Source organism: Passer domesticus, chromosome 6 (genome assembly GCF_036417665.1).
Source record: "Passer domesticus isolate bPasDom1 chromosome 6, bPasDom1.hap1, whole genome shotgun sequence".
NCBI classification, from domain to species: domain Eukaryota; kingdom Metazoa; phylum Chordata; class Aves; order Passeriformes; family Passeridae; genus Passer; species Passer domesticus.
The window spans coordinates 15,688,659-15,830,706 of NC_087479.1; the positions used below are offsets into that span (position 1 = coordinate 15,688,659).

Sequence of the window (142,048 nt, forward strand, 5' to 3'; positions counted from 1 at the left end):
TTAACTTTAAGCAGGGATTTGAAAAAACCTTTCACACAAATCTTCTCCTCCCATATACATGGGATGGCCTGAGGCAGAGGATGAAAGTGCTTGGGAGAAAACAAAGATCACTCTGCAGTGAATGTTAACTTCAAAGGTAAAAAGGGAGGCAGAGCCAAAATCTTGAAACGTAAGCAAAACCAGACTTTCAGCACATTATTAATTTAAATCACTGTGATGTGCTATCAATTTCAGTTTGCTGCATTCAGGGCTCACTTCATCTGCTAGGATCTGCACCTACACTCTGCATACAAAACCCCTTGAATCATCAGTCACCACAGAACTACATCTGACACAGCTTAAACCTACTTCTATTTAAAAGGGCCCTCCAAAGCAATCATCTCATTCAGGCAGTTGCTGTAACTCTGGGTGTTAGCTCCAAGCATTTCATGGGATATATGAGTAATACCCATTCCATATATATTGTGGGCAGGTACAGCAAATTCCAATCATTGGTTGTGATGTTTGAGGGATACTGGTGCCTCATCTTCAGCAGTTATCCCATTAATACAATAGGATCCCACTATGCACATACAGGACCTCCTTATCTTAAATTCGTATTTAAAAGACTAATTAGAATCTTAGTGTCAGTATTTGTGTGATTTTCCATGCACTTTTTCTCTCATGACAAGACACTGCTAACACTTAACATTATCTCAGATCTCACGGTAGGAGTCACAGGTTTTCATTAACTATTACTTCTTAACTAAAGCTGTCAATAACATTTCATTTATCTCTGAAATGCTTTGTGGCTTGGTGTGGAATTGCAAATCCCACTGGCACCATCAGCACTACTACTGTCAGGAAGCAAAACAGGTCGGTCCTACCTGTGGAACAGCCAACACTGCTGTTTACACACCTCTCAGTCTGAAAAGGCAAAATATCTTCAGCCAATGCTCCATAGCTTCTATCTTCCCAGGACTTGGGTCTTCATGAGATGAGGAAGCCCCACCAGTTCAGTGAGTATTTCCTCATGCTCTTCATCCACATGAGTTCCAAGGATACTGCTAGAAGAGAGACTGAAGGGACAGATAGTAACTGCAAGGTGCAAAGAGTGAGGGTGAGGCAGCAGGGGAGTCACCTAGAACTCTTTTTTATTCTTCCAGTTGTGATTTAAGGGCAAGACAGTGAGAAAGACATTTTGAAACTGAGCATTTGTCTGCATAAACTGTAGCAGCAGAAGACCTTGGGCTCCTGAAAGATTGTTCTACAAATTACTGGGTAGACGTTCAGTCCACGTCGTCAAGAAATGGGGATCAGTATGTTTGCTTTGTATTCATTCATAAGGGTCATAAGAAGGCTGTGAAGGACGGTGAAGGACATTCTCTGAACAGCTCAGATATTTGTTTATTAATGTTAGAAACACAGGAAATAAACAAGAAATGCTGGGAATCTTAAATACAATAAACCAGTCACTACTGAAGTTGCACAACTGAGAGAGGAATAATCCATGTTAATGTAACATTAACATAGGTATAATGACAAAGAGGGAAATGCACAAGGGTGGTGTCACAGAAACACTCAACAGGGCAGATTATGCAGACAAGGCTTTTTGAGACCAGCTAGCAGAATCAGCCAAAGGTACAAATTTGTAAGCCATGGAGATTTAGCATCTGCCTATTATGCACATATGCATATATTTAAGAAAAAAATATACAGAACAAATTGTCCAGAAAACTCTTAGAAAATTATTAATGATGTGTTTATTCTGAATACAGGTAGAAGAGAGCTCATTTTCCATTTGATTGCAAGCAGTAGAGAGAAGCTGGTTGAGAATGTAGAGAACCTTCCTGGGACTAGGAAGTAGGTGTTCTTCATTTTTGTGAAGGGGATGAGGAGGAACAGCAAAATAAAGACTATAAAGTCTGCTTTCTATGCACATCAGTGAACTGACAGGTAATAAGGAAAATATGACCAAGAGGAAATGAAGTCTCAGAAAATATGTCCTTCCTTAGAAAAACATGAATGGCACAGTTGTGGGGTAATGGAAAGTGGAGAAAGAACAGGAGGTGTGTGTAACAAAGCCAACTTGTCTCAGTTGCAGACAATGCAACAAGAACAAGGGAAAATTTAGAAAAATAACAAAGGATAGAATATTCTGCACCCAGGATAAGTGATCACACAAAATACAAGAAGGTAAAATATTGGGAATATCATCTGTGAAGCATCTCAAAGAGTCCCCTAAAGCACATGCTACTGGTATAACCTGTACTGTAATCTGGCATCTAGTTTGGGACCTGGACTTCAAGAAGTAATCACAAAGACAACAAAGAAGTGTAAGGAGAACAACCAAGAACCACAATATATCCACAAGGAAAAGCTGAAAAAGTTTGAATTATTTAGTCTAAGTACAGAAGGAGGGGAAAAGGTGACTGTTTTCCAGACTTGTGCAATAAAAGTATTTGAAAAGACTAAAAGAATAACCTGATTCCCATGTCTGCTGTTGACAGAACAAAAGTAGTGAACTTAAATTGCAGTAAGGAATATTTAGATTTGACATGAGGAAAATTTTGCTGGTTGAGAGCAGTCCATTACCATGCTCATCTCTGTTTAGGGAGTTTAGATCTCCATCATGTTGACTACTTTCAAGGTTGTCTCCCCCTCTGACCACTGGCTATTCTGCATGTTGCTCTTACTTTTCCTCGAAAAACTTCTGGTTTCTTTCAGAAACCAGACTCATTCAGTCTGGTCCAGACACTACTCACCTTGATAGCAGGTTCATCATCCAGGTTTCTTTGTTGAGACTGTAGAACAAGGGTAGTAATAATATTACAAGATTTGTCCACTATTGATCAAGCAGCTTCTCAGGAGGCTTACCAGCTCAATTTAAGTACAAAGAACCAAGGAAGTGGTCACAGCCCCAAGACTGACAGAGTTCAAGTAGCATTTGGACAACATTCTCAGGCATATGGTGTGAAAAATAAACAGGATTATTTAATGGATTATAATAAATTTCTGTTTTTTTCTCATGGTGTGGAAATAAACAGAAATGTGGCACATGCTCAGGGCTGTTCTGTGCAGAACCAGGATTTGGGCTTAGATAATCTGTGTTTATCCCTTCCAGCTCAGGATATTTCAGGAAAAAATTCTTCACAGAGAGGGTTGCTAAGCATTGGAATGCCCTAGTGCCCAGGAAGATGATGGAGTCACCATCCCTGGAAGGGTTCAAGAAATGACTGGATGTGCCACTTAGTGCTCTGGTCTAGTTGACAGAGCGGTGATCAGTCAAAGGTTGGAGTACATAATCTTCAACATAATTTCCAACTTAAGTGATCCTCTGTGGGATTCTGTGTGTGAATTTCTTCACTGAAATGGTCATCCAGCATTGGAACAGGCTGTCCAGGGCAGTGGTGGAGTCGCCATCCCTGGAGGGATTTAAAAGATGTCCAGATGTGGTGCTTAGGAATGTGGTTTATTGTGAACTTGGCAGTGCTGAATTAATAGTTGGACTTAATGATCTTAAAGGTCATTTCCAATCTAATTGAGTCTATGATTCTATGAACAGGCTTTATGTGCATATCAACAATTCTTATACCTCCCACTGATCATCTACTGTCATTTTTCTAGCATGAACTTCCCAATCAGTTTGTTATTTGATCCATACATTAAGTACATAGACAAATTCCAGTCAGTGCTACAAATTCAGCTGATGCTATGTAATCAAAAGCTGTATCTAAGTTCCAGTGGAAAACTATTTTTAACATCAGTAACTGAACATTATGACATCCAGATCCAACTGGGTCATAGCAGGGTCTAAACAGATAGATGATTTATAAGATGAACCTATTCTGAGTATAAATCAGGGATGCACATTTTGAAAAAAAATGTCCATATGTTAATCTTTGGTCAGCATGCTGCAGAACTTGGAAGGCACAGATGGCATGAGGCAGGAAATTTTAGGAAGAGAAATTACTGTCTCCTAGCTAAGTGCTCTCCTGGGAATCCAACCTTGCCTCTGCCAAAGAATAACAGTGCAATAATCAGCTACTACTTGAACTCCTCATAAGTTGTAGTTAGCTGTTTGCTCTTCATGTTCTGAGTGCTTGACTCGCAATCCTGGAGGCAAGCTTGCAGGAGGGCAGGCTCACAGCTGCTACTGAACAGAACAGGACACGAGCCCTGAGCACAGCAGCACTGCCCAGAGCCCACAAGGGCCTGGGTACCCAACTGAGCCCCCACACCAAGCAGGTTCTCCATCTGAATAATTCTGTGCCCCACATCATAATCTACAGGGTGGAAATAGCAACTGCTTTTTGAAAATTCATCAGTGTTTGTGAAGGTGCCTTTCAGGTGCCACAGAAAGGGCTTTAGGAAGGTAGCAACTCTGCATTTAGGTTGAAATGTGCTGCAAAGTAGGCATAGTGTCACACTGAACTGTGAGGAGAGATCAATGTATTGAGTAACTGCTCATTCCACAAACATCTTACATTGTGCACACTGCACACAGAAATGGGGGAAAAGCACCATTTGACAAGTATTGCATGGTAGAAAAAGACCAGCAGTGCAGGTTTACACAACCAAGGCAAGCAATTGCCATCATCATCAGTAGTTTGGTTTTGGCATCTTTCTCTCTACTGAGAGATTTTTATAAAGAGTATTTACCAATGAATGCAGCCAGAGGATGAGGGATTATACCCTCACCAAGACCATCAGTGACACTGTAGCACCAGGAACAACAACCAACCCCCTTATGTACACACAACATACGTGTCCCCTCTTTTTAAGGACCTGACTAAAGGTTAATCCAAATGAAATTTGATTTACAATAAGGTAATGCTGCTTTTAGGAAAAGCTTTGGTGATCAGAGCTAGAGATATTCCCTGTCAATGTGCAGAAGTTAGCTACATAAAGGTCACACAAGCAAGCCAAATAATTTTGTGTGCTTCAATTTGAGATCTTGATTAAACCTCCCAATGTAAGTTTGTCTAAATGTAATGATCATGGGCTGCCCAGCATTGGCAGCCCACAGACCTTAAAGGCCATTAATTCTGTAAGGTTTAACCTCCTGACATAAATCACCACCAACTTTGTCTTCATTTCTTAAGGTGCTGGGTTGTTCCACAGACAGACACTTATCTCCAGGCTTCCCCATTTTGCTTGGAATCTGATGCTCCTTCTTTCCCTTGTGCTTCTTCAAAGGCCCCTGATGTACATGTCTTTTATACCACGTGCTTGGGCCAGGGCCTGTTTAACATCTTCACAGCAATAGTTTGCACTTTTTTCCTGCTGGATACAACTATCTCACCTCATTCAATTCACCAAACTCCCCAGAAGAGCACAGTGGCTCTGTGCCCTTCAGCTTTCCCCTGCACACACTGAGAGGGAATTCTCTTCTTCACAGAAGAGGCAGAGATCTCACAGCAGATCCCAGTTACATGGCAGCCCCCATCACAGATGTCCCTGAGCAGCCTCCTTCTCTTCTGCTTGCAGCAAACAAAACCCTTTACCCTCCTCAGCTCTCTTGCCAGAACACAGAGCTCTCTTCTCTTTGTGTGAAGATCTGGTGGTTGAAGGAACGAGCAAAACCAGGGCAGAAAGAGCATTTCTGTCACTGCTGTGCTTCCACAGCACCTATTTCACACAAGGAAGCACAGGTCTCGCTCTGCCATCACTGGTTACACAAAATCAATTACTGTGGCTTGCATGTCAACTGCAGTCTGTTCTTTGAGGGTCTCCCAGCTGATGTATAATGAGCAATGTGTACATGAGTATGGCAAATAACCATCTACAAAATTTTAAAGTAGGTTTAGGTAGCGAGAAAAGCTCAGATAGTAAGAAATACAACAGACAAAGAATAAGATTAAAGAGCTAGTTATGGTCCAGATCTACATATTCGCAGAATCTCCTCAATACCACTGATAAAAATGAAGCCTGTTTAGAAAAATAAGCTTCAGTCTTCAATCTATTTTTCAGCCTTTGAGCATTCAGTTATTGCGGATCAGTTATCAATAAACATAATATTTTAAATATTCTGAGCTTTTCTTTAGCCATTATATCCTTCCCTGAGTGCTGAAAAATGGAACTGAAATACACTAATAAAAAAAAAAATCAGGACAAACTGGACTTTAAGGATTTTTATCTTTAATGGTAGAAAGTCACACTTGAAATGGTCATGAATGAAACTGTTATTTACAAGAACAGAACCATATTTTCTAACTAATGCAACTGACATTATTTCTGTAGTAGGCATGGCACCTGGAGGTACCCTCTGCAACACATGGTGTGACCCAGCTCTCACTGGAAACTACACACATTTGGTCTTCTTGCTGGTTTGCAGGAGGTACCTTCCATGATCACATCTTCCAGTTAACAGGTAAATTCTCTAGACTACCTACTGTAATCTGTGTTTGGCAGACCATCCAGCATAGAGGGACCCTGGGGTTGATTACAGCCTCCACACAACACACCAATAAATATGTTACTAATAATCACCAACAGTACACATTTGGAATGAAAACCAAATGAAACATCTAAAAGTCTAAGAAATGAATCACAGACAAAAAATGAAGCAATGGAAGTGAACTGGTTGGGGTTTTTTTTCAAGAGTATTTTCTCTTCAATAAACTCTGATAAATATCATCCAAAGGGCATTTCAAAGCTTGATCTTCCTAGTGCAAATGAAGGGTAAGTGAACTACAGCAGACATTGGAGTTGGTTTTATTTTTAGTATGTCATGGCACATACTCAATTTTTCCTAAGACTCTTGAGTTTGAAGATAAAATGTATATGTACAATGATTATATCAGTATTTTATAGAAGTCCCTGCAAAAACATGAATCATTCTGTATGAGCAGAGGTACTGAGAACCGTTGTGCAGCTGATAGATTCTCACTCTGCTCTTTGTTCTAAAGAAATGACATTTTACAATATTTAAGGCATATATAAGATTTTACTCATTGGGACATCAAGGGATTATTTTAAATTGATCAAACCAAACATATCTAAATCCTGATAAAAATGGAAGATCAATTTCTTTCTCAGAACGTGGAGTGAGGATTATAATTAAATGATCAGGGAAGTGATGAGAGTGCACATGCTCTGGGGGTGTTTGTCAGACAGTGTGAATCTCCTATCCTCTCATCTCAGAAAACACACTACCTGCATGTAAATGCAATTAGCTTCCATTTCCCACTCCTCCACAGCAAGGTTTGTAACTCAGTGTTTTATAACACTGTCTTCTGCACCAAGATCCCAGGTGGCAGAAGGAGTTAGTCAGCTTACTTTGGTGTGCTTCCCAGCTGTCTGGTCCACGAGACCACACAATCCTCAAAGAAAACACCATTGTGCTGCAGCCAAGGGGTGACCTCTGTGCTCCAAAGCCCAAAGTAAGAGAAAGCACATGGTAGCCATCCTCACTTCCAACCTGCCAGATGTCTCCCCTAAGTTTTTACCCAACACACTGTTTGTCTCTGAGTCATAAGAAAGAAGGTTTATTTTAGCTACTACAAGGATGACTATTGCAGGAGCAAGACCTTTATACTTTAACCATCCATTTTGACTACATTCTAGTTAGTGATATTAGAACACTAAAAAGGACCACTAACAAAACAAATATTCAGCCTGCAAGACTTCTTTTCCTTTCTCATTTTTATTACCTAGAAGATTATGAGCCAGCTTTGCTGGAGAATTGACTGGTCTTTTTCACCTAACAACAGAACTTTGGGAACAAATTCATAACTGGTTCCTCTCACCTGAAAACCAAACTGGTTCCTCTCACCTGAAACTTCCCTTCAGTCTAAGAGCTCTGTGACCTGAACTTTACTTATTTAACTTCAACTCATTCTTACTTCTATTGTGCTCCCAGCAAGCCACCGCTATAATTGTAACAATGATATTGTAAATCATGAATGACATAGAGACACTGGGCTTGTCTCACACTGTTCATATTTAAGAATCTTGTCTGAAACAATTCTTCCTAACAGATACATTTAAATTAACAGTTCCATGTGTTTTAAAACTACTGCAGTTTAATTTTCCAACATTTCTGTCTGTTGGTTGCCCAGCTTTGGTGTCTCAGTCTTTCCTGAAGTTGCAGCATGCATAAGGACCCAAATGAGAAATGGATCAATGATTTAAAAATATTTTATCACAGAGGTCATAGACCTAAATCCTTGTATGTCCAGGCAGGCAATATTCTACAGAAAAACAGGGTAAAATAAAACTGAGGTGAACACTGTGTATATGGTATTCCATGTCAGGGTTCCTAACAGCAAGAAATGGAAAGCAGGCTTAGGGCAGGAGCAAGAAAAGAGACAGAAACAGAAGGTGGGAAGGCTCTAGCAGACAACAGCTCAGAGGCTGAGCTCTGCCTGCCAGTCAGTTTTATGAGCTCTCATGACAACAGCAACAACAGCAACAACAGCTTACAAAGACATCCCATTTACAAGAAATAGACCCCCTTGAACACATACAAGCATACCCCTGACAGCATGAACTTCACCGATTAAATTCCAATAGTAAGAATTCCCTCATCTCTGGTACTGTGCAGATATGGAAGTCAAAGGTTGTGATACTCTCATATACTACAACAACAGAGAACATATAAATAAGTAAGATGGTTAAAACCCCAGGGAGTACATAATGCTGTCTATAAACCCAACTGCGTTTCTCCTCTGGTTTTAGGCTGAAAACAGTCTATAGCATGGGCAAATATAACAGAGGTTGTTTTACCCCTAGCTCCTTGGTAAGCTGCTGAGCTCTATGGGACGCTGTGCCAAGTGGTAGTTAGGGAGGTCTGCAGCACTCAGGCAAGTTAATTACAGAGATGGAGGACAGCAGGATGCCAAGTGGGAGGGAGGCTTCCCTCCAGAAATGGACTGTCAGCAGAATCAGGAGGGGATATAATCAGTCATAGCTTGCTTTTACCAACCAGGAATAATCATAGATGTGGCTTTCAGCTTGCTGAATATTTTCTAGCATGTGATTTAATCAGATTTTTGGCCCATGCACAGAACTTTTCTCAGACCTTCTCACATGTGGTTCTTCGTTCTTTTAGTGGGCACAAGCTGTTCAGCTCACTTAAGAGTCTTTATTGCTCTAATAAAATGCTGACATGTATTTTGGGTCACTCTCACCGACTTAGAAAACAGTGATCTTACAGACAGGGTGGCAGACACCATACATGTATCAACATACACCTTTATTTGAAGAAAATGCAGCCAGCATGGTACCAGCAATGGTGGGAACAGCTAGATGCATTTCTACTGCTGGCACTGACTTTCACCTAGACCAGTGAAATACTAATTTCTCATGCTGAGAGGGGTTATCAGAAGTTGGAAAGGTTGTGGGAGTTTATTTCCAGGCGAGCAGTATATATTCCTAGTATGAACAATAAAACTGGCATCTGACTGTGCCCTGCCTCTAACAAGGCAGTTTAGCAAAGCAAGGAGACAGACACAGGCTTAATATAAGCAGCTTAGTTAGTCTCAAGGACAAAGAACGCTTGCTGACACACCGCTTACACGGCAGACACCCCTGCACCTGGGCACGGCAACAAGCTTGGCAGGTGTGTCACACAGAGCAGGCAGTGCGGTGTTGGAACGGGGGTCGCGGTAGGGGCACACATGCCGGGCTCGGCTTTTCCACACGATCCCAGAGCAGTTGTGCGGGGAAAAGCACCGAGACGCCCTGACCTGCCGGGACCCGGCACCACCGCCCGGCCCCTCAGCCCCGGCCCTTCCCTCAGCCCCGCCCCCTCAACCCCGGCCCCGCCCTCGGCCCCGCCCCCTCAGCCCCGGCCCCCCGGACCACGTGGCTCGCGCGCCGCAGCGCCGCCGCCGCGCAGGCGCCGTGCGCGCTCCCGCTGCCCGGCCGAGCCTGGGGCTCGGGAGCAAAATGGCGGCGGCCGGAGCGGGGCCGGGCGGGAGCGGGCGGCGCTGAGCCGGGAGGATGGCGGCGGCGAGCGGCTGCCGGAGGTGAGGCACCGCGGGAAGCCGGGCTGCGAGGGGATCGCGGGCTTGGTGTCACGACGGCGGAGGGGAGGGGGCAAGACCGTCGACGCCCCCACGGCGGGACTCCCTGCGCGCCCCGCCGGGCCGGCTGCGGGCGGCTTGTCCCGCTGCGCCGCTGGAGCCCGCAGCTCCGCGGGGCCCCGCCGCGGGAGGAGCCCTGCTCCCCGTGCCGCTCCCGGCCCGCACGGTGCGCGGTCCGGAGCGGCGGCAGCGGCCTCGGCTGTGCCTGTCCGAGCTGTCGGGTCCTGCCTCGCCGCCCTTTCGCTCCCTTCTCTCCCTCCTTCCCTCCCTTCCGCCCCGGGCGCTCCCCGCGGAGCTGCAGAGCTGCTCGAAGCCGTCTCCGCAGGAGCTGGTGCGGGGCTCGTGCTCCCGCGGCCGCGGAGCTCCGCCCGTGTCGGGCCGGGGCAGCGCGGCCGCGCTCGCCCGCCGTGCCTGCGGGGCTCCCGGCCATGCCGGCCGGCCCGGCCCGTGCCCCGGCCCGGAGATCGCCGCTGCCCCGGGATTCGCGGGGCTTTGCCCCGCTCCCCTCTGCACAGGTGTTACCGCCGTGTTCCTGGAGAAACTTGGAGAGCTTTGTAGGTGATGTGTTCGCTCGTGCCTCTGGAATATTCCTGCTGCCAGTGGGATAAGTGCTGTTCTGTTGGTTCGTGTTTCTACTTGCTCTTCCCCGCCATCCCGTATGAGACCGTTGGGTGAAAGATGACACACATGTCGAGTACTAACATAAAATACGATAGCAGGATAATAAAATACGTGTTGATGCAATGGTAGTTTGTGTGAGAATTTACCTTAGGCAGTGTAGCATCGCTTGAGGCTTTGCTTCAAACCAGTGTAATATAATAACAAATTTAAAGTGTTTGGCACATATACCATTGGGATGTGATCACCTCAGGTTTTGCCACATACTGCATGCTCTGTTTTCATTTAGAAATAGAGAAGATAAAAACAGAAGCCAAAATAAAAAGTGTTTAAGCCTCGTAACACACGTTGAGACACTGAAAAGCTTGAGGAGGTAAAGCTTTACCCTCTTTTTCTGAACGATCTCAGTGAAGAGGATGAGTTTTCTAAGCTTCTCTTTTATTGTTTCAAATACTTCATCCTAGTTCTGTGTTATTATCCTTCTTCACACAGGGTGGTGCAGGGAGTGGAATTCTTCTTAAATCCTTCTCCATTTGAACCTTTTGCTTAAGAATTCAATGAAAATACTTTTACCTCCACCTCTTTTTGACCAAGAGTCTGCTACCAAAGTAACAAAAACAATTCTGTAGATGTTATTTATGAGGATGTGGAACAGAAGGCTGTAATGTACAGATTCTGTGGACCATGATGTTTATAAGACCAGGTCTGAGTGCTTATTATGTAAAATATCTGTGTGAACATAATGTATTGAGAAGGTATGGGATGTGATGTTTTCTCCCTTTTTGGAATAATTTATCGACTAGATAACTAGTCTCAGTTGATGGACCAAAGCATTATTGAGCAATTTAAGAACTTGCTACTTTGCTGTGTCAATTAGTGTCATGTAAACAGTACTATCTGTTCGTGCTTTTATGTAAACATGTGATGAATGTCACAGTAAATCAAGCTTGTATCTTAAGTTACAGCACAAAGCTGCCAATTGCTCACTGGTTTGTGTTCAGCTCTGAAGTTAGACTTGCACAGTTGGGCTGCACGCAGGTAATCTTGGAAAGGGAGCTCAGTGTTTTGTGTCAGATGTTCAGCCAGTGCTTGTTTTTGTTCACTGGAGATGAAAACAGCTGTTGACTCCTTTGTATTTCAGCTCAGCTGCACTAAGCATTGTTTGACTTGCTTTCAAACTTCAGCCAATACATAAATGGGTTTGACATTCTAATCTGACCGTGCTGCTTGTATGTTTAAGTGTACAAACTAGAAGTTGACTTGGGTCATTTACTGTGGCATTGTTGCAATTGTTGCCATTTAAAAATTCCTTACCTCTTACATTAGTAAGTAAATTCTCTTCATATGTCCAGATTCCCTTGCTGAGTCATAGATACAGCTTATAGCTGGCATGGACTGATTTGCAAAGACTCATACATGAAGGAATAGAATTACTTCTATAAGCTCTCCTGGAAGACTTGCCTGAATTTGTCATAGGGATTTTTAATCTTTTTTCCCCTCTTAGTTTTCAAGCTTGTTTGAGAAGCTCCAAACTTTGTGTTGTGAAGCTATGTTGCTCACTGTTAAAGTAGAGTAGAATGTGCTGCCTTTGCAGCCAGCTTTTTAAATGTAATTCAGTGAAACTGCCAGAGCCTGATGAATGAACAACAAAATATTGAGTCTTCATTTTGAAAGCGGCCTTTCAAGTTGCTGCGTACATGGTGTCAGGTTTACAGATTAATTGTCACTGATGACAGTTAATCTCAAGGTTTGTTGGGGATGAATTTTAAGGACAATGTCTTCTGTCCTGTTAGTAAGCTGCGGTTGTGATGTGGTGTCATGGGGTCCTGCACGTGGCCACAGGAGGAGGTGGGACACTAACCCTGCTTGCTCCTCTGCCACCCTAATGCTTGTTTGCTCGTGATACATCAGACCACATGCAAGAAAAGGGGAGCTTTTTCTGATGTCTTGGGTACACTGTGGTGAACTGAGGTAGCTGTGGCTGCCTTTCAGAGCCAAGCAGTCAGATGAATGAAAACATCCCTTGGACATATTGATGGACTGCATGTAGTTCACATTAATCAATAAATAGATCTATAGGGAAACTGTGAGATTGCCCTTCAGAAGAAATAACTGTATTCCTCATAATACTGATGAGAATTACAGCAAATCTTGATAGAGAACTGCTAATTTTAGTATTAACTCTAAATTTTTTTGTTTCTTTGCTTTTTGTTAACATTTTTAGATGGCTTTTGATTTCTGTTACCAGATTAATGGCTTTTCCATTTTTTCACACTACTCTGGAAACCTGATGCCCAGCTTTATTGTACATGCAGTGGGGACCAGGAATCCTAGTTCAGATATATTAGGTGACTTTCCAGGGAGTCATTTAGCTGTTGCTTTGTTTAATTTCCCAGGTTCTTTGAAGGAAAGGTCTTGTCAGTATCCTTAAATCTTTGCATAGAAGATAGTGTGGATTTTTAGAATGCTTTTTCCTATACTGGCTTACTAATATGCCTGAACTGTAAGAACGAACTGCAGATGCCACATTTGATTCTAGCCTTGCCTTTTACTGCCATCTAGTCTGTCCTGCATGTCTCCCAAGAAGGATACCATCAGTGATGATGCTTTCTATATAATGAATGGACACTAGGAGATTGAAATTGTTATTATAATATGATTATTATATTTTGGGTTATTTCAATTATTAAACTGTACTTATCTTAACCTGTGAGTTTTACTGCATTGTTTTTTCTTTGCTTTCTGTTCTGTTCCCTATCCCACTGGCAGGGGGAACCCACAATAATAAGGATGCCTGTGAGGTTCCTGATAGATGTTTAGTGGGGAAATTGGTTTAAACACTTTGTCCACTGCTGCTTTTCCTTACTTCCTGCACTGTCCCCTCAGCTGTGTTGGTAGGGCTGTTTACATGGCTTCGCTCTGAAACATTCAGGAAATTGATCTGTATGAAAAATAAACCACTAAAGCACAAGATAACTTCATGTCAGATCCTTCATCTGGGTCACCACATTGCTGTGGAAAGTCTGCTTGCACAGTGTAGAGGTGAGGCCAGGGAGGTAAAGGGGATCGGGGTGCAACTGGGTTGCCTGATGTGCTGGATTCAAGTACATGCCTAACTATATACTTAGTTAAATTTAAATCTGATTTGTTTGCTCCATTGTGTGCAGGTGTTGTGCAAGCTTACGCCAAACACTACTGAATGTGAGCTTTAACTACTGGTGGCCTTGCAGACGTGTCCAGCCTGTTGGGGATTTTCTCTCATCACTGGGTTTAAACTGGTTATTTAGGTGTTTGAGTGCTAAAGCATGCAAGAAAAAAATTAACAGCTGTCAAAACTGATTAAGGAGAAGCTTTCAGTACTAAGTGTGGAGGTATAATGTTTTGGGCAACATCTTCTTAAATCAGTTTTATGTTTCAGAAGTATCTTCTAAGTGATTTTACTCTGTTTTTCCAACTTGGCATTCAAGCGTGAGCCATTACTTGTATAACTGACTGATAATTTCTAAATCCTATTTGATCTTTGTACTCAAATTTTGTCCTAAGTCAGTGATCATTCATACTGTATATTTTTTATGGCATTCAAACATCATTTTATGTTCAGTTCTTCCTATATTAAAAAGTGGATCTTTTGTATTCATCCTGGCTTTTTTGTGCTGTCATACCCTGTTTCCAACCCACTGTAGTAAACAGTAAAGGGTAGAATTTAATTTTTAAAAATCTCTGTTAGAGAATATCTTTCCAGTTCTGCAGTTATTGTTAAAGAGCCTTTAACGATATTGTTAAAGACTCATTTTGCCTTTATTGTTAATTTGCCTCATATTGTTAAAGAGCCTTTTTATTTCTACTCTCCTCTTTCTTATGGGACCATTTAATTGTGGCAATTTGTAGCTTTTAAGATTAATCTCTTTTTCTCCATCACTTCTGAACTTTGACATTATCTAGTGGGAAGTGCTTTGGAGAGAGATCAAGCTAGTTAATGATATGCAGGATTCCTCTAATTTGGAAACTGTGTCCAAGTTCTGTTAAAACCTGGTTTCAGGATAACTATCAGGACATTTTACCATTCTGCTGATGGTAGCAATGGCTAAACTCAAAGGAGTTGATGTAAACAGTAATGTTATAAGTGCCTGCTGCTTGGTTCTTTAACTGGGCTTATTCTTTTGTGACCCAGAATTTGCAGAAGCTCTGTGGGATCAGTAGAGCTGCAAAATGTATCTCTGTGTATTTTAAACTGCAGCCTGTGTGAGAGAAGATTTTTCTCGTAGTCTGCCCCTGACATTTTAATCAAGGTTTCATATACAAAGACCAAGAATACCAGTGTCTTGTGAAGGCATCCAACATGAGTAAAACTTCATACCTATTCATATGAATATCGAAGTATATTTGAGTGACCAAGTAGATCACATTGCATTAGTGAGGAACTGAAGTGCTGCTTTGCTTATCATCTGCTACTCCAGATCTCTGTACTGCAATGAAGAATATAAAACACTTCTGTAAATGGATAGGTTATTTTAAGTGCTTTAAAAATAATCAGTATGAGTGACAAAAGTTCCTTTTCATGCTTTTTTTCTTCTGACCCCAATATTGGAAATGCTGCTTGAGAGCTAATTAAAAGCATTCTAACATAACAAATACAATCAGAATGCAACATGACAGTATTTTGTGGACTGATGCTCCCTTATTCTTTGATTTCTTTTGATCTTCTGCTTTAGCTTTTTTCAAATGATGATTCTTAATGTAAAGATGGGGGAGAAGTGGTTCTTTGACTGTTAGAACTGGGTTTGTTGTGGATTTGGTGATTTTTTTCACTTAGCCTAGGAAGTTGTCTTTTTTTAAAGCCTTCCTGCTGCTGTGATAATTATACTGCTTATCCACTTAAATTCTGCAGTGTATCAGATGAGGTTGTGCTGAAGTTCTTTTTACCTGTGGGGGCATTTAGAGGTTTTTCTCATGTACCCAGACATATGTCTTAAAACACATAAATGGCTAACAACCTCAGAAGCTGCTTGTGATACTTAACTGAATGACCACAAGATTTCATCTGGAAGAAGGAAGGAGCATAGGCATATACACAGTGGAATTTATTATTACCCATTTAAAAAACCCCTGACGAATCCCAGACTAACGAAGCATGTGAATATATTATAGGCTGATATTAAAGTCTTGTACCTTGGTTCATCATGTACTGGACATCTCAATTTTAGACATTTTGAGAGATGAAACGAAATGCATATAAAATTTCTAGGATGCAGGTAGAGAAGATAGTGTTAATAGGTTCATGGATTTCTTTACAGTCATTCTAGTAGTGACTGCTGCCCTCTGAAATACATCAAGTTGCTTATACTGTCATTTTAAGTTGAAAATACCTTTGCCAGTCTATAATGAGGTACTTCTAGGAGGTCTTTGAAATTGTTTTTATATTGTACCACGGAGACAATCAAGGTATAAGAATGCTGAGTTGACAAAATGCAGGCTGGAGATGGGAAGCTTTGTGTTACTCAGTGTAGTGATGGCCTTGGTACTGAAGGAGGAATAATCTAAGTTGTGACACTACTGAGAGGCAACAGTTGTTACTGGAGAGCTGGATGCAAGCACCATAATGTCTGCAGAGGAATGTGTATGACAGCATGAGGAGCTACTCTGTGTCCTTGTGAGCCCCCCACACTCCCAGTGTATCAAGTATCTCCATCTTCGCTGCAGTTTATTTTCATGAGTCATTAGCTTATCTAAATTTTGAATAAGAATGTGTGTTTACTGCTTTAAATTCTCAAATCCCATCTTGGCTGACTGTTTTGGTTTTTAGAGGGTTGTTTTGTTGTTTTGGTTTTTTTTTTGGTTTTTTTTGTATTGCCAAAGATAATATTTAAGAGAATAATTTGATATATCCTTTTTTTAAAATACATTAAAAGGTTACTTAGGTCAAAAAGTACCTCCTGCTTCTTATTTGGTCATCAAAATCTCTATAGGGTTTAGTCCTCCATTAAGCACTTCTGGAAATGTGTATTTGGACTTGAAATGCCAAAATACCCTTCTAACACAGTAAGGTTAACTTACAGTATAAGGCCTATCTAATTGTATTTTGTAGTTCTAGGCATGGATCTGAAGACCTGGTAACCTCTGGTAAAGTGACTCTCATAAGTATTTATGCACTGCATCAAAGCTGCTTGTCTTTAACTGCATTTGACTACAGTCTTTGATGTTATAACCGGGGCAATTACTACTTGAAGCTGGCTTTAAAGCTTAAATTACATGTCTTCTGAAAATGATGTTAATCAGAAGTACAGTCGTATTACAAACTTTCTAAAATATCTGTTCATACTACTCAGGGCTTTTCCACTACAACTAAAATTAAATTTGTTGTGTCTTGTTCTAAGTTTCTCAAGACATTTGAATTTCTCTGCTGAGAACATCTGAAGTAATTTTGTTACTGCATAATTTCTGAGTTAATTATTGGCTCCAAGTTTCCCCTTTGGATTAACAGACTGGTGCCAATCTAGGTATTTCTCCACCACTCCTTTGGGCATCTACTGTCCTTTCTCCTCCTTCCTCATTCTGTTTTTAGCTACCAACTTATTTTTGTTGGAGAATTAAATTGGAAAATGCCACATTTTGTGACTGAGTGTAAGCTGCATCAAAGCTCAGTTGTATTGGGTGCTAGCAATCTTCAACAGTAATGAGGGTGCTTTTATTTAAATATCTTGTGGCTCTGTAGTTTCATCTTTGTTTTATGTTTGGAAGGAAAAGGAGCTTGCCCTTTTTTCCACATACACAACATTAATGTCTTTCCTTATTGAAATGAACATTTTATTTTTGTTAATCTGAAAACTGATTAACAGGGAAAAAAAAATCTGAAAACTGTTCTGTTCATTGAACATGAATGGAGAGTTGAGTGAGACTGGTCATCTAGGTAGCAAGGGAAGAGAGATTTCTTTTTTCTTTTTTTTTTTATTTTTCTTTTTTTTTGTAGCAGTGTTGTCTTTTTTTCTATACATTAATGAACTTTTCAAATCATGGAAGAATCAAATGAGATTAGAGAAGTAGAGCACAGGCTAGCAAAGTTTCTGCATTTTGCCCTTTCTTTGAATGTGAAGGAATCGTGGTATCAAGGACAGTTGTGCATGAGAGAGAAAAAGATGAACAAAATTTGGTCTAAAATTACATTAGGATCAATGGGTTTCTTTAATGGAGTAACTCCTGTAATTAGTGCCATGCAACAACTTTTGCTTTCCTCCTAAAGGTTTTGTTTGATTTCTTTGAAAAATCTACTTTTTTTTTTTTTTAGTATTCTGGGACATCTGAAAAGCTTCAGATCTTGTGGGGAGAGAAGGAAGAATTAAGGCATGTCAACAGTCTGCTCAAAGGGCAGATTTGCCTTAGCAAATAGTTAAACAAAAAACCACCCCATAAGCTTTTCTAACTCTGCAGCCTTTAAAAGTCTGTGTTCATGAGTTATGTGTAGATGTTGCTGAATTAATGAAATTAAATGTGTACATGATTGGTGCCTCTGTTTTCAGAAACAACGTTATGTCAACATTTGTGATGCTCTTTTGACTGTTCTGTAAAACTTGCATATTCATGTTACAGAACAAAAAAAAAATGCTTTGGAAGTGCAGAGAGAGCTTGTTGCAGGAAATGTGGAAGACATAACTTCCTTTTCTTGCCAAGGGGAAAATGTAAACAAAGCTCCAACTTAATTGTAGGCTAAGTACTAGTCTGGTTTTCTGACTAAGCCTTTCCTTCCTTAATTGATTTCTTTTATCACTGAGAAAGTATATTTTCTGAAATGCATTCCTTAGTAGTAGTTTTGGGCAGGACATTCCTTAAAGTTTGTGAGCATTTAGTTCTTGCTGGACTTTTGTGGAATCTAAATGTAGTATTAATGAAGATAACTACTGAGACTGGAGTTACTGTTGTAACTTTTGAGGGTTTTGAGGGAAAATATTGCAGTATTAATGTATTTTGCTACTATCTTCAAAATGGCTGAAATCTTTGAAGTATACAGCATAGAAAAATTTCTTGGCATCAGGTGTTATAAGTGTAAGTTTGTGGTATCAGTGTGGCTCTTAAAATTTTCTGCTGAAGTTAATGAATGTAAATTAACCGTGCAGAAGAGTCCAGCCAAAGGGGACATCTTTCAAATGTGTAAGTTTTTAAGTAACTGTTAAAATCTTCGTATATACAGATATAATTGATTTATAAGAACAGGTATAAGATCATTGTGTTAGTTGTGGGGGGGTGTTGTCTTAAAAACCTCTAAATACTAGGAAAACGTTCTGTGGGTTTGACCAGGAATTTCACTCTTGCTCAGGGAGGTAGCAGTGAATAACCAGTTTACACGGTCTCAAATAAATCAACTGTTGTGTAAATACCATGTACAATCAATTTTACAAATTGATTTTGTATTGGTTCCTGCAGCAGTGATCAGAATAGACTTGGGAGTGACTGTGGATATTAGGAGACAAGTGGAAGATGTGAGTGTCAACGCTGGTGGCAGGCCAGGGTGACTTGAAGAGAGAACAGAAAGCATGACTACAAGGGTATAGTTCTGTGGGGTTGTGAGGCAGTCTCATAGGAATAGTCTGCTCTCTTCATATTGAGAGCTGTGAGATCCAGTTCCAGTTTTAGCTGCCTGTCAGACAAACGTCCTGGAGTTCCCTCTTCCTGTCTGTTATCTGCCACTCTCTCCAGCAGTGGGGTGATGGATCAGCCATTTGAAATGACTTGGTTTGTGATCATATAATCTCCATATGCAGTGTGGGGGGGAGCAAGAAAACCCCTTGGCAGGATGGAGCGTGAGGGAAAAGTACAATTCCCTGTTAGTTTGACTTTAGTGGTAGTATCAGATCACCCTGGTGTACCTGTGAAGAGCTGACAGGCAGTGAGTCCTGCAAACACAGTTTGCTTCTGTCAGAGGTCGAGTTCACTACATTGAGGAGAATATATTTAAAATTCACATAGGCTTAGCTTTGTATTTCTTTCCTATATGAGTAATACCTAGATGCATATATTCTGGCACTGCAAATTTAAAATCGTCCAAGCATTCAAAAAAGCAACAGCTGCCATGGACTTCTCTAGTAGTGATGGCTTCTATGTGAAGTGTTTTTAACTGAGGAGGAAGCAAACTGCACAGATACAGAGGAAAATAAGTACAGGCCAAAGAAGCAGCAATCAGCCACCTGGATCCTGGGAGCACTGTCATGGTGAATCCTAGCAGTAGCTGCTGCTGTCTAAATTGCCTTTTTTTGCTAGAACTGCCCTTGCTTTGCAGGTGATTTTTCCTACTGTTAATTTTTTAAGAGCTCCAGAGAAGAAAAGCATATTGCAAACGTGGTATTATAGCTGCCCACTTAAAATAAGCTGTTTTTATTGACAGTGGTAGTTGGCTGAATGAAGATTGAGGCAGTGCTGTACTTGGGCTGGAGCAGCTACACCAAAGGATCAACTGCAAACAAACACGGTCCAGTCAGGACTTGCATGGCTTTCCAAACATCTGCTACAATGAAGAGGTACAGCTCTGCTGCAGGAATAGGTGCGTGGGGACTGGGAATGTTTATTTTTTGAAGACTGTCTACCGAGTATTAGTCAAACTGAGTGTTGTGTTTGATTGTGGGGAGCAAAGTAACCTTTTCTTGCTGTTCTTTCTTCTCTGTGGCATCATCTGGGTTCCTTGAGCCATTGGGTAAACTGGTGCAGGGAGCTAACTACAAGGGGAAGAAAAAAAATCTCACAGAAGAGAATACCTGTGTTTAGCTGCTGACACAATGGAGGAGCTTTGGGGAGGTGCTGGTGGGAGCTGTAGTGAGCACTGGCACTGAAGAAATGTGTGTGGAGCCGGTGTTGGTGAGCCAGGTTAGGTTTGTATACATCAAATAATGCATTTTGAATCCAGATTGCAGCTGCGGTTTTGTTGGATGCAAGACTTGTCGTGGCTTGTGGCTTACTGTTGAAAGTATTCAAACTGTAGCTGTAATGAGCTAAATTTTATGGCTGTGACTTAATGCTATCTTCAGTGAGGAAAATCAGTGTTTCTTTAATAAAATTAAAGAAACATTCATTCTCATGAAATGACTGGACTAGGTTGCCTTTTGGATTTTTACCACATTTTTTTTTATGTTCCCCCTTCCAGTTTTTCTGTTGTATATAGATGTATCCATTGGTGTTAAATGTGTAAGAAATTACGCTAGCAGCCAATACTTCAAACTTGTTTTATCAAAGAGAAGAGGCTGAAGGGGTGAAATTGCTGTTGTGTGATGACAAAAGGACCCACAGAGAGGATGGTGTGCAGAAGAAAAGGAATGGTGGTGTATTAAGGCCTGAAGTGTCAAGAAAATTATTTTGGATATACAGCAATATTGCTAATAGCAGTTTTTAGCCGCAGGCAGGGGTTTCATAGATGAGCTGTGTATTGTTACCAAGCAGCTTGGGGGCTTGAGCATAAAGGAAGAGTATTGTATAGAAACACTGTAGTCATGAGGAATGATGTTCCAAGCAACAGAAATATCACAAGATGTTGTTACTGATACAATGACTGGCTGGCAGGATGAGGAGTTGATTGCAGCCAAAGATAGAAGTAATTTTTCATCTATTGAAAGAGGTTACCTATATGGGAAGGCTGATCAATATATGGGTCCAAGACTTTTTAATCCGCTTTGATGTTGGAGCTATTGTTGTGAAAACCCCAAGCAGTGTCATCACCAGAGATGACTCAGGCTGTGGAAGTTAATAAGGGAACTAAAGCTGAGTGATCAAAAGGTTGCCTTTTTAAAGTTGATTTGAAAATAGTAAGTCATAAGATAGGGTGGGTGCTGCTTGCCTACTTAGGTAGGTACAGAGCACAGTGTCTGGGATTGTCCTGTTAGTGCTCTAATGCACTCTCAGAGGCAGCATGTTCTGAGAGGAAGTGTGAATGTAACTGTGCACTGAATTTACAAGCACTGTTGTTGTACAGGAAGCTCCCACATCCTCATTCAGAGTAAATGACTTTCTGTGAAATAATTGGGCCTGGATAAAAAGGGAAAATAACTCCAGTACAAGGAAAACTGTAGGATGTATGGATCTTCCATATGACTGGGGTTTGAGCCAAGATTTTCCCATCTTAGTAGATTTGTTAATTGAAAACAGGATTTTGTGTTGTGGTTGGATCACAGCTTGAGCAAGAGGAGGAATTCCCTTTCTTAATGAGACACAGAGGGATCTTTGGAAGGCACTCTCTGACTAAGTAGAATAAAATTCCATGGGGGTAGAAGACTGGAGATGAAAGACTGCTTGGCCTGTTCCAGAAGAAGCAGCAATCCTGTTGACAAATAAAGGGTACATGAATATGAAGCCCATGAAATAGGCTCTGTAGAGGTGGTAGAGCTTCATGTGGAAGGTTTTTACTTCTGCTCCACTTCTGCCTTTTCCAGAGGGGGAAAAGGAACAGGTGGCCATGGATATTGCTGCAATAATGGACAGTCGTTATCTGGAGACACACTGAGGAGGACAGTGGTCTTACCAGACTAGTATTTGACCTCAGTATCCAAGGCTGAATATAGCTGAAATCTCCATGAGTTAGAGATCTGCCTGACAAGACAAAATGTTGTCCTGAACTTTGATGGAAAGAAAAAAAGCAGACTACTTTAAAAAAAAATAAAGTCTGTTCCTTTTTGAGGTACTTTTCCTGTAATTTGGAAATTCCTTTTTCTCTCTTAACCAACTGATGTGTTCATACATGCAAACCAAAGAATATTTACCGTTCTTAAAAAAAAGGCATGTGGGCAATTTCTGCTCAGAAGAGGCCTTTTGAAACACATTTAGACTCCTCAAAATTTATTGCAGTATATCAGACTAATGTGCAATTATTGTAGACTGGCTAAAATTAATTATCCTAATTTTCCTGTAAATGGATATTTTAATACCTAATTACTCTGTTTAGTGATATTGATAAAGATTTGGTGGATAGGATTTTTCTGATTTTCTTATAAAGTAGATTTAATGATGTTTTTATCTAAATCAGATAATGTTCCTTTCAAGTTAACTTGTGAAAAATGGAGTCATTGAAGAGTATGCTGTCATTTCACTTCAAGAGAGTCCTAGAGGGCCATAAATGAGCTCTTGCTCATTTGGCCGAAAGAAGTGTTTTGAATTAATCTTCAGGAACATTAGTTAAGTCTCTTATATGAATGTTAAAAATCAGAATAGACTTTTAGTAAATTAGTGTGACTTTGCAACCAACTGTAAGAATCACTGATGTAGAGAGATGAAAATTTATTTGCTGGTATATGAAGACATGTAAGTTGCTTGGGAGGAGCAGCCTATTCCATGCAGGATTGTACTGCTGTAATTCAGTTAATCCCTGTGTGCTTTGTGTGTTTGAATTTTTTAGCTGCTGGAATTTTTTTGTGTTTGGAGGAATATAAATATGTTGATGTCCCCTGCCTCCACACTGCTGTTAGTGATTTGACCTGTCAGTCCCTGTTAATGACATTATTTATTTACTTGATGTGACGTGTTCATATCATACTTGAAATTGCTTTGCTGATCATCAGAAATACTACTTTGAGTGCTGTGTGCAAAGACAGCATTGAAAAGAGGTTTTTGTCCTGTAAGTTCTGTGGGGTTTTTTTCAACTGTTGAAATGCTGCTCAGTGTTTTCAGTTTCTGAAGTGTGCATATCTTGAAGACTACACACCTTTGTGCTCTGAGCATAGTTATTTTAACTTTCACTCTGATTCCTCAGAGGAAATGTTGAAAATCACTACAGGTTGTTTGTTGGCGGATTTTCCCCACTAAAACTCAGTCCAGTGATTCTCAACAAATCCAGAAATAAAAAGCTAGGACTGTTGTGGTGTTTTTATCACCTCTGTTTTGAAAGAACTTCTTGATGGAGAAGCATACTACTTCATGGAAGAGAAAATGCTGTAAATTTCCTGCTAAACTATAAGAAAGGGTTCTTTGTGGTCGCTGGAACACATGATTCTCAGCAAAGACTGAGTAATGCAGTCACTTTCATAATCTGGTTATATCTGCTTTTTCTTGCCCTCTTGAGCTGGGGACTGCTGATGTGGCTTAAGTTCTGGTGCTTTTCCTTATTGGATTTTTCTTTATATCCAATGCAGTGAATAGTGATATAACACAGATTCATTAGCCCATGTAGTAAAGAATATTATCCAAACCACAACCTTTCAGCTGTTTCAGTTGAATCTTACTACTCTATCATCCAGTTAATTTTGAGTAATGATAAAGGTTGATTGCTTGACCTGATTATAAAAAGGAGTCAAAATAGGTTTTGCATGGATTTGCACGTGTGTCAGGATAATCAACTGAGCCTTCAAATTTCAGTTGTTTCCTTTTGAACAGAAAATTACTTGTCAGTTACACAATTTCTTTAAGGTACGCTGTCCATATGCGTTCAGTCCTTTAAGCATTTCCTCTTCCAAGACTGGAGAGTTGACCTCTACAAAATCTGAGAATGTGCCACTACCTCTGAGTGTCTCATCCGTGGAAAAAGAGGAAGGTCAGGACAGGTAGCATTCAGTTCCCGTCAACTCCTCTTACTTGGAGAACCACTTTCTCCAAGGAAAATGAGGTAGATACTACTCCATGCACATCTGAACAAGCACTTGGAACTCCAGCCACAAGCAACTTTGTCTTCATTTTTAAGAGCTTGTGCCTTTACATGTTGACTTGTAATTCCAGCAGTGTACTGCATAACAACCAGCATGGCCAGGGCTGGCTCTGGAGACTTCTCAGTGGATGGGAACTTGCTTCTGTTCTTCTGAACATGGGATTGTTCCTGAATCCCTTTGTGATGGCTCAGGGCTCAGTGGGTCACCACACCGCTGTTCTGCTGGAGGCAGGTTCGGGATGTTAAGACAAGCTGGTGGGATGTACTTTGGTCATGATAGCAATGGTCCATTCTTACAAGTTCTTTCTTTTTTAGTTTTTGATCTACCTAACTTCTATAGAAATAAGTTTAACCTTGCTGAAATTTAGTTGATGTGTTTCCGTACTAGGGTTGGTGCTTTTTATTGCTTGTCATCTCATCTTGTCATCTCGTCATCTCATCTTGTCATCTCGCAGTAAAGTTGCATTTGTTACTTGAAATGAGCTGTTGGGCAAAAAACAGTAGCATTTTTGGTCTGGATAAAAATTAAACAAACATGAATAAGTTATTCTTATGATGCCTGGGTTGCCATTTACTCATAGGAAATTTAAAACATGTTAGGTAAAATGAAAACCTGTAATACAGTGTTGGTACAGGTATGTGCATGTACTTGATATAATTTCCTACTTTGGTTTTAGTGTTACGCTATTGCATAATCCTATGGCAGCGACTCCAAAAGAAATACAAAGGTCTTGAAATTTTCCGGGGGAGAAATCAAATGGTTGTAAAACCTGTTGTAGTACTCTCAACTTTGCTCTTTATATTAATTGGATCCCAGTGATTTACAGGAAATTTTATGAAATGTTTGTATTGAGTGATGATATAAACAAAAGTGTCACTGTTATCCAAAGTCCATTCTGTACAGAGACTTTTTGTTAAATCAAAATTCCCAGTCCAGGAATACCTGGCTGTCAGCCCAGATACCTCAGATGCATGTCATGTAGCTTCTTAGGATTTTAGGTTCAGTGTGACAAATATTGAGAAGGCTGAGAAACTTATTTCAGGCTGAAACCTTTAAGCAGACTTGTGCTTACTTTAAATTTTATTCTGAGTATCAGTATAATCTGAAAGTCACTTCTATGCTGTTTTGTAGGATTTGGAGTGGTAATTTTGGTTTCTGTTAACTTCCTCATTTCACATAACACACTCCATATACTTTTTCTGCAGCACAGGCTTTTTTAAACAAGCTTTGACATAGTTTAACTCTTTTCCTGTGTATGTGTGTACGTTCATAACACATCTGTACGTGCGTCACTGCTCTCAACAACTGATTCAGTTGGTCAGCAGATGTTGAATTTAGTTTCATTGTGGTAATGCTTATGGGGATGCATGCAGGCTTTTAATAAAAAGTAAAGAAAAAGCTCACCTGATGGTGGTTTTTAAAACAAAATTCCATGGGTGTATTCTGAGGCTAACATGAAATTTAAAAGTTCTTCAGATAAGCTGAAATAAGGGAACTTTTGCTATGCAGGATAACTTCTGCAAGAAAAGACTAAATCTATCTTTTTGAAGCTAAAGATCTAATTGTTTGTGGTTTGGAGTTTTTCCTTCATTTTTATGTTCCTCTTCTTTTACAAGTGCCTTTCACTGTGGAGAAGCCGCGTTCTTGACTTGGCATGTTTGTAGTAGCTGAGTTGTATTGAGTATACTCAGCTAATTATATGCTAGACTAGCTGCTGTTCAGGTAGGCTGTGTTTAGTACAGAGGACAAAGTGGACAATAGCAAAACAAACCAAACAAAAAAAAGACATCTAAATCCATGAGTAGTTCAAGTACACTTTGCTGTTGAAAGCTGCAGTAGTGCAAGTATTCATGTGATGCCATAAAAACAAATTGGGTGACTGATACTGTTTCAACTTCTTGTTTAGGTTGGCTCTAATGTGGGTCAGTTTATCTGGTTTACAAAATATCTGGACAGAACCATCAAGGTAGGAAAAGTGGTTATGGGAACGAAGAGAGTAAGGCAGGGCTTTCTCCAGGACAGAGTTCATCACTGGTGCTAGCTAATTTTTTTGGGAAATGCAACATGGGTTATATAATATTATCTTGTAAAACTTAGTGCTTTATTAAAAAATGATTGATTGATACATGAGGTTAAGGACAGTAGTGGAACTAAAGCTATTGTGGGTTTTGAGCCATGGGGCCCAATACACTTTATGAGCTGCAAAACATTTGAATTCAAGAAGCAAAATAGTCTTAAGAAATCAGCCTGCACACACATTACGTAGCAATGCATGGAAGTTATGTATTCTAAATTTAGTGACCCTGGGACTTGCTTCTGAATATTGAGTGCTTACTTATTAAAAAAAAAAAGCCCAACACTTGTTTCTTCTTCTCTTTTTCACCTAGCTCCTGGCCTCTTTCCTGTGTCAGGAACAACTGAAAACTATTAGTAGACATCTAATAGACAAGTTATCACACCACAGCTGAATGCAGAAAAGTGTAATAAAAATGGCATTATTTCAGGACTCAAGTCCAAATGAACCAAGTCCAATTCTAGGTGAGAAAAGGGAAGTTGTTGGGATATCTGCTCAGGTTGCTAGCCTTTACCTGTGAGCAAGTTAGCATTTAAACTGAAAGGTGACTTTTACCTTCACAAAGTTTGTCCTGGGTGTAACTAATTCCATCTAGAAATTTATACCACATTTAAGCCACATATTCTTGGTGCATATAGAAATCACTTAGAGTGTCACTGTTTTAATGAATTTATTTTCTAAGTGTTTTTTCTTAAGTCAGTGAAGTTTTTCAGAAATGAAGTAGAGATCCACGCCATATGGCTTCAGTAATCTGTGAATAGCTTATTTCTGCACAAGGGAGAAGATGAGTGCATGCAGTGGCTAACACCGAGCTAATCCACCACCTTGTGTTTGCTGAGATTTACTGCTATTTGCTGGAGTGATGTTGCCTGTTTTGTGTGTGCTCTGCTTCTATCTTCATCCTGAGTAGGCTTCTGTTCATGTAGCAGGGTATTTTGTCTTTGTTTGCTGATGTGTAGCAAGCTGAAGCAGCGTGGAGACAGGTTCAGGATTGTTTGCAGTTGAGATGACCTGGCTGCCTGGCTGGGGAGGGCAGGCACAGGAGCTCCCTCTTCTCGTTTACAAGCCTGTAGGCTGGCTCAGGTTGGCTTGAAAGCTGCTGTGGTGGTTTTATGGTTGTGTCTCCTGCCCTAGCAGAATTCCACTAGTGCTCAGCAGGCTGCAGCTGTGTGAGGCCACCCTGGGATATGCACAGGCCAGAGCAGCAATTCTGCCTGATAGCCACGTCTGTAAAGCCGGGTTTTCAAACCCTTCCTTACTCTCCCTCCTCAGGTACTCAGCCCTGAAATCCTGGAGCGCTTGTTCCCCTCACCTCTGTGCCTACAGCAATTTTCAACCTTTTTTTCTTGGCCTTTTTCTGCTCCCCAGGATGTGCACTTTGAAACATGCTCTTGCATGTCACTTTCTTGGCCAATTTAACATGGCAGAGATTACCAAGAAAGGAAAAAAACTTGGAAGCATATAACAAATCTGTATGTGTTCACAATATTCAAGGGAATCTAAAAGATTCTTAGAATAGACTTTACCTTTCTATTACTCTTTATCTTCAAATTTGTATTTGGAAGGGGGCACAAGTGTTCAGTTGACAGCAGTTCTTCATGGGGTAACTTTCATTTTTCAGTATTAATATTTTAACACTACTAATATTGGAATAAATTAGAATGTCTTTGTTGTACGTTAGCAATGAATCGTTCAGTTCACCTCAGAACTGTAGAAAACTAAGGTGTTTTCAAATGCCGAAAAAAATTAATGTATCCTTAAATGCCTTATTTTTACTATTTTAAATGTACTTCTAGGTCTTCTCAATTCTAAATTGAAAAGCAGTAGTGAATGAGAACTATGTAAATGTAATTAATAAAAATGCAGCTGAAATAAGTGATGATAGTATAATCTCTTAACAGAACTGGCTTATTTAGCTTTCTCAATCAGTATAATTCAGTTTGGGATTTTTGACCGTGTAGCAATAGGTATGTATATATAACATGTATATATATAAACTTCATTGGTATGGTCAAAGAAGAACTCCTAGTCTAGACCAAGTTCTCCTTGAAAATTTCTTAGCTAAAAGTTTGATAGCCATCCTGTTCCATCTTGCAATTTATCCTATGATTTGTGAATGGTTTGGAAAATTACGGGTTATTGTGAGGGAAAAAAGTATTTCTGATGTTGGTTTAATCATTCAAAAAAAAGGCTATCTTGAAAGTGTTTGAGGTTTTATTTTATGACACTGCTGTGTGCTGGAAGCTGAGTTTATTTTATCTAAATCATGTAACATTTAGTGGCAAATAATGAAGTTACCTTATTGGTGTTTTTGTTCTTCAGAAATGGAGGAACAGAACGCTGGACCTGGGATTGAAGATTTCTAAAGGATTATGGGATTATACATTGAAGAGCCAGCAGGCGGAATGCCTGAGTGACTGAAGAAAATGGGTGCTAATGCATCTAACTACCCTCACTCGTGTTCCCCAAGGGTAGGGGGAAATTCACAGGCACAACAGACATTCATAGGTAACTCTTTTCAGTTATCTTGTCACTTACATGAATGACTTGGTGGATTGTCTATGTGCTGGATTTGATTTGCTTGCAGAAATGTTACGGAGAGCTGCTATTTTCTAGGTCACCAGTTTGAATCCATTCAAGCTCAATCGTGCATGAAATTCTGTGCTGTCCATCTGTTTGGCCTGTGTATGCAATGAGTTGATCTGCCTTTTGTCAGTAAACAGTTGCCAGATTATTTAAATAAAATAAGTGGAGTTTTTTCATAATTAAACCATGCATGCTAGTTTTGCTGGTTCAAGAGCAGTCGCTTTCTGTTAATACTCATACTGGTTTCTACTCTTCCTCAGAATTTCTGTCAAACTGTGTCAGAGCATGTAAAACCCTTGATCATCAGTATTCATTGTAGTATTGACATTGTGTCCAAGTGAATTACCTCCTTACTGCTAGAAGGGATATCTCTGGTCATAAATCTGTTAAAGTAACAAAGAGGCTTCTCTTCCTTTTCCTGTTTCTGTAAATGGGGAAGGCGGTACTTACTGTCCTAACAGTGTTATTTACAAGCCAGGACCTTGCTTAGCTGGAGACTTGTGTTGAAGTGCCCTTAAAAAAGTATTTTCTCATTCTAGTCGTAACTGGGGCAGGCATTACCTTTATGTGTTTTTCAGTCTAGTACAAAGAGACCTCAGTGTAGATCTAAGTACTGTCACACTATAAATAATAAACAGCTATGTTATGAATCTGAAAGAAGGCAGTCTCTGAGAAAATAAATATTCCTTTAAAAAAACTCAACCCTGACAGCCTGAAGAATGATCTTAGTGGTAAAGAACATCAATAGTTTATAAATGCTTTTCTCCTTTATGTTTCAGCTTGCAACTCTGCATAAGTACTTATTGATATTCAGTGTTACTTCTCTTTTTAATCACCGTTGAAAGCAGAGTGATATCCTTAGCAGAGGAAAAATTGACTCACTTTGTAAATTTTCTCTTTTTTCTCAGCTTTCATGGCATTCCGAGCTCTGAGGTCTCATTTGAGGACAGACCACACACTGTTACATTTAAGGATGTGTGTGCTGTCACAGCATGTCAAGGAGGAACTTTTAGTCCTAACATTATGGGTATTCCTGCTGTAAAGTTCCCCTCAAAGGTTTATGTATTTTTAGTGTATCATGGCTAGCTAGTAAAAGATTTGCTCCAGTCTGCATATATGCTTTCTAAAATGTGGCTAAAATGCTTTTCTTACATGTCATGGTGTTTTTTAATCTGCCCCTATATTGAGTGAAGAGAAACCCTCAGAGGCCTTGAAACAGGCAGATTTGCAGGCTGAAACGCCTTTTGAGCAGAGTTGAAGATATTTCCAAAGGCTACATTAAATTCCCAAGAAACTTCCTACATGATATATGGAAGGTTTAGTTGATACTCTTCATTATTAAACTCAAAATAGAAACCCTTTATGTAGTATGTCACAAGAAATTTAGTGACCCCCATTACCTGTGGGAAATGGCTACTGAGGCTCTTTTTGACTAAAGCCTAAAAGCATGTGCTTGTCTCATCTTAGGGAAGGCAGATGAGCATTCTGGGTAAAATTCTTGCTGAAATATCCTGATATTATGGAGGGGGTTCCATGAGTGTGCTATCTACATTACAGGGGTCCATCTCTTCTTCACACTTCATGGCATTTGGCTCTCTCTCATTTTGATTTTTGTTCACGTGATTGGTTTTTGTAGCTGACAAATAGAAAATAGGTGTATCCTAAAACTGATAGCTGAGGTTTTCATCACTTGCCACAATAATAATGTTTTAATGTTATATCAACGTTTACATGTTTGGAGTTTAGGTATTGTGGGGTTTTATTTATTTGTTAGGGGGAGTAAGGGGGGTCTGTTTTTATTGTATTGTGTGGCAGAACTGGGGGATAGGGTTATAATAGCTGCATAATATGTATTAGTTGCCTTATTCCTGGAAACTGGATTTAGGCCTATGGGTTTGTTTTAGACATGCTACTTTGCCATGAAAGCACTGCACCAGGTTTCATGCTAAATGTAGGACGAGTGCTGAAGTCTGAGAACTGATACGGCAAAGCACGGTATTTTCATAGCATGAGCTCCTATTGTTAGTTGACTTCATCCTAGTTTGCTTATAGTTTATGAAGAGCAGATAAATCAGTAAAATTAGTGTACTGCACTTAGTAGAAAATAATCCTTTTGTTTTAGCAAAAGCTTAATTAGTCATCTTCTTGCTGTTTTGTCTGCAGCAGTCAGGAGGAGGATTTCACACCATTTCCTAGGGTGGTACATCTGTTCAAGATGTTTGCTTTTTTTGCTTTTTTTAAATAGAGCTCTATAATTAGATATTAAAATGTGTGGGCATGCAAAGGACAAAACAGATCCCATTTTTCATTGTCAAGTTCCCAAGCAGTTCTTCTTGGCAGTCATCTGTTCCCGTAAATATTTGTCTGTCCTAAGCTGGATATGGTCTAGGGGCATGAAGTAGCAATTGCTTTTAAACAGCATTTAATAGATTGGTACCTTTCAGTACAGTGCTGAGGAATAATTAATTTTTTTCCTACTTTTAATGCTGCTACCTTATGAAGGAATACAGGCAGCCCAAAAACATTCTCTTCCAGATTCTTTGAGGGATATGGAGCCACCAGCTGTTGTGAACCCAGAGGCCATGATGGTGCATCTTTTCTTCTTACAAAAAGCAGTTTTGTAGCAATGCACCCTTTTGTAGCAAGGGTTAATAGCACTGTTTGCAGTACATCCAAAGTTAAATCTTGTAAGTAGCTCAGGGTACACAAAGGTTTGAATGGCGTTTTAGTATTTTGTGGTGATTCATGTGCAAGTAATACCTCACAGCAGCCTTTAGGGAAGAAGGAAATTGAGACTTGTGGTGTCCTAGTTTTTCTTTAGTGGAATGTTAGAGAATGTTCTGCACTCAAATTTGCCATTAGAATCCAACGTACTTCAAATAGAAATGAGCTGGCATGTTCTCGAAAAGAGAATCTGTCATTATGGAGTGACCAAGGTGTAGTTATACTTCTATTCTGAAATGCACCTCTTTAAAGGAAGGAGAAATTCTACGCTTGTTTCTATCAGCAGGAGGCTGAAGCTCTACTTTTTCATTGTCATATCTAGTGGGGCACATGGAAGGAATTTTTATGGTGGATTTTTCAGCACAACCTCTTTGTTGAAGTTGTCTTGAGTTACTCCTGTTATTTTCATTTAAATTTATATTCTTTTCAGTTCTTGAAATTTCAGTATTATTAATAATATGTTGCCTGATCAAGCAAATTTTAAACTTGGATAAAATGGTTAGATGTCATTCCTCAAATAAAACAAAGTTCCTTCTCAAAGTTTTTACTAATAGAAGAATATAAAACCACTGCATTGCATGATTTGTGGGAGTTTTAATTAGCTTGATATAAAAGCCAATGTGTAAGTTTACTTCATTATTGAGGCTTAAACAATAGCACAATTTAAAGAACTGTTAGGTTGCTACAGCTGCCTTAGTCTAAAATACAGCTTTGAATTACTCCTGTGTCTTTCAAAGTTCGAGAAATACTTGAAATTACATGGTACCTAGATGCCCTGTGTTTTGGCAGACTGGGCCATAACATCACTGTCACAACAGCATCCCAGTGAATCTGCCTGTTCCAGGTGGAGCTGTGAGACTGCAGTGATAGAGCACATTGTAAAAGGCCCCAAAAGCTCCGGTGCTAGGGTAGGCTTCGGAAGATTTAAAAAAAGGCAACAAGTAGTGAAGCTGCACAAGTGTACTAATAGAAACATGAACTATTCCTGACAGAAAACAGACAAATACTATTTCAGATGAACGTGTGATTGTTGTTGATCTCTGTAGCATTGCAAATGTTATCTTCTTATTCTCCTTTGGTCCAGAAGTGGGAGTTTGGTTTCTGTACTTCCTTTTCTCTTTTCTTGTCATAGCTGAGATTCTTCACCATCTGGCTTAGGGCGAAAGCCCTGTAAATAAACTTAAATTAGAAAATAACCCTTAAGCAGAAGCATGACTCTCACATTAAAGCTATGGTTCTTTAACTCCTTTTTTTTTTCCTAAAACACTACTTTGGTTTTCCATTACTTGTTGAAATGCGAGTTCTAATTCCTTTTTTCCTCACTGAATTGCTGTCAGTATTAGTTCCTAATATAATTTCCCTCTAAATTATTTTTGAGAAGTACTTGTATGTATACTTTAATTGTGTAATGCTCTGTTCAAAGGAAATCTTCAATAATACAGTAAAACTTCCATTCTCCATATTCTTTTTGATGGTGTTTATGCACAAATGAGTATTTGTAATTCTGCAGAAAGGAACCCATTTTGTGTGTTTGACTTTGGCATTACTTGATTATTGCATGACAGGATTTTTACTTTTCTTGCTAAATTATCTCTGAAAATAGTCCCTGAGTGTTTTTGGTACTGTGTTTTCTTTTTTTCTTGTGACTGTAGCTATCTGATACCAGGTATGCATGTATTGTTTTGATGATGCTTAATGCTAGAACAGAATTTGAAAGCACCTTGAAGGGGGGATTGCTAGTACTTCACTGAGATACCAGGCTTAGAAAAAGTTAATACAATTACACTTTTAATGTTACAACTGCAGTATTCTCTTCCTGCTTAGATAAATGTACCATATGCTATAGAGCTACATCAACTGGCACTGCTTGGTCCTTAAAATTGAATATATTATTTAAAAAACCCAACCAAGCAAAAAAAATTAAAAAACCAAACCAAAACACCCTGAAACCCAGCAAACTACAAACTTTGTAGATGCAAATAAAAGGCTTTGTTCTTAATGGCCAGAAAAGGCTCCAGTCAGTTTATCAGTTGGCAAATTATCTGATTTGAGGAGAAGAAAGAACTTTCAGAATCATTGATGGAGTATTTAGGCGTTATGAACCTTTCTTTTAAATTTAACGAATAAATGTGTTCAATTTTCCTTTTTGCCTTTAGGGACATCATCCTACTCTCATCAAGGTTTTGGCTGTGAATCAAAGCTGTATAGCCTTGACCATGGCCATGAGAAACCTCAAGACAAGAAAAAGAAAACCTCTGGCCTTGCCACCCTCAAAAAGAAATTCATTAAGCGTCGGAAATCGAGCCGATCTGCTGACCACGCCAAGCAGATGCGCGAGCTCCTCTCGGGCTGGGATGTCAGAGATGTTAATGCGTTAGTGGAAGAATACGAAGGAACGTCAGCCTTAAAGGAACTTTATCTACAAGCTAATTTAGCAAGACCAGAAGCCAGGACGCTGCAAAAAGACATGGCTGAACTTTATCAATACAAATATTGTACCGATGTAGACTTAATATTTCAAGAAACTTGTTTTCCTGTGCATCGTGCGATATTGGCGGCAAGATGTCCATTTTTTAAGACGCTGCTTTCTTCCTCACCAGAGTATGGGGCAGAAATAATAATGGATATTAACACAGCTGGCATAGATATGCCAATGTTTTCTGCTTTGTTACACTACCTTTATACGGGCGAGTTTGGAATGGAGGATTCGAGATTCCAAAATGTTGATATTCTTGTGCAGCTTAGTGAAGAATTTGGAACACCAAATTCCTTAGATGTTGACATGCGCGCACTGTTTGATTATATGTGCTACTACGATGTGGTTCTTAGCTTTTCATCCAACTCTGACTTGGTTGAAACTTTTGGTGGAAGTCAGAACTGTCTGGATGAAGAGCTCAGAGCTCACAAAGCTATTATTTCATCACGATCTCCCTTTTTCCGTCACTTGCTGCAGAGAAGGATACGAACTGGTGAAGAAATCACAGACCGAACTCTACGGACTCCCACTAGAATTATATTGGATGAATCTATCATACCAAAAAAATATGCTAAGGTCATTTTGAACTGTATGTATACAGATGTGGTAGACCTCTCCGTTTTGCACTCCAGTCCTTCAGTGGGCAGTTTAAGTGAAGTTCAGGCTCTTGTAGCAGGAAAACTAAACATGACTAGGGCTGAAGAAGCCATGGAGCTTTATCACATAGCACTGTTCTTGGAGTTTAACATGCTTGCACAAGGTATGTAATGTCCTCGTTGTAGAATATATGACCTTATTAGAACAAGTTTTAGCAATTTTGCAGTGTAGGGATGCTCATTGTCAGCTGTCAGGGGCTGACAGTTTCTTTAGAAAGGGAATTTGTTTTCCATGTGTAAGTTGTCAATAATGGACCTATTTTCTAGGGACAGAAGAAATGCCATGCAAGAGATTTAGTTGTATGTCGCATCATTGTTGAAGCATCTTAATTTTATCTAGTATGCATAACTGGTCTTCTAGTCTTCTGTTATATAAGTTCTAATGCTTATCTGCTTTCTGTAATCCATTTTTTGGATATAAACTACAGAGAGATCCTTCTTGAGAGGAGGAAATACTTAGACTTGTTAGGAAGTGTCCATACATGCTAACAGGATGGTAAACTTGAATGACTGTTTCTTTAGTTTGTGTTAAAGGCACCAACCCTGCAGTAGTCTTAGGACTTTAATGTGTGCCCATCTATGAACAGAACTGAAGGCAGGGTCAGTCAGTATTTTCAGACATAAAGTTTAGAAGTTTTACTGTTATTCTTGAAGATCATTCAGATCTTGATTACATACAGCCTCCTGACCTGAATTACTGCGGTCTCAGGTGAGGTGCCCAAGCACTGATCAGTGCATTAATGGTGCTTCTTGTGGTGGAAGGAGCTTTGCCCGCAGTTTTGTCTGTTGGTGTTTGGGCTATTTAGTGGCCATATGATGTATAATGAAATATGGGAATTGTTTCAGGCCTTGCTGGTGGGGAATAAGAATTTTACTTTTGAGCTGAGAAAGGGAAAATGGAACCCACTGGTATATCAGCAATGTAATTTGCTTAAATTAGTTTAATGTTTTTAACAAAAATAACTTTTTACAGTAGGTCTGTATGTCCTTAACTTCTAGCTGTCAAATTAAGTTTGACAAGATTGAAACCTTATATTGTGAGCTATAAAGTAGTTCTGAGTAAAATAGGAAACTTGATAAAGAGTGGACAGGAAAGGGCAGTATAAGCACTGCAGGAAGAGATCATATTTTTAATGAATTCTCCCAATAGTTATGTGAAACTGAGAGTGATAAGGATATGAAAAACTAATAGAACTACTGTAGCTCATGTGAAGTTTGCCATTAGGAAACTAATTTTCAGGTTGTGCTGAAAGCTGAAATACTTGTACTGCAAGAAAACTAGCACTGATCAAAGGGGATGTGTTTTCTGAGGCATCATGCTACAGGATGCAATTGGGCTGTTCTTAGGCTCAGAATCATCCAATCACAGAGCAACCCAGGTGAGAAGGGGCCTCCAAAGATCATGGGAGCCAACCTATCCAAGTGAGAAAGTGAGCTTAGGTGAGATTGTCCAGCATTCTGTCCAATCACTTCTTGAAAACCACCAGTGGTGGGGACTATACTGTGTCTCTAGGGAGTTTGTTCTGGTGCAGTGATTGTTCTCATTGCAAAAACATTTTCTGTTGAGATGTTTTCCAGGGCAATTTATACCTGCTGCCCCTTCGTGTGGCTTCGCAAGAGAAGAGAACCTCTCTCCTCTTTATAGCTGCCCTACAGTAGCTCAAGGTCTGGGAATACTGTGACAAGGTCCCCTGAGCCTTGTGTTCTTGAGGAACAAGTGACCTAACTTCCTTCAGTCTTTCCTCATAGGCTAAGTTCTCTAGTACTTTGATCAACATCATGGCACTCCTTCAGATCCTCTCTTCTCTATCTGCATATTTCTTATTTTTGCTATTTCCTTCTCAGTACACCTAGAAACTTAATGTTGCAGAAGGGGCAAGAAATTTTACTATAGTTCAGCTATGGTATTAAGTTAATTTCTGTATGATATGCACAAGGTAATAGTACTTGAGAACAACTCTGTAGATCAGCTGAAAGCCAGAAAGGAAAATGGGTTGAAATTGAAGAGGTGATGAAGTTTCTCAGTTTTGGTGTGTGCACATATATGCAAGTGTTAAAAGGATTTAACGTGGTCAGGGAATACTAATGAGAGAATTAAATAGTGAATGAAACCCTCAGTGAGACACTGAATAATTATGCACTGTTTCCTAAGTGAACAGGGTGCAATTCTTTTCCTCAGATTGGAAACATAAACTGGAACAACTGTGATCTGGAGGTGCTCTGATGAAGCAGTGTCAGTTATAGCAAAGCAGAAAAGCAATGACAGAGAACTTTCAAGAGAAACTGAAGTAAACTTTTAGATAGGAAAATGGCTTTTATTTTCTGTGTTAGTAAATAATGAAAAATGAAGTGATATTTTATTTGGTGTTGAGTTTGTTTCTGCTCGCTTTAAGTTGAGTTCACTTGGATCAGAATGTCCTAAATTGGCACTCTTTTCAGTAATGCACTACAGAACAGTGCTGCTCTGGAATGTCCATGAGTCAGTGGTAACAAGATCTCTACTTTTCCTGGAAGTTTTCTCCCAGTACTACCTCTAGGAGAGTAATAAGAAAAGCAGCAGCAGGAGCTGCACTGGGCTTGCACCTCAGCGGCACACTTGAGTGGCTGGAGCCCACGAGTGCAGCAGTGCAGGCGCGGTCTTGGTGGCCCTCTGGATGAGCTGGAGCTGTGGTGTTCTGGGCATGGTCACAGGGAGGAGGTAGAGGGATGCAGTGGCATTCAGAGGTTTTCTTCTTTCCCTAGTAAATCCCTTTCTGACTGCAAAAGTAGTGAGATTGAGGGGTGGAGCTGTTGTTACACACGGGAGAAATACAGTAAAAACAGCAAGTGATGAAATCTATTAAATTATCAAATACTAGAAAATGTAGGTTTGGCCCTCCTTCAGATATTGAAATTCTAGATGTTGACTTCACCTAATTAGGATTTTACAAATTGGTGCTGCATTCCCTAGCTACAGGAGAAAGTAGTAAGCACTGTGTAGATCTGTATATGCCAGTGGAATCAGAATGTAATAGTTTCCTACTTTATTTGCAGAGTTCATGTTTAGGTCACTGGTACAGTGCAGACATGGAAGAACTGTTCTGGTATAATCTTATAATCAAAATTAAAAGGAAGCTTATTTGGTCAGGGAAGACTTTATGCCTGCACATGACTAAGGTCACTTAAAGATGTGCTTTAGTCATGACCACTGTTTTTGTTTCTGACTTAATTGTAGCATCTTGTCCTCACTTACATGATACTTAACATGAGGTAGATGGAAGATGTTAATTCCAGTAGTGTCCATCCTGTTCCCTGATTTCACAGCTAGCTGACTTTGTGCTGGAAGCTGTCACTCAAACATCTGACTTCTGGATGTTACGCAGAGTGATGGGGAAGAGACAGCGTTGTGTAGGTGTGGGAGGCCACTGAGCAGGCAGTTCTCCTGACATCTCTTAGATTGGACCTCTGGCAGGGTTTTTCCACTCTGTGGTGCAGCAGGTGTCCAGTTCTCCCCAAGTACTGACTGATCCCATCAGCTGGCTTTTGCAGTAGCTGATGTCTTAAGTTTCTTCTCTAGATTTCCACACCCTCGGCTGAAGTTTTTTGTTTCAGTTCACTCCTGCTGGCCAATTGGGAACTTGCAAAGGCTTGTCTCCCTGGTTTCGTGGAAAATATTTTGTTCTTACTATGTTAAGTCTGGATTCTCTTTCCAGTTCATTTTTCTCACTTCCACTCAATTTTGCCTGGGTCTTTGTAACTGAGTGTCAAGTGAAATTGATGTATTTTAAAGCTTCTGATCAGCTGTTTTTATTTTCAACAGATTTTAGTTTGATTTGTCTTCAGGGACCTTTCTAAGTATCCAGATGTTGTAATTTTTCTTCATTTTCAGCAGATGATTCTGCTTTGACTATTTCCATGGAAATTTTCCCATTCCTAACACAGTGATACTCCTTTTTCTGACTATTGTGCTTTAATAGGTAATTTCCCTATAGTGAAGACAGTGATGAGTATGTGCAGTGAATCTCTACCATCCAAGTAAAGCAGGACAACCTTTATCTAGAATTTCCTCTGCCTTCGTTTTGATTTGTTTTAACTGAGGATTGTCATTGTCACTTATTTTTCGAGAGAAACAGAAATGGATCTTTCAATGAACTAATTTGAGTAAATGAATTAATCAGCAAGCATATCTGGTCAATAGAGGTGATCACACTGAAACCCATTTGTACCTAATAGGACTGACACTGCTCTTAGGGGTGCTCTGGTAATTTTTACTGTCAGAAGAGAAACTCTTCAGGGCTTTCACAGAGGCTATGAGCACTAGAGCCCTCTCCAGGAGGTTGGAGCACATCACTTTGTAGAATGTTTCTGTGCTCTGCCTGCCTGTTTCTGCCTTCTGCTGCAGGTTTTCTGTCTTCCTGCTACTTTGCTGCTCTCTCTCAGCTGTACTGGTGTAATTATTTTAACACATTGATTCACAGAGATTTGGTTTAATATCACTTATCCCTTCCTCTTCTGTAGTACAGCTACTAAAATGAGATCAGTTCCCTAGTCCTGTTCATCACACGTTGTTAAAATACTCCCCACTTCCAGTCTTACTGTATTGCCCTGCTGTTGCAGGGAAGTTTGATTTCAGGCATATCAGTTTTATTGGATAGCTATATTACATATGTGAATCCTCTCCTGCATCTTGGCCCTGTTACCCATTGTCAGGAGTAGTCCTACTGAGGTGGTGGTACAAAATGCTTTGCTGTGATAGGCTTTTGGATACTGGGACCTTATGAAATGATTTTGCCTGAGAACTTTTTCTGTCACCTGCTTGAAAGAAGTTTTCTAGAGTAAGACTGACATAAAACCCCTCAAATTCCGACTTTTTGCTTCACTTTTATTTTAGGTGTTGAGTTTACTCTTGACAAGTATAAGAAGTTAGAAACTTTATTGTAAGTGCTGCTGCATTTCGTAGCACAGTGTTTGATCTAGAAACAGATGTTACCTGACATCAAAAGTACTCTTGGTCTTAGGAGGGCTGAAATTCCAGGGATGCCATGGTAGCAGTATTAAATACATACTCAAAAAAATTCAAAAACTGGTTCCTGTGATTGCTAGCATGGTCTCTCCTAATGTGACAAACTAAAAAACCATTGAATAGCTTCTAGGTTCCAGTTCAGCATTAAGGTGAATTCTTGCTATTCATTGGCTCCACTGGTGTGCACAAGTTTAGAGGGAAAGTCTTCACTACAGAATGAGTTAAATCAAGCTAACAGTTGTGTAGTAAAAGGTTTGCTTAGTGCCACTTTTGCTAATTGTTGAAGGCAGTTGACTTGTCTTCAGTAGGTCTGTCAACTGTCCTGATCCCAAGCCACTAACTAGAATGCTAAACATGGTCTCAAGCTGTTTCTGTCTGGAAGGACAGTGGGGCTGCATTTGGGAGAGAACTGCAGAAGCAGCCAGGACTTGATGGTAGGAAGGCTCCATTGGCATTCAGCTAAAGGAGTGCATGGAATAGCATAATTTGTGCAAAATATGATAGTTATCTTTCCCTTTTGTAGATTCCAGGTTGAATCTCTGAAGGATAGTTATGGTCACAGAAGCTTGTGTGACACTGCAAATGGATCTTGGGAAGATTGTTGCTGCCTGAGTATTGAAAAATAATATTCACAGGAAAAAATGCTCTATTCCACTGAGAAGAGCAATATTGTGGCTATTAGATGACTACTTTTTTTGCCAAGTGGCTGATTGTTAAAGCAGAAAAAGCCTCTGCCAAAGAAGAAAGGAAATTGGATTCCTTCCATAGCTAGAATTGGGTTGCCCCAATTTATTTAAAAGCTCAAAAAAACCCGCTTTAATTATTACCGTATGCTTACTTCAGAAGAAAGACTTTTAATAACCCCACACTTCTGACCCATAGCTTAAGTTATTTGAGAAAAAGACTGTTTCATTTGCTAGTTATCCTTAGTGAGCTTTTCACCTGATGTCATATTATTGTTAGTTTGCAATACTTGAACTTGACAGAAGAATTGAGACTGAGCTTATGCACTGTTTCTATGAATTGAGGTTGCTCAGATCATTGGAACTGCATTTCTGGTGTCTTTTCAGGGGGCAGGCATCTTTACTTCAAAAATAAATGTCAGATGAAATACTAGGAATGGCATTAATTTTGAGATAAGTCTCTGCTGTTGTAGTTTGAGTTTCCTGGTGACTGATTTCAGTGTGTGGGTTTACTTTACTGCCTTTGAAATGAAGCAGTCCTTAATGTGTGATGTCTAGAGTTCAGAGGAAAGCAATTTCTGCTGAAGTCAGCTTGCATGCAAACAGAATAATTGCATACAAAAAATTGTTTTAGGATTTATGAGGGGAAGGCTGAGTGCAGATGACCCTAAATAATGGTTTCAAACTATTTTGTTTCTTATTCATGGGAGTCAACCTCCTCTCTTAAGCAAATTGCAACTAGTCACCGCTTTCATTCACGTGCCAGGTTTGCTGCTAACTTAACATTTTCCTTTCTTGAGCCCCAACAGGAAAGCTGAGAGAGACTCACATGACAAAGTTAAATGCAATGTCAGCCCTTTGCTGTTTGGGTAAAAATGGATCCTGAAGTGGAAAGCTTCAGACTTAATTTAGTCTGTGTTTTTGACATACGCTGAAGTATTTTGAGCTTTTTTTGATGATAAGTTGGGTTTTAGATGGTTTAGTTACTTACTGCTTTGTTTGTTTAAGGCTATTTCTCAGATTCTTGACCAGAACTTTTTAAGACTTAAGATTTTATCCTTTAGGAATCTGGGGAATTCCCCCTTCCAGAGGGGGCAGTTTCACTAATCTGTACCTCAGCCCAGGGAATGTATTTCAGAACAGTTCTCATCCTCTGCTCTCACCTGTTCCAAGTGCCTCCAACCCAGCTTTGTTGCCTGTGCCCTCACTTAAGGCAGTGCTTGCCATGCAGGTTAGAGGTCAATATCTGTAATGAGGCATCTGTTCTTAGTAGCAGTAGTGATATGTAACCTCATGGAGGTAGGTGGCTCTGAGAAGTGCCATGCTATTTCAGTATGAAAATGGTGAAGGACAAAGCAGTTGTGTTGAAACATGACTCACCACCCCCCCTTTGTCAGAAGGAAATGGAGAGTGAGTCTGGGGATGCACAATGTAATGCTGCATGTGCTGCATCACTCACAATGTGTGTGCTTTGGGTAGCCCTTCTGTCAGTGCCTGCATTCAGTCTTCCTTTTCTTGGATGAATTGCACATGTGAAAAAAAAAATAATTCAGTTGCTTGTTAAGGAAAGTTTGGTTTAAATATGAACTAGTGTAAAATGCATTACTGTTGGGGGACAGACATTACTCTTATAAACTACTTTAGAAATTTAATAAGGATTGTGTCCAAAACTGTGTGTATATTCAAGCATATTCCTGAAAGCTTAGGAAATTTTATTGGTAGATTATTGTTCTTAAAATCACCACATTGTGGTTGTTACAGTATTGGGTACAAATATGTGTCTAATAGGACAGGTAAATTTATAACCAATCTCATGTTTAAACTGTTGCTTTCCACTACCTTTTTAACCCTGCTGTTTAAATTCCCATTTTATTGACTTTACTTCTGAGTAGTAGCTCCTTTGACAGATTCCCTCCTACTTGAAGAAGCTTGTTCACTTGTTACTACCTACTCCATAGCTTTCACATTATTACGATGGAAATGGAATGAACATACATTCTGTATATATTCATATATTCTGTATGCTGCCCCATGTAGAAAAGTAAGATTTTTCTTTTATTTCTGTTAATTGTTTCTAGTCTGTTTTATTTGTAAGCAGCCAGTACTAAAATATGTAGCATCAGGAGACCTGTCTTTGTCTTGATTAGGGTTGAGATTACTGTAGTAAACACATTTTTTACTCAGCTTATTTCAAGAGGTCAGTAATGCAATACACATCCCTAAACAATGAAGTTGCATTTTTAGGTATCTTTGAAACTGAGAGAAAAATGATGATGTATAAGAAGTAAAATTGCAGTGTAGACATGTAGCTCTGAGCTGTCTGGGGACCTCTTACAGGGATAAGCACAGCTGTAATTTTGTGGCTGTAGTGGGTTGAGACTGGAATGTATAATTCTGAGGGTTTTTTTCTTTAAATTGCTATCTTTGTGCTAAACCAGATGTACAAATGAAATCAACAAAGTGCTCTTGGAGACTTCAAGTTATCAGTGTTGTGGTACCTTCTGTCTTAACTCCCTAGTCCCAGGTACCCATGGTTTCAGCCCTCCCACAGCATGTCTGCCCTCATTTCTTCCAAATCAGCTCCATTTCACTTCAGGAGTTCTCTGTACTCTCAGTCCTTCAGAAGATGTGTATCCTGTGAAAGAGTAAATCCTAACAAAGCAGTGGGTAGGAAGAAATGGTAGCAGACTCTCAGAAATCTGCAGAGAATGTGCTCCCTGTCCTGGCACCCTCTGTGCCTTGCTGGATACTGAGGCCATCGTGGTGGCCTGGAGCAGCCATCCACTGCTTCCTGCCTTTTCTGTGAGTCAGAAAATGATGCTTTGCTGCCCTCATCCTGTACTGAGTAGCTGAGTACCAGCACTGTTACAGCTTGTGTTTCTTCTCCTCTATGTGGTCTGTCTCAGGAGGGTCCATGAGCAAAGTGATACAGGCAAAAATCCCACCTTTGTTACAGTTCATGGGTTTTCCATGAATCTGTTGTGACTCAGATTCTCAATGTTAAAATGTGTTAAACACTCAGATAACCAAAGGGGGTTCTGACTGGGTTGAACTAGCTTTCCAGGTGTTTATCCAGGCATGCTGGCAGCATGATGCTTCATGTACCTTTAAAAAGTGAATAACTGTATAGTTGGAATCATGAACTTAAAATATTGTACTGCTAGTCAAAATACAACCTTGTTTCCAACCTTGATCTGTAGGACACCTGTCTTTACTCTCACTGGGTGTACATAACCCTTTCTATTACAGATTTAGCCACATGTATTATTCCTTTAGGGTCAAAGTGCCTCTGTAACAACACTGTTGGTTGCTGCCCTTGTTTGGTAGGCTGTGAAGATATTATTGCTGAGAGCATCTCCCTGGACACCTTGATTGCCATTCTGAAGTGGAGCTCTCAGCCCTACGGTTCCAAGTGGGTGCATCGCCAGGCACTGCATTTCCTCTGTGAGGAGTTTACCCAGGTCATGACTTCTGAGGTCTTCTACGAGCTCAGCAAGGACCACCTGCTCACAGCTATTCAGTCTGACTATTTACAGGTAACCTGCAGGGCAGGATACAGCTGGTCCTGCTAGAGCTAGCAGGATGCATTATACCATTACTGGAAATGCTTGGCGGTAGCTGATTTTAAATTGTTGGGCTGAAGAGGGATTGTACACACTAAGCACTCCTCCTATAATGTGTAAAAAAAATAAATGGAAGTAGTGATTAAGAAAATTGTTTTGTTGTTGGCTTGTAACACAACCCAAATGTGGTATATGCTGTTGCTTAGAAGTCTAATAATAGTTTATAAATGCATGCAAATTATTTTAAACAAAGCATTTCTGAATCTAACATTTGCCTTGCCTGTTTAAGAGATTTATAAAATTACGTGGTAGGAGTAGTTTTGCTGTAACAACACATGCTAATTTGGGGCAGTGGGAGCTAATAAACTAGAAATGGTTCTGAAAATTCAATTTGTTTTCATGGAGAGCGAAAAATACCATCTCTGACAAGTATTGCACAATTTTTTTTTTTTTTTTACTTGCCTTCAGTGATTTTGTGGTTTTAGGGAGGGAGAACTGTACTGACCAACAGAAAAATTTTGGATTTTTGCTGCCACTGCTCTTCAGGGGAGATATCTTTATAATGATGACCACCCCTTAATAGCTTAATGATTACTGTTTTTTTTTTTAATTCATTCATCTCAATCTTACATTTTGTAAAGGATTAAGTGCTAGAGATTATTTAAAGTGTTTTTTAAAAAGTTTTGTTAACCTGAAGCAATTCAGAAATGACAGTTAAAAGTACTGTTGATCTTCCATGAGACCTGGTATTGCTGAATTTGTAATGTTAAGCAAAAGCTTGAAATGCCCAGAAGTAGAAGTGCCCCTTTAAATTTAGTAATTCAAACTTTATAGCTGTAAGATTCCTTACTAAATAAAACTTCTCCTTCTGTACAAAACTTCTTCCTCTTTATAGGGATTCAGTAAGTAATATGAATGTAGAAATTATGGTGGTGATATACCTGTAGTACAGCTTAAAATATTAGGAGAAAATTATAAACAGGTCATAAAGTGTGAATACTTCGTGCTTAGGTGCAACTGTGTTTCTTTAGACCTGTAAAAAACCTGTGATTTTTTTTTTTTTTTTTGTGTTTGCATGTGACATTAAGCATAAACAGATTACTGACTTCCTCTTTCTACAGGCAAGTGAACAAGATATTCTTAAATATCTGATTAAATGGGGAGAACACCAGTTGATGAAGAGGATAGCAGATCGAGGTGAGGATCCTTTAAACCGTGCAGTACTAAACCAAATAAACCAAAATTTATGGCAGTTCTGTTTTGTTAATCATCTATAACTTAGGGAAATTCAATCTACTTTGTCCATAGTATAGTCAAAACAAAGCAAATGCTCTTGCTTTCTTTAAAGGTTTGTTGTCTAAAATGAGAACACAGCATTCTGAGAGAGATTGTTTAGCCTGAAGAAGAAAAGGCTTAGAGGGAATCTTAGCAGAGTCTATAAGTATCTAATGGCAGGAAGCAAAGAAAACAGAGCAGCGCTTTTGTCTTGGCACCCAGGACAGGATGAGAGGCAGTGAGGCACCAACGGGAATACCAGAAACTGTGAAGGTGGTCAGACCCTGGCACAGGTTGCCCAGCTGGATGCAGTGAAGGGCAATGTGTTGTACCTTACCTGGGGAGGTGTGGGAAGAGGACATTGGTTCAGTCACAACCAAACTTTTAGAGGGCCTTTCAGTCTCTGTGACTGTCTGATTTTGAAGTCTTGTTGGTTTCCTGTTGTCTCGGAATTACTTTTCTTGTAACTAATTCATCAACTAGAAACCCTCTGCAGTATCTTGTTATGCAGGCTTCTCACAGTAGTCTTACTCTTAGTTTACTGTGTCAGCATTTCACTTCAGTTTGAGTGTGTCTCTGACAGGAATCTGTGGTAGTGAGAAAGAAGCCAACAAGTGGCACCAGTGTTTTCCCTAAAGTAGATGTAAATGTGTTTTTGAGCCTAGATGCACATTATTGCTACCGTGGTAACTCCAAGGGCAATCTTACACGTGTTGGATATGGGAAGTAGGTTAAACATGTATGTCCCAGATAACAAATGCAAGGATCTTGTAGTTCATCTGCACTACAAAGTGTCAATCACATAGTACCACAAGAGGATCAGAAAGGGAAGAACCTGCCTGAGAAAAAACAGAGCAGTGCTGCTGTAACTACTGTCTTGGGAAGGCTGGCCATGCTTCTGAAATCCAGTTACTGCTTGCAGTACAGCTGCTTTGTCACAGACATGTATAAGGAAATGCAACAAAAAGTTAGTTAAAGGATGTGCCTCTAGTGTCCTGGGTAAGTATTTATCTATTTCCTGAACAGGATTTCCCGAGTGTTTGTCCTAGGGCACATTGGAACATAATGGAGCCAGTTAAACAGTACCAGACCTGGGCTGGGGCAGAAGCTGCTCCTTTGGGATCACTGCACAGCTTCTTGCTCTGGCATTCATTAAGTAAACAGCTCACATCTCTTATCTGGGATCATCAGAAAACACAATAAGCAAAAGCAGAAGTAATGGCAATGCCAAATTCTGTCAAGTTAGGGCCAGATTTAGTCTAGTCATTTAATTCAAATTCCTCGGTGATGCTCCTCGTATTGCAGCTCTGAATGTGTGATGGTATCAATGCCACAGAGCATTAGAGAATGTAACAAGCTGTGGCCCAAACTTTAGCTGCGTGTTCTGAGGGAGGGTGGGTGTGTTTGACAGGTTTCCTCAAAGAGGGAAGCTAGTCAGTCAGATGCAGCTTGGGTACAATACCTAAAATACACATGTGAGCTGCATGGTCATCTTGCTGTCCCCAGGAAGATACCACTTCTGGTACAAATAGGTGTCCTGTGACCATGAGAGCAATTTGAGAGGGCTTGACACCATGTTACTGAGGTGGGTTACACAAGGAAGCTGGAATAATGTATCCCTGAGGACACTTCAGATGTGAATTTATACAAAGTGCATTTGAAAACAGCTGGGGAAAGGCAGAGGAGCTACGGGAGAGTCCTTGGGGGAGCTGCTAGCAGGGATGTACCACTGCTTTCATGGCATAGCTCTTAATAGAGCTTTCCAAATGTTTATGGCAAATGCTATGTTTGTATTTTCTGCCTGGCTTACACTTTGAAGCTGGCAGCTGTGCCAGTGACCCATGCTGGTATAAACTGAACCTGGCTCTGTGGGTGCTTCACATAAGTTTTTAAGGCATGAGGTAGAATCACAGAATCATTTAGGTTGGAAAAGACCTCCAGCATCACGGAGTCCAACCTTTGACCAATCCACCACCCTTTCAGCTAGACCATAGCACCAAGTGCCATGTTCAGTTGTTACTTTTGTGGAACAGTGCTGATGAGCCCTACTGATATAAAATGAGAATTTTCATTCCTTTTCTTTAACCTCCCCTGTAAGGTAAGCCCTGTACCTCCTGCTACCCTCTTAAACTTTCTGATAAAAACTTAGCATGTCTTGTTCCTTCCCACAGAGCCTAATTTACTCAGTGGTACTGCTCACAGTGTGAATAAAAGAGGTGTGAAGAGGAGAGATCTTGACATTGAAGAGTTGAGGGAGATCCTGTCTCCACTTTTACCTTTTGTCCGCATTGAGCACATCTTACCCATGAATAGTGAAGTACTGAGTGATGCAGTAAGTCAGTAGTCTCATACAAATACCTCTTTGCATGTTACAGTGTCCACGTGTGAGGGGATTTTTTGCTTTGGTGGGTGTTGATTTTGTTTATTTTAAGGATTGCCTTCTAGAATGTTGTCACTGAGAGTAATAGTTGTGTAACACTGTTTTTCTGGTTAGGTTTTGTGTTCTTTTAAGTCTATCAAAAGGCTAAAAAAAAATCAGTAGTGTAATGATCAGTGTAAATAATGCATTTATTCCACGTTTTTACCATATTAATATTTTAAAAACCGTAAAACTCTTTCTTGATTCTTAAAGATGAAGAGAGGCCTGATTAGTACTCCTCCTTCAGACATGCTACCAACTTCAGAAGGTGGAAAGTCAAATGCCTGGCTGCGGCAAAAAAATGCTGGAATATATGTGCGGCCAAGACTGTTCTCACCATATGTGGAGGAGGCTAAGGTAATATCAGCAACACTTGTCTGTTCTCAGATTGGAGTCTTCAGGGGGTTCTGTAAACAGGGAAAGATTTTGGGATGTTTTGTCTCTTTACATGTACTGGCCTAAAATACTAACATTTTCAGTTTAACAAGACTTACAAGATTGATCATCAGGCTCAAGTCTCTAGAACTGGTCAGAAAAATTTCAACAAAATTTTTTTTTGTCGAAATTGAAATGTTTGCGAGACAGATCTTGATGAAATTCCACCGGAAACAAAGCAACGTTGTGAGGGAAACCTGCCTGGTTTCCAGCCAGCTTGCCGGCCCAGCTCCTCGGCAGCCCTCCTGGCAGGCGGATGGCAAGGTGAGAGCCTGAGAGTCCCAGTCTGCAGCTAGTCCAGCAACCTTGGTGCCAGCTCTTTCAGGCTCCCCAGCTCCCACCAGAGCTGGGTGGGGAGCTGCTATTCCACTCGGCAGAGGACTGATATTTCATCATCTTGTTTAAATCAGAACATACCCAAAATCTTGTGATCCTCCGCAAAATGGAATAAATATCCTGTGTCCAATTTGAATGAATTTGTTTCCCTCTTCGTTTCCCTCTCAAGCAGTCGCTTTCCTATTTAATTTCTTGCATGACCTCTGTCAAGCTGAAGATCTTGTAGCATCTCTGGTGGTGATGGATGGTGGCAGGGTGGAGTGGTGCTGTGTGGGACAGGAATGTGCCATGTTCTGTTGGACAGAATGGGAGCCTTTTGTGTCACTGACCGGTGCCACCACTTCAGGTGGCTCTGACTTGAGTTGAGAGCTTGTGAGCCCCAGCAGTGCAGGTGACAACAGAACCTGAGGGTTAGGTGAAGCTGTGTACATCCACATCACCTACAGGCTCTGACATCTGCTCTGGTGAATTTGGAGATTCGCCCTGTGCCTAGGAGAGAAAATGTTTTTTGAAGGTATAAGATGTTGTTGATCTGTGAGGGAGAGGAAGAAATAAAACTATTTTGCATTTTGGGCACAGTAGCACCAAGTGGCACTAAAATAGCAAAGGAAGACTAGCTGGTTAAAATATTCTCTTTGTATCTTGGATTGCTAAAACTAACAAAAATGTGATAAAAGCTTTGACTCTTAGTTTTCAGGTATATGCTATGGGAGTGCTTTAGTATTTATCCAAAGTAAAAAGGGCATTCTTACAACCCCTATACCCCTGTCAGAATTCCTGCTTGTTAGTACTGGTTTCATATTATACTGTTAGTATTTTTAAATAATTTTAAGGTTTTTTACCCTTAGAGGGAGGACTCTCATATGTAGTCTCTGGTAACTTTACTCCTCCTGTAGATAGTTTAACTGTTGTGAAATGAAAAAATTGTGAATGAGTGGTTTTTGATGATTTTTTTTTTTTTACTCCCCTGCTAGTCTACCATTTTTTGAAATAAGTTCATTTGATGTTAAATAAGAATCTTCAAAGTATAGGCCTAAATCCTTTTATATTGTTTAGATGTCTGGGGAAAACGTTTCATTTTCAGGCTACTGCCTTCTACTCAATGGCACCGAAAGTTGAGACTCATAAGCAGTAATTGTCTTAAGTCCAGAGGGTCTGGCCTCAAGAAGATCAGTTCTGACAGGTCAAAGTAAACAAAGCATCCTTCCCAGACTGTTCTCCTGCCTGCTCTTAGCTCAGACTCAGTTATGATCGTGCCTGGAAAACGGAATAGAAAATGCTGATAAAAAGCCAGATGTTGTTTGTGCCCTGACACAGTTCCTCTGGTGTGGTCATGGCTGGGCTGGTGTGGCTGGGGCTGTGCTGGCAGCAGTGGCAGGGGTGTGTGCAGCACCCCCACGGGGCTCTCTGCTGTCGTTGCAGTCGGTGCTGGATGAGATGATGGTGGAGCAGACGGACCTGGTGCGCCTGCGGATGGTGCGCATGTCCAACGTGCCCGACACGCTGTACATGGTGAACAACGCCGTGCCGCAGTGCTGCCACGTCATCACCCACCAGCAAGTCAGCACTAACCAGAGCAGTCCTCCCTCCGTTATAGCCAACGAGATCCCAGGTGAGCTCCTGGCAGTGTGTGGGTGCTTGGGCCCGGGGGGAGTGAGGGTCAGTTACTGAACTTCATCATTTCCTCAGAGACTGGTTCTGCACCAGGAATAGTCCTTCTGCTTTGGTCTGTCCTAAAGACACTCTGCCATCCAAATCCAGTTAATGTGTGGTTGGAGAACAAAACCCTTGGACTGGTTAAACACAGTAGAACACTTGCTGGTGCCTGGCTCTCTATTCTCAGAATTTTCTATAGGGTTCTCAGTTTTCTACCAACCAGTTGTCCAATATAGGTAAGATCTGTGAGTCTGGAAAATTTCTTTCAAAAATCGAAAGCCAGAGAATATAACTTATAAGGAAATCAGCTGAACTCTGTATGCAAGAAAAGTACTGGAAATGAGAACTCAAAACACATTTACTTCAATTTACCAAATCCACTTTAGCTTTGAAGCCAAACCAACTTAATTCCTTGTGGAAGAATGTGTTAGAGTACATTTTTATAGGCTCAAGTAAATATGGCCTCTCCTGACTTCAGGATGATTGGTGTGACATTCCCCATAGGCAAGCCAGGAAAATATATACTAAATGTATTTTGTCATTTATGCATATGATCTTTGGTGTCAGACTGGAAGAATTTATCTAGTGAGGTTCCTAAAGCACCTAGCTCTTCCTGCCTTTCCCCTGTCCCATTAATACTCTGTGTGCACAGAGAGAACACTGGCAAAGCTTGCAACTGATGACAAGTGGGCAGGGTCAATGGATGTTTTGGAGGGCAGGATTAGATACCTAAATGACCAAGATTAAATTTTAATTCAGTGAAGGAAAATGCTGTGCCAATGGCATTCCCCATATTATAAGCTCTTCATGTATCAATTAGGTCTCTCTTCAATCAGCTGTGTTGAAAGGAAGTAGATAAAGTATTCTTACAGATGCTAGACCCAGGACCAAAGTAATGGATTGAAATTGCTGCAAGAGAATTTAATTTGAAGTGTTAGGAGGATTTGAAACACTGTTTAGTTATAAGATTTCTAGGAAAATTTGTAGAATGGTTTTGATTTGTTTGCTTCTTTAGTCTGGGAAGAAACTTGATAAAGCTGAAAATGAGCTTCTGAGAACTTCTGTTTGAAAAATTTTGTAAAAGCACCAGTTGTTTGTGTAGAAATCTGGAGCTCTCAGCAAAACTGTGGCATCTCAGCAGTGCATTATACTACTTGGACTTCCCTCCCTAGAAAAGTGCAAATATACTTAGCATGAATTGAATATAAAGTATTTCATATAAGATAGGACTTTGATAACACTATGCTCAATCCTAATTTCCAAAGAATTTGAGAAAGGCAACAGGTTCTCAGAAGTTTCAGTGTTTTGCCAAAGTTCTCATGTTCTTAAGAAAACTGGCTCTGTTGGCAAGCATGAGACATCTTGACCAATCTGAAACTCCCCTGCTTCTTGGTTCTGTACAATTTAATAGGTAGGAAGTACTGCCAGTCCCTTGATTTGAGCATAGATATGAGCTCTGAGCCTGGCCAGTAGCTGGAGCGCAGGAATTGTGTCCTGGCAACTGTCTGCTTTGCATAGTCCTGTAATTAGGCAAAACAATTGATTGGTTTGCCAGTGCCTTTTTGCTAGAATGGGCAGATGGGGCCCAGTTAATGTGAGGAGATTAAAGCCTGTGCCAACCTCTCACTTGCACAGGAATCCATCCTGAAGCATAGATGGAGCTCAGGGAGCCTGGGGGGAGAGCTGGGCAGCATTGGCTCCATGGCCTTTGGGCTGGGCTCAGAGCAGGGTGTGCTTCACAGCTCAGTGCTTCCCTCTGTCCCTGCCTTCTCCTTGGACCCTCTGCCTGAGCCCTGTTTGCACAAACCTGCTGGCAGTGTGTTCCAGTGCTCTTCCTGCAGCACTACTGTAAAGTGAGTTCAGCTGAAGCCTCCTCTAACTTGAGGCCAGGTTCTGCAAGTGGTTGGATTTCTTTACACATTTTCCAGTTTCAGTCTGAATTAGAAATCTTGCAACAGAGATAATTGTATTTTTTTAATATATATATAATCTTTCTTCCATGTATTTCATATGAATACTAATTTAAAAAAAACAACAAAACAAACCAAGGTTTGAGAAGACAGTATTTTTTAATGAAAACCTTCTATCACTTTTATGCCTCCTAATCTGGAGAACTATTTCACACTTCTCTTAAATCCTCCTTTTTAAGTATTAGCAAAATGCTGGATGTAGCTAAACATCTGGCCACGAAACCAGTTTTTTTCAGAAGCATTTAAGTGTGTGGAGGGTAGAGGACTTATTTACAAGCCTTGAAGACTGGTTAGAATGGGTTCCTTCCCTCTCCTCTCAGTGCAGGAACTCCACTGAAGGGGGGAATATTTTGCAGTACATATACTTCTCCTTCATGTACCAATGTAAACTTCATGAAATTGGGACTAGTTGTAATTGTGTGGTGTTTCTCCTTCTCTGTAATGCAAATGTCTTTTCACACTGTTGTTGCTGTGTGATCTGTTTAATTTTTATGAGCTTTCATTACAGACATCTGGTCTTGGTAATACATAACACTTGTAAAGCTGGTAAAGGATGAGACACCAGGACTTACACACTCAGAGATCTGGATTTGTCTTCTCTATTTATTTGCACATTTTCCTTAGGACAGAAACACCACAGAGAAATATCATTCATCATCAAACAGCAGTAAGAAGTGGCATGAGGAAGTTTTGCAACAGGATAAACACCCAAAATTATACATGACCTTCTTTTGGAATGGTTTTTTAAAAAATATTTCAATATGACTGCATAAAACAACATAATTTTAACAGGTTTTTGTTGGCTTACAGTTTGTGTAACTTTTGTAAAATGCCCTTTCTCTAGTTACATACTGGTGTTATGGTCTTTTGATTATAGAACTGCATTAGAAGTATAAAGTGTATGCCAAAAAAATCAATGTATTCTTGGCCTGTGCAATTCATGAGGGAACATTCAGTTGTTATTCAAGATATCCTTCCCCCACCTCCAATCATGGAATTCCTGCATCGTAAGGAGTTTATAAAGAAAGCTCTATTTGGGGCTTATTCTAGCAGAAGCTAGAGAAGTGGTGTATGTTTTTGTCATTTGTATTATGTGTGTTATCCCATGTGGCTTAATGATGGTCCATGGAACATGTGTTATGTTGAAGAGTTCTTGGCAGAATGCTTCTTAAAAAAACCAAAAGCCAAGGCAGCGTGATGTTAGATTTCTCTTTCAGAATAAATCCAACCATTGCAATCAAACTTACTGTCTCCCAGTTGAAAAAAAGGACTCTGTCTTATCCCCACCCCATTCTCTGTTATCCCTGCAGTCCCCAATCTCCTGGTTGTGAAAGAGATGATCAGGAGGCTGCAGGAGCTGCGCCACACCGAGCAGGTGCAGCGAGCCTACGCTCTGAACTGCGGGGAAGGCGCCACCGTCAGCTACGAGATCCAGATCCGTGTGCTGCGGGAGTTCGGGCTCTCTGACGCTGCTGCGGAGCTCCTGCAGGTGGGCAGGGTGCCTGTGTAAGGACAGAAGGGACTTGGTTGTGTACTCTGCAATAGGAGTACTTGCTGTGCATACACACAAGTGCTTTGAAATGCCTGCGTGACTGTCCAGGTGCAAACACCAGTTGCATTTGCTGTATGTGATTTTATAAAGCTCTAAGTGCAGTTTATATATAGTTTTCTCAAGAGTCATTGCCATTCAGGAGGCTCTTATTGATGCAAATTTTGGGGACAAAATAAAATGCTAAAGAGAGAGTTGATGAGAACAGTAGAAAGATAACTTGAAACTTAGATTATTATTTGTTCTTCAGAAAGAGAGGAGAAAAAGTGGTAACTTATGCTGTAGGTCTGCACAGTACATGTCAGGACTGGGAAACTGAAAATCCCTCTTCTGTTTATATACTGGTGCTAATGCAAATGCATTTGTTGGTCGACTTACAGTGAATCTGATGGTTGTTGTCCTATGTGCTACATACAAACTCACCAACACTCAAGGTGACTACAGCTACCACCGTTTTGCATGGTAGCTGTAGTCACCTTGAGTGTTGGTGAGTTTGTATGTAGCACAGCCAGGCAGTTAGAGTATTAACATGTTTCTGAGAGTGTTAGTTGGGGAGATTTTTCTAGATGGCTTCCTACTTTGTCTTGTAACGTGCTGTGGTTTTTACCTCTGCAGAATCCTCACAAATTCTTTCCTGATGAGCGATTTGGGGATGAAAGCCCACTGCTGACAGTGAGACAGTCTGGACGCTGTCGCGTCAACAGCACTCCCACTGCAGAAACCATGTTTACAGAACTGGACTCTTTCGTGGCCTTCCATCCACCATTGCCCCCTCCTCCACCTCCATACCACCCACCAGCAACTCCTATTCACAACCAGTTCAAAGTGGGCTGGAAACAAAGGGTGCCAAGTCAACATCCCTCCCGTTCCTTCTCGTACCCGTGTAACCACTCGCTGTTCCACTCGCGCACCGCGCCCAAAGCCGCCCCTCCCGTTTACCTGCCCGGCGCGAAGGCGGCGCCGCCCGACTGCACCAACACCGCGGCTCTGGGCCGCCAGACGGTGGCGGCGGCGGCAGCCGTGATGGCAGCTGAGAAACAAGTGGTAAGTGTTGGGATTTCTCCTCTTTTGCCTGCTTCTGGCCGCTCAAAGTACCTCATCGAAGGAACTGGAGAGAGTACTTATGATGAACTACCTTGGCTTTGTTAAAGAAAGTCAGTGTCTTTGTTGGTTAGGAGGTTTTTCTACCAAACCATCTGTCAGTGTTGTCTATCCCAAAGGCATGCCCTAATGCCTGGGAGAGCGAACATTCCAGGGCAGGAGCATTATTACAGGGGCAAATGGCACTCAGGAATCTTCTGAAATCATAGAATCACAGAATGTCCTGAGCTGGAAGGGTCAGTTTCAGTGTCCAACCACCCTCTGGGTGCACAACCTTTCAGTCCTGTCACAGGTCACAAGAAAGACCTGTCACGGGTCTGCCCCTCCTCTTCCTCTCACAGGTGGTTGTAACTGCAAAGTGGTTTCCCCTCAGTCTCTTCTAGGCTGAACAGACCAAGTGACCTCAGCCGACCCTTGTGTGGCAAATGTAGCTTGCTCTAAAACAAAGCATAAGTCAGTTTCAGTAGTGGACTGCACACTGTAATTCACAGGTGAAAGTAGTGGGGATATTTTGGCTAGTTACAGGTAAAGTCTGAAGTAAACAGGTTGCCTCTATACATGTGTGAAGAGTATGAAAGCTTTACAGCTGAGAAGTACTTGAAAAGGAATTGGCAAGCAGAAATTGGTAATTGCTGATGCAAAGAACTTTGTTGCAGCATTTAAAAGCAGTCATTATAGTTTTTGAAATGCAATATGATGCAATAAAAACAATGGACTATAAGATATCCAGTAAAGACATAGCTTTATGAAATACAGGAAGGGCTGAATGAAGAATTTGGTAATTTACATCTGCAGTAAAAAAATGTCAGTGCATAGTTGTGGCACATTAGATGCAGATTTGATCCTCATGTTCTGATTGGAAAAAATGTTTTTATTTTCTGACCATTAGCAATTGTCTTAAATATGTTGCACTTCTTTTTCTATTTTAGAGTAAAATATATAACTTCATATTAGAAACGTGTGCCATTGTTTGGTCAAAGGTGGGATTCATAGTGTGTCACTCTCCTTTGATCAATACTGACTTCCCTAATGAAACTATATAGTAACCTTTTTCATGTCAGAAATATTTCTGCCAGAACATGTCCATAAGTAATGCAAGGGGGAACATAGGCTTAATATAGATGATATTTTTGTTCTGTATTCTTTCTGCAATTTGTGAGTTACTTAATCAGTGATTACTGAAGTTGCTTTCATGAGAAATTATAAATACAAGTAGAAATTCTCACTCTTCTGTCTGGAAGGCTGTAATATGAGCAATTCTGCACTGAGGCAAGCATGGGATAGGTGAGAAGAATGCCACACAGCAGCTTCCATGTACTCTGTGCATCCAGTGAGTCCTGTGACTAATGCTCCCCCAAGCCCGAGGCTGTCCTGCACACATGTCTGCAGTTTACTTGCTTTGAAATGGGGAAACAGAAGGGTTGTGTCTGTAGTGATGCCATGTGTGAGTTGTGGCTTCCCTGCACTGGAACTGTGTGCTGTGACAAACCATTTGTTAGGCTCTGCACCAAGTACCTGGTTTGGTTTGATAATTGTAGATGGCTTAAAGCAAGCCTGCCTTTAAGAAATCCAGCAATACATTGTCCTTAACTGCATGTTCAAGGCAAGATGCATTTAAGAGGAGCTGTAATTGTAATTTCCTTCATGAAGGAAAAAAGCTGGAAGGTGAAGGTTGGTGGGTAGATGTGTTCTTTAAACAGTGCAGGCTGAAGTTGGCAAGACTAAAGTAGATTAAGAAAATGCCATTTTGAATTACAAAAACCACCCTAAATACAGTTTGTGTTTAGCTGTTGTCTTTGTTTCCATGGACCAATTTCTTTTCTTTTCCAGTGTACTCAGCCCCTGCTGAATGACCTGATGCCAGACATCGCGATGGGTGTGTCAGCAATGTCTCTGAAAGACAGAAGATTGCCAGAGCTCACAGTGGACACGGAGCTGAGCCAGGCGGTTACAGAGGTAGGGCCTGGCCCACCCCAGCACATTTCATGCATTCAGAACAGACACATGCCTACTTCTCGGAAAAAACATGCAATAGAGCAAAAAATAGATGCTCGAGAAAACCCACAGGAGTATCCTGACTTCTATGACTTCTCTAATGCTGCATGCAGACCCTCTACTCCAGCACCCAACAGGCACAGTCCTTCACCTTCACCAGGCATTTATTTTGGCCCAGATTTGTACAGCCACAATAAGGCATCACCAAGTGGCTTAAAGTCAGCCTATCTACCTTCCCAGATATCTCCTAAAAAGCAAGAGGAGTCTAGGAGGGAGTACCTGCTCTCACAAGATGGGCATCAACACAGGCAAAAGAATGAGCCAATACACCTCGATGTCTTAGAACAGCCTCCCCAGAGACTGGACTTGGCACTGGCTACCCAGGAGAGCGCTGGGAATGGCCCTGTTCACGTCAGGGGAAGAACAAAAATGGAAACGGATTTAACCTATGGGCTAACCTCCAACAGACCTTCACTCTCTGCATACAACTCTGACGTGCCAGAAGAGAGACCCAGTAGGAGACTGGCAGATGATGAGCCATTGGAACATGGAGCACAGAGAAATGCAGATTTGGAAAGGGAAGATGGAGTAAGCAGAGGAAGGAGGTCTCCAAACAAACCAGACTTCCTGTACAAAAAATCTGCCCTATGAAAGCAACCTCCACTATTTCTCTGTGCCTAAGAGTTGTAAACATCCCATTCCTTGCAACTTTTGGCCTGACTTCTGTCAGAGAAATTCTTTCATGCCAGCAGAAAAATTCAGCTTTGCTCACTTGTTTTGTACATACATTGCTTTATTAGAGACAGCATGTTATCAGTTTGGTTTTGATGCTGCTTCTGGGTTTATTTTGTTGCAGGATTTTTTGGAACAGATTTAATTAAGCCTTTTAAAAAAACTGGTACCTTTTTTCTACAACCTGGTAGCCTTTTGCACCTGTACATCTATTTTAGTGTATTAGTTTTGTACTAATATGTTAAACTTTAATGTCACATTTAAAGGACTGTATTTTCATACTTTTGCATTTACCCTTTCACATGCTGATTCTCTATGTGCATTGGGTTGCACATTATGAAATGTATTTTCTTATGAGATAATAACAGCATGTTTATTTTTTAATTATAGGAATTCCAAAGAACAGCACATCAAAAAACCTACATTTTTAGTTGGATTTTTTTTGTTTGTTTAGATTGAAATCTTCCTGATTTTTACAACTATGGCAAGAATCCAATCTAATATTTTGTTTGAAAAGTTCTGGCAGCTGGTCTTATCTTTATATACATAGCAAACCCGCTTCAAGAATTATATTTGGGGTTTTAAAAATCCAGAGGGATATTTAGGAATCCAAATTCCTGTGAAATTCACTGGAATATGACAGTACAGGTCTGTGTATTTTTGTTTCGGCTGTGACCATGGAGGACTCCATGATCACCTGGAAGCAGGAAGCACTTACCAGACAGACTAGAATTGCTGATTTGCCCATTTAGAAATAAATCTAGAAATACTGTAAAAATTACAGTAATTACTTGTTCTTCCAGCTGCTCATCCGTGGGTAGGCAAAGACCAGATGAGCGGATTCCTGCTAGCACGTGGAGTGTCAGGAAGACGAGGCACGGAACCTTCGCTGCTGCCTGAACACGTGGGAGGGTTTCCTTCCCTGGCGGTGCCGGGCTGACAGCCCCTGGCCTTGCTTTCTCCTGCCTGTGCTTACAAAAGGGCTTCGCTCTCAGTGGCAGTGTTCCTTACCTGGCCCCAGGGGTGCAGCTGTTCTGGGAGCAGAATCCAAGAGGAGAGTTGCTGCTTCAGCACCACCATGCTTTGGCGCTCTTAAATTACACCTCCATTGCCTGATTTGCTTTTTGAAAGCACAGAAATGAGATTCCTCTGTTAACAGAGTGTGAGGAGGGAAGGATGCTGGTCCGGGCTGGCTCCCACCACTGGGGTGGGGCTCAGCAGAGCACCAGGGGAAGGGTTACAATTATGAAGTACGTCCTTAATACTCATGGTGCAGTTCTAACAACAAATTCATTGATCCCTGTCTGATGCCACTGCAGAGTAGTGATTGCTGGTAAGGTCTGTTTGGTGGGGGGTTAAATGCAGTTTCTGTAGTGAGTTTCCCTATAGCAGAAAACTATAGTTCCAGGTGTGACCTAAGGACTGCTTTAAGGTTAGGTTGATTTGTTTCCTGCAGCTCAAAGTGCTTAATACTGTTTAACAGAAATCTTGCTGCAACTTTTGGTTTTAGTTTATGGCAAATTCTTACCTAATGTGTTTCATTAAAGTATGGAGGGCCTAGTAACAACACAGTGTTACTGAAATATATTGAACACTGCATTTGCAAACTACCAAATAGCTTCTAGATGAATTAAGATATGGGTCTTTGAACCCGTAAACTCTGTGTCTCCTGCAGACACATCTATAGACTTGCTTCCATGGTGGTGCTCCTTTTGAGATGCGGCCATGGACAGCATGGTGTAGGGCTGGAGCAGAAACTTGCCTAAACTCTGCAGGTGATGTGGGCGAGGGGAGATTTTTTTTCCCTCTGTCAGCTTTTTTTAATCTTGTTTTTTTGCCCACAGTCAAGGCACTGGGTGGTCCTGGCTTCATCACCCATCTGTGGGATTTCCATGGACTGTGGTGCAGAGCACTGTTAAATGCAGGAAGGTGTCAGTGGGGGATGGTGCTGCTGCAGGTGAAGGGGCTGAGGCTCGCTGGGTGTCTCCTGAAGAGTGGAGCACAGCTCTGTCTGCCTGCCTGGCTCCAACCGCACACGCAGGTCTCATCCTCACCAGCATGAGACCAGCTCACTAGAACCAGAACCTTTCAGCACACACAAGAACCCTGAAACTCCCTGGACTTGCATCATGTATGTGTTGGCAGCATAGCTACTAAAAATTACAGCTGCCCTCAGAAAACTTATTATTCTCAGTGGTTTTGCCTAAAACTGATAGATGTACTTCAGGAAAACTATTTTGATTATCATAGTTTGATGTGGCACTGTGTACTTGGGCAGAGGTGGGACTGAGATCTACAGATAGAACTTTAAAGCTTGAAATTTAGGTGGGGTGTGGCTGATGAAGATAAGTTCTGAGGTTATGGTTTGAGGGAAATCATGAAATTCTTTGGCTTTGGAATAAGCTGGTGAGAAATGCCTCTGGGGAGGACATGTCTGCGTTTTAGAATACAAAATTGTTTCTGAAGTCTCAGGAGCTGTGCAGTATTAAAAAAAAGGATGAATAAAGTGTTTAAAAGTAGGTGCAGAATGAAAGACAAGTCCTTATGAGGCCACAAAGACAATCAGGCCATATAGACAATCTGTGTTTTCACTTGCATATTTTGAACTGGGGTGAAGATGGCAGCTAACAGCAGCTGGTTTGAAGTGGAAAAGGAGGATTTCTTGTATTACTGGAACTTTATTTTTGTACTCCAGAGCAGGATTTCCTACTTGGAATGTGCAGAGGGGTGAGACCATTTTTCATGGCAGCATTATTCAGTAGCCAGTGTTCATCCTACATCTCACTTGCACACCACATGTACCTGTGCTACCTGCTACTCCTTGTTCTCTGTCTACTGAAACTTTGGTGCAGAAGCTCCTTGTTTACATGAAGCACTTTCTGATTAGGCTGGAAATTGACACCTTTTCCTTCTATAAATTAGATGGAAGTGACAGATTATTGACTATTTTGCTTGAGGATAGAGGTATAAACATTGTTTTTTTGAATGAGGGAGACTCATGCTCCTTGTTCTGTTAAAGAGAGAGCTCAGACTTGCATTTAGTGAGCAACATGCAAAAAGGTCTTATTCCCCTTTCCCCAAACCCAACTCCTCTTTTCCTTAGTATGTGGATGAATAACTTAATTCCTAAAACACATTCTTCCTTTGAAATGTTTTGTTGTTCCACAGAATTACTGTAGTTGTGTATTAGTAACTGCTGTGTTGATTGGCAGTTTCATGTTGTATTTTCCTGTTCTTAAGGATTTTCACTTATGAAATTAAGGCTGTAGCCACCTGTACTTGTAAGCCTTGGGTTTTGGTCCCAGAATGTCCCAAATGTATGTCTTTAGGGGTTCCTTTGGTTTGGGTTTGGGAAAGGGGTGGGGGCAAGAGGGGTTGGGTGTTTTGTATGGGTTTTTGGTTTGGTTTTGTTTCTGGGTTTTGTGGTTTTGGTTTTTTTTTTTTTTGAAAGAACACTAATGCTGTTTGAGGCACTGTTCTAATAATTCTATGCTTCTATGGTAGAGGTGGTGCTGAGCCCTGCTGGATGCAGGGAACAGCTTAGAGGGAAACGTGTAAAACCACATTTGGGGTTTCTGTAATTATCTGTACTGCCAGAAGGCAGCCCTGCCCTTGGCAGTGTTAAGAATTTGTTTCTTGTCCTTGTGTTGTTACTGGTATAAAGTCAAGTGCCTTCAATGCTAAAGGCTCAGAAAACTTTCTTAAACTGACTTCATGTCCTATGCAAGTGTTTTTTCTACAACCTGCATAACCAGTACTTTGTAAAACTTGTTTACGCTTCAATTGTACATAGTGTTTTTTTAAAAAAAATAGTATTTTTATTTAGGTACCTCCAAACTTGAATTCTAGTCTTGTGTGATGCATTGTAAAACAATACATTTCTCTTTTGAGTACCATTACAGTTGTAAAAAGGTTTTCACTGGTTCTATTTTTCTACTGTTGCTGAGAAGCATGTAACACTGACTTTATCCTACGTATAGTTGGCATTTCAAATAAATGGCTTGTATAGAATGTGGTTGTGTGGCTGCTTCCCCTGAGCTGCTGCTGCCTGGCTGCACCCAGCACCCTGCCCTGCTCACCCAGGCTGCAGTGGCCGGGGCTGGGGGAAAGGAGCCCAGAATAAAGTGAAAAGGCTTTTGGGAAAAAAGGGGCACGATAACACAATAATGCTGTGAACACCAAAGACATGATACCAACCAGCGTGAAAGAGGGATTTGAAATTAGTCACTCTGATCAGGCAGTTAATACAGGTAAAAAGCATTTCAGTGAAGTAGTTCTGTGAGTTCTGGCTGGAGCCTGACTGCAGCCATGCCTTGTGAAAGGCACTGGGGCTGCTCAGAGCCGGGCCTTGGGCCGCAGCCCTGGCTGCAAGGGTGTTCATTTTCTCTTCACAGCAGCTGGACAGGTGTGTTCAGTACCCAGCATTCCCAGGCTGCAGTTTCCCTGCCAACTGTTCCAGCTGACAGTTCATTACATCTGTGTCTCAGAAACAAGTGCCTCACTGCTTCAGGCAGTGACTAAAGTTCAGAGGTGTCATCTGGCCACTTGCCTGGTCCCACTCTGGTGTACGAGGGCAAAATACTGTGGGTTACATCCTGACACGGAGCACGGGTGGGTTAGGAGAGGGAGAGCTGTGTGGTCCCATGTGTTAATTACTGACACTTTCACTCCCACACCCAGCAAGATGAGTTCTGGGAGCTTCCTAAATTAGCCAATTTTAACTTTTTTTCTTACAGGCTGTCACTTTGCAACAGTGCTTCTAAGCCTGCCAACCTCAGGGGAGATGAGGATGCCTGATGTCTGTCTGCTAAGGGGAGGCTTTTTGCATGGGGAGCTGAGTCCCCTCAGGTGAACCCTTCTTCAGCACAGGCTGAGAGCAGGAGTGGACAGTGCTCATGGTCAGTTCTGGCCCTGTGCTCTGCAACTGGAGCCACAGGAATTCTACACTTAACTCACTCCTTCCATCACTGCTGTATTTTCTCAAGCACAGCAAGGCTGGCACTGGGCCATAAAGCATTTCTGTGATCTCTGGGGCCTTTTTTTATTTCCTGTGGGTACCCTCTCCCTCACTCCTTCAGCGAAATACAGAAACTGCAACACAGAGGAAACGTGACTCTGTCCTGCTCTGAACTCTACTTGCCAGCAGGCTGCCATCCCTTATTTCACACCTGGGTCAGGTAGAAACAGAGGTCCAGAAATCCTGGGTTTGACTAGCCCTCATTATACACCTTGGTGGCTTATCTAACAGGTCATCACTGGGCCCCCCGTGTCTTCCTGGATGGAGGATGGAAACAAAACACTACAGCAGCACTGAGGGAAAACAAGACAGTACACAGTGAACAGTTCTTTTAATCTTTTTATACTGTAGTTAGATGTGCAGTTACAGCTCCTGTAACAGTTGCTACCAAAATAAGAGCATGTACAATACCCAGAGTTAAATTCAAAAGCAAATAGGAAAGGGCCCTGGGGTCGATGACACATTGAGCATGAGTCAGCACTGCCCTGGCAGTCAGGAGGGCCACCCGTGTCCTGGGGTGCTTCAGGCCCAGCATCACCAGCCAGGCGAGGGAAGGGATTGTCCTGCTCTGCTCTGCACTGGGGTGACCTCACCTCGAGCCCTGGGGGCAGTTCTGGGCGCCACAATATGAGAAGGACATTCAGCTGTTAGAGAGTGTCCAAAGGAGGGCAATGAGCACGGTGAAGGGCCTGGAGGGGAAGCCCTGTGAGGAGGGACTGAGGTCACTTGGTCTGTTCAGCCTGGGGGAGACTCAGGGAGACCCCACTGCAGTTACAGCCTCCTGTGAGGGGAAGAGGAGGGACAGACACTGATCTCCTTCTGTGGTGCCCAGTGACAGCCAGGACTGAGGGAATGGCCTGAAGTTGTGTCAGCAGCAGTTTAGGTTGGATGTCAGAGGAAGGTTCTTCACCCAGAGGGTGGCTGGGCACTGAACAGGCTCCCCAGGGCAGTGGTCACAGCCCCAGCCTGACAGAGCTCAATAAGTGCTTGGACAGCACTCAGGCACATGGAGTGACTCGTGGGGTGTTCTATGCAGGGCAGGGAGTTGGATGTGGTGATCCTGATGGGTCCCTTCCAACTCAGCATAGCCTATGTTCTATGAAACTGCTCAGCTGAGTATCTATGCTAAACTACTGGTTGTAAATAAAATGGTCAGAAACAGTTAATAGTGAGCATGATAAAAGTCTACTTTGCTTTTCAAAAACCATTAACATGGAAGCAGAATAGTACCCCAGGATATAGAAATTCTCAAAAACTAGAAATTTAATGTATGTTTTGGGGGTCTAACTACATTAGGCTCCAAACTTACAAAATCTTAATTTTTAATTGCAGCTATGTGTAGTCTTAAAAGTCAGTGAAACATCTCCTGTCCCATGATTATCACAGTGGTTATAAAAAGAACATTCCATACTGTAGCAAAATACCAGGATGCTGCAGTGTTTTCAGCAACATTTATAAAGTAGAAGAAATTGCTGTAAGCTCATTTTTAAAATCCAAGCATATAACAAACCCCCCGACGCTTAGTTTGTAATTTAGTACCTCTTCCTAGCTCTTATGTTCTGATAAGCAAATTAAGATCATCTGAAACTTTTTTTTACCACAGAAATCATCCCTGTCCAATACTAGAAATAAGGTTTTTGAATGTATAGAACCAGATGGAACATTGTTGCATCAAGCCTAAGGCCTGCTTTCCCGTTTGTGAGCAGCCCCGGGAGCGTTTCCCCAGCGGGAGCGGGCAGGAGCCGGCAGCTCCCTCCTGCCGGGGCCCACACGGGAATCGCTGCAGCCCCAAGGGAGGAGGCAGAGCCACTCAAGCAGGAAAGCGGCTCCCTGCCCCCGAGGGCAGGGCAGGGCGGGTTTAGCACAGGCACGGCTCCAGGCCCCGGCAGTCACCAGGGGAGCGGAGAACGGGGAGCAGCAGGACGCGCTGCTCCAGTACCCGCCCTCCTCCCCTGGAGACAAGGCCGGCTTTCCCGGGAATGCCAAGTCCATCGGTACTGAAATCCCTCTAAGTGCAATGTAAGGATTTGTTAAGAACATGTTTTAGGTGCTACAAATGAAGGACGTATAAGACAAAATGATGATGTTTGTTGGACAGCTGGATTTTGATGAGAAGCCAAAAACTGAAGATGCCTTTTCTGTTTGCCAGTGAACATTGCTTTGCCATGTGTCCTTTCAGACCCAAACCCTCTCAGTCTAACTACAGTAGTACTGCATCCGGTTAGTCCGTCGCCTTTTCCGAGACTGAAATTCTTCAAAGAAGTGCTGAATGTCTTCTCTTTTAACCACCTAGAAGAAGCAGCATGAAACCCAAGTTGTGGTGCAAGAGCTTAATTAAAGGATCCTGTTTTATCTCCACACATAATACACAAAGCACAGAAAAGCAAATACCCTGAAATTTCTCTGCTACAGCTTTCTTGTTGCACCCAAGGAGAGAATTAATGCCCAAATTCTATTGTAGATAATACAAAGAGGGAAATTAGTTCCCCAAAGGCAGAACAAAGACATGGAGCAAAGCTTCCAATGGTATTTTAATGACTCTGACCTCTTGCTTTTATCATCAGAAAATTTAACACAAAGCAGGATTTTCACTAGCTCGCTTCAGGGTCATTCCAATGTAACTAAACATGGCAATACAGCAAATCAGCCAACAAAATGTGTTACTTAATAATGGCATGCAAATTCCTGCAGGAAAACAACTGACAAGACTGACAATTGTAGTCAGTCCTTATTCTTCTAAGGGTTTAGATTCAATCTAAGAAAAACCAGAAAAGTTAAGAGCTTTTCTTCCTGAATATCTTACCTAGAGCAACAGAAGTTTCATTTTAGTCTAACAACTGCTCTCAGTACCTTGCAGACAGATTTCTGTAAAGTTCCCATTACCTCGCAGCAATATCATTAAGGAATTGTTAAACTCAAATGAAATAAGGGATTTCAGATTTTTACTGTAGTACCAGCAACTCCAAGAGACAAGAAAAAACATTACAACAGAACATCATGGTATTCACCACCCAGCCCTCAGCAGTTCTTTAAAACACATTTTCTGGCAAACAGATTCTGGAAGTTGCATCTTACCGTTCCCTCATCTGCAAACCTCCTGAGATAGTCAGTCAGTTCTGTCTTCAAATCATTGTATTCTGGATGGCAAAGCAAAGGCAAAGAAAAAAACAGTAAGATATCCAGGTTTAGTTTAACATTGGCTCAAGAACACAACTCGTTCTACTTCCTCTTGTCATTTGTTAGGTTTACTTCAGACAAATCTAGGTTTTAATTAGATTATAAATAATATTAATGTAAACATGAGAAGCCTAATAATTTGTGAGACTAAGCTATGTAGTGTGAGTGTCTGTTTGGGTTGATTTCAGAGAGAGGTACAGAGATCAGTGAGTGAATAGTACAAGTAACTGAAGTTACTTTAAACTGGCCCTGCTCCCAGCTTCCCCCCACAAAAGCATGTGTGGGTCGTGGTGGGCAGGCCCAGCCTGCAACTCAGGACTGGGACACTGTCCTTGCCCGTGCTGAGCCCTGACTGCAGGAGAGAAACACAGCTCCAGGGATGGAACACCTCAGCACTGCCTTGTCACTGTGCTCTGCAGCAGAGCTACAGGGGACACCCAGCCAACAGGAGACTGACAAGCAACAGAACAGGGTAAGATAAATCAGCCAGACAGCAGAAGTTCAAATTAATGTTTAAATATTCATGTTATAATAAATCATTATCATTACAGTATCTAAGATGTTAAACAGATACTGTTTACTGTGTCACTGTATATTTAAATTGTAATGATGGGCCAGAGAGGACCAATCCACACTGAGGTGTGCAACCTGTCATACAGTTGCCTGCATGTTACTTCAAAAATAGACTGACACTACACTGCAAGGCCTGATATCAATGTCTTGTAAGCTGTTCAGTTGAAGTGTGTTAAGGGAGACTCTAAAAATGAAATTGCATTTACCACAGATCAGTTCCACTTGCTGGACTCTGTTCATACTGTTAAGGGTGTCCATTAAGGGATCTCTCCTCTCTGTCTCTTGGTCACTGGTACCCTTATTTTCATAAGCCAAGACAGTGTCACATTCGTCTGTCAGGAACTGGACTTCAAGCTCTGAATACATTTTCTGGAGAATAAAGTTAAATTGATGTGACAAAACTTCTCAGATGGAGGTGCTCTCCCCCAGTCCTTGCTGTGTTCAGTATCACAATTAACAACTATAAAAATAATAATGTGAATCTGTATCCAGATTGTTCCAGAATCTCCTCATAACAACTTCCAAGCAATACTGGATTAAAGCACCAAAGAAAATACAAACATTTAGAAGCCCTTTCCTGCTATATTAACTCCACAGGATTCAGTGTGGATCTTTACGCGGAATGAAGGGAGGTTTCAGCATTAAGAACATTAACACAGATTTTACCAAAATCTTCTCCTCAGTGATTGTCTGGGAGCTCCTCCCTGCCTGTCCCACATTTGTGATGGTAATGAAGAGAACATACATACCAAACAGTCTTCACAAGTGCATAATTTGCTCCTCCAGTTCGATGGCCAAAAGGTGGCAGTATCTTTTTTTACAAATGGCTTGCTTTGGAGCTCTTTCAGCTTGCACACTGGCTCCTCACTCTTAGTAACTACCTGAATTAAAATGAGAGTGTTCAGTACTCTGTAACATCACTTCAAAGAGACCCTGTTCTTTTTGGCATGTCCTTCTCCTTAGACAAGAATTTTCTTCTGCCTCAAACACATTTATTTTTATAAACAACCTATATTACCATCTACATGAGAATTCTGATGTGGTTTCAGCAATTTCCATGGGAAATTTCTGTAGAAATTTACTGCAATAACTGTAAGTATTTAAGAACTCAGAGCTGGACCATCATTCAAGGGCAGCTACACCACAAACAGAAGTCACCTCAGTGTACTGGCCAGGTGGCTGAGAAGAAGGGACAGATGCAGCCCATCTGCAAACAGACATGATACCTCTCAACAGCCCTGCTCCACAGCTAGGCTGTGCTCCACAGAGACTGCAGGTCTGAAATGTCAGTGGCTGAAGGGGAACAAGAGAACAGACTGAACACCCCCTCCCTAGCCTGTACAGAGTGAGGTGGGCTTCATTTCCAACTATCAGCAGCATGAAGATGTGCAGGTCAGAACAGAAGGTACATTTTACCTCAGGACAGGCAGACCCAGAGCTAGTGGATGGTTCATTAAATTGTTCTGATTGCTTTTCCTCCTTTGTGTCATGGCGTTCCACTCCACTTTCTTTTTTTATTTCTTTCTTCTGCTCTTCACTTTCCTCTACCTTCAGGACAATCCCTTCATCTTCAAGGGAGCTTGCTTTGGTCAAAGGAGGAACTGGAAGATGCATACCCACAAGTAAAAATACTGTGCCAGAAAAAGTACAGGTCACTACAGACAATCTCTCAGCTTCTCCTATTCTAATACACTCTGCTTCCCAAACTCTAAGCCCTAGGAGAGGGAAGAGGGTATGTCAGAGTCCTTTACTAAGATGCTTGTCCTTGACACCTCTTGCTAGCTATCACAGTTTCAGTAACTGACATGTGCTTTTTTGTCACGTGACTGTCAGAGTTTTTCATTTTCTCCAAACATACCTCAAAAACACCATCATAGATTAACTACACTAATCTCTTGTTTATTTAAAGCAGGTTTCTGTTTTGATGCCAATTCAAGTATGTGCCCTGTGACAAAGCTGGTTAGAAGGAGGAAAACCAAAACCAGACAAATGCCCCATTCTGTACTATTTACATTAGAAGGAAAAGGACTCCAGGTAGCCATCCTTGAAAATACCATTGAAATTTTGGGCATACAAGAAGACTCTCAGCAGTTAATACAAGCAGAATTTTTAGGAAACTATGATAAACTATCATTCACTCTTTGCTGCTCAGAGCATCTGTAAGAAGTGTTTGTCTCACTGCTTCCCTTAGGATGGCTCTTCAGTTCTTTGATCCAGTTTAGAAATTAAGTTCCTTGACTCAAGTATTAAATCTTCATCCATTTTGTACTAGACATCTTTGATAAAGTAACTAAAAGCAAGCAGCACTGAATCAAGATTTAAGAATGAAAACTGCTTTTTTTTTAACACAAGTTACCGCCACCCCCCATGTTCTGCTGCTGAAGGTGATTGTCCAATACAATTAATATCATTTCTCCAACCACTTATAAACAGTGTTATGTCATTAACCAAACATGTACGAGAAATACATGCTCAGAAAAAAAAATACTGGCTCAGATCTCTTAACTTTCTTTACCTGCTAATTGTGATGCATAGGCCCACAGGAAATGGCAACGTTTCATGCAGGCCTGGCACACCATTTCATGGAAGTCTCCACTTTCAGGGGGAACTGCACCAAGATGCTGTCAGAAAGAAGTAAGCACGCAGAAGTGAAGCATCTATACTGATCACATACTGAACTTCAGAAGAATTCAGTCCCAAAGCTGTCCATAAATTGATGAGAATTCTTTGGGCAATTAAAAGCACTAAGTGGCTTTCTTCTGAAAATCATTCCTGCAGAGCTCATAGTATGCAGCACAACACACTTCATTCATACACTTAATACAAAAGAAGTTTACCTACAAGAACCCATAATTGAAACCAATAATAATTTTTTTCCTCTTTGATCCTGCAACTTCAAGCATGGAATTTCACTTGTGCCCTTCAAGGCACAAGAGGCTGAATCCTTAATGCTCACCCATTAAGTAGGGTGCCCACTACAGTGCTTGGCTGCTTTCAAAAGACTTCCCCAAAGTTTGAAATCAAGAATTAACAGCACAGTCTGTTCCTTGCTACTTAAAGGAAATAAGAGTTTAAAAGGCATTCTTTTGAAGGAAGAACTATTTAGGTAATTGATAATGATGTGCCTCAGCAAGAATCTTTTTCCTCACCAGCTATGCTGATTAGAGTTTTCTAATTAAAGAGACAGTTATAAAGTTATTACTTTATTCTGCAGTGGTAGCCTTCAAAAAGGTAGCACTCTTCCCAGTATTTTTTAACTGGAGTGGACAGCAGTGCAAGATTAGACCTTCAATGCTCCTTTGCATAAGCTGAAAACCAATGCCTTGGAACTCCTGTAATAATCTCTTTTGAGAACTACAGCAAACTTCCCAAGTAAGAATTACCATAAAAACCTAACCACACCAACTCGATCCTGTGCAAATGCCAGCTCTGCTATTTCCAAGCTTCCTTACCCTTCCATGGAACCAGTCTTCACAAACTATGCACTGGATCATCTCATCTGGAATCTAGATGAACAATCATATTATTAGCATTAATAGCAACCTCCAGAATCTCTCACCAGTCTCAAACTGCAGTATCATCATGCAAATGCTGCTCAGTGAATTGCACTTCCCGCTTCACCCCTCACAAGAGCTGCCACTAATAAGTAGTAAGTGCTTTGTTAGTTTGCTTCCCTCGGGTTCAGCAGCACATGCCACCCCTCATATGACTGAGGCTGTGAAATCCCATTTATTACTACAAAACCAGTCTTCCCAGCAGGGCAAGACTTTCTCACAGAAAGCTGACAGAAGTTAATACACTACTGGTATTCTTCCTCCTCTAAGCAGAAATGCATGAACAGACAGCTCAGCAGAAGAAAGATACTGATATTCACACTGTCATCAGGTCAGTGAAAGATGCCAGAACCAAACTTAACTGGTCACCATACAGGACAGCATGCAGTGCTTTGTTATGAAACAACTATTAATTATTTCTTCAGAAATGTTTTTATGTATGAACTTGAGAGAGTGGAACTTATAAAATGCCTTTTTTTTTATTTGAAAGATTTTTGTCTTCCCTGTTCTTTAAAACACCTGATTCCTGTGACTGCAAACAACAGCACACATGTGCAAAGCCAGTGCTGTGTTTTAGTTTCAGAGAGACAAAAAAGTGCTCTGGCTACCACCTAGGACTGTAGCTAGTGCTACAGGACAGGACAGACTCTCCCCATCCCAGAAGCCTTGCCAGAGCATTTCTGCAGGCACGGGGAAGCACATTCTGGTCTCTCCTAACACGTGCAATGCTTTTATTCTGCACTAGACCACATTTCTCAAGGTTATGACAACCCTGTCTCCTAGGGGAACTCTGCAACTTCAGGAACTGCAGCACCATTTTGTCCAAATGATGACTTGCCTCCTCATCTGTCTCTAAGGCATAAACATACTTTACCATTTAAAAAATTATCAAGTAATTACTTCACACAATGTATGCAAACCAATATGGAACATAAGATGTCTTGAAGTGGGATCTTCTTTGAAAGATCACCCTTCAATGATCATGATCACCCTTTACACAGTATCTACCATAAACACCATCTATATGTATGATTACTACTGGATTTTGTATTTCTTACCTCATCTTCAGGATCAGGGTAAGGTCTTTTACAGGTACAGTACAATCCATAGAAGTTGTCATTATATTTATTTCCTGAATTCACCTTGCCTTTTTCCTAGGAGAAAAGGGGGAAAAGTTTCAAAAGACAACACAGTAAAAAAAAACAAAAGACAGCAAACGACAAAAACCAGCCAGTTCTGTTCCCCCTTAATTCCTAAAACCATCATAATTTTCATCAGCCTGAATATTCAGGATACTCTCCAGACACCTCTGTACTGCACTGAGCAGCAGATAGGGCACATGAGGAATGCTAAAGTTAAAAACTAAAGAGGAAAAACAGCCTGCTCACCCTTGTAGCAAATGGCAACTGTGGTGTCAGACAGATTAACAGACAGCTGCAGAAGCTCACTTAACCTGTACAATTGAATTTTCACTGAACTGAAGCAGAAGGAACAACCACGTGATCCATTTCATTGACTCAAATGAGAAATGGTAACAACTTAAAATTGTCACAGGTGTCTCTGTAGGGATCACTGGACTGTGACTCTGCTGACTCGCTCTGGATCCATTTCAATTCTCCCAGAACAAAACAGGCACACACAAAACCACTGTCTGTTTCAGTGTTTGGACTGCTGTTATCCTGGGAGCACCAGTGCAAGCAAACCAAGCACCATCCTTTTACTGCTTCCCAGAAGACTGAGATTGCCAGTTACTTGAAAAGTTAAAAATGCCCACCAAGCAGAAAGTATAGGCAGCTTAATAATGTAAAAAACTATCCCATCAGCAGGCTCCAGTGACAAACTATTAGGGCACTAATGCCATCACAAAGAAGGGAATTGTCCCTGTGACAGCAGTACAGCCTTAAATTTTCTTAAGGCGACTGCAAAATTGCATCCAATTGCATCCCATTCTGAAACAGCTTAAAGGTAATGAGAGGTATGAGTGCAGAAACACCACAAGCTGCTCCTGGAAGCGTGCTGACCATGGATGCAGAACTGCTGCACTCATGGATGACAAGGAACAAATGCTCCTTCTGCTCCCAGCATTTCCCTTGGGTCCCTCAAATTTTATTCCTTGATGTAATATTCCCACCTTTTTTAACTCCCTGGGAAGACTGGAGGTGTCACATGAGTGAGCACCGGCTGAGGCAAGACACCAACCTCCCAAAATTGTTGTTTTAACTCTGAATGCCTGAAACCTGTCTGAAACTTACCGGGAGTAACTTGCACTGCAGATTTTTGAACTTGCTATTTCCACAGTCACAGCGGAAATTCCTGGAGAGAAAAACGTAGCGTTTCAGGGTTTATGTAAAGTGACAACACGCTGGGTTTCGTATTCCTAACAACTCCCAGCAGTCCACCAGGAGCCACGAGAGCTGCGAGGCTCCTACCCGGCCGCCCCCGCCGCCGCGGCCGTACCTCTTGGTGTAGAGCTCGAAGAGGCGGTGGGTGCCGTGGCACTCGTAGCTGCAGGCCAGGCAGATGCCCGCGGGCTCGGCGCCGGGCGGCGTGCAGGTGCTGCAGGCGTACAGCGCCTGCCGCTTCACGGCGCCCTGCGGGGACACCCGCGCCGTGAGGGACGGACGGACGGAGGGAGGCAAGGGCGGGGCCGCCCCGCCCCCGCCCCCGCCCCACCCACAGGGCCCGCCCCCGGCCCCGCGGCCCCCGGCCCCGCCCCCACCTGTGAGTAACTGCAGCGCTCGTGGTCGCTGCCCCCCAGCACGGCCCGCGCTTCCTTCTCCAGCTCCTCGTTCTCCGCCAGCACCTCCGCCAGGGACACCACGGGTTCCTCCGCGCCGCTCCCGCCGCTCCCCGGCTCGGCGCCCTCCGGAGCCGCCGCCTCCATCGCCGGGACGCGAAGGCCGAGGAGCGCGAAGCGAGGCGGGAAACGCGGGGCCAAGGAGGCGCCAGGGGGCGCCACAGCGGAAGCGGAATCGCGCGCGCCCCACGTGACCGCGGGCGGTGTGTCACGGCGGGGCGGGGCGGCCCGCGCGGCCGGCACGTGACCGGCGGGGCGGGCGGCGATGGCGGAGCCGGGCGCGGGCCGCGAGCTGGTGGCGGAGCTGCGGGGCCGCGACGGGCGGACGCGGACGGTGCGGGTGCCGTACCCGGCGGCGGAGGGCGAGGCCGCGCAGCTGCGCGGGCTGCGGGGGGCGCTGAGCGAGCTGCAGGAGCGGGTGGCGGAGCTGCTGGCGCCGCTGGTGCAGGAGGAGCGGGCGGCGGCGGGCGGCGCGCGGCGCGGTGAGTGGCGGGGGGGCCGCGCCGAGCGGGCTCCGCCGGCCCCGGGGCGCCGCCCGCGCCCCGCACCCTTCACCCGCGCCCGCCCCAACTCCGGCAGGTGCTGGCGGGGATGACGACGACGACTACGATGATGACGAGGAGGAGGAGGATGCAGGCGAAGAGGAAAACAACGTGGACGCGGCGGCGAGCGGCGATGACCCTCCCGTGAAGCGGACGAAGGTGCAGCAGCCGTGAGGGCGGCTGTGGCGGCTGTGAGTGTCCCGGGCCCGCTGCTCGGACCGGCTCTGCGGCGCTGCTGCTCCCGTTTACGTGCCAAATGCCCATCCCGACACTGGTCTAACACGGAAACCTTTCCGAAAGGATGCGCCTGGGTGGGAGCAGCGGGCTGCTTGTAGCGTGACGGTGTTGTGCTGGCACCAGTTCTTTGGTAAACTAGTTGGCAAGTATAGACTTTTCTCACAAATCTTCTGATGGGTGTGTTTTTTAATAAGTTATTCTGAGTCACAGTAATTCTTCATGTGACACCATTTTTAAAATAAAGCAGTAAAACCTCAAAAAAGTTATTTTGTCAAATGTTGTCTTTAAAAGTACAAGACAGCTTGTGTTTGTATGGAGAAGAAGCAATATAAGATCACTATAAGTATCAAAATTAACAAGCATGTATAAGACTGGGCCCCTTCTGTACAATCTTACAGTGGAAGATTATTTTTGCCTATCATTGACAAGGTTTAGTCACCTCTCAATCAAGAAGCTTCTGTAAACAGGTATAAAACTCTTGATAGTCACTCCATAGAGCCTTAACCCTAGGAGTGTTCTCTAGCAGAGTTTAATTGCCTGAATGAATACTGTAAAAAGCATTTTAGGGGGCTATTTTCATTTTCATGTGTTCTAGCACAATTTGTTGATATATTATGGAAACTGAGCAAATCTTGAGACTTACATACGTAAGACAAAGTGTGGAAATAAATGAACCTTTTATGAGGACAGAATTGTCTGCATTCGTTTGAAATGCAGGGAGGAGCCAGAAATGAGGTTCACTAAACGTGTCTTTGACATTTATGTACTCAGGTACTCTAAGACACTCTGTTGGCAGATGGGATAGAGGCATAACTGAAAAGACCAGCTCAGGTTGTACACCTGTTTTCCCTTTTCCTCCTGTTACTGTTTGAAATACTGAATTGCTGGTTCAGACAACTTTGAGGCTAAATTCATGAAGGAACTTAACAGGTTGCAGTGTTCTGTGTTTAAAAAAAAAAAGCTTAAAGTCTGAAGTATACAAGGCACTCAGATAGTTCTGTGAGGAAGAGGTAATCCCATTATGCCCAGTAATTGGGGCATTGTCTAAAAGTGCAGTACCTTTCCTGTCTCTCAGAAGATGAATCCAGAGTCATCATTTTCATTAAAGGATTTGAATGCCATTCACCCATGGCAGCCCATTTAATTCCCACTTACTCCATCTTAAAAGGTAACTTACACAGAAGCTGTTATGAGTATCAGATTGTCTGTAAAATACCCAGTAATCTAGCAGCTGAGACATCATGGGGCTTAACTTGTGGTGACTGGGTCAGCACTCAGCAGTGTGAACACCTGAGCAGTTCTGGGCACACACAGCTAAAGAGACCAGACTTGGGCCCTGAGGACTGAGCTGAGCAGAAGTACCTTCTTACAGCTGTAGCATGTTCTTTCTTCCAGAAGAAACCTGCACCATGGGGGTATCTTTAAGAAGAGCTAAGGTAAGTCAGTTCTTAAAATTTAACTACATGATAAAATTATTAAACTGCTTTTCTGCCTTAGGTCATTTGTAGAAAAGTTCAAAGACTGTGACATAAAAAGCAGGATTTTTTAAAAACTAGTAAGAGAAACTAGAGTGTATCCTTTTAAGAAAACAATGGAGCAGGCAAGAGAAAATAAGGAGAGTTAATACATATTCTGCAACAACTGCAACTTTTTGTTCCAGGGGTAAGTCAATCATCATACTTTTAATTTCAAAAAGGAATCAAATTTGTAGTCCTACTTTGCTGCTGGAAGAAACATGTCATAAGGAACACATTTTATTGTATTTTACTTGTGTCCAAGTTTGAAGGGCTGCAGCCTCACGTTATGCTCTTCATTGGACCTGCTCCCCCATGGCAGGAAATGAAGAACAGGCTTAGTAGCACTTGTGCCAGACACATTCCTGAGATGGGAAGGGACTGTCAGGTAAAGGTCAAGCAGCTAAAGAAACTAACACTGAGACTGCTCAAGTGATGTTTAAGCAGTCTGACAATGTTTTATCTTGTCACAAAAATGAATAAAAAGAAATCCAGGGTAAGTGGCATACAGATGATCATTAATCACCCTTGCATTACAGCTACTCTCTTTGTTGGCAGAACATTAAAGCTCAGAACGTTGCAAAACTTCAAGCTTGATTATCCCAAAAGTTTGTAGATGGTGTCATTTTCTGTTACAGACAGGTCTTTGGTGACTCAGATAATCAGCCCTGACAATACCTATAAATTTTCAGAATGCTGAAAGCTATTTCACTACTTTTTTTTTTAATACTATAGTAAAAACCAATTTATCATTAATTTTAATAGTCTTTCCTTTATTTACTTTATTTATTTACCCTGTCGGTAAGTTTCCATCTGTTGATGTTCCCCTGGTGTCAAAAATGCTGGAAGCACCAGCAGAGCTAACTTAGCTCTTCTCCTACTCCCACTGTCTAATATTTGTATACACTATGTTAATAGTTCTCCACTGCTGCTTTCCACTTCAAGCTCAAATCCTTACACACACAGCATTTGAGTGAATTAGACTGTGTGTTTTTCTGTAGTTAGTTGCAAAGCACCTGCCTGTCAACAGCTGGAATCCAAACCTAGGCTTCTGATGGAAGAGTCTAGGACCACGAGCCTCCGTTCTGCAAGTCCCCGCCCACCGTGCCCAGCACAGGCTCCACATCCAGACAGCTTGGGTCATCCCACCAGGCCTGCTAGTGAAATTGCTAAGGGTCACATGCTTGGATGACAGAAAATTAGGTAGTTCTTCCTATCATTTTCTATTTTTGATGCTTCCTCTTATGCGCTTGGCTCTTTAAATAATTCCATCTGCATACAATGTAACTGTTCAGTTTAAAACTACAGCGTCAAGTTAAAAACAGTCCAGCCAGAGGTATCTCTCTTACACAAAAGCAAAGAAACAAGGGGATTCAGTTTCATCCAGCAAGCCCCAACATTTCAGGCTGCAAACAAGTAATTAGGGCACAGAGCATAAGGGGACAACAAAAGATAAACTGGACGTGCACAGAGGGAAGGACATGAGCACAGGCTACAGTAATGACAGGCAGCACTGCTGTGTGGCACCAAACATGCAAAAATACCCCAGTAAAACAAAAACAAACAACAAAAAATGAAAAGCTGTTGATAAGTATCTGCATTAATAGACTTGTGTTTATAAACATTGAAAAGTTTTTATTTTATAGATAAATAGCATGGTGATTTTAAAAGTTGAGAAACAACACAACTTAAAAGCTTTGATTCCCCAAGATACTAACTACTCGTCAGAGTTTATAATTTACTCTTACTCCAGCACACTAAGATGGCAGCTTCCTCCTTTTCATATTGCACTTAGAACGCAAATCCTTCTTGCAAAGGCTACATTGTTTTCAGGTCCTAGCACCAATGCTGACAATTGAAACCAGTGTCTCAAAGTATCTCCAAGTGCAAACGGAAAGTTTAAGGTGTTGGAACTGCCATGCTCAAACACAGCAACAGTGAAAATAGTGTTCTCTTTCCAAAGCAAGAGAAAGACAACACTCTCCAGGATTCCTTTAAAGCAGGCACAAATAGATTGGCATTTGTGATGATTTGGTATGGACAATCATATACAGTTGAAGTTATAGTCAAGGAGTTTAGCTCATAATTCTTTTGAGTCTACTGCTTCTGAGAAGTGTATTTTGCAGTTCTCATATTTGTTACTTTCATCATGGCTGGGACAAAAATTTAGTTATTCTCAGAAGAAACAAAAATGGACCAAAAGAAAGAACAGATTCAATCTTATTCAAAATATGCTGTTCCAAAATAGCACTGAAAAATAAGAGGCTGAAACTATGGCAAAGAAATCTCAATGGAATTTCAGTATGACTGAAGAAATTTACATTCATTACAAGAATGAGAAGAAGGTACCTTACTTCTTTGAATTTCTGGAAGAAACATGATTATCTGTCTTACAACCTGTTAGTAGCATCCCCCAAACAGTTAACTTTCCCAAATTCAAAGTTTTTCCTAATATATCAGTTCTCTTAGAACACAGTTTTTCATGATGTCAGGAGTGAAATTAGAATGGTCATCAATTTCAGTAACTTATAATTTTACAAGCGAGAAGACAGGCGAAGGAAACACAAAAGAATTTTGTGCAGACTACAGGCCAATGCCAGCATAGGCTGCTTTTGATGTCATAGGAACAGTTTAATACATCAAGGTTCAGGCCTATGCCACTCCTCACTGCCTGCCTACTACAGTGTGGGACTGCTGTAACTGAAAACAAGTAGGCTACCACAGAAAAAAATGTAGTTTTTCCTTTTAAAGGTTTGCACAAACTTTATTCTTTGCTTCCTGTTTTTGTATCTAAACTTATTTTTTAAAAATTCCTTTAAAACAGCACTGATGTAGATAATAAAAAAAAAAAAGAAAAAGCAAAGAATTGTGTTAAGTGCAGCTTTTATAATCATGTTCTTAATTTCTTTTTTCCTTTTACATTTACCACAAAAGAAGTATCTTTTCATTGATTTCACTCCAAGAGAAAACATAGGAAATCACTTTTTTGCACAGAGGAGTAAAGTTGTGGACCAGAAACTTGTTTCCCCACAGGACATTTCAGATGGAGAGCTGCAATTTTGCATCATTAAGGCAAAACGAGGAATACTTCCATCACAGGTCTGTCCCACTCTGGCCACTCCATAGATCCATAATTAAAAACCTTTGCAGTTACTTGTTTTAAATAGAAAACAGTCATTCTCTTCATTGCTTATCAGTTTAAAGAAAAGGCTCTTTCCGGCCTTCACTCAGAGCTTCAGTCTTGTGATTAGATCAAGCATATGCAATTGCTTCAAATCAGCAACAGAAACTAGCAGTTGAGCTAAGTGTCAATTAGTTGTAATCTACTGATCTGATTAGAGGCCTTCACAAATGTTTGGTGACGATTGCAAATAACAGCCAAGCAGATAGGAATGATGCAATACCCAACAGTTTTGGGGTCAGCTCTTGTACAGGAATAGAGGAACAAGAACATCTGTAAGTACGGTATTAAAAATATTATCGTCCACAGCCAAAACGGCAGGGATAGCAGCCGTACTTTTAAGGAGTGTGTCCATGTGGTTCCTTCCTGCGGTTCCTTGGGGTGTTGCTGAATGTGCTCCAGTGCTAGTTTGTTGTAAGTCTCGTTGATTTCAAAGACGTAATAAAAAGCAGCAGCACTTGCTAACAAGTACAGCCCCACGCCAATCCAGCCCATCCTCTGGCGGAAGTTCATCATTCTCCATGCTCTGCACCTGAAACAAAAGGTGACAGAAACATTCAGTACAGCTTGGAAACAGAGGGAACAGATGAACCTTGCTTTTCATAAGTTAACTTTCTATAACTTTTCATTATACATTAGTTAAAACACGCACATCAATTTCTGAAGACCCGAGTTTTCTCTACATCATAGAAAAACATTACTCTGCCAGCAACAGGTTAATGGCAACAACACGAGAAGGTCCACTGCTGGCTCTGGACAGTTTAGGGCCTGCTGGCTATCAGGACATACCTGGCTTAGGTAGTCAGGGGATAAAACAAAAGGCATCAATTGGGTAAGTTACTTACCCCATCTGTCCTCAACGTCTCTAGACACAGAGTGGGGATAATGTAAGATTTTCTATAAATATGTAAAGTTTGGAAAGTTCTTTGATGCCTGCAAGACAAACATGCTGCTAGACAGCCAGTACCATCACTGCTTGTTTGTGGTACAGCAACATCCACTTCTGTTGAGCTCTAGCTGAGTGCCCATTTATGAACCACAGAGAGGGATGTTTTCAATTTGAACACGAGGTTCAAGGGTTAGGCTGTACTGAAGGCCTAACTGCACAAATTATTGGAGCCCCACAGACACTACTGGGCTCAATTTGAGCTGCTTCAAATCTCCAGCTGGCCACATGGGTCTAGCTGACTGGAAACACTCTTCAAAGCAGTCACAAACACTTCAGCTGGAGTGTACATCCACGCAAATGAAGTCATCACCTCTTCCCCTCCAAACATCCCTTGCACAGGGCAGGGAGAACCACTCACTGCTTCTCTGCACCTTTAGGGTTCTCCAAAAAAAAAAAAAAAAAAAAGCTTTTTCAGACCCCTGGGCTTTTACCTACAGAGCGGTAAAATCCATCTATGTAGTGCTATTTTAAGAAAATATATCCGGCCTTTAAAATACCATGCAGAAACTGAAAAATGAAATTACTGAAAATGCTTACTGAAAAATGAATTATGCACAAAGAATAGTAACAATTCATGGAAGCATTCGAGAATTTACCATAAAAGATACAAAATCATTACACCATTCTAAATCACCCTGAGGCAGACTAATTTGGCAATCCCACTTCCTGATTTTACATAAATGAGGAATATCCTCAATCCTGACGTGACAGAATCTGATCAAGACAGTCCTAGAGAAATCGTTCTGGCCCTCGGACTCCTGCATTCATGGTGACTACAAACATTCAGGGACATAAATACCTGAGAAGGAACAGCAAATACCTGAAAAGGAACAGCAAATACTTGAGAAAGCTATTGCAGACTTAAGTAATGTCAACTTCTCGTTCAGCTGATCCTTCTGTATACCTCAGCTGCACGTTTCCCTTTATTACACGTTTAGTAGGACAACTGAAAAATTGTTGAAAGGAACTGTTAACCTATAAGGTAGAAACTTGAACTCCAGCTCTGCGTTTACCCGCTAAATGAGCCGCTGTTTTTTCCAGCAGTTCGGCATAGCCGAGCTGGCTCACGAGTTGTCGCCTTCGAGGAAAATAAACCATCATAAGGCATGTACATACTGAAAACATAAACAGCACCCAAACAGCAGTAGATTTAAGAAGGTAAACACAGCGCGTTTCGATCCTGCCCTTGAGCAGCAGCCAGAAGAGGAGCCTTAGCTCCCGCTTACATCGAAAGAGACCGAGCTAACAGAGTCATCCCATTGCTATTCTCCGTTTTCAGACCCAACTCCAACCTGCAGCTTTGGGGCACACCCGCGATGCTTCCCGGACCCCTTCAGCCCGCGGGGGCTCTGCCCCGCACGCACCGCCCGCCGGACCCGCGCTCCGGGCCACACGCGCCTCGGCGCCGGCAGCTCCTTACCTTCCTCCGGCGGAGAAGGAGGGAGCGGGAGGGCGGCGGCGGGCGGCCCGCTCCCCTCAGCCCGCGCCGCGGCGCCGGGAGGCGGCGAGTCCCGCGGGCCCGCCCCGCTGCCCGCCCGCCGCCATGGCCGCCCGCCGGCTCCGCCACTTCCGGCACGGGGCAGCGGCTGCCGGGGCGCGCGGCCGCATCCGGGGCGGGCGCCTTGGCCGGCGGCCATCTTGGCTCGGGCGCGCGCCCCTCTGTGGCCGGAGCGGCCTCGCCCAAAATGGCGGCGCCGGCCTGAGGGGCGCTCGGCTCCCTCACGGGGCAGGCCCGCGGTGCTGTGTTCTGTCACAGCGGCGGCGTGAGCCGTCGAGGGGAGTAACAACAACGATTTCTAAGGAAGTTACAACAGAGACTGAAACAGTCCAACAAATGGCAAACGCGTAGTCAAGCCCCAGTAAATGCTTATACATAAACATGACGTAGTAGATTATTTCTATTAAATTAAATTATCAGGAGATATTATATGCTTATTATCCCATAGCAACGCGGTTTGGGACCAGGTCACCTTTAATGTCCATATGTTTCTATGATCTACTGGGGAAAAGCTTTTAATGACGCTAAAAGATCATTTAAATTGACAGCAAAATGAACACGGTCAGGTGTGTGCTGTTCAATGAGGCGACGATTTTGGGAGAGTTTGTGCAGAACCTGTTTGCCTGAACTCGGGAGCTGTGACGTGAGCTCTGTGCTAGTTAATGCTAAAAGTGCCTCTCATTCATTACCTGTTAGTGAATTATATCCCAAAGTCATGCAAAAACTACCCTTTCTTATTGTGAAAGCAGCAGTGGCCACAATTCACTCTCATCAGCTGTCATTAAGTTGAAGCAGGCTAAAAAAGGATTTTAAAAAGAATACCCAATAAGAAACCAAAGCTAAAAAAACATTGCTAAAGCAATGGCTTTTTTTTTTTTTGGTTGTGTCTAAATACATTGGATCTTCTGCCGCTTTTCTTGGAGAGGTAGTAGGTGCATGTGACACAGTATATAAGAGCTGCTGCTAAATCAAATCCATGATGGATTACAGCTGCTCTTTCAGTGAAAAGCATTAGAAGCTGGTGTTTTGGATTATAGTCAGGACAACTGATGAAGAAATGCACAGAGCTGCAGATATCAGTAGAGAAAAAGGACACTTTTTGAGAGCCCACAAGAGTCAGAAATACAAATCCCCTGTCATACAGCAACTTCAAATTAAATTGTACTGTTTTGGGTTTTGTTTTTTGGGTTTGGTTTTGTTTTGTTTGGTGGGTTTTTGTTGTTTTTTGTTTGGTTGGTTTTTTTCTTGTTGTTTTGGTGGTGGTGTTTGGGGTTTTTTTTGTTTGTTTGGGGGTTTTTGTTGTTGGGGTTAATTATTATTATTGCTTTAATGCTCATTGAAGGCCCAAAAGTGACACAAGATGGCGCCCAGAACCACAGGCAGAGCCAACCTGAGCAACACCCTGACTCCCAGGTGAGAGATTTTACACTTTACCATCAGTCGAATTAAGATTTCGTTATCTTTCATGAAGTTTAAATAAACCATTAGTGTAGTTCTGATGACAGATGTAGATATGAATAGCTACATACAGCTAATTACCCCGGGACACGTCTCTCAACTAAATGCCATTCTTTCCATTCTTACAGGTGGTGAGGTCCAAATTGATCTAAAAGTGAATAAAGTTCCTGTGTGGCTGACAGACCTTCCACTCAAGCATGGCTATATTGCATTTTCTTATATTGAGGTTAGAGTTAATGATGAACTAGTTTATTTTAAAATACCCACCTAGATGTCAAAGAGGAGGCTTCCAGTATGAATTAGTGTGTGACTTTGTGAATGTATGGCTTGGCAGTGGATACATGTGCTTAGTGTAAAGCCTGCATTTGCAATTAAGATTCTGAAGAAGAATCAGTGAAATGTGGACCTTATTCCTACTTAAGAAGCCTGTCTTTTCACTGAATGGTTGGAGTTGGAAAGAGAGGATGGTTTAGGATTTAATCTGCTTGTAAACCAAGTAGGTTAAAAAACTCAACCAAGGGTCTTCTGTGATAAACATAGAGCCTGAGATTGTGGCTTTAGAAAGAAGGATCTAAAAAATTTGAAGAGTTATAACAATCACAAGCTGTCTTTGAAAGCTAAGGCATAACACCAGACAGAGTGATTTGTAGTATTTTTGGGCTAGATCTCAATCTGTATAAATTCAGTGTTATGCTTAATCTCTGCCATAGTAAAGGGAGGAGACAGAGCAAATAACTGAGGGTTCATTGGTTGGTTAGTTTTAGCAGCAGGCCTCGAGGCGGGAGGGAATAATTCCAAAATTAATAGGACAAGAAGCAACTGTTCTCAGCTCTCGACAAATTCCAGTCACAAGTGCTGGTAATAATAAGGGGAAAGAACTCATAACTCTGCATATTGAAATGAGAACATACACCTGGTGAGACTCAAAAGGATAATATTGAGCTTGGGAAACCAGAGAAGACAGAAGTCTGCTGAATCCAAAGGAAATAATATTTAACAAACAGAATCAAAGAATTAATCATGGGGTTTTGTAGCATTAAAAAGAAGTGTTTGACCTACTTTTGACATATGATGTATTTTTATAGAAATATTTGGTTTATTTTGAAGGTAAAGCAGAAAAGCAATGGAGCAGCAAGAGCTGGCTGCCCCATAGAGGGCAGGAACCAAGCATAATAACACAGGTGGTGGGCCAGAGCCTCACTGCCCAAGCCCAGTCCCACAGAGCCTGAGCAAGGCAAGCAGGGAACCCTGGATTCAGACAGGAGTACAGAGCATCAGGCAAGTAACAAGGCAGGTCCAAGGTCAAGCTGTGAAGGCAGTCCACAGGCCAGGGAGTGAGCCAGTGAGAACCAGGGTCAGACATCCAGACATCACTAGCAATTGCCATGAAGGTCCACACTGATAAGAAAAGACTGAGGTCAAGCTAGGAAGTCAGTCTGTGACTCCAGATAAACATGGTGTGGCACAGTCGTGGCTGAGCTGTGGACACACACGGATACAGGTCAGGCATGAGCTGAATGCAGAGGGCTTGGCTAAAGTGGGGCTCCTGAGCCCATGGGAGGGGTCAGGTGAAGATTGTTGGGGCTATTAAGGCCTGTTAGGATGTTTAGGATCCTGACAAACTACTTAGGATAAGTGAGAGTTGACAAGAGGAATCAGAAGGGTTAGTGGTAATCTTTAAATCAAACAAAGTTTTCACAAGTCAGTATTAATAGCATGTCTTTCCTAGGCTTAGATTTTGGCCCAAATAGAAAAGTAAAGGTAGAATATCTGAGATGATTACAAAACCAAAATTAGCTGGCCTTCCACATGGAAGGCAGAAGCTGAAGGACAGAATGCATCTCACATCCTTTTGGGTGGATCTTATGTTTATATTTGGCAGAGTTGTAGTAGGTTCTCACTGATAAGTAATCAAGGAGTGAGAATCTAATAACAGAGTCATTTCTGTCAAGATAGCATTTGCCTTCCACTTGGTAGGACACTGATTTGTGATTCATCTAAAACATCACATTCTGGATCTTTTCCTTCTTAATCCTAACTCTAAACCAAACTTTTGGCTAGAGAACTAGGATCCTTACAGACTACATATATGTTGGGATTCCAAGGAGAAAACTCATGTGAATTTTTATCAGTGAGTGCATGAATGCACAGAGTTTCTGCAGCTTGTAGCAGTTTTACTTATTAGATGTAGTTACAGGGAATTTTGTAGTATCCTGTTGTGGTGCATTAAGTTGTTTCTATCAGTTTCTTATAATTCAGTGTGAGTCCAGAACATTAGTTTGCTTCAATTCATATGCTTTATTTTATGTTTTATGAATCTTTAGTTTGTATTTTAGAACTTTAGTTTCTTCTGAAAATAAGGCTATAATCTTCTGATTCCCTTTTTTTTTTTTTTTCTTGGGTGGTTGTTTTATCTGCACTGCTGTCTTTCTTTGAACTTTTTTCTTGGAGACACCAGTTTTCTTATAGGGTGTAGCACATTCATTTGGGAACATGCAAGAAACTTTTTTATAGGATTGAATTTTTGTATTTTATTTTTTCTCATTTTAAATTGAAATAGTATATTTGCTTGGTTTGGCTACATTGACCACATGAAGAACAGCTATTCAGTGAGCTGAATGGTGATCTTTATCACTTTTGACTTACTTTGTTTACTTTGAATTTCTGGGACCTTAAATTACCTTAATCTTAAATTCTCAGTTCCTGAAATTCAGCTTCTACCGTTTGTTTTTTGGCAGCAGCTGCATCTGAATTAGGCTTCAGGCAATCATGTTATCCAGCTTCTTTGAATACCATCCATACTTTGTTCTTAGTTGTAGAAATATTTATCATCTTTCCAACAAACTTTTTGATATTTACAAATGGAATAGCTATTTCATACTCTCAACCATCCACAGTAAACATCTGGCAAAGGAAGAATTACACACTAGAACCCTTTGTCAAAGTGCCTATAAGGAACTGAGTCTTTTATGGAGAAGGGCCTTGGTATTTTAGACAGAACTCTTCACTACACTGATGCTCCTTTTTCATTACTTACCTCTGAATGTACACCTCATGGCTGCATTATTCATTATTTACCTCTGAATAATACCTTGTTCATTATTTACCCTCATGGTTGCATTGTCTGTGGTAAAACAATTCCGGCCAGAAAGAGATAAAATCTTTGATTTACATTCTCCTTTTCAGCCAGTTACAAAGTGGCTTCGAAGTTGAGCAAGAACTGACAAAACATACTGAAAGGATATGGCAGAGGTGCCTGGTAACTGACTATTCCTCTCTGGGGCATTTATTCAAACTGAGAACAAATACAATTTATGCAGAAGCAATGCAGATATTGATCTCACAGCTCCAGTGATATGACCCAGCATTGTACTGGCCTTGGAGGAAACAGAACTTTCTTGCAGAATTTCTGTCAAACCAGATTACAGTTATAAATTGCATTTCAACAAAACCATTATTCATTACAATTTATTGTTTTTTATTAAATCCCCACAAATAGTATGAAAACCACCCCAAGTCCACTTCCAAAGCCACTATTAAACTCCTGAGAATTCTGCTTTTCCATGTTTCCAACTAAAGTTGATACATACTACCAGAAAGGAAGAGTTATTACATTTCCATGCTGAGTTTGCTGCTGTCAACATGTTTGGTCATATAAACAAGTTTAAAAGACCCATGTTAAAACAAAAAAAACAGAATCCTTCTTCTGTCCATACAAATAGTCCAAGAAAAACATCTGACCATATCAGAGAGTGACTGCTCCATCCTCACAAGAGGAGTGATCTTTTTTTAAATTTCCACTCATTGTCTCTCCTTCAGTGGTGCTTATGTGAAGCAAGTCAGTAATACCATAGAATTATTTTACAGATTTAATTATTGTCTCTTCTGAGATTCCCACTTTCCAGGGTGTACCCATCTTGTATGCTGTAAACTGTAGGGAGTATCTATATTTAGATTTTTCAGAAACACAACTTTCTTTTACTAAACAAATAGTGAAAGAGCTCAGCTCAGATCAGGCCTTTTCTCACGTTCAAAGGATCACAACTTTTTTGCATAGACCAGGATGGATGTTTGGAGGTAGTAGACAGTATATTGCTTAAGATTTCAAAAACAGACCAAAACAACAACAAACCAAAACCAACCAAACAAAAACAAAAAAAGCTTCAAAACCCCAACAAAACCAAACCAACCAAACAAAAAGAACTTTATGTGTGTGTCTTTTAGGAACCTTTTCCCTCTGTCCTGTTAGGGCTTAGGAATTACCCATAGTTACTGACATTAAATTTACAGCAAGAGGCATATGTGTAAGATATCCACCCATATAATGTGAGGCTTGATAGATTCTTAGTCACAGAAATGTCTGCATAGATTGTAAAAAACCAGAACTTGTCTGAGGCAATGGGAAATCACTGTCAGAGGTAGGCTGAATGGCGGAAGTACCTGCTGGTTTATCCAAGCTCCAGACCTGCAAAGCACCTCGTTCTCAGTGAAGTGCTCAATGTGAGCTTGGCTGTCACAAGTGTACACTGTCAGCTCAGCTGAGAGGCCAGCATGAGAGGGGAGGCTTTCATACAAATGTCATCAACTGGAAGTAAATCTTCATCCTCATCTGCATGGAGGGCTCCTGTTGTTGTCCTGTTGTTTATCTTTGGTGAAAGATAAAAGTCTGTTCACTGTAGCTGTGAAGCTTTTAAGTACTCACTTACCCTTTTACCTGAATTTGCCTTTTTCTGAAGCCCATGCTAGAGGTCTGTACCAGAAATCAGCACAGATCCAGAGAATTATTCAAACAGAGATATTAACAGCAGTTGATGGTTACTCTCAAAGACAAAACTTCAATAATTTATCAATAAGTAAGTATTTGCATTTCATTTAACAAAAGCACATTAACCAGTATTTGCAAATCTTTAAAGCAAAAGTCGTCATGTTTTTTCTCTACTGTGCAGAATTTTTAAGCTGCTGCTCTGTGATATATAAAATGAAATTTCAGTAATGCCTACTGTCATATATTCTGTCATATAATTCCAAGTGTATATTTAAATGTCTCCAGCTTAGCACATTTATTACTGCGTTTGTTGGCATTCCTAAAGACGGGAAATGTCCACTTCTCCACACAAATGTATGCTTGATTTGCCTTTCACCAACACAATGTAAACATAGTCATCATAAAAACATGAAGGTAGTGGGAGAGTAAAGAAATACACTGCTATGAGACTGTAAGAAGTGTAAGTGCATTCAAATCAACACCTTCTCCACCTGAAAAAGTATCTGGCTTAAATTAGTGTGTCACTGTAGGTGCATTTCTGCACTGCTTTGTTTAATAGGAGTTAGAGCACCTCCATTCTAAAATGATGCCTCTACACAGTGCAGAGCTTGTTTTCCAGGAGTTTATGGTGTTCTGGATAACTGTGACCAGTTGAAGTGTTTCACCAGTGAATCCAGTGCATAAATGATGATGCAATGGATTGTGACACAAATCTATCCTGATCTGGGTGTTGAAGCAGAGGTTACCATTTCAAGGTTTTTTTCATCTTCTATTCTGTCACTCTTTTTTCACTAGGTAAAAACTATAATTCTCAGGTTGTTGGCAAGTTTTTGAAGTGCTACTTCTAAGAGCTCTGGTAAAACAGCCTCTGAAGCAGTGGAAATTCTTTAGCTTGGTAAAATTAGGCAGTCTGATACTTTTCTGGAGTGGCTTCACACAGTGAAAATGCTTAGAGACTTGGCTAGCCAGCACTGCACTGTTGGGTGAGAACAGCCACCCTAACCCAGAAGGATCAGAAAGAACAGTAGAACAGAAGGTATAGATGCCCCTTTTTTTGAAATCTGCACAAATAAGGCTCCCAAAACCCCGCCAATGTTAGCCAGCAACACAAGAGTTTCATAACTGTAGAAAAATTTATGGCAGCTGCAAGTTCTCCTTTCCCCAGCTGTGTGAGTGATGCTAAACCAGTCTTTTGGGGCTGTTGTCATTGATAGCAAGTGGAGATGATTAGCAAAGAGGTGTTCAGGTTTGAAGTCTCTCAAGATTGAGTAGGTGACATCCTCTGACAAGACTCACATGCCTATTATTGTCCCCCACCCCAATCCAGGCTTCATCATCTTCAGATTGTGGTCAGTCCTTATGGCAGGTTATTTTGGTTTGCAGAGTAGCCAAAATCTAACCTGAAAGCAGTGTCAACTTTACCCTCAAGACATCTGGGGCTAACTTCTAATTCTATGACTTATAAAACCATTTTCTTGAGTGTAGTCCAAGTAGCTGAAAAATTACTTACATGCCTGCAACACTTTTATGACAGCTCCTTGGCACATCCTGAGGCCTCTGCCATCTAAATGGTGGCATGAGTACTTTCCTCTGGTTTAGGCTGTTCCTCAACCTCTCTAATTTCTCCTAGCAGTGAGAAAGAAATTTTTCCTCTATGTGAAAAAGAATCCCACTTCATGTGCTTGGTGCAAATAACCACTACACAAAGTGCTGAGACCTCAAGAAGAATATTCTTCTAACTTGTCCTCCGTCTGATTTGTTTACCTTGTTTTCCCAAATAAATAAAAGAGGGAGTGTGTATGTATCTATATTTATTGCACAATTTCAAAAACAAGTACATAGACCTCTTTTGGACATTGAGCTTCTATAGGTATTGGGACAGTTTGCACTTGGGTAATGAAATTGGGTTCTGATGAAGAGAATAGGTACATGTTAGCTCATCCCTTATCAAACAATGGGAATCTTCATAGGCACAGGTTAGGACAAACTTTTCATCCATGTGAAAAGCTTTCTTAGAGGTCACACCAGAAAACTGAGGTTCAAGGCAAGCAGTCTTCATCTGTTCAGTCACGAGCATTCCTTCCCCTCTCCAGAAGCTCTGAGAGAAGGGAAAATCCCAAAGGGCAGCATTGGCATTGTATGTTCAACTCTAAAGGCTGCTCTTGTACATGTGGTACATTAATATAAAGCACAGAAGTGGCCTGTTCAGAACCACTAGGAATATTTGCTGTGATCCTGTCTGTGGAAGTGTCCCTTTTAGCTGTCAGAAATGTGACTGGCAAGCAATACCTGTGCAGGCAGATCCAAAATGACACTCTGGGATTGTAACAAGTCTTGCATTCAGACATGCTCATTGCCTAAGCTGTATTTACAGACTGTCAGGCCCTGAGTATATGAGAATAAATTTAATAGCACAGTGATACAACACATATTAATAGAATTTATCGTCTATGCAACTACAAGTGTCTTACAGGATCTAGGCAATCTGAAATGTCTGAAAGTTTGTGATTTTAAATGAGCTATCTATTTCACTTTACAAGCCTGACCCTCTAGTAAATGCTCAGAGTTGTACGCAAATTGTTGTCTCAGTTGATTTATTCCAGCTCTTTTTGTTGATGGTGGTTTGGCTTGGGTTTTTCCCCTTTTGCCTTTTACACTACAGCCCCTGTTTTCTATAACTTGTCTCCTGAATTTTCAATTCTTTTCTACATGAACTTTTTCTTTCAGAAGGGCTGCTTGTAGTAGGAGGCAGAAATGGGATGTTACAGGACAGAGTGTTGGTAATGTGGAGGAGATCTACATGTACAGTTTAATCTTTGTATATGAGACTGCTACTTGAGCAAAAGTGAAAAAAAGTCTCTTTTGGTTATTGAGTGTGGCGATTAGATAATGTTTTGGAATGCACTCTGAGTGGGAAAAAGCCAAGGATGGGGGGTGACTGGTGGAGCAAGACAGGTTATATTCCTGCTTCCATGAGAGTAGTAAGTAGGAGTCAAGTCAGTGCACCCACCATTGGTGTGTAAGTATGAAAGGTTTGTGAACACAAGAGGAACAGCACCTGACTCAAAGCAGAGCTTTCCCAACTGTGCTTCTAGATTATCACCCAGAAGCATCTTTAGTTAACTTCAGGATAGTTGTGGCATGTCCAAAAGAACTCTTGTCTGTCCAAGGGAAGATCATTTTGGTTAGGATTGAGGTTGTTTCCAAAAGCTGTTCTACATCTTGCTGATGAAGCTTGAGTTTCCTCTGTGTGTCAGTGGCAAAAATGAGGTGTGTCCTTCTGCAACATCCTCATATACTGGGGCTACTATCAGATGGATTTGGTTTGTTTGTTGTTTTGTTTTCTTTAATACACTAAAGTTAGTTTGCTTTGGAATACTGCTGGCATGGGCTTTGGAGATGCTTCTCTGCATCTATTATTTTTGCATGTGTAAGACTATACATTGTGGTAGCTTTTGAAAAAAATGGAAATTGCTGCCCTTCCCAGAGAGGAAAGCCAGTGTCTCCTGATGGGACTGTACAAAATCAGCAAGCACAATGGCTTGTGAACTGTTGGTGAACTCTAAGGAAGCATTTAAACTAAACAGGAAAAGGGTCCTCAACCAGTGGAGCCATGAGAAGAAAGTGCAAGTGATGGTGTAGCCCACACCGGACTTGTATCTTTCCTGTTTTCTCAGTTTTAGCAGTTTAAAAGGTTCAACTGTAGCCCCAAAAAACTCATGGAAATGGAGAACCACTGGAATGAGGACATGTTCTTTAGGTCACCTTTAACATGCTCTCAACAGAAGAAGCAAAGACAGATGTAAGCCAGCAAAACATGGGACAATAGTGGTAGGATTCATATATGTCCAGGTCACTTTATATGAATTTATATACATGAGTTATGTGTCCATGTCAGTCTGATTTATATTCATTAATATTAAAAGAGCTACATTGTTTTTTTTTTAAAAAATAATAAATTACAGCAATGCAAAATATGTGGTAAGATGGCTCATTTTGCTGTAAGCATGCTCCCAGAATTGTTATAGGTACTAAAACCACCTGACTAAAAAATCACAAACAGCTATAAGCAGAATACCTCTCTTAACATGAAACTGTAGGTGGAGAAAACCTCACTGCAGCCTCGCCTTATCCAAGTCTCAATCCAAACCTTAATAAACTGTGAGCTTATCCAAATCCTTCAGAGAACAATCTTTCAAGATTTCCTTAAACATAAAGTTTGAATCATTTTAACTACACTGAAGCAATCACCAAAGTATGTATATCCATATGTGTGCATTGAAAAAGTTTGCATGAGCATTATTTCCACAAGGCTGCTTGCCATAGTAAAAGGCAAGAGAGCCACAGTAATGCAGCTGTGTGTCTGTGTCCACAGTTGGGGTTTGACTGGCAGAACTTATTCAGTTTAAAAAAATCTGCTCCTACTGACATAATTATACTGGCACAGGACTTTGTCATCTTTTTTCTCAGCCACACAGGTTTTTTGTGGCTTTAAATTCTTTATTCATTGATGAAATGCTTTCCTTGGTTTATGAGCTTATACAGAGTCTGTCCCCAACAGCTACATGACAAGCAAGCGAACTTGGCAGCCAGACCTTTTCTTGCTTTCCTGCAGCAAGTACATTCATCAGAGCTCAGGATAGAAAACTTTTTGAGCTGTATATAAAGTAAGATGTACCTTCTCGTAAAGGTGATTTCCTTGCAGTTTCAAAAAACCCCATAGTTATCCTGTTTTTATGGCTGGAACAGAAGAGCTTGCTGTGCTCTCAGTGTGACAGGCAGCCGTCTGAGCAGCACTCCACTGGGGCTGATGTGAGCTCAGGAATTCTTGAATGGCCCTGCACGGGCTGGTCATCTGCCAGGCATTGTTACTCTCTTTTGGAAGGTTTTTGAGCTTTTCTAGCTGAATTCCTTCTTCTGATCTCAAAAAGATCAGAAATACCAATGAACCTCAGGCAGTACTCATTAATCTTTCCATTCTTTATAAAATCAGAATACTGAAGCATAAACTGCATAGGTTTTCAGGTGAGTGGAGGAGTAGAGGTGAACCATGCCTTCCCCATCCATGCTGCTGCTGTGAAGTAGGATTGCCAAAAAAAGAGGCAGTTTGATCCCTTCTCTTCCTGGCTTCTTTTTTCCAGCCTGTTCTCTGCCTTGTGCCACTATAAACAGGTAGAGAAAAGAATAGTGATCTGGATTAAGGAATTGGTTTAAGCTAAGACTTAAATACTGTTCTCAACTTCTGGGTTTAAGTCCATCTAAGTTCCTGGCTCCCTTATTCTGTTCTTGCACAGCCACAAAAGCACATGGACTGTTGTGAAGGAGGGGTGTGGCAGCTAGAGGGGGTCCCTCCTGGGAGCCATGACCAGAGCCCTGCAATGGGCAGGTGTTGCATGGCCCTTGGCAAGGGATAGCCGTGGTGTGTTTGAATTCAGACATCAGAAATGAGCTTTCACCCCCAGGACTAACCTTCACTGATTTATCACTTAAAAACTGCTGGCCAAGACCACATTCAGAAAAGTTTCTAAACAATAGCTGCAGGTATGTGTTTTGCCAGAAATTAGGCAAAAAACAACCATAAATTGTAGAAACTCAGCTTCTGTCACACACATCCTCTAGTGAACCACTGTGGAAAGAAGTCCTGTCTGTCCTTTGGTGAATCTTGCAATGATTAATCAGTTGTAGATGTAGCAGAGACCTGAGGAAATGGCAGCCCACCATGCTTCTCATACATTTCTCTCTGGCTGCCTCACTGGTGATGACAAGTTCCACAGGCTGTGCAGCACCTGGACTACTCTTAGTGTCTCTCTCAGGGCCCAGAAGGAAGCTGCAGTGCAGCACATGCAGAGTTTGCTGTGTATTCCCTCCTACCTACAACCTCATTCCAGCAGTGCTGTGCTAGCACATGGTCTGACTTGGTGGTTTGACTGACTGGAGAAAGGGGAGACCTGTTCTATACAGAAGGCTCAGCCCACCCTCCTGCCCATCCACAGCACAGTAAGAGCTATCTTGTAATAATAAAAAATGCAAATAAAAGTAAAAACTAAACTGCAGGCAATGTAAATCACTTCACCACCTTCTTTCTGCTCATTGCAAAAGATCCTATTGTGACTTCTGCTGGGCGCTGAAAAAATAATTCAAAAAATATTGAGAAAATATACTTTGATAACTAATTAAGTGGAGATGTCTCATTCTAAAATGATTTTCTATGGAATTTTACTAACTTGTGCCACATTGCAACTATCCAGCTTGGTCAGAGCCCTGTATTTGTTGAAAGGGTTAGAAGACAAGGTGTGAGAGGTTCCAGCTAAACAAGGGAAACCTGCTTTGGCCTGTAGCTGAAGCTTAGATGAAGAGGAAGATATTTCTGATTGCTGGAGGGCTCAAGATCCTAATCAACCCTCACCCCTTTAATTAGCATGAAGCAGCTCATGAGCTGCAGCTTACGGAGTTGGGCCACTGTAACAGGAATAGTCAGCTTGCTCCTGATCAGGAATTGCATAAATATTACCCTGGGGCTTCCTGTGGTCGCAGGTTTGGCATTGCCTGAACAAGCTCTGCAATGTAAACAGAGGATTGTAATTTATTTAGCACCACTGAACAGCAAGATGCAGTACAGAGGCACATCAGGTGAAATGTTTCCCACATCTGCAGCTGTTCAAGGGTTAAGATTCAAAAAGTATAATTTAAAATTAAGGCATTTACCAGCTTTCTCCTTCCTAAGACTGAACCTGGTCTTTGATATATGTCATACAAGTTTGTCTGTATTGCAGCAAAGCAAATTCCTCCTTTTTAGTGCATGTGCTTCATTTCCACAGGAGCTAGGAATGCACAACACCTCTAAAAACCTGCTCTCCCCCATCAGGAAAAAAAATACATAAATATTTCTGCAGACTGTGTTTTAGATTGGTCTGAAGCCATAATATTTCTTACAAAAACATTCAGAAATAAATAATTTTGAAAGTTGGCTTCAATAATTTCATGTTTCAATACATTCATATTCTATTCTGATACAAATATAAATTTTGAGCTTAATATATTGATGCAAATTTTAATAAAGTCTAAAATGAATCCAGTGAAATGATAGCTGAAATAAAGCACTGGTATTGGCAAGACAAAACACTTCATAACAAGAAACCCAAGTAAATTTGTTTCAGGATTCTTATATTAATATGATAATGTTTGATAAAGTATTATATTTTTGAGTTACAATTTTTTCCAAAATTACCAAAAATGTTTAAATATCAGTGAAACATTCTGCAACAGGAATCATGCTATTGAAATAGATTTACTAATTCTAATTACATTAATTAATAAACTGAAAAAATGGGTGAATATGATTAAGATAAAAAGTGTTCTGTAAAATAAAGGTTAGAACATAGCAGTGGCAAATAAGATGAAGGAGAAAAAGAAAGATATTTATTCCTCAAAGCAACCACAAATGGAGAAAAATACTATGATATAAATTTTCAAAATCCATTGGTATGAGCTGTTTGCAGGTGGTTCCATTCCTTGCCTGTTTGCCAATATACCCTTGGGTCAAGATGACTGCACTGTTCATGTGAGCAATGACAGGAATGTAAAATGCTTTCTACCAACTCCCTAAATCAATTACCCCTTTCATATTTCTTAGGGCTTTCACCCTTCTTTCCTTAGCATGGATACTTCTACCAATTCTCCAATACTCTGCTGAAGTTCTAAAGCCGCATTTGCTGTGGCACTGTGAGTCAGCAGAACTCGCTGAGCAGTTCCCACTGCTCAGGGCTCCAGGGCTGCTTCACAGAAAGCGTCATCGCAGAAGCATCGTCTGCACCTCAGCTCAGGATTGCAGGTGCTGCAATCCAGCCCCTCTGTGAAGGACATTGTTGTTGTAAAGGCCATGCTTTCCATTCCTGGAGAGACAGAGAAAAATGTTCACGCTGAAATCGTGATCGTTTCAGATGAAGGGGAAAAACAAAAACGGGGAAATGATACTTGGCTGTGAGCCAGCACAGTAATTCAGACTGAAAGATTCTTCTTCTAAAATGAAGCACAGAACAGCTGCCTCAGTATTTAGGGAGGCACAACCCAAAAATTAGAATGTGAGTCCATGCTTGCATTACCTGCCTTCTGCCTCTTGCAAAAGAAAGTTAAATATCAGATAGCTATTACTGCAAACTCTGTTTAATCCCTTGCAAATTCTGGAAGAAGGCTTTGCAGTGAAGACTCATGTTTACTTGGAACGTTTTTTCTGTGAAAGACGTACTGACCAAGTGCTTTCAATAGCACCCATAGGAAATGCAAGTACTGTGTAGAACTGTTCCTCCCTAGGAAACCAAAATCCACGGGGCATCCATGGGGCATCCCCGGAGCATCCACGGCCCCCCGGCCGGGCCAGGCCCAGAAAGGGGCGCTGTCTCTTTAAGACGGCGGCGCGCGCGCCCCCTGGCGGCGGCGGCGCGGAGTCCGGGGGCGGGCGCGGCCCCGCGGTGCCGCGGCGGGGCGGGAGCGCCCCGGTGCCCGCCCGCGAGGTGGGTGGGAGCGGAGCGGAGGGGACGGCCCGGAGGAGGAGGAAGTGGAGGCGGCTGTGAATAGCGGGCAAATGGGGAGCTGAGCGGCTGCAGCAGCAACAGCAGCAGCACCGCGGCCGCGCAGCAGCAGCAACAGCAGCGGCGGCGGCGGCGGGCACGGAGGCGAGCTCGGCGGCGGGGTCCGTGCGGGCGCTGCGGGCGTGCCGCGGGGCGGGCGGCAGCGGCGGCGTGCCTGCTCGGCTGGCGCTCCGGGGCTGGTGCGGGGAGCGGCTTCTCTGTGCCTCGGCGAGCTGCCCGCCGGTGCGGGGAAGGGCCTGCCGGGGCTGCCTGCCTGCCTGCCGGGGCTGCCCCTGGCGCGGCGCGGCGGATCGGCGGGGCGGGCGCGGAGCAGCGGCCGCCGCGGGGAACCGGCTGATCCTCCTTTCTCTGCTTCTCTTCCAGCCGTCGTTTGGCAGGCGCCGAGCGCGAGCGGCAGCCGCGCTGCCCCGCGGACTGGTCGCCTGCTCGCGGGGCGGCACCATGCAGACCTTCCTGAAGGGGAAGCGGGTGGGATACTGGCTGAGCGAGAAGAAGATCAGGAAACTGAATTTCCAGGCCTTCGCCGAGCTGTGCCGGTAAGGAGGCGGCCCTCGCCGCGGGGAGCTGGGGACGCTCGGTGCTCGGCCGTGGCCCGCGCCGCCCTCGGGCGCACCGCTCTCGGTGCGTGGCTCCGCGGAGCCGGCTCTGCCCGCCGGGACCGGGGCCGCAGGGCTCGCCGTGCCCCGGGCACCCCGCCCCGCTGCCGCCGGGCCGGGCTGAGCGCTCCTGCTTCCCGCTCACCTGGGCGCTCCAGGGAAACACTATCCGGGATGGTGCAGGGTCCCCGTGGGTGTGCCAGGGCCCGGCACAGCACCGCGTTACTGCCCGCCTGGGTACATTTCTGCCCTCTGCTTCCAGAGGGGTCTCTGGTATTCCCGTTGGAATAGGGTCATTTGGGATCTTTGTGGACCCACTTCCAAAGCCGAGTTATTATTAGAAAGAGTCAAACGTTCTGGGAAGAACTTTCCTTCAAGTTGTGTGAAAACACGTAAAATTAGGGTCTGCAAACGCCTGAGTAAGCTTGTATTCCATTTGGGATGTGAGTGAGACATCTGAAGATGGTATAACTGTCTGAGTTATGCATCTGTTTTGTGCTGTCCCAGAGGTAAAGGTTAGTTTGATAAGCTGTCATTAGACTTTATCTGAATAGCTTAGAGGATAATTTTTGCGGTATATTACACAATTTTATTATTTAATTGGGAGTTTAAACTCCATGTGGGTCCAAGGTCTTGTGACACATGCATTACAGCTACGGGTACTGAATAATAGCCTTTTATTACTTCATTCTAATACTAAGTTTATAACAAGGAGACTAAATCAGTTTTGATAATTGAAAAATATGCTGCAAACTTTACAGAATATATTGTATGAGACTTCAAATGCACTTTGTTTAAAGCATGTCATGCTAAAAACACCAGTCCCTGTGAAATTTCTGTTGACAGCACTTGCTTCTTTCTGTAAAGATGAAGGAGGCAGAACAGAAAACTGTTTCAAGAAAGTGACAGAAACTTTTACATCGTTTTTTGTACTTGGCATTCTGTATCCCCCCTGTCAAACTTCAGCAAAACCTACTAGACTTTTTAAAAGCATAGAAAGGGCCACAAGTTCTGGTTTAATGTCTAATTTCATGTGGTTCTCCAAGCAAAATTCTTGTCGATGAGTAATGCTAAATTTTGCGCTTGTAGGAGATTTTAGGTTAGTTTTGTGATGCTCAAAACTACACTTTTACCTCTATTAGGCATACAGAAAGTTTTTAGGGCCTTGAGGTATGATAAAGACTGTTTTTTGTACCTGGAAACTACAGTGAATCTCAGAAAATCTATTAAAAACTTCTTGGTATTATGTTCTGTACATTGTTATATTTAGCAATCTCCAGAACAGACTTCTCCTCTGTTGTCCTTGTTTCTCTTTTTGACTAAGTGCTTTGCTTCCTTTTTCTCTACCTTAGAAATTCCTTACACTTCCGTTATGTAATATGGATCTACAATTTCTTTGTGTACTGTGCAAACTTATTAATAGTTTTGGGTCATCATGCTGCTGTGGAAATTGACCCCAAAGTGTCTCTCTTGCTACACTTTACTAATTTCTTGGTGAAAATTAGGCTACCTCATCCTGTACGGGCTAAGCTCAATTTGAATAGCATTTACAGATGCTGGATAGAGATGGCTGTTCATGCATGCTTTGATACTTTTAAAAGCATTATTGCCATTTCTGTACAAGCAGAGATAAATGTTTGGTTTAAGTATCAGTACAGTCATTGGAGCACATTCTGCTGATTATTTTGGATGCTCTATTTTCATTCCTAGTAAATTCTATTGACATCAAAGGGAAGCTGCATTAATTGAGGCAAAGATTTAAAGTATTTTATGGATAATATCTACTAGATAACTTGTGTGCTTGTAAGCTCTTTTTGTGGTAGAAGAAGTCATGCCAAGCTTAACATACGTCTTACTAGAAATCTTGTGTATGATAAAAAACAAGACAAGCATACTCATTCCTGTACAGTGATTCATGTGTTAGAGTGGACTATGTATCTGTCTGTCTACTCTATGTGCTTTATGGTGACTGCTACTTGGAATTTATTTGCCTGTTGCCTAGGGATATACTTTCTGGATGACTACAAAGTTCAGATTTGTTTGTATGAGTTTGTAATGAAGCAGTTATATAGTCCAGGAAAGTAAGAGGAGCCTCCTAATGAACTCATGAAGCAAGGTTTAAACCAGGGGAATTATTAGGATAAGGAGAATCTTTATTTCTTTACAGTTAACCAGGGCAGCCACTTCTTGTGCAAAGCACTGACATCCTAAAGAGGTCATGGACAGACATTTCAAAATCTGTTCAAAGCATTCTCTGAGAGACAGAGTCTACGTGCTAGACTGCTTTCTGAAGTGTGGCTCCAAGTTTTAGGTTAGATTGTCTAGCTGAGATGAGACATTAGCCAGTGTGAGTGGGCCAGAAGCTAAGGTGTAGCTTTGGGGTGTCATGGCTTCAGCTTTCTGCTCCACAAGTATTGGGCAGGAACCTTAAATACTTACCTCTTGTTGGTATCCATCTTGAAACTTTCTGTATAACTGACAAGAGAGCTGTTCTGCCCGAACAGCAGTGTCTTGGGACAAGGGAATCTTCCTCTTACCAAAGGCCTTTGCGTTCACCTGCATGTTTGGTCCTCACTGTGACAGACTAGATATGTCCTACTTGAGCTGTCTTCTTTGTAGGGATAAAAGTAGTGCCTGTGGTTGCATATACCTTCACATTTATAGCACAGACCAGTAATCCCCAAATTGTTGAGTTGCACCCCAGTGCAGACCTTAATGCTTCTGCATCTCCCTGGGGATTCTGAGCAGAGTGATGACCAAAAAGGCAGTGTGTTTTCACAGGCCTGTTGCAGAGAATCAGTGATTTCTGAATAGTGCCTTAAGAGCTGTTGACTTGGAGGATAGAATACTTGGCCTGTCACCTGGGAAGCCTGGTTTCAAGCCTGTAGCTGATGTCTCTCAAGGGAGACCAAACCTGAAGATGGGCCAAGCTCACTCTGGTCCTCTGTCTGAACCTGCCACTGTGTATAGAGAGGGATGTGACTTTGTTCCCTAGTGCCAGGTTAGTAATTCTCCCTGCTATGTCTGAAGCACTATGGCAAGGGCATTCCTTTGGGATGAGGTGTGTTCTCAGTTCTGGTCTGTTTCCTGAGGTGGTTTTTGGTTTTGCCCAGCAGCTCTTTTCTAAGCTGCTTTGTAAGCTGACGTTGGAGCAAGACTTTTATGTTGTGTTCCACGCATCAGTACAGTTTCAGTAGTGAGAAGAGAGTTTCTGTCTCGGTCTTTCTGATAAGAAGGTATTCCTGTTTGAGTTGTGATACAGGGTTGAGCTCTTTTGTGTGGAACAGGGCACTTGGTACATGTTTCATATACTGTCAGGCAATTTATTACTATTGACAAGTTGTCCTGTGCTTTTAGTAAAGCTGCTCGAACACCATGCTTTGTGTTGCACTTGGAATTATCTGCATTCCAGCATATATGCTGCAGCTGCTGTTCCCTGAGTGTAGGGTCCTTGCAGGACTGCAGCTTGCAAGTCTGGTTGGTGCATCTCAAACAGACTTTCTTGTGAACCTTTATGTTCTGCTCCTCTAAGACGGTACAGTCTGAGACTAGGTTGCTGTCTGTTGTCAAAATATAGAGTATCTATGCCCTGCTGAAAAGTAAAGCAAGGTGTCTAGGCATTCCTAACAGAGAATTTAAGAGCCTGTGATATAAGTGCGTAGTTGTGAGGTTGTCATGTTTCTCTGCTGCTACTGAAAGGAGCAGTTCCTCCTTTCTCTGGTTTCTTGGCCTCATCTTCTGTCTCAAGCTGGGTTTAATGGTTATGCAGTTGGCAGAGACTTTCAATCCAACCAGTTCCATGCTCATTCCATGTTGACCTTGGAATGGCTGTCACTGTGCAGGTGCATGAACACTAATATGAGGTTAGGGAAATGGAGATGCCACATTCCATTATAGAGATGGGGGAGCTGTGTGAATGTCAGATGGTGGTAAGGACTCTTGGATGCCCATGTCATAATTTTGTAAAATACACCTGCTGCCAGGTCTCTGTGGACATTGTGAATGAAAAGACTCCTGCTCGTGGCATATATGTGTAAAAATGCATATATCTACTCAAAAAATGAGTTGTGTGTGTTTGGCACCAGTTAAGATTAGTGAGGTGCAGCCATTTACAAATGTTTCTTTGCTCTGTAAAAGCCTCCATTTCCTTGGTAGCTGTTCTGCTTGTCAGCTGTTACTTTGGTCTCTTCTGGGAGCTCTGGAGATACGAGCAGTAAGGTCATGGCAATATGAATAAGTTATAGTGATGTGAAATGAAATACACTTCATGCAAGAGGAGACAATTTCAAGTCACCCAATTCTAAATGATAAGCTACTTCTCAGTTATTTTGGATAAAAGCATTCGTGAGTGCAGCTTGTAAGTTTGCATGGTAATGTGGTAGCTTTTCTGTGTATATACATAAAAAGTCAAAATTCTATTTTAATGGTATGTGGAAAACAAATAGAAAAGGAGTTGAAGAGTTGCCTGAAGATGTAATTCATGTCATAATAAATCCCAAATATCAATTTGACTGATAGAAGAACTGTGCTTGTGCACTCTAATGACCAGATTATTTGTGGCAAGATTTTACTCTGCTGTGTTTTTGTTGCTGTTGTTGTTTTTTTCATAAAACAGGGTGAAGCATCTGGGAGGAAGAAGTTCCTCAGGAAATGACAGACATGCTGAGAAACTAAAATTCTGCCCACAGAAAGCAGTGGAAGCAGGCTGATTGAGTTATACCTTCTAGTAAAGGCCAGTTGTCTTGGTTTTTATTGAGCAAGCCAAATTGTCATCTTCCCTCCTTGTGAGATCATCCATGACAAACTGATAGCATCCCCTGACACGCAGGAAACTGAGTTGTTTTGGTGCCAGGTGCTGCCCACTGGTGAAGACTCTTGAAACTTGAGGCCATGTTCCTGAATTGTGGCCTGCATCAGTTCAGCAGTTCAGCATGCCTGGGATTTAGCACAGAATTTTGGTTATGTAGCTCCAACAGAGCATCTGTCACTGTGCTGAAGTCATCTTGCTTATGACAGACCACTGTGGTGTGTTGCTTTGTTGGGCTTTTTTCATTGAGTTATGATGAAGCTATTTTGAGGCTGATACCACGTCAATCTGCTGAACATAGCAACCAGTGATGTTTTTTTCTGCCAAAATATTAGTATGTCTAATTTAAATTTCTTTGTTTGGGTTATTTTTTCCTTTTCTTTAGGCTAAATTGATTCTTCAGCTTCTGTCCATTTAATTTTTGTGATGAAGTTGAGTTTTATTTTAGGACATGAGAAATCACACTATCTAGTAATCTACCATAAAATGGTAAGCACTGTTATCAGTGCTGTAGATCTTTATGGTTCTCTTTTTCTCTTCTAAACTTTATTTGTGGTCCCTCATGTTCCATGGCCTGTGCACGAGAACCTAAACATGAATTTTAAGACAGATTTAAGAATAATGCTGGTTTGAGAGTATTAAATTAATCTGTTTCTTTATATAGCAGCCAGGAAGTATATTACATATTTTTTCCAGGAAGAACTCAGGGGATTTTCTTTAACCCCAATTCCCCACAAAAAACCTAAATACTACTTTTGTTGAATATCTGGCTTGTGCCAGTTAGCTTTTACAACCTTAAAATCCATAAAAAAAGTATGTGTGTTGATCAATAGCTCCCATTGTTGGTTGTGTTAGTCTGAAATTCCATATCATGAGAAGGAACTGGGGGCTGGATGGGTGGGTAAGTTTCTTTGACATCAATTCTTAACAAAGACATCTAGCCTAATGGTAGAAATTATACTAAGCCATGAAAAAGTGTCGAACATAGTAGCAAGGAAGGGGGTATTTCTTGGAGGAGAAGCTCACTCTATTTCTGGGTTCCTACTCCTTCTTCCTGTAATGCTTAGAACATTCCAGAAGAGCTGGATATGTGTGCATTTTCTTGATCTCTGAGAGCACCTACTGACAGGCATTCTCCTCACACAAAGCTTACGGTGTTATGCCTGCAGAACCATTTCATGGGAACACAGCGCAGCTGCTGGACAACAGAAGTGGCTGTAACAATCACCCTTTCATAGCAACTCAGTTTTGTGGTCTAGCAATCATTTACCTCAGGTTCAGGAAGTTTGCGTATTCCTTATGGCACATCCCTTTACCACAACCTGTTGGAACTGATATGCAGCAAGGAACAATAATAAGCCTGGTCAGGTGGCAGCTTTTCTGAGAAAGATCTGCATTCTTTTGCAGATCACAGGCTGAATACAAGTTGACAGTGTTGCCAAAAAAAAGCCCTAAAAACCCAAGCAAATGTCATCTTGGGGTGTGTAAGCTGGAACAGAGCCTGCAAGGCACTTGAGGTAATATGTCCATTCTGCACAGCCCTGATAACGCTGCTTCTGCAGTAGCCTCACCTACTGCCATTGGTCTAGGGCATTTCAGAGAAAAGGGCAATCAGCTGGGAGGTGCCCTAAAGAGAGCAGAATCCTAATGCCACAAAGTGAGAAGAATTTGAGGTTTTGTAAATACAGTATATTGTACTGTGCTGTTCAGCATAAAGAAGAGGCTGGAGATCATTTTAACCATAAAAAGCAGTTTTAGGAAAGAAAAAAACCAACACATGCTTCTCCCTCTTCTTCCAAGCATATTCCTCAGTTCTGTTGTAGGTAGAAGTAAAAGTAGTGGCCTTCAACTGTGCCAAGGAGGGATGATAGGTAAGTGAAAAAGATCGTGTAATTGTGCAGATAGGCAGTGGAATTTTTTCTTGAGATGTCTACAACCACCTTGGACAAATATGCTGGGGATGATATAGGCCTGTAGTACTGTTTCAGAGCAGAGATGCTGACCTCTCCTGAGGTCAGTGCTGTCCTGGTTTGTTTGAATCTGTAATAGTGCAGAAGGTACCTTAGAAATTATTCTGCATGTGCATTAAATAGCTTGAAGTCCCTTTACTATTTTGAGAGTCATGACTTGGGAAGTCTAAGCACCCAGTCTAAATTTGTGCAGATCTCTGAGTATAGAGGCTCAGTGTGAGTGGGGTGTCAGAGATGACAGAAAGTGTTTCCTCCATCTTAATGTGCTGCACCTGGAAATTGATAGCATATTTCCTGATATTGACCAGATAATGGGCTATTCATCTCAACAGCTGACACTTTTTGGTGAGATGACTTTCTTGTATGTGTTCCAAAGAAAGGAGGAAGAAGTGCATGTGAAACATGCTAAAATAAGTGTGATAATAGACAAAATAAGCACCTGGGCTGGTCACATCTGTGGCACAGTGTTGTAGAACAAACCCTCTCTTGTCTGATTATCTTCCGTTTTCTCATTTTTGGGTTCAGTGTTCAGTCCGTGAAACAATGGCTTGTTTTATACTGATGGAATTTAACTCTGCTCAGAAGGAGTTATGTGCTTTATGTGATCAAAGAGGAAGCTGCTGATACTTTCTTATTGTCCAAATACTACAGAAATGCTAGTTAGTATTCTGTCTGTCTGCAGAGAGAAATCCTATTTGGAGGACAACCATTGCTTTTTAGGAATGGCTTTCAAAATGACTTGAGTTTCATTGAAGGAGGTGTCCTTTATTTCTAGGCACAATGTCCTTACTTGTAGTTCTTTCCTCCCAGCTTCAGTGCTCGGGCTAATTTGACTAGGGTGTGATTGCCACTAATGTAAAATAATTCCTGTGAATTGGGAACCAAAGCAGAAGTCTGCTCTTCCCCACAGTCAGGGTACTAGCTATGCTGTACACACATTGAGAAGTTGTTCTGATGTGTGGAGTGGAGAAAATCATGTTTCCAGATCTAATGGCACTTCTAGGAAAGTAATTGTGGCAGAGTCAGGCACAGGACTTGGAAGAAGGTTCAGTTCACATCCAGCTGTTTAATCTTCTCCCCTCTGATGCCAGTTAGTGAAGATTTGTAATATGTCTTGTCTTATACTGCCGAGTCAATTTTCTTTGTTTGGAAAAATTTGAAGTTGGTCCTGCCTCGTCAGAAACAGGCTTATTTTTGTTCTTCATCGTATCCCTCACAGACTTTTCTTCCCTCATGTCAAAAAGGCATCTTTGGTTCTTTCCCTTTGTTACACACTGGTTCTGCATGTCCAGTCTGGGTCCTGAGGCACTGTCTGGTGAAATTGAATTCTCCATAGTGCCACTGGCAAAGGAGGAAAAAATTAAGTGAATGAGACATGTCTGTAGCAAAGTGCAGAATACTAAATCTTGAGCTGTGAAGTCATGATGCTCCTGCCTGTTGTTCTGAAGCCCCATGGTTGTCTTATCAGACTACACCACAAATACTCATGGAAATTGAGTGTCCCCCCTCAGAGAGCAGTAATGAGCTAAAAATCAGTGTTTCAAGAGACCCAAGTTGATTTGAATGTTTTGGCCATAAGCAACATAGATGTCCTTTTCTGAAATCCGTGTTTTAACATGCTGGTGATTCTTTGTACTTTCTGTAATTTTCTCCCTGATGTTACGTATGGATAAATACATGTAATACTGCAATGTGTTTCATTACAACAGGAAGAAATAGTTCAGAGGATTCTCTGGAAACCAGGCCCTTGGCACTGTGTGTTGTAGGGCTTAGTAATGACTCTTGCTGCCTAACCTTGATAAAGTTATCTTCATGTTGGGGTTGGGGCAACTGGTTAATAGCTGATAGAACAAGTGATGTCTGGGGTGATTAATGGTGCTGGAAGGAAATGATACCATAAAGGTTCACTTACGAAATGCCACGCCTAACCTGTTGGCAGCTGTAGTGCTGCAGTCCTTTCTCTCTGCCATTCTGAAATTACTTTTGTCATTTGGTTAAAAAAATTGGTGGGATGACTAGGCTTATTCCTTATCTTGTCACTCTGCTTTTCCTGCAAGGATGGTAACTGTCATCATTTGTACCAGTGGGCTGGGAAACGCTGCCTGCTTCAGCAATATGGTGTGTTTTAGTGAGTCCAGCAGTGACCACTTAAACCCAATAGGGTATGGATGTTTCAAGGAGAAACTTGGTTATTTCCTTGTAGTTAAAATACAGTCCACAGAGATGAACTTAATACAGAGCACTGTTGTTCTTTAGCTCTGCATGTCGTGCAGCTGCATGTAGATGCCTCTTTGTTCAAGAACATGCTGTCCCTTTGATTACAAAATCTATTCTCAGTTTTGGGGAATTTATAAGCTGAGCATCCAGCCCCCTGTGCCTTCTGTCACTGGAGTGTGGTACCCGTGCAGATGGAAAGGGCTCTCCTTGCTGCAGTTGGAAGGATGAGAGGGTGGCAGCAGTAGTGGTGAGGGTACTTCCACCCAAGTTCATCAGTATGTTTTGCTTTATAGCAGAGGCTGTAATTGCTTGGAGCTGTTTGGGGTGACAGGCCAGCTGAAGAGTGTGAGCACAGACAAGCAGACCTGTACTCAGCCAGCCAGGACCTGAAGGGGTGGTTACAGCAGATGCTTAGGGAAAGTATCAGGCACAGAGCAAATGTGTTCACCTTCCCCTTGGCAGAGCCTCTTCTGTCAGTCACTTTTAGAGACTTTGGTGGCAGCAGTTGTGTCCATGGTACCACATTTAGTAGCCACAGATGGATCTTCTGCACATAAACCTTTTAGTGCATTTTTAAACTCACTTTCATTTCTGCCATCGCAGGAAAATAGAGAGGCTATTGGCATTTGTTGGCAGCTCTCTAGTTTGGCTGTGAGTATAAACATAAGCAAATACAAAGTGGAATTTGCTGTGATGATAGTTTTTTTTGGTTGGGTTTTGGTTTTGTGTGTTTGTTTGTTTTTTAAGCCTGTAAAGGAGTAGGTATTACTTATTTTTAAGTGTGTGTCGGTATTCACTTTATAAAAACACCCTGGCTCTTTACTAATTAAAAAAAAAAAAATCGGTCAAGCTGTCATGCAAAGTTCAGATGTCAAAAGTTCTTCCCCAAAAAGAAAACACTTTCCTGCTAAAAATAAAAAAGCTTCTAGAAGAGGGAGGAGGAACTAAGATTTAGTTCAGTTTAGAATCCATCTTCTAACTTAATCTAGTGCATGGTAATCTGTGACTTGAAACCAGCAGTGGAGGGGTTTGTGGAACCTAAAAGCCCCTTGTAACTGAAGAGAGAGGAGTGTCCGGATCCTCGTTTGCTGCCTGATGAGGTTAAGTGCTAACACAGCAGAGGGGCACTCTTAGAAAGTGAAGCACTGTATTAATACTGCAGTAGTAACAGAAGCCCTGTCTTTTCTAGCATTTATGCCAAATGTACAATTAATTTTTTAATAAAATCTGCTCCTGACTTTCATCTTATATTGAGAGCATCGAGATTTTTCTGGTCTTCCTATTGATTTTTTTCAGTTAACATTGCCTTTCTCTCAAGTATGACTCAAGTATGACTTTAAGAGTTGCTTCAACTCTGCATTCTTTCACCCTGTTACCTAAAATGGATTTTCTTGGCCAGTCAGTCTTTAAGCACGGATGTGCATGCCCTCAGTCCAGCCTCATGGTTTTAGAGTTACTGTGCTGTCTGGAACAGGTATACACCGATAACGTGTTGAGTCATGGTGTTTCCAGCATGTGTAGCTTTAACATAAGTGTCCTTTGAGATAGTCTGGGTAAACTGTGTTATCAGGGGCTCTGTACAAGGCACCCTGGCATGACAGAGCAGTGTGTGAAGCTCAGCATTCAGATACACTTGCTAGTTGGAAGGGTGGGAAGAGAAGGATAGAGGGAGCTTGTTCTGAGGTTGCCTGTGGTGCTGCTCTTGTTTTGTTGAAAAGGGGGAGCTTAATTCACTGGAGCTGTCAATCTGGTAGTTTTCAAGCCTTGAAAGAAAACTCCTGTAAAACTGTGTATAAGAGGGAGGAAAGGGAAAAAGAAATAAGCACAGCTACTATTTTGATGAAAGATTAATGATATAAAAATCCCCCCACAATTGTAGTTGCTGACCTCCGCACTGTATCTAGTAGAAAAGGGGAAAGCATAAAAGGGAAGTATTATTGCTGGCATATTGGGTTGGAGCACTGTGTGCTGGGGAAAAAGTACGTGATGATGGAATTGAACAGCACCCTTTGTCCCTTGGTAGAAGTTTTATTTTTCAGAACCTTATAAAGCTTATTTAATCTGTGGCGAAAAATAGTTTGTGCTACACCTTTAGTTGTTGCTGGTTGTGTTAACTGCAAGTGGGGCTATAGGAGGAGAAAAGCTCTGTTTGATAGTGAACAAGCACTGGATGGGGTTATGTTTTTTGGCTTTGTGGCTTGATGTTTTGGTGTAACCTTTCCTTCTGCCTCAAGAAATAGGTCAAAGTCCAGGGACTTTGTCCAGCTTCAAGTGAATTTTGAAAAGAGTAGGTATTTTTTTGATGTTTTTCCTGAACCAAAAATTTAACACACTTTAAATACGAAGTACCAGCTTGCTACTAGATAGGGGATTGAAACTCCATTTTGTTTTTCTTTCTCTTTCTAATGCTATTTTAGGCCCTCAGTTTGCAGCACTTGGGAGGATGTGTACTTCAAATTTTGGTTTCTGGTTTTTTTGGGTTTTTTTTTTCGATGATTCAGTAGACTGAAAAATCTTTGGTCACAGGCATCCACCAGTCTAAATTACTTTTGTTTGGGTCTAGTTTAGTTTCAAGAACTCTAGCTAGTTTCCTTTCTGATTCCTTTTTTAGTGCAATGTGACTAGCTTTACTCTTTATGTATGCTGTAAGGCATTGATCTTCATCACTTTTGTTGCTTACTAGTGATGGATTGCCCATTTTCAGCTAGTATTGCACCTCAGGATAGAGCATTCTTGTGGATCAGAACTTGCTTTTTTCAGTAAAAATCGTGGATCTTGGTATTGTCTGGTCTAAATGTAATTTAAAGGCTCTCTTAGATATTTTTAAGTATCTGTCAGGTTGTCATTGCTTCTGGGCATTGTAATCAAACCACATGGATTTTTAGTATATAGCTCATGTTTCCCTGAGAAGGCTCTGGAGAGTAGAGAAGACTTTGCTTGATTGGTGCTGGTCAGCTGCTGTGTTTTAATTGTGAATATTTCTAAGAGACTGGTGGGATGTAAGTGCTCATTTGAGTCAAATAGGAGCCCACAATGTGAGGAATAAGAAGTGATTGAATGAGCAAGGCATAGGGTCATTGGGGAGTTCTGTCTTTTTCTTTATGTAAAATAAGCTCAAGTGCATAGCAGAGAATTAGGATTGCAGCAGACTGTCGCTTCCAGGTGTGCTGTGCTGACCACCACCTCTTGTAGTAAAAGTCTTTCCTCATTTTTGTGCTACTGTGTTCAGTGGTTTCCTGATCAGTGAAGGGCTGCATCTTGGCTCACAATAGATATTGTTTGGGTGGGGGTTGGCACAATATTTTTGTGCTGTGAGTTGACCCCTAGTTTGTCTTGAATAATCTATTAAAATGTAATGCTTAATCCCTTTCCTTTTGGCCGGTTTTCCTTTAGTATTTTTGCAGTAGTAATGAAACAGTGTATCTCTGCTTGCAAGAGAATCACTGAAGAAAAACAGTATTTTGGGGTGTTTCTTTTGTGTCTTTGGCTATAGAACAGAGAGAACAGCCAGAAGCAGAGTAGGTTAGACCTTCAGTCTGACGTGCTGTGTCTGTTCATGTGTTAACAAATAACTTCTCTAATTTTCCCTGGTTCCTAGTTTCTCCTGTTTGTCATTGTGACAAAGTTCTGTAGAAACAGATATTGGGAAGTTTCTTCTGAAGGGAGATGTTTCTGAAATCACAGAACATGGTCAGAACATTTACTACAGCTAATGTGTGTTTTTAAAGTCACTTTGGTAGCACCATACTGTGGAAAAGCATGTTTCTTCCCTGCCCCCTACCCCAAATTACACTAACTGCAATTAGGAGGCCTTAATTAAAATGCTGGGTTCGTAGCTTAGGCAAGACTTTGGAAACAAAGTAATTTATTCTAAGACAGCTCTACCAAAGATTTGTTCTGGTGCAAAGCTGTTTCCTGATGTGTAAGATCAAGATCTCTAAATCCTTTTCCTTAGCCGGTGTAGAAGTTCTTTGTGCAAGTGCTTGTTCCTGAAAAAGTAAACCTTGCATATGAATTAGGCTGAGATTCAGAAGAGCTCCTGCTTTTTAAGGTGTTGAGTTTCTTTGACCTTGATGGGAACAGATCATGTTCACAGATATTGGCCTAATCCAGCTTCCTCTGAAGTTTTTAGGAATCTCTAGTTGGATTCCTTGGGAACTGGATATTCTGAACTGGTGTTCAGATTTTTTTTTTAATTGGAAATCCTGAAAGACTTGGAATAAAAATTAAATTTGTTCATGTTGGCAAAAATTTGATGGCAAACCTGGATCACCACATGGTTTTCTTTCACGGTCTTATTCTTGCCTTGTTGTACCATAGCTACTGACAGCAGGCACTTAGATGTCATAGCTCGATAACAACAATTGATGGCCAAGAATGAAAAATGTGGTAGGTAGTAATTAAAACATGCAACCATGGTGCCGTTGTAAGCATGTTAAATGCCTGCTTGGCCCAGGGAAGTATCCAGTAGTGTAATTTGAAATTTGTTTTTGTAGGACCAAGTGTAATATTTGAGTTTCCTGTTACTTGTTAGTGCTGTTGTCACCTTTTGTTATGTTGACTGATATGTGGGTGTGAAAGCTCCCTGGCAGAATAGACTTTTTAGCACACTTGCTTCTGGTGGTGAAACCTGAAACACAAAATATCTGTTTCTGAAAATGTGCATGATCCATGTGAATCTCCCAGTTCCCTCTCCCTTTCCCTGGAAGTAGATTGCCAGTTGTTTAGGGCTGATCCAGGCAGAATAGAGCAGCCTAGAAGTGCTGTTAATATTACAGTAAAAGGCTTGTGCTGGAGAATGTTTCTGGTTTTATATTTTTTTAGTCTTTGAAACACTAATGTCTGTGCAGGGCTGTTTTCAGCAGCTGCTTTGGCTTTGAGAGGATAATTGTTGGAGCCTTCCATAAGAGCAAGGATGAAAGTTCTCTTTGAGTAAAACTTGACCTTCCTTTGATAAAATAAAAACTATTAAAAGATTAACTTTTTCTCATTCTTTGTATGTCTTTGAAAGTGAATTTTTTTTCCTTGGCTTTTTTCCTCCTGTCCAACATTTCAGGAAATTAAATTATTTATTTAAAATGGCTGTTATTGGTGTTGGAAGGCTACAGGAACTCAAAGGTATTTCTGCAAGGCCAATCCCCAAAAAACCTGAGAGATGGCTTTTTCCTGCTGTACTGTAAATGTATGTTTTGATTATGAGGAGTTGTTTGAACCATGCTGCCTGGATAGTTCTGAAATATGAGCAGAGTGCCTGGTGTATGCAGGTGAGCTGGGAACAATTGAAATGTGTTCAAATCTTGATGTCTTCCATGTATTCCCTAGGATGGGGGCTGTACAGGGAGTTTGCAGATCAAGGAATACTCTCCTGTGGGATGGTTTCTGCTCAGTAGTAGGCTTCACTGTAACTTAAGTAAATTAGTGAATTTTCTAATATACTTTTTCTGTCTGTCTGAAATAATACAACCTGTTTGAATGCTGTTCTGTGGCTGAACATTGCATGTGTGTTGCTCATAGGTCATTGGATCTCAAAGAAGAGCCAATGTGTGTATTACTTCATCTTGTTTTTCAGCAGATGTTGATTCAGATTTAGCTGTTCCAACACATGGTTCAAAAGTAAAAATTAAAGTTGTTAAAATTTGTCTCCTTCTCATTGATTTCTGTAAAGAAATATCATTGGACCTAGTTGTTGAGGACACCAAGATGTTTTAGCAACTTCAATTCATTCAGCTGCTGTTCTCTTTCAGACCTGTTTAGCTTATTAATATTTTCAGTTCATATGCAGAGTAAGTAACTCAGTATTTGCCAAGCTAAGATTTCATCTTCTTGCATTGACTTTCCTAACTTGATAACTTTAATTTGTGGTGAAAATAAAGCTGTGGTTTGAAAAGCAAAGAGGAGAGGAGGAGTCAGGAGGCAATGTACCAATCCAATGCACAAGAGACAGTGATAGCGATAAGAATTGTTTTCTTGCTTACATTTTGCTATACTTCTCTTGTGGTTGTCTGAGTTCCAAGGAGGCCCTTGCAATTCTGTAGAGCAAGTAGTTGTCATTTTCCAAGTGCACATGAAACCTGCACAGGAAAATGAAAGCTCTGGAAGCTGCAAATAAATTTGAGCTTGAACATAAACCTGCTGAGGCTAATGGGAAGGTTTGCCTAACACAGGAAATTTAGAAAAAAAAATCCTTCAAAGCAGAAGTTGCTTATTCTTCTTATAGCAGCTTTATCTGTGAAGGTGCTATATAACTTATCTAGCTTCGAACTAAAAAAAAAAAGAAATAATGAGTTATCAGAAATTAATAATTTTCTTTCACATCTGTATGTTGTTTACTGGGGCCAGGTCTTCAGGAAGTCTGCACTCTTCTATGTTTATTCTGCAGAGTTTTACTTGTATTAAACATCTGAAAGGCTTGAATGATTGGCTGCTTGAGGGTTGTATCGGCCATGGTAACAGCTTGGTTTTGTCATGCTTATTTAAAAATTAAAAGATAGGTATGATCTGCAGCCTTTTTTTTCTAAAAGAAGCTGCTGTTCACCATTGTACCAAGAAACTACTTTTTCCCTTCTAAATGAGGCCTGGATCTCCTAGGAGATTTGAAGACTGCACAGTTATTTTCTGAAATATAGGATCATTTGATGCATCTTCTGAAACGATGTTTGAAAAATAGCTCCATACCTCTTCCCAGTGACCAGCAAGCAGCACACTGCAGTGTTTCAGTCTTCCCTTACAGGTGAGGATGTGAACACTGTGTGAACCTCTGGCTTCAGATCCCATCCTAACAGTGACAGTGGAGCAGTGTAATCTAAACACTCCCAAGTGGGGAAAAAAAAGGAGCAGTTTATTTGCTTTAGAAGGTCAGTATTTTAAGGTGAGCTCTTGTATGTTGGTTGTCTCAGTCACAGGACTGAAAACAGTATGTCTGCAGAACACTGTGTGTTCAGGTAATCTCTGGGTATGTGAAGGTTTCAAGGAATGCTCTCATGGGAAAGAATAAAATGCCAAACAAGAATGAAACTTTTATAGACTACAAGGCCCTGTGCCTCCTCTCCTGGCTGCTTTTCCAACGGACAGCTGTGAGCCATATCTAGGATAGAAGATGGATAAAATTGGAGTGGGCTGCCTGCTCTGATGCTCTGAGCACCCTTTCTGATCCAGTACAAGGGTCATGCATGTACTTATGTTGGGATGCTGTTTCTAATTCTTCTGAAGAAAGTTCATGTTGTTGAGTTGTCCTGGTTGTGAGACTGTTTTCATTTTACCACAATTTTGTGGACTATTTGTAGACAAGTACTGGCTTCTGAAACTGTGTGTTGCATCAGGGAAAGGAGATCCTTACTGCATGTGTTCTTATTTTATACTTGGACTGGCAATGTGCCATAGATTCCCCATGGTGTTGATCTGTTGGAGAGTGCATTTCTGGTCTCTCTCTCTTGCTTCTCTAAGGTATGAATTTATTTTTTTTTTGTCATTTGTTTGTTGGGTTTTTGTCAGGTTTTGTTTGGCTTTTTATTGTTTCTTCAAGGAGGAGATTTAAATGTGGTCTTTTTCCTTTTGGCTTTGTAAATCCTTTGGAAGAATTTCTGTATGGTCTCACTTGTGCTGAAGAAATTATGTTAAGCAAAGCAATGACTGTGTGCCAGTGGAAGTTTAAGTTAGGCATTAGGAAGAAATTCTTCACAGAAATGGTGATTAGATACTGCAGTGGGCTGCCCAGGGAGGTAGTGGAGTCATCATCCCTGGAGGTCTTTAAAGGAATATTGGATATGGCCCTTGCTGTCATGGTCTAGTTGATGTGGTGGTCTTCAGTCATAGGTTGGACTTGATCTCAGAGGCCTTTTCCAGCCTAATTGATGCTGTGATTCTGTGTGTGCTTTGTCCATTCTGCAGCTGTGTGCTAAGTGGTAAAGGGCTGCCAGAGTAGTTTCCATTCTGGATGGGGTACCTGGGGATGGTACTGGCCCACTGTCCAGCTAATCCAGCTGTTGTCTTGAGCATATGAATAGAAGTGATGAAATTCAGGATCATTGTTGCTGTGCAGGTACCAGTTTATGGCAGTGTCCAAAATGCTCACTGATGTTCAAAAACTTGCTGCTAGTTGCTTTGGGTATGAAAGATATGATGGTCCCTAGCATGTGGTTTTCTCCTTCCCCCAAGACCACCATGCTGTGGAGGACAGAAAGGACACCAGCACAGCTGCCACCTTGTCCTGTATCACTGGTGTGAGAGAGCAGCAGGGATGGTTGCAGTATGGCAGTGCCCTCCCAGGCAAGGGCTGCCAAGGCTGAGGGCTCCTTAGGCTGTTTTTGGTCCCAGAACACACAGGTGTCACAGTCAGGGTTTCTAGTAACAGCAAATGAAGGCAGTGGGTGCTGCAGGATGAACATGGAAGGACTCAAGAGGAGTTCCTTCCTTTTGTGTGGAGAACAGGATAGATGGGCCTTTGGAGGGACATGCAGACATAGCCAGGGTAACTGTTGAGCCTGTGGGATGCAGCTGGTGGAAGCCTTGGTGTGATCCAGGTGAGAGCAGTGAGGTGGGTGAGAGACCAAAGAGCACCATCAGTAAAAGTGAGGGACAGCATGAGGCAGAGGTTAAAAGTCCCTGAAATGGGTTTTGATTGAGACACTAATGGGACTCAGTACATCCTCCTCAGAGGCTGCAATTTTAAAACCCATTTAATGTAAAACCTCTCCACTGAAAAACTGAATTCTAACTTCAGCTCTTTAAAAATAAAACCTTTAAAAATAAAAACCTTTGTATCTGGGTTTATAGAAGAAGTACAAACTTCTGTGATGGGTGTGAAGTATGTCTGTAGTAATGGCAAGCTTCACATCCACAGCTTCTGCTACCTGTATTTTCCAAGCACATTCATCATCAGTGAAGGTGTTTGGTACTTGACAGCATAAGCATGCCCTGCATACTTACACTACTAGAAAGGTGCAACACCAGTGATGTTTGGCTTGGTGCCATTAAATTACAGCACAAGAACTGTATGGCTGTAGGTAAACAGAGACATTAGATCTTGAGCAAGCCTAGACCCGAGGAAGTGGTAAACGTTCAGGAAGAAATTAAAAGAAACTTGGTCTTTGGTGTTGTCTCTAGTCCTTTCTTGTGTATGAGCAGAGGGAGAAATTTCATGGCAAGTGTAGCACGCAGGTTATCTTTGGAATCATCTCTAAGCAGTTTACTGTAAGATAGGATGCAAGACTTTGTGGGTTAGGGCCTTAGTTATAGTGGCATGTTTTACAGAGAATTACTTGAAAAAGAAAAATATTCCTGCTTTTAACAATATTAAAGTTCTGGTTTGTTTTCACATAAAGGCTTATTCGTTCTTTCTCAGTTCATAGCCTTAAATGGCCAAAAATGCAGTTTTACATTTTTTTCTTTCATTTCCCAATTGTTTGTCTGTAGGCTTTTTTTTTTTCAGTAGTGATGTAATTAGAGAAAGGGAAAGTATTCTGTAAAAAGTCTAGGTGTGACTTTACTAGGATTTTTCTAAGGAGAACATCACAATATGAAAAGAGTGGAATTGTAATTAAATGATCTTTTTTTCCAGTGTCACTTCTGACTGAATATGCTGACGACAGACAGTGACATAAATGAAGCTGTAGTGTACCTCTGTGAGCAGGGTCTGTGGTTTAAAAGTGCCCTGGAGCACTTGGCCGCTGCTGTAAACTCCATTGGAAATTAGTAACTGGAGCTGTAGGTGTTATGTCTGGCCAATATGTAGGTCAGTGCTTTTGTCAGTTCAGAAAATTTGCACTTTAGTACTTCACACTGGAACTGGTCTTCCCTTAAAGCCAGGCCTTGAGAGAGGGTCCTGCTGCAAAATCAAGGCTGGCTGTGGTGCTGTTGGACTGCCCTGGTGGGCTGTTGTCAGCTGTGCTGCCTGCTCTGCAGCCTTCCAGGTCTGAGAGCTATTTGTGGGATTGGGGCATGTTAGGCTGGTGTCTGCCTTGGAGCAGTGGTGTGGAGACATGCAGGCCAGGCTGGAGGAAGATCTTTTTATGCAACGTGGATGTTAATGCTGAAAAAATGCAGGTGTTCAAATTATTCTTGCAAAAATATAAGTAACAAGGCAATTAAAAAAATAAATTATCTGGAAACTAGAGAAGATAATTAGGGGTGATGTAGTGTTTCATTGAGATGTGAGGGAGTAGTCCAAATAATATGACAGTTTGCAATCTTTTAAGTGCAACTTTTGCACTTTTTTTTTAGCTGTTTTATAGCCATCATGACAATATTATGGTCGACTGGGATGATTTTGAAGAGGGATGTTTTCTGCTAAATTGCATTAGCTTTTGCCCTTATTTAAGGTGATGCCTGTGTATTTGGCACCTTGGACTGTGTGCTGACCAAGAACAAAACCCTGCCAGTGCATCTAGGCAGATAATACCCAGCCAGTGCAAGAGTGAAGTCAGCAAGGCTGAGCAACTGCGTGCAGGGGGGTTATGTAAAGCTGGGTGTGGAGCAGCCTCCTTCGCCATGAAACACAGCTGACTGCAGAGATCTGATGTGCAAGGAGCTGTGAAAACATGCTGCCAGGGAAAAGGGCTTCATGGAATAAGAAATCCTGCTGTTGCAGATAGATGTGCTAGTAGAGTGTAAAAGCAGGCACTTGTTCAAGGATTTTCTTTTGTCCTCACAAACAGGAATTCATGAAAATATCCAGAGCAATTTTTCTTTATTTATTAAGAGATTTGGAGGTAAATGTGTACATTTGCAAATTTTAGTAGTATAATACAGTTCAGTAATTTTAATTAACTATTACTTGATAATGTAAGTAACAGTAAACTGGATTAACAAAAGTCATATTACTTATAGTTCAAAGCTCTAAGACATTCAGAATTTTTGACATTAGAAGCTGTTATTTAATGCAGATTTTTTCTTATATGTAGTGATTTTTCAAGTTCTTACATATGTTTTGGAATTACAACAGTTTAAAAGTCGTAACAAGTTGTTTTCCTTTATGTTGATTGTATCTCCAGTTAAACTGATGTAATTCTGCTAGTATCTTTGAGCTGATCCTGTTGAATGTAAAAACCCTAAAGAGAGAACATGGGGTGCAGCAGTGTGCATCCAATACAGAGCAATGTGGAAATCAGTCTGAAACAAGAAAGGAGTTGGCAGCTTCTCCTTGCCTTGTGTTATGCAGTCACCTATAGGCTTGAAATCCCAGTGCACGGTACAACAGCATCTCCACAGTGCTTCTCTTGTGTCTACAAACAAAAGAAGTGAGCAAGAGAAAATGACTGTGCTTGTCCAAGGGAGATTGGTTCTGTGATCATGTGTAATCAAACATGTAATCAAACATTTAATAAACTACTTGTATTTTTCCTTCTAATTAGTTGCTGCCAATTATTGAGATTGAAGGGTGAGTATCAGGGCAGAGATGAACAAATATAATCCAGAGAAAAACAACTAATTGCTACTGTGCCTTTGTGTGGCTGCCTCTCCAAATCCTTCTCAAAAGCTGCATCAGCTGTTTATATGTCCACCCCCTAAGTGATAAGGACAATGGTAATTTGGTAGATTAGAATAGAAATGCAGCTTTTCCTTTTCCTGTAAGAGGAATTTAGGTTGTCTTTTAAAGTCATCGGCATGTTGTGATCACAGCAGTCTTGTAGTGGGGAGGGGCAGGTACCAGAGAATCTAGCAAGTCCATAAAGGGAAGCAAATGTAAAAGATGCAGCTGAACTGTTGGCCTAAGGCTTTTTTTTTCCTGAGAGGGAGAAGTAGGATATGAGTAACTGAGCTCAGGTATGAGGTAGGATTTAGTTGAGGCAACTTCTAGAAAATCTGAGGCCCAAGAAATTGTCTGGCTCTCCCAGTTACGGGGTGTAGCAGACATCCCGGTGGATATGAATCTGGGTTAAAGCAGAGTCTGGTTAGAAAATGTAATAGCAATTGCAGGGTTGTGTATCAGCTCCTGCATGCCCTGGCCAAATTTGGGAAAGTTGTCATCTCAAAACACATGTGTTGGGTCATTGATGGAAACGATGGGTGTAACAGCTGCTGTCTAGGCTAAGTCAAGAAAAAAAAGCAAGGCCAGGATTAATTAGAGGGCCCTCTGTGTTTGTGTGTACCCCAGCACCAGTGTGAGAGAGAGGAGCAGCAACATGTGCCATGGCAGGTCGGGGGTGTGGGGGACAGCAAGGCACGTGCTGTGGGTACTGGCTCATGGCAGAGCTCTGAAGGGACCTCTGGGGCAAAAGGCATGCCTGGAGAAGGGCTGAAGCTGATCACAAAAAGAATGTTTGGTTCACAGAGAGGGGATGCTCTAAATTTCTTGCAAGCAAACAGGATTTGTGTTGAACTTCTGTCTTTATCATTCACTTCACCTTTCAGACAGACGTATGTTTTTCTAACAGCCTGGATAAAAACCAGGCTGTATTTGTGTTTTATGATTTATCAGAGGGTTGGGTTTTTTCCTCTTACTGCACTGTTAACAGTCCACTGAAGCAAACAAGAAAATGGGTGTTCTGGCACACGTATACATATGCTATTGCTTAAAACAAGAACCCTGTGAACTGAAAGAAATAGGGAGAATTTTAATCTTTCTCTAAAAGCAAACTTCAGTGTAATCAAGAGTAAATAAAATGCATGACAAAATAGATGTATTTATAACACATACATAGATGTGCTTCTCTGAAGTGGTCTAGTCACCATGATGGAATTTTCACCAGCTAGGGTGGAGATTTCTTGAAGATAGTATGTTGTGCTTTTCAGGTGCAGAACCTATGGTAAACAAAGGAGACTTTTCTTCCCACTGTCTGATCTCTGGAAAGTTTGTACTTTCTGACCTTGGCTGATCCTGTGCATAGCAATCCTATGCCTATCCCTGCTCAAAGCTTTTGGTGTATTTCTGTGAATCTTCATGGTCTATATTGCCTTGATAGTAAGAAGTTGGTAGCAATAACTTCTTCTATATGTTGGATTTCCAGCTCCTCAAATTGCAGCCCTATCCAATGAGATCAGTGGAAAACTCTGTTCTCTTACCTGAATGCTTTTGGTCAGGGTGTGTATGTGTTGGGGTTTTTTTAATTTATCCTTTTTGATCCCCATCCCAATTTTCACATTACCTATTAAAATTATTCTGTATGCTTTATAATAAAGAACATTTATTAAATTGCTGTCTCTCATTTAGATACTTTTTCTTGTAAGGACCATACTCAAATATTGTATGTTGCAGAAATTTTATTTCAGTTTCATGTGCAGACCATGAAGAATATTCACTGCAGCACTGTCAAATGCTCTATCCTATTGCTTCTCAGGGAAGTTGGCCACCTGTCAATAAATGGAATATTTTCAAGCAGTGTGATCATCACTTGTTGGAAGCCAACTCTCATTTTATTGTGAACCTGTCTAGTGAGGCTTCCAAATAAATTAAAATAATTTTTCTTCGATCTATGTTGATGTAGAATTGAGCAGAAGAATCAGTTACAGTGGAGGGAAGTTCCCATTATTGGTATTGGTATCTGCATCTGTTCAAATGGAGAAAAGCAATTCAGTTCACATTTCTTTAATTTGTACTATGTATTTTCTGCTGAACATCATTTTTCTCTCAAATGGAGTAGCAGACTGCAGAAGTGCACTTCTCAGATTCTAAGTGCTTGTCTCTTTTTCACTGATGTGGTTCATACAGTGTTTGGGGAAGCTGCATAGTGAAATAAAGGTGAAGTCTAGTTTCTGATGATACTGAACTGCTTTTAACCAGCTTTTTATTTGGGGCTTAACCAGCCATTCCTCTTTAAAATAACAGCTGTATTCATAAGTGCCCTGAAATAAAGGCTGAAGCTTGAAATGCATCTCAAAGGAACAAACAAAACAGGAGCTGACTGGGTAAGTTATGTGAGCCTGAACTGATGCAGAGTTTGAAGGGAAAAGCTTTCTAGGAATGCTAAACCTTTGCACGGATGTCCTTTTAACCTGGTTGTTATTTGTGCCAGTGCATTTATCTGGCCACAGTAACTTCCCTGCAATAGGCTCCTGTTATTGCTTATGTCTGTGAATCTATGGCTGATTCCAGTTCCATAGAGGAAAATTGGTTCCTTGCATATGCAAACAGTGGTCACTTGGTGAGTGTAAAAGACAAGAAATCACAAGGGTTTCAAAGGTGATGAAACTTAAGGGAGGCTTGGTGTCTGACTTGTACAGTGCCAAAACACAGTCCCTTATGGAGAGGAAAAAAGGAGTTGCAATCAGGTTTCTTCAATGAGCAGACATGCTAATTTTCTCTTGTTTGTATAATGAAGTTTTGCATAAAGAAAAAAGCCCCAGACACCTATATATCTTACTTGAAGCCTGGCTGGAGATGAATAGTCATTTTTGCATGGCAAGTTGCTGAACTTAAATATGTCTATAATTTCTGCCAAAAAAAAATGCCCAATCTCTTTCAGAGATCCAAGAAATTAAAAAAAATTTGCACATTGCACATTTCTTATGCGTGTCTCAGTGGGTGTCTGCCCTCTATAAAAACTCCCAAAACGTTTATTCAAGGCTTTTTGCCAAAGTCTTGGAAAGTTGCAGAGGATATGCAGCCTCAGTTTCAGAGTTAGTATATTAAAGGCCCTTTCTAGGTGAAAGCTGGCTTGGCAGACCTGCCTTTCTCTCTGTACCCCTTGGCTTTAGCAGAATGGAGGTGTGCATTTGTTTTGCCTTGTGGTGTGCAGGAGATCTGCAGAGCCTGCAGTACGAGCCTGGGGCCCGGCAGAGCCTCCTATCACTGGCCATACCGAGCTGTGATCTTTGTGCAGTGAAGATGAGAGCAGCTCAAGCTTCTTCTCAGAACACCAAGGCACATCTCCAGTTTAGAGATAAGGATGTCACATGGGACAGTGTCAAATGCTTTGCACAAGTCTAGGTTGATGGCAGCAGTTCCTCTTCCTTTAGCCACCAAATTTGGCAGGCATAATTTGCTAGCTGTCCCCAATCACCTCTGTATTTGCCAAGAGTCTTAATATAGTTTCTAGAAGGATCTATTCCGTGATCTTGCTGGGAAGTCCCCTGTGAACTTGAGGTGTTGTGAATGTGAGGCTGTTCTGTCTGTCTACACAGGGCCTCATCTGCTTGTTCTCCCTGGTCAGGTGGTCTATGTCACCTCTCCTGACCCATAAGCTCTCAGTGTGCTCCTCATCCATTCCCAGGCAGAGCTCCTTGCACTCCAGCTGCTTACTGACATACAGAGGGTGACTCCCTTGCCTGTCCTTCCTAAAGAGCTGGAATCCTCCATTCCAACTCTCCAGTTGTAGGAACCTTTGCACCACGTTCATTTGTTTCTAGAAGCCTTCTAGAAGCTTCTGCAGCAAGAGTTTTTTATATATAAAGATGAATACCATGTCTGTCCCTGGAAGGGATATTGTCTTTGGCCTCGTGATTCTGCTGCCTCTTCTCAGGTCTCTTTGAGCCATCACTGATGTCTCATGACCTTAGAAAGACTCTTGAAAGGGATGGGTCATGTGTTTGTTTTCTGCATGTTAAGGGTCATATTAACACTGGGGTGACTGGGGTTATGGGGAGACAAAGGGAACTGGGAGCAGAGAGGACATGTGTGCTCTCTGCAGCCCTTGAGGAAGCAAGCAGTTTATTGAAGCCAAAGGATGGTGCTAGAGCAATTTAGCCTGCAAATTTGAAGGACTCTGACCTTTGGGAAATTAATGTCTTGTAATGGAAGATACAGTTCCAAAACAGCTTGGTTTCAAGGTGGTTTTTAATGAGGTTGTAAAGAGATCATGGGGTGTGGCTGCTTGCCATAGCTGGGAACTGGAGCTGATAATGTCTGGTGGTTAGCCCATGGCTAAAGGCTGAACCCTGCCCGATTGCTTATAATTGTCATCAGGTACTAAATCCGTCTCTGAATGTCTGGTAGGATGAATAACTTACTGCCTTTAATAATTTCTCTCTGCAGCTGTTAATCGCTCCTTCTTCCCACTGATGATTTTTCAGGGTTTTTTTTTCTCTCAAAAGACTGTGGTTAAAGGTTTTCTATCCTGCTGGGAAAGTACCAAGTAGAGGCTCCCAGAACCTGGGGTCACTGGTTCCAAGAAAAGAGTCTGGCAGAGCTCAGCAGCACTGATCCATTTTAAATGCCTAGTTTAAAAAGAAAACAGATTCTTTTGAGTTTGTATTTACTGGCTTTTTGGTTTTTATAACTTGGGATACACAGATTTTATTTCTACACTACGTGGGTTTTTTTAGTGGTGAAATTAGGAGCCCTGTAATGTTTCATTAAACAGACTGAAACTTTGTCTTAATATTTAGTGACTAAAGGCCATTTATTTCCTTTAGTTACTGCTTGCAGTGCCTGTTTTCTTTCTTTTGTAGCTTTTTCTGCCCTTCTTCTTGATGTCTGAAGCATTAATGTTGGATACTTCATTTTGTCATTGCCCTTTCAGGATAAAGGTTTAGTGGGTTTCCAGCTGTATCTTTGCTGTGAAATGCTGGTGAATGTTTGTGTGTGTTGTAGTGGGAATTTATGGCACTGCAGGTGAATACCAGACCGATGCCGCTGCTGCTCTACCAAGATCCTCTCTTATTTTCTAGTCCCTTTCAGGGCACTTTGTTCCGATACAGCACTCTTAAGAAGCATTTTTATGGCTGTAAATAGGATGATATAATGCTTTGAAGATGTGGAGAACATCAGATGGTTCTACCAAATGTCATGTGTGAATGGGGTGGTGGTGTGAAAATCACTTATGGTGTTGTAGCATCTGATGTATGAGGGCTTCTATTACTTGGACCATTCCCTGTTTATACAAACAAGGAAAGAAATGCACAAATGTGGCTGCCTTCTGTGAAGTTTTATCCTACTTGAAAGATCTTTCGTGACAGCCCAAAGTCTTGGGCTTTTTTCAGCCCACCTGAAGAACACTTAGAGTTTGAAGTGTGATGTTTTCTCTCCTGTACTACATTATCTGTACCTACCAGACTGTAAAGGTGCACTCTATTGCTGTTCTTCTTTGGATCTGTGATGCTTTACAGACTGAGGAAACTGAGAACTCCCTCCCCCAAATGCCAACTTTTGATCCATTTCAGACATAAAACTTTCCAGAATACAGATTAGTAGGGAAAAGCTTGCTAAAAGGTAAGCGTAGTTGGATATAAATTGGTAAAAATAACTGATTAATTGCCTGCTTGATAATCTGCGTGCAAAAAACCAAACCACAAAAGGTCCCCCTGTTACAGCTGTGTCTGGCCATGTTTCAGATGCCCTGAGGTAATGTCCACGTGCACTGATGGCTGTGGCTGCGAGCCAGAGCCCCTGGACAGCGAGCACCACAATATTAGTTACTAATTTTTTTGTTTTTTCCCTAATAGACAATAATGTGGAATCCATCAGTGATGAAAAATAATAAAAGCAAGGATTGTCATGAATATTTAATTAAAAAAAAAAAAAAAAGCAGAGTATTCTGCTGATGGAAAAGCTAAGGCAATTGAGCTGAGCTTGCCTTTATGCCAGGAGGGGAGATGGGCTGTCCATAAGATTGTGGCTGTCCAGTATTGTCTTGTTTTCAGTGTGGTGGAAAGTCTTGGTGGCTACAGGTTTTTGCTTTGATGTATTAATATTTATAAGCTCCTTTGATGCCAGTGTATTGCTTTTCTCTGAAAATGCTTTTTTTACTATTAAAGCAATACATTCTTCTTCTTCTTCTTTGCTACTTCTTTACGTGGGAAATTTTCAAAGTGGTATCTGAGAAAATTAACTTCACTGCATGTATGATAGAAAGATTGGCTATTACTTTTGAAATTGTAAATTCCATTTGGCATTTTTCAATCTGTCACTCAAACCATACAAGAAAAACAATTTGCTTAATTTAACTATGACTATGATGTACAACCTGATAGTAATTTTTTCTCTTTTAATTATAATTCACTATGATATTCAGGTCCTAGATGCTGTGGGGAATTAGTCCAAACTGTTTACTTTGAGTGTTTAAAAAAACCCCATCCCAACCCCAAAAGCCTGCTATTCTACATAGTTTGTGGCTGTGATAAAAACCTCAATTTCAAGACATTGATCAATGTGCTCTTAGTAACTTGATATTGAATTCTTCTTTAAATCCGTACGTCATTCCAACTTCAACATGAAGTCAACTAGCTCGGTAATTATTTTAATTGCTATTGCGTACAGGGAGGCTTGCATTATCCAGTAGAGTTTTTCACTGGATTCAGGTATAGAACTGATAGGTTGGAGCAAGTTTTTGCAATTTATTTGGTACTGCAGAGTAATGCAGCAGTTACTTAAATGTTTCTGGTTTTCCCGTAAATGTTGCAGTGTTTAGATGATCTTTGAAATTAAATGTATTTTTAAATTAGCTACCTCTAGGAATGTGGTTTACAACTGGACATTTTTCAAATGTCTATTCAATGAAAGTGGACAGACACAGTCTCTCTTTGACACAACTGAGTTGCCTCTTTGGAGGCAGAAGGGAAATACAGTTAATAATGACCTTCCTTTCCTCTCAGAAAGAGAGATTTGTGAGGAGGCAGCTAGGCCAGCTGGGAATGGGAGCCCTTCCCCTGGCAGGCAGTGTCTCACTTTGAGACTGCAAGGGAAGCTAGAAAGTCATGGACAACACCATGAGGGACACAAGAATAGTGGTCAGCACACCAGATGAAATAGTCATCCCATCCTGTCAATCATGCCCTGCCTGTCCTCTGCTAAAGAAACAGCCCAAAAGTATGTACATGAGAGCTGTAGGATGTGTTTGTCTTACTGGCTTTTTAAAGCACAATAGGAAGAAGTGGTAAATGGTCCATGGCTCTGTCAGACTCCCAGCACAGTTCATTCAGCAACTGTCTTGTCTCCATTGTGTGTCCTGCACAGGCAACCCCTTGTTGGGGAATTATGGCCCACAGTCTGCTTCATTCTCTCTGTTTACTCTGTTTTTTGAAGGTCCAGAGTTTCTCATGCATAGGATCAGCTTTCTTTCCATGCCTGACCCTAACCCCTTTCCCAGGTGACGTGAGGTGGTTTGTGTGGTTAGATGGTGCATGCTTGGTTGCATAAGGGATGTCTTGCTGCCCTGAGCCTACTGCTGTGACCTGCCTGCCTGGCTGAAAAGCCTGAAGTCATTGGCTTAGGAAATCTTCTGGGCAGAAAATCAGCTAATAACAAAACTGAGGTGCATGTTGGCTTGACATCTTGATTGTTTGGATACTTCTTGTTTTTTAAAATAACTTATTTTCAAATTATGGTATTTTGGTAGAGGATTTTTTCTCAAATGAACTAGTTCTCAAAGTGCTTCTATGGTTTCTTGTCCCCTGGGTTTAAGTAGAAAAGGTTCTCATATTTCTGGTAAAAAAAGGACATCCTGCTCCCCTGTGAAAAGGGGAAGACCAGCCTACAAGCCAGCCTTGGTAATTGCTTCCTTCTTCCTGTACCTTTTTAAGCATGTGTGGCATTGTACCTAAGAGCAGCCACCCCTTCTCTCCCTGCCCGTGTGCTGTTCTGGCTTCTTCCCTTCTGCTGGGACAGTGCAGTTGGTTTCAGTAAGTCCCAGAACATTTGCAAAGTTCATTTTGGTGCGATTACAGAAACCGTGTGGACTGATTCTCTCTCAAATGGGTTTGGCACCCAGCTCACGAATATTTATCTTCCTCAAAGTAGAATAAAGCTTATTCAGTGTGTATGTAGGCATGACAAGAAACGCAGCTTTTGCCATCAGTCACTGTCCTTCCAGGGACTGTGGTGCAGTTTTGTCTGAAGTTTGGTGTATTTCCATGGTAGCTTTGAGTTGTTTTGCTTACTCCAGGGCACATACAGCAAAAATGTTTGATTATTTTAAGTTTTAGCTTATAATACTTGGAATGCTTCTGAGGAGTCTGCTGCCCTAATTTATGAAATAGCATTTCCCCACCTGATTTTTCCTATTTTTCTTGCTTAGCTCTGTGAAAATCATGGCTTCGACAATTTGGCTGTTAACTCTTTCTCTACAAGATTAATATTTTTTTCTCACCACAGAGTTGGAATGCATCTGGCCAGCCTCAGGTGATGATCTACAGTAGTGCTTCCCACACAACAGTGGCAGTATATTACTCACCCACCACTTACAGCTACTTCTATGTGCTAGAGGCCTTTGAAATTCTTTGCAAGAGGTGCTTGGTTTCATTTTTTCTTTTATTTCCTTGCTGAGCTCTCACAACAGGCTCTCTCCTGTGTCTGTGCATTGAATGCCGCTTCTAGGCCAGAGAGACTCCAGACTGGTAAAGTGGAAGAGGGGGCAGTTTGTGTCATAGATGCTGATTGATTGCCTGTCCCTTTGGGCATCCTTGTAATGGCCTCCCAAAAGAAAGACCTACTGTCTTGGGTGGAAAGCTGGAGGAGCCATTGTGTATTCAGCAGTGTGCAGCATTTGTGACTGTGGACAACAACACAGACACTCTTAGATAGACAAGCATTGAGGGCAGAGTTAGGCGGTCCTGTTCTATGACCTCCTCCTAAAAAGGGACTTTGATTTTCACATACGGGGCTAGTGGGAACAAGGAAGAGAGATTTCTGTCTTGTGCTCACTGTGGCTTTTCATTTTTAAGTTGAATTTCCTACGTCTTCAAAGTGAGAAGATTCTAACTTACTTAAATAGCCTGCATGTATTGGGAGGAGGGCATGGAGCAGGAGTGGCTGGGCTTTGTGCCAGGAATCAGTTCTGCTCTCAAGCCTAGTGCAGAAATTGTTTGTTTTGCTTGATAACTTGTCAGAGGCAGTGACTGAGCATTGTCTGACTGCATGTACCTGAATCTCAGTTCTCATACCATCAGAGTAGACAACTGTCTCTGCAGATCTGCCTAAGTTGGCTCTACCAATTGCAGTTCTCAGCATTTTGGTGTAGAATTCATAGGCCTCTCCAGTCTCTCATTCCTGGCGATTCAGGATCACTGGAACGATTCTCCATATGGCCAAAGGCTTGGTCCTTTCCTAGAAACCCCAAGTATTTGAACTGTGCTCTTGAAGGAATCAGACTGACTGCAAGTCTTTGAACTGAAGTGTGGGGTAGCATCCTGTGTACCAAGATGATGGGGGTAGAATAAGGCTGTAAATAAGAGGATAAATGACTGCAAGGTGCTGTGTCCATTCTCCTTGACATCTATACATGTATCCTTGGTTCAAAAGAAAAGATCTGTCAAGCATGCAGAATATGCTGTGGTGCAGTTTGCACACTCTGAGGGCAGATGAGAAATTAAAAGCAAACTAGATCTAATTAAAACTGAGATACTCCCTCCTTAATATCGGCCACTTCCTACCTGTGCTCTCCTGACAGCTCTATCAGTCCCAGCACTGAAGCTGCTTGGTATTCATCTTGGGTTACTTCTGGGGACATGACTCAGAATCTGCCAAAGTGCTTCCTAGACAGGGAATGAAACTGAACAAGTGCTTTCCTGAATTTGAATCAGGTTATTAGTGCAGATTTTTATTGTTTGCATTCTAGTATGAAGCAGTGCTTTTCCATTAGTTTTTGTTTTTACATTTTCCTCACATTTCCAACACTAACCTTTCCTTTTTTTTTCTTCCTTTTTTCAGGAAAAGAGGCGTAGAAGTAGTGCAGGTGAGTAAAAGCTCTATTTTCTTGTAAAGAAGGCTTACTGATTTTAAATGCTGTCATTTGGATGCCAATATGACCTGGGCTTAATGACTTTTCTTTCCATTAAGTTCTTTATAACAGATCCTGCTTTTGGAACGACAGGATTCCCCTTTTATGAAGCATGTGTTGAGCAGTCCAGTTTAATAGGTGCCTTAGTGAAAGTGGTAATGCAGTTAGGCTTTTCTTGTGTCTGTCAATTAATAGGTTCTGATAGTTGATTAGGTGATGTTACTCTTTTAATTGCATTCACAGAATGCAATTAACAGAAACAGGATCTGCCATTTGGAAAAAAGCTATGGCAGAAGGAATGTTCTTGTAACCCAGCGAGCAGTGAAATGATACTAAAGTGCTTTCAAGTTGTGGCCCATCTACAGATAAGTTCAGGTGTTGGCTACATTTGTTCTTTCCCAGGTCACAAGATGTTACTTAAAGGATGGTGTCATCTTGTGAAAGGAATTATGTTACATGTCAGCTGTAACACAGAGCACTGTAAGCCCTAAAAGATGAAGGGGAACATGCTCTTTCTTTCTGGCTTGTTTTGTGTGCTTAGAAGAGCTGTATGTCATAGGTTTCACTCTTGCTGATATTTACCTGGTGCTCATTTTGAGCTCTGAAGTGGTGAGTTCCTCACTGCCTCAATAGAGGCGACAAGGAGAGAGGTGGAAAATGGTGTGTTAGCCTTGGGTAATTAAGGTTGCTCTGAAGTCCATGTGGAAGGTGCTTCTCAACACCAGCAGGGAGCAGGAGAAAAACACTTAACAAAAAATAAATTGAAAAATCAGGCCATTTTGTTTTAAGAATCCAGTGTCAGAAAAGACTTAAAAACTTCTCGTTGCTGGTTAAAATGGAGAGTATGTCTTTCAGTTAGGAGTGGCTGTCAGAGAACTGCATTGTGTTAGAAGGACAAAGGGCATATACTTTACTGGCTGTGTTTAACCTTTCACCACTACAGCATCATCTTCCTTTCCTGTACCTCCTATTGCTCAGAGCTAAGGGGCAGTTTCTTTCATCAGTTTTGATAATGGCGTTACCAGACTGATAAAAACCAACCAGCATTTACAAAACACAGCTTGATCAGGAGCACTGGGAGAAAGGTAGCCCATATTTATGTCACTTTATGGGGGACATTACTATTTTATTAATACCTCAGTGTATTACAGTCCAGTGCCTGCATTTGTTATATGTGCCCTGCACCTGCACTGTACATTTACGCAGCAAGGGGCTCATATGAGATAATTCAGTGATGCATCCATTAGTTGAGCCTCATGGATTAAAGTTACTGTCCTTCCACAGGTTTGTGTAGCTTAATGGCTAGTCATCAGACAGACACAAAACTATTGGAAAGTATTTATTTATTGTAAGAGCATTTTAGAAAACATTTGGACAGAACTAGACAGGACTTTGTCCCCACAAAACGCTTTATGGTCTCATAATTTATCGTCTCATATTCGACAGCATGGTTGAGATGTCAGACTAATCTATACTGGGAGTTTGTGCCCCAAAGGCACGCCTCAATCTCTGGTGCCTGCTGCTCTGCTGGAACAGGATGGATGGAAGTGTGTGATCACCCTTTGCCTATCACTTGCGTGTTGCTTCATATATCCCGATGCATGTGCTTCAGCCAGTAGGGAAAGTATCAGAAATGGGCTCTTGCTTTTCACCCCTTATTGCTTGAAACCTTTGCTTGAGGCACCTCACGTGATCTGTCCCCCTAGCCCTGCTTCTAGAAGGATTGCCTTGGTGTCCATCTGGTGCACAAGGTTTATTTGACAGAGGGAATATTGTCTTCCTGTGTAAAGCAGCAGCATTTCTTTGATTTGCTTCCCTTTCTCCTTTAAAGAACATGTCCTGTTAGAGAGAAACCAGCTCTTAGGTCTGACAGTAAGCACATAAATCAAAACTCAAAATACACAGGATGTTTCTTCTTCATATAAATTCAGAATTTTTCTGCCGTAGACTTGCTGTAGTGAGTTGGAGGGTAAGGTTTAGTTACTGGCTTTTAGAGAGCAAAGCACGAGGGACTGGTATGTGCTGACTTCTGTGAACATACATCAGATCATTCTTTTCCAAAGATGTTTCACAAGAGCAGGAAAGGATTTTCTACTACTAAAGGGAAGTCTTGGAAGTCTTCAAATAAGCACCTGTGTGACTTCTGTTTCCTTCCTGCAGGGGGGATTTAGGATACTCCTCTCTTCTTTGGCTAGACAGATTAAATTATTTTATTTTGCTTTCTTCGAGCTAATTGTGCTGTCCAGATTCAGTGAGCTGCTGCTAGACAGCAATTAACATTTCATTACTTGTGTTCAGGTTTTGTGTTTTGTTTTCTCTCAGACTTCCACTTTCAGCGGGGAGAGTGGTTCCAGCTTTCTATTTTTATTGAGTGGGGAAACACGCACATCCTCCAAAGAGAAATAAAGCAAGAACAGGACTGGCAGTGGGATGCTAAGCAGGCATTCTCCTTTATCTAGCAGTAAGACCTTAATTAAAGCACATTGAAAACAAACAGAAAACCTCTCAACTTGTGTGGTGATAAATAATTGGGGTTTTTTAGAAGTACTGATTAATTTCTAACATAGTAAGAATTCATTGTAAACTCAAGGTACAAGAGCTGAAATGTGCAACATTATATAGTACAACCGAGTAACATCCACCAAGCTAGCTGGCTTAGAAGGTGGCACAGTAGATTAATTAAATAAAAAGCTTTCAAGGTTATGAACTTTCCAAAGACAGTATGAGTCTGAGCCTGCACCCAAACATTTGGGAGCCTGAATAGGATTAGCTCATTTCTGTTTTTCCGGTGGTCATGGCAGAACTCTGAGTAGAAGCACCCTTAAAATCTGGCAATGTTTTGGATTTAGGTTTGCTTCCTGCAGCTTAGATCCAAGTCAGTGGGCCAGCCGCAAACCAGTGTTGTATTACAAGGAAAAAAAAAACAAAAAAGCAATTTACTAGCTTTTCAAGATGGGCTCCTAACAGAATACAGTACTGCATCTTTCACCTCATTATGGGGCATTTGCTTTTTTTTTTTTTTTAAGGAGGGATCACTTGAATTAGGATGCTTACTTGTTTGTACTCCATAAGGTAAGGAAGCACTCCTGTTCCAGTTTTACAGGAGGAGAGACTGAAGGATGTATCCCATTTCTCCCAGGGAGCCTGTTGCAGTACCAGCCCCAGTGCTGCTGGGGTCTGTGCTGCAGGAATTTCAGCTGCAGCTGTCTCAGAAGGGTGTGGGGCCATTAGCTTGTGCCCTTGTGTGGGCATGAAGGCATGAGCAGTGAAAGGTGGTCAGCAGGGCTGGAGTTGCTGGCTCTCTTCCCGTGAAAGGCAGCACCAATTCAGCTGTGTTGAATCTTCAGGCTACATTTAAAGTATTCTGAATGAAATGCTCTTGTGGTTCCTGTGGCAGTTCCAAACCTTCTCCTTTCTCACCGGCTCTTCCCACCCTTCGCAGCTGCCTGCTCAGCTGGCGTGGCTTGAGCTGGTGGGCAGAGAAGGGTAGAGGTGCCCTGAACAGGTGACAGACATGACCAAAGCCCATCTGCCATGGCCTGCAGGCAGTTGCTAGGCAGGCAGCAGCTGACAAGGCTGAGGCAGAACAGCTCTTGTGCTGGCATTGCGGTGACTTGCCAGAAAATCCTTAAACTGAAGCATTTCTTAATAAATTCTTTCATCACTGTTTCAAGGAGAAGACTGCTTACAAAGCTATGCAGTGGATGGCTGATGAGGTGTTTATCATTAAAAAAGCTATTTTCTGTAATGGCATCTAGCAAATAAGGGTTTTATGTAGTGTCTTAAAAGTAAAGCTGCTTCTGATCCTGTTCAATTTCTAGCCCTCCATCACTCAAATTAGTGGAGGGCAAAATTTAGGATTGAAAATTGTCAGTTCTTCTTTTGCTAGTGAAGTAGCCAGTTTCTTATGATTGTACTGTGTAAGGGAAAGAAAGAACATCTACCTTGTTTTTCAGGAAAAATCTGTTGGCTTAGTTTGAAGAATGTTAGAGTGAAAACATGTGCACTGAAGTGGAAATCATCACAAGTACCTTTGATAGAGACATGCATTTATTTTTGTTTCACAAGCTATGCAAAACCAGAATAATTAGCTGCAGCCCTTTGGCTTCTGACAAATTGCCAGTTTGGTTTTTGTGTGACATAGTTTGGAGCCTTTGTATTTCTCGTGACTTCAAAGCTGTTTCCACACCCAAACTTTCCTTGAGCTCTTGCTCGCTTTTTTAAATTCTAAAATAGTGAAGATTCCCTATTTTTGGGTGGGTGATTTTGGATGAAATGAACACTAATGCTCTTCCATCTTAGAAGGATGTTCTAGTCAGTTTGCTATTAAAGTGGATTAGTTGTATTTCAAACTGCATGCTTTTTAATTGCAGTAGGATATGAAGGAGAGCATGTTTTCTGATGTGGATTGTAGTAGTTACAAGTCTTGACTGCTGTCTTGTTTTTCTCCCAACTTTCTGGGAACAGGGATATTTGAAATCTTTTACTTTGGAAAAGAAGACTGTCCTTTGAGATACGGGTTTTCTTGAAGCCTGCAAAGGAGAATTCGGGGTGCCCTCCACACTATTTAATTCTTCAATCAAAGTGAAATACTAATGATAATGGTTTCTACTGTTTGTTGCCAGGAACTGTTGTTTTCTAGAAATGAGGGGAGATTTATTTTCACATGAAGTATTAATGGAATAAGCTTGAAACAGCAGTGTTCTAACCAAAAAAAGGAGCTTGTAAAATATGTATTTGGTAGCATATACAGAAAGATGTGACTGGAAAGCTTCCAAAGCAAGCAAGGTTGTTGAGATGTTGGAGAGTTGGCTCTCTAGTACTGGCAGAAGAAAGTTTATTTTTACATGCATGCCAGGCCTTCAGTAAAGTGCATGTTTTCCTGAGAATGGCAGCCTGCTTTGCCATCAGTGCATTTTTGGAAGTGATGCTATAGAGGCTCTCCAGCCCTTCCCAGTCTGGATTGTGTTAGGTACTTTGCATGTGTTTGAAGGTGGGGGGCCACTGCTTAAAATCTTGGAAAGATTTTAAGCAGTACTTCTTAGTGTCAGTGCTACAAAGGGTGTGCTAACCACACAAAGTAGGGTCTTCCAAAAAAGTGCATTAATCTCAATTTGAACCCAGAAACAGCAGAAATGTGGAAGAACAAATCCCAGGCAGAATCCTCCCCCTGATCCTTCTCAGTAGGGGAGATCCTTCTGTGTGAGACCTCTGTGGCAGCTGAGAAGCATCATTTCCCAGCAGGAATGAAGCACAGGTTCCAGTGCAGGGAGAGATGACTTTGGCAGGATGCTTTACATTGCATCAGCACACTGGTCAGTGAGGTACAGCATGGGCCTTTCTGGTATCTGTTTGGGCAGGGAAGGAAGGTAAAACTATGGAACATTCTCACTGTGTGGATTAAGCAGATTAAATGGACAACAAACACTTATTCCTAAAAACTAGTCAGGGTAAGCCAAACAAATCAAATAGCATTTATTTACACTTTTGGTGAGTGAGTGAGTGAACCATGAAGAAATTTTTGTGTCTCAGAGAGAGTCTCTTACTGACTGGTTTGACTGCTTTCTTTAGGTGGTGAATCCCAGTAGCCTCAGAGAGGTGTGGGCTGTGCAGTCAGTTGCAGACAGCACCTGTGTGAGTGAAAACATTACCAAGATTTAGAAATCTGTAACTAATGCATAATGAATGGCTGTCAGGTTGGAGCCTGTACTTTTCTGGCCTATGGAGCCAGCTCTGCCCAGCACCTTTGTCTGCCCCCACTCCTTGGTAGGTAGTGATGAGGCAGTGATTCCTAACAGTGCTAAAGGCAGGGAGTTGGGAAGTCCTGAGTGAAAATCCAGTCCCTGTGGGACCTCGGCCAAAGATTTTGGTGGCTGTAATGGGATTGAAATTGCACTGGGGAATTGCCTTGCTTTGTCACTTACTGCAGGTACTTTAGGCAAGTCCCTTACAAATTCTGCCTCTGTTTCCTAATGGAGTTAATATTCCACATAGTGGAATGCCATTTAAGTTACTTTCAGATAGCTAAATGGATATATTTAAAGACAAATGAGTGTGTGAAGGAAAACAGGGCTGTTAATTTTTGAACACTGGTGTATAATATTCTTTCTGTCATTAGCATATGTCTTCCCAGATACTTCTGTGAATTACAAAGCTTCATAAATCCCTCACCAAGAAACCGTATGGATAAAGTAAGACCCTCAAAGAAATGCTGGCTTGTAAAACTGTTTGCCTCTTTTTGGAGCATACAGTCCCAGTCTTTGCACAAAATAACTATTAGACAGTGCTTTTTTGAATCATGTTTATTGCAAGTGCCTATTGGCCAACAAAGACTTGGCTTTGAGTCTGCACTAAACAATAGAATTATTTGTCTCACTGGATGCAGGTGTTGTGATATGGTATCAAAACAGGCACATGGAGTGTGTTCAGAGGCACGTGATTCAGGAAATGCCTTATTTTAAAACCAACCTGTCTCATTTGTGCTTTTGCTGAAACTGCACAGTCAGTGTTGAAGTACAAATATGCATGTAGCTCTTTTGACCTTTTCTGAAGTTTTTTTCTTGGAGTTGGAAGGATGGGGAGTTAATATGATACCATGACAAGGGTGACTGTATCTCTGACCCTGTACTCTCCCAGATGAATGCCCTGTCCTTTGTGTGTTTTGGGAGTGAAGTCATGCAGTTCTCTGCTCTATCAGAGTTGCAAGCTTAATCCTGTCACAGCAGCTGTAACCTTGCCTTCAGTCCTGGGGTTTGGTTCCACAGAGATGTTTTTTAGGAGCAATGACTCATGCATCCACTGTAGCTCAGACTTGGTTGCTTCCAGCAGAAGCTTTATGGAGAGAAAATTGTCAGAACAGTGGAGGAGGCTGTGTGTATGCCTGTCTTCCCCAGTGAGGCTGCTGGTAGGTCTGAGCTGCAGAAGATCAGTGGAGCTGGAGGAAGTCTTTTCAGTGCATGTTGACTCTTCTTTCTCCAGCTTCTGCAAGACTTACTCCTTTGATCTGTGGCCTGAGATAATTGCATCTGAAAATATTGCATGCTTCTTTGCTCTTCTGGCACTTCACAATTGAAGGAGATAAACATGTTGCAAGAGTGAATGGTTTCAACAAAACCTGGTGCTTAAAGACATTAAGCCCTAGAGTTTATTAGGTTTTCCTGTATTTGGTATTTAGCCTTAAATTAGAGAAATCTCTAATGCATGTACTTAAGCTGCCTCTATATAAAACAGAGCGCAATCAAATACAGCAAAAACTGGAAATGTTTTCATGAACCTCACTGCCTTCATGGAAATACAGCAGAAGACAGAAGAGTGGCTTCAACTTAATTAGGACAGCTGAACTTCTGCCCCCATCCCCTTTTTTTCTCTCCAAGGGGCACTGTGTTTTAAGGGTGATGCCATTTGCTAGAATAAGTATTTATTTTTCACTTTCACTCTGCATTTCTGGTGAAAGCAATACACTTGGTTTTTCTTCTAATTTCTTTTTTGCAAAGGTGTAGATCTCTGCTGTATGTCTGAATGTAGACAGATCAGACAGAAAGGGTTTTTGCATATGTTGTAGGAGTTTTCTGTGCCTTCGTTACTTTTTAATATCTCTGTGGTGGTTTGAAAATAGCTTGGTTTTTGGTGAAGAGGAAAAAGGGTCAACCATTGAAGTGGCTCTAATATTGACCTTTTGCTGGAAAATACTTCTGGGCTTTTTGACAGCTTATTTTTATTCACTGTCGAATTTTCTGTAAAATTTACTGCCAATGGTAATTTTGCATGGTACCAAAAGCAGTGCAATTAATAATGTAGGGTGGAAATTGTTGCATCTAGGATTTCACATTGAGGAAGACAGGAGATTACCTGGAGAAATTTAGATGATTATAAGCATAGTTTCTCCAAAGTAGAAGGGGTTTATCCCAGACGTGAGTTTCTTTAGCATAAGGTCACAGAGCTGTGGTATGCTAAAAATTAATATTTTTTTTTTCTTTAACCCTCTTCCCTCATATGACTTGTCACAAAGGATACTGCTGCGGCAGCTTTCTAAATGAGGTTAATGTGGTTCTCCTCTGGCTATGCCAGGAGCAGGGGTGGGTAACCACACTTATTAAATGGATTGGTATAGACATTGGATGCTGATAGGCATTAATCTGCCCTAAACAGTCCCTTATCATGTGATAGAAATAGACCTTTCTTTTGGAAAGCTCTTTTCAAAGAGAATGTTGAGGGCAAGAGTTAACTTTATTCCCACAGACTGGGGGGAGCCTGGAGAGAAGCTTTCTCCAGCAGGTTCCTGTGAGTCTCTCTGTTGCTCAGTTTCTTCAGGGAAGAAATGTAAAGACTGTGCTACTGACATAATAATGAATGTGTATAAATCCCAAAGCCAGAGGAACCACAAAAGCCATCCAGCTTTGTGCAGTTCTGAGAGGCAGCTTTGTTCATGGGAGTCACAGTTTGTGCTCTGCTGCTTCTCCTCCAGCTCACCTGCCCACAGAGCAGGGTGATTTTGTTCCCAGGAGGCTCCATATCCAGGTGTGCTTTCTGTGCATTAAAAACACAGCAAAGCCAAGCCTGACTCCAGTGTGCAGATTTGTCACTGGAATGGTGATGCCATAGAGTACATTTTACTTTAATGGTTCTTTTCTTATGTTAAGGTTATTTTTGTCAAAAGGAGTCAAAAGAATTACTTGTTGCCCATATTATGGGTGAATAAAAGCCTGTCAAGAGAAGTTGTCTGCCATGCTTTTGGTTAAAGTTTGCTTGTCAGCTTGTAGGATCTTAAGGCAATGCTGTCAACTCACCAGTCAGTAAGGTACTCACATTTCAGTCATGATTTAAAGGAAAAAGATCAAATTGAGGGTGGTGCTGCTTTGAAAACTGGCACAACAGAGCTTACGGGTGACAGAGCAGGAACTACACCTATGTACAAAACTATAAAATGCTTCTGTCGTTGCTGAGCAATGGACTTATGCTGTTTTTTGGTTGCTGTTTTAGGATCTGTGAGTTCAGTGTCTTACTAGAATTCACGGATCAATTTTTCAACATGAGCTTCCTTCAGTAAATTATAGTTGCCTCATTTAATTTCCCAGTTGCATGCTTCCTTGAATAAGTTTATGTCTAATTTAAAGCTGTTATACATGTTAACTCATATGTAGTGTCCTTGTTTGAGTGTGTGTTTTAAGGTGAGCATTCAATAGTTAGTGAGGGCTTTCTTACAAAAAAACTATTCCTTCTCCTGGTACCTTGCCAAAGTGCAGAGAAGTTATTTACAGTGTTTTGACAGAATCATCCCAGGACGGGATGGAAAAGATGCCATTGGGACTGAGCTAATACTGTAAAAGACTGAAATGTAAGGAAAACAACTGTTGTAGAGGAATTTTTGGCTGACTTTGCAATCTGAGAAGCTTTTTAGCTTTTTTTTTGTCATAGTTTGTTGATTGGAGCTAAGAGCTTCCTTTACTCAAAGGTCTAAGGGCATCTGAAATTGTTTTCTTGTACAAGAAGCTTCATTGCACAGCTGCAGTGTCCTGTAACCTCAGCGGCATAGCCAGTGTTAAATTGTTCATCTCCTTACTGATGGCAAGATTAGAGAACAGGCTGCTTTCTGTAGTGAATTTATGTTGATTGCAGAGAGGTCTTTTGCACTTCAGGTTAGCTTGGAAAATGTTCTTTCCTGTGACCTAGATGAGCTTATTTTGTAATACCCTTTCCTTTATGATAACAGCCTTTAAGTGGCTGAAAAAAGAACGGCAGCTATAAAATAAAAATAAAATAAAATAAAACCAGAACTTTTTAAGTACAAAGCAGTTTGAAACTGAGTTCATGAGCCTGTTGTGATGACTTACATACCATGCAAGACTTAATAGCTAGTTAGCTGTTTATCAGTGAAGTAAGTGACTAAAAAGGAGGTAGAGATAGCACTTGCTCCCTGCAGATGACAGATCCTTCCACTGGTACCTGCTTCTGCTAGTTTTTCCACTTCTGAGCCAAAAAGGGCAGGTTAGAGCTGATGACCCTCCATTGGCCAGAGGACCTTTTTCCTACCAGAAATGGGCCATGTTCTCACAATGCTTTCAGTTCCTGTTGGGTGAGGAAACTACACCCTGGTGGTCGATCTTGTCTAACAGGTATGTTGAATGCTCAAGTTCTCTGCTTTCTTTTGATAAATGCTGTGATTGTTTTTCTTCAAAGTAGTTGCCTGCTGGGTCTCTTCTTTGCTTTTTCAACCTGCTTGTACAATTAAGTCAACGCATTTTTACTTTTTCTGTGCTTCCAAAAATCTGAATCTTACCTACTTTATTCTTTAACTCTGTCTAGCCTCTGTTCTAGGTCAGCCTTTTGAAGGCATCAAGTGAGTCTACACAAGTGGATGCACACAGAAGCTGTGTTGGCTCTGTGAGCACTATGTGCCATATAGGTGTGATTATGCTGTATTACACCCTCAGGGACCAGGACAGTGCTGCTGCTGGTGCTGTAGCATGTTCAGTCTATGCAGTACGGTCCAGTGCCTTTTAAAGGTCTGTTGGTGTAAACCAAAGGCAGGCATGGGCAGCCCGCTGTCATTATACCATGTGGGAATTGAAAGCTGTTCTTATGTGGTTGCTAAGCCACGGTCACCTCCCAGGAGCTGTGGTAGTCTTGAGTTAGTGGAGATTATTGTCAGGTGTCCTGTGCTTTCTTAGCAGCTAGTAAAGGGGTCTCTTGGTGTTTTTATAGCTCATGGCTCTGTGACACTATTGATGTGTTCTTTTCAAATCAATGAATCTGACTGCTTTTGCCTTTTCCATAAATCTGAATATACCCAGTTTTGGAGGGTCGTTTTTTATAACTACTGTCCAAGACTCTTAGTGGGTACAGCCTAACTCTGCTTACAGCAAAAGTGATTTTGAAGTAATGCTATGCTGACTTTTTGTTTAAGGAATCAGAATGCAAATGCAGCATAATCATGCATGAAAAATAATCTGTCCATGGAAATGCTGTCTTGATGGTCTACTTTGTTACTGCCCAGATATGTCAGTCTGTAGCCAAGTTTTGGTGCAGTAATTCCATCAAGTTAATGTTTAAAAGAAGAGCTGACAGAGTTTACTTCATCTTCAGTAAAGAGAAGTACTAAGCATAGTTGGTGATGACTGGGAATTTTAATTCCTTACAAATTTTCTTAGGATTGATATGCTGCAACTTTATTTATTGAATCTCTCAGGACTGTTTATGATTTTGTCTCAAGAACTTGGTGTATTTGCAGAGGATCACTTAGCAACAGTCCATGGCACAGTGACATGCTCATGCTAGTACGATGAAGTATAAAACAATGAGGAAACACCCAGAAACACCAAGTAAATAGAAATTTAAAGCAAAACAAAGTGGCTCACTTACTGAACAGTTCCACATTGATGTGGAAGGACTTGTAAAATTCTTTACTTAGATGTTTGTAATCTTGATCTCATGATACTCTCTACTTGTGTAGATGTTTATAGTCATGGGACATCTCCAGTTGTTATAATGGAGCATCTCCTGAGTATTTAAAATAGAAGGAACTATTTGATATTGAAGCAACTTATACTTTAATCTGTTAAGTCTTCTTAATTAGTGCTCCACCAAGTTATAGCTAAAGAATGAAAGTTCCCTGGAAGGGTCTGGGATCTAGACTGCTATTCCAACTTTACAGCTTTGTGCATTCTTTGTACAGCTTTATGACTCTTCTGCTTCTAATAATCCATATTTCTTTTCCTATGGTGGGTTTTTTTTCTTTCTTAGGTTTGGAGTTCTCTTTGACTGAGAGGAATTATAAGTTCAGGTCTGAATGTCTGCATGTTGCAGGCCTTTTATTACTGTATATTGATACCAGTAACGTGCTTGACTTAAATTACTTCCAAGCACTACCATGGAAAGGGGGTCCTGGTCAATGGCAGGCTGAATATGAGTCAGCAGTGCCCTGGCAGCCTGGAGAGCCAAGTGTGTCCTGGGGGCATCAGGCCCAGCATTGCCAACCAGGCAAGGGAGGGAATTGTCCTGCTGTACTTTGCACTGGGGCAGCCTCACCTCGAGTGCTGGGGACAGTTCTGGGTGCCACAATTTAAAAAAAGCCATCAAGCTGTTAGAGAGTGTCCAAAGGAGGTCACAAAGACAGAGCTTTTGAAGAGCAGATTTCAAACTTCAGACCACTCTTTGCACCAGCTCTGCATCCTTCTTTGTTCCCCTTCAGAAACATCTGCGCTGGGGTGTTCAGAACAGGCTGTACTGAAAGACCTGTGTTTGGAGCCCGTCCTGTGCTTCTGCTTGTACTTGAAAGTTGTCTGGAGACAAGCCAACTCCTCATTTTAAGGTTGCAAAATTGTGCTAGCATATCAGAGGGCTGGCTTTGTTCTTCATGGGTCTTACTAGCCTCCTGAGCCCTGTGCCACATCAGTGAGGCCAGGCAGCATCCCCAGCAGAGCTAGGGTTACATCTGCTTTGGCTATGGAAAGAAGAGGCAAATTGTGCATGTCTCTGCCTGTAAGTGACCACAGACCTACCCAACATGTGTTAATCTATCCAAGGACAGCATTGGAATGTCTGTTTCTGTAGAGAGCACTGGTGATGAGAAGCCTCCTGCTTTGTGATGAGCTGTTAGCATGGTTCCCTCTAAACTCCTTGTCTCCCTTCTGCTCCTTGCTAGCTGCATACCAGCTTACCGAGCTGTGTTTGTCACACCTTGTTCCCTGCAGTGGGACAGGCACAAGTGTGCCTTGCCACCAGGGTGTGGCTCTAAACTATGGTGCCAGCTCTTAGCTGGAGGTGGCAGCCTCAGTGTTTCAACACTTGCTGTTGCATCCTGCAGCCAGCCTCAGTGAGGAGTCCTGCCTCCTGGACCACTGCTGAGTGCTGAGTTACAGCCTGACTCCAGTTGTAATCTTCTGAAAATGTGGCAGAGCTAAAGCTGCCAACACTAAATTTTTCATATGTTCCTGTAGATTTTGAAAGGTGGTTTTCTTTTTTTAATGCCGCCATAGAAGGTGTAGTGGGAACATGAAATTTGTAGTACTACAGTGGTACTGAGGTGCTCTAGTAATGGGAACTAATAATGAAAAGATTGTACTAGGTATAAAATTAGCTTCACAGTTAGTAAAAACTGTTTAAAATGATGGTTTTATTATTTTCACAAAGACAAGTATTCTGTCGGGTCAGTTATGATGAGGTCATGGTGAGGGGAAGTTCTGTGACTGACCATACTCGTCCTTCTTATATCTGAAGTGTGAGGTAAGTTATGAAGTAATGAGCCTGCTTTTCAAAGGTGCTGAGCAGCTGTGTTGAGGTTCATGCAAAAGACCAAGTGCTCTGGTTTTTTAGCTGTCTCCTTGGGGTGTAAATAAGAATGCAGCAGCGCACTCTGCACAGACATGTGTGTGTGAATCTCATCCCATCTGTCCACCCATCCTACAAAGACTTTTAGCTATTTTTTTTTTCTGAATGAATTACATTATTGAATGCTGGCAGATTTTCTGAGTATCTTTACTGTTAAACTGCTTGTATTTGTGTTGTTCGAGACATCTTCTATTACTTAGTGATGCAAATGTGCATGAGTGACTTGTACTTCTGGGGCACAGGAATGCAGAGCCCCTCAGTCTGTGTGCTGAAGCTAATCCATTGGTGTCCTTCCCTCTGTGAGCATTCCTAGAAATTGCTGTACTTTTTTGGCCATATTTGAGGAACTTTTCTAACCTCAGAGCAAAATATAATACAATGCAATAGTTTGTGTTATGCTTTACAAAGTAACATTATTTTGCTATTTGTGTTTCTAACGGCTCTATTAAAAAAAAATACTACACTGTGAATCTGCTGTAGGAATTTGGCTTTATGATCCTTGTGGGTCCTGTCTAATTCAGGATATTCTGTGGTATCATGTTGTTTATTGGCAGTTCAGTGGAAGAAAACTAAAATTACAAGCTTTTAATGTTTCATTGATTACACTTTTATTCCTTTGCAGTTAATGAGATACCACTGTATGCAGGGGAACATGCCTACTCCATAGGCATGCTAGGAATGTGGTAGGGAAAGAAGGCTTGTAATACTAATTTCAGGATGCAAGCTTCTTTTTTTAATGAGATCATTTCAGTATTCAGTGAAGGATTTTGGTTCTGTGGGAACTGGTCAAATATAGCAGACATAAATATAGAAGGCAAGTAGCATGGCAACTTGGAGAACCTCTGCCCCTATAATATAAAAACGAAAAACAAACACACCAACATTATTGCTGCATTTTCAGTATGCTTTTTTGAGAGTCTGAAGGGGTGAGGGTGTGAGAGACTGCTCTCTTCAATAATGTAGAGAATCTTCATAGAAACCTTTTCTGTAGTCTGGTACATCCTGTGGTCCAAGGAGGTGGCTCAGGGCAGGACCTATGGGAGTGCTCCTGTCGTATCGCTGGGAAAGTGAGGTTGCAGGAGTAGCCCTTGTAGGTAACATCTTTTCCATCTGGGCTGGGTGATCTGCTAAAGAGCATGAAATATGTAGTTAGGTTGCTAATCTGGACCAAAGTCAATCCCAGTGTGTCCTCCTTTCCTAATTTTCCTAGGAAGATTCATGCTAACACAAGTGTGGGCCTGTGACTCAGCCACGCCTCCCATTCCATTTTAAAATACCACGTATTTTAGATAGAGCAGTCCCAGACCTGTTATTGAAGATACCACCCATTTTCTCCAGAACTCGGGACAGCCTTCAGATTCTGAAACAGCAGACTAAATGTAATGAGCTTGAAATGTCCAAAAAAAGCAAGAACTGCAAAAGAAGAGTTTTATTACCATGAAAATGAAGGTCAACCTTGCTGCAAGCACAGGATGAAGTGGGGAAACTTTATACTCCTGGTAAAAATAATTCCTTTGCTGTTGCTTCCTAAAGTAAAATCCAACCAAATTAAAAAAAAAACCAAAACAAAACCAACAGAGTAAGTGAAATAAATTGTTACTCTATTGCTGTCACCTTTATAGTAGGTAGTTAGCTTATGTCTAACTGCCTTGTGTCAGTCTGAGATATAAATATAAGTGATAAAATGCACTTTATTGGATGTGCTGGAAATTAATTGCTGTTAGGTCTTAGTTTTTTCTCATCATGTTTCCCATAGAAGGAGACAGCTTGAAAGGGACCCATTTTTCATGAGCTATTTTTATTACTTAAAAGTTACTTGAAGCACTTATTTGAGGCATTTATTTTCAGCAGAGAAGAAAACAGCTGAATTTTCCTGTGTGTATTCTTAGTTCCTGCTGCAAGGTAAATTCTGCTGCAAAGCCCACAGCCAGGGTGGTAATACAGCTGGATTGCAGTGCCTTGCCTGCACCGTGCCAGCTGTGTGAACCTATGTTCTGTTGGTTTTAACCATAGAATCAGTTCCTGCTATATATTACCAGGATAAATTCAGTGGTACTTAGCAGCATGTTTCAGCTACTTTTCCATTTTGCTTTCATCTATAGGCAATAAAATATTTAAAATTGAAATTGCCACTGTTAGTGGGAAAACCAAAGGTGAGACTTCCCCCAGCATAGTACTCATTGTCCGTGCACCCTGGAGATGAGTTGGCTACTTTTTGTGCTTTCTGG

The 142,048-nt window shown here is 41.5% G+C and overlaps 5 protein-coding genes and 2 long non-coding RNA genes across 15 annotated transcripts in view; 4 read left to right on the forward strand and 3 right to left on the reverse strand.

The window, feature by feature from the left end:
- Positions 1 to 9,803: 9,803 nt before the first annotated feature.
- On the forward strand, positions 9,804 to 61,478 carry BTBD7 (BTB domain containing 7). Of its 4 annotated transcripts, XM_064423521.1 has the most exons (13): positions 9,804 to 9,953; positions 20,002 to 20,157; positions 28,632 to 28,817; positions 33,776 to 34,855; positions 43,764 to 43,972; positions 45,121 to 45,196; positions 47,446 to 47,606; positions 47,907 to 48,050; positions 48,279 to 48,392; positions 49,887 to 50,076; positions 53,401 to 53,579; positions 54,255 to 54,683; positions 56,571 to 61,478. In XM_064423521.1, the coding sequence occupies exons 3-13, from the start codon at positions 28,736 to 28,738 to the stop codon at positions 57,384 to 57,386; spliced, it is 3,480 nt and encodes a 1,159-aa protein (XP_064279591.1). In that variant the 5' UTR covers positions 9,804 to 9,953; positions 20,002 to 20,157; positions 28,632 to 28,735; the 3' UTR covers positions 57,387 to 61,478. The 4 variants fall into 4 exon arrangements, with proteins under 4 accessions (XP_064279591.1, XP_064279594.1, XP_064279592.1 ...); XM_064423524.1 differs by lacking the exon at positions 48,279 to 48,392; XM_064423522.1 differs by lacking the exon at positions 20,002 to 20,157 and having other exon boundaries at positions 9,806 to 9,953.
- A 1,327-nt stretch (positions 61,479 to 62,805) lies between these two features.
- UBR7 (ubiquitin protein ligase E3 component n-recognin 7) lies at positions 62,806 to 72,672 on the reverse strand. Its single transcript, XM_064423525.1, has 11 exons — positions 72,508 to 72,672; positions 72,246 to 72,379; positions 72,041 to 72,101; positions 70,847 to 70,942; positions 69,687 to 69,740; positions 68,750 to 68,855; positions 67,651 to 67,835; positions 66,984 to 67,115; positions 66,441 to 66,603; positions 65,560 to 65,621; positions 62,806 to 64,773 (listed from the first exon to the last, which is right to left on the reverse strand). The coding sequence occupies exons 1-11, from the start codon at positions 72,670 to 72,672 to the stop codon at positions 64,681 to 64,683; spliced, it is 1,251 nt and encodes a 416-aa protein (XP_064279595.1). The 3' UTR covers positions 62,806 to 64,680.
- A 79-nt stretch (positions 72,673 to 72,751) lies between these two features.
- LOC135302708 (RILP-like protein homolog) lies at positions 72,752 to 73,859 on the forward strand. The gene is made up of 2 exons (XM_064423526.1): positions 72,752 to 73,067; positions 73,165 to 73,859. The coding sequence occupies exons 1-2, from the start codon at positions 72,851 to 72,853 to the stop codon at positions 73,299 to 73,301; spliced, it is 354 nt and encodes a 117-aa protein (XP_064279596.1). The 5' UTR covers positions 72,752 to 72,850; the 3' UTR covers positions 73,302 to 73,859.
- A 3,885-nt stretch (positions 73,860 to 77,744) lies between these two features.
- On the reverse strand, positions 77,745 to 80,574 carry LYSET (lysosomal enzyme trafficking factor). 2 transcript variants are annotated; one of them, XM_064423527.1, is made up of 2 exons: positions 80,429 to 80,574; positions 77,745 to 78,591 (listed from the first exon to the last, which is right to left on the reverse strand). In XM_064423527.1, the coding sequence occupies exon 2, from the start codon at positions 78,573 to 78,575 to the stop codon at positions 78,180 to 78,182; it is 396 nt and encodes a 131-aa protein (XP_064279597.1). In that variant the 5' UTR covers positions 78,576 to 78,591; positions 80,429 to 80,574; the 3' UTR covers positions 77,745 to 78,179. The 2 variants fall into 2 exon arrangements, with proteins under 2 accessions (XP_064279597.1, XP_064279598.1); XM_064423528.1 differs by lacking the exon at positions 80,429 to 80,574 and adding an exon at positions 80,301 to 80,325.
- A 103-nt stretch (positions 80,575 to 80,677) lies between these two features.
- On the forward strand, positions 80,678 to 85,418 carry LOC135302710 (uncharacterized). 3 transcript variants are annotated; one of them, XR_010364271.1, is made up of 5 exons: positions 80,678 to 81,072; positions 81,849 to 81,919; positions 82,093 to 82,190; positions 83,072 to 83,465; positions 85,151 to 85,418. It is a non-coding gene; the product is annotated as an uncharacterized LOC135302710 (long non-coding RNA). The 3 variants fall into 3 exon arrangements; XR_010364269.1 differs by having other exon boundaries at positions 80,684 to 81,072; positions 83,072 to 85,418; XR_010364270.1 differs by having other exon boundaries at positions 80,688 to 80,973; positions 83,072 to 85,418.
- A 3,086-nt stretch (positions 85,419 to 88,504) lies between these two features.
- On the reverse strand, positions 88,505 to 95,121 carry LOC135302711 (uncharacterized). The gene is made up of 2 exons (XR_010364272.1): positions 94,832 to 95,121; positions 88,505 to 94,621 (listed from the first exon to the last, which is right to left on the reverse strand). It is a non-coding gene; the product is annotated as an uncharacterized LOC135302711 (long non-coding RNA).
- A 98-nt stretch (positions 95,122 to 95,219) lies between these two features.
- Positions 95,220 to 142,048, forward strand: part of ITPK1 (inositol-tetrakisphosphate 1-kinase) — a 141,550-nt gene continuing 94,721 nt past the window's right edge. The window contains exons 1-3 of one of the 3 annotated variants that reach the window (XM_064423532.1): positions 95,220 to 95,239; positions 95,681 to 95,853; positions 126,425 to 126,449. In XM_064423532.1, the coding sequence (XP_064279602.1) occupies positions 95,759 to 95,853; positions 126,425 to 126,449 (120 nt within the window). In that variant the 5' untranslated portion in view covers positions 95,220 to 95,239; positions 95,681 to 95,758. The other 2 variants (XM_064423531.1, XM_064423530.1) reach the window with 2 other exon arrangements.

Excerpts from the sequence above, each read along its gene's own strand:
- BTBD7 (XM_064423521.1), top strand. The coding sequence starts at position 28,736 with ATGGGTGCTAATGCATCTAACTACCCTCACTCGTGTTCCCCAAGGGTA. Across the intron at positions 45,197-47,445 it reads GAAGAGGATAGCAGATCGAG|AGCCTAATTTACTCAGTGGT; the intron begins GTGAGGATCCTT and ends TCCTTCCCACAG. Across the intron at positions 53,580-54,254 it reads CTGCTGCGGAGCTCCTGCAG|AATCCTCACAAATTCTTTCC; the intron begins GTGGGCAGGGTG and ends TTACCTCTGCAG.
- UBR7 (XM_064423525.1), bottom strand. The coding sequence starts at position 72,672 with ATGGAGGCGGCGGCTCCGGAGGGCGCCGAGCCGGGGAGCGGCGGGAGC. Across the intron at positions 72,380-72,507 it reads AGCGCTGCAGTTACTCACAG|GGCGCCGTGAAGCGGCAGGC; the intron begins GTGGGGGCGGGG and ends GTGTCCCCGCAG. Across the intron at positions 64,774-65,559 it reads GGTTTGCAGATGAGGGAACG|GTGGTTAAAAGAGAAGACAT; the intron begins GTAAGATGCAAC and ends TGCTTCTTCTAG.
- LOC135302708 (XM_064423526.1), top strand. The coding sequence starts at position 72,851 with ATGGCGGAGCCGGGCGCGGGCCGCGAGCTGGTGGCGGAGCTGCGGGGC. Across the intron at positions 73,068-73,164 it reads GGCGGGCGGCGCGCGGCGCG|GTGCTGGCGGGGATGACGAC; the intron begins GTGAGTGGCGGG and ends CAACTCCGGCAG.
- LYSET (XM_064423527.1), bottom strand. The coding sequence starts at position 78,575 with ATGATGAACTTCCGCCAGAGGATGGGCTGGATTGGCGTGGGGCTGTAC.